At 36.4% G+C, this 144179-nt stretch overlaps 2 protein-coding genes across 7 annotated transcripts; one reads left to right on the top strand and one right to left on the bottom strand.

Annotated features, from left to right (window-relative positions):
• Positions 1 to 41539: 41539 nt before the first annotated feature.
• Positions 41540 to 74401, top strand: LOC122041020 (DNA topoisomerase 2-binding protein 1-like). Of its 6 annotated transcripts, XM_042600544.1 has the most exons (19): positions 41657 to 41797; positions 41879 to 41921; positions 42721 to 42859; positions 46749 to 46870; positions 63372 to 63479; positions 67419 to 67563; positions 67824 to 67915; positions 68134 to 68227; positions 68334 to 68778; positions 68895 to 69037; positions 69197 to 69522; positions 69813 to 69977; positions 71667 to 71957; positions 72044 to 72224; positions 72294 to 72484; positions 72559 to 72603; positions 72674 to 72759; positions 73874 to 73961; positions 74031 to 74401. In XM_042600544.1, coding segments are annotated over exons 1-19 (2808 nt in total). In that variant the 5' UTR covers positions 41657 to 41795; the 3' UTR covers positions 74133 to 74401. The 6 variants fall into 6 exon arrangements, 5 of the variants coding, with proteins under 5 accessions (XP_042456477.1, XP_042456476.1, XP_042456479.1 ...); XM_042600543.1 differs by lacking the exon at positions 42721 to 42859 and having other exon boundaries at positions 41540 to 41797; positions 72044 to 72178; positions 72272 to 72484; XM_042600542.1 differs by lacking the exon at positions 42721 to 42859 and having other exon boundaries at positions 41540 to 41797; positions 72309 to 72484.
• A 794-nt stretch (positions 74402 to 75195) lies between these two features.
• Positions 75196 to 126308, bottom strand: LOC122043631. The gene is made up of 13 exons (XM_042604238.1): positions 125973 to 126308; positions 106002 to 106137; positions 104931 to 105061; positions 104407 to 104608; positions 93766 to 94004; positions 93565 to 93676; positions 92802 to 92946; positions 92549 to 92691; positions 78361 to 78530; positions 77143 to 77445; positions 76999 to 77054; positions 76564 to 76775; positions 75196 to 76382 (listed from the first exon to the last, which is right to left on the bottom strand). Exons 1-13 carry the CDS (start codon positions 126186 to 126188, stop codon positions 75196 to 75198), a joined length of 3252 nt encoding a protein of 1083 aa, XP_042460172.1. The 5' UTR covers positions 126189 to 126308.
• Between the last annotated feature and the right edge of the window lie 17871 nt (positions 126309 to 144179).

Raw genomic sequence — 144179 nt, 5'->3', positions numbered from 1 at the left:
TCGAACTCTATACCTCCAGGCTAAGTAGTAGAGTTTATGAATCCTGGTAACCAAGTGAGATCATCTCACTTGGTTACCAGGATTCATAAACTCTACTACTTAGCCTGGAGGTCTAGAGTTCGAATCCTGGGGAAGACAAAAATTCACTACCAGGGGTGGAAAGTCCTAGTGAGTAACGGCACGGCCAAAGGGTCGTCGGTCGACCAAGAGGCCAAAGGGCGGTCGTTACAATAAAAGGCACCTTTTATTGTAACGACCCTTTGGCCTCTTGGGCGGCCCAATGTCGTCGGCCCGTTTGGCGACCTCTCATATCGTCGACCGTCTTGGCCGCGTCGTTACTCACTAGGACTTTCCACCGCTGGATTTGCCTCCCAGGATTCGAACTCTAAACCTCCAGGCTTAAGTATTAGAGTTTATGAATCCTGGAAGATGATCTCACTTGGTTACCAGGATTCATAAACTCTAATACTTAAGCCTGGAGGTTTAGAGTTCGAATCCTGGGGGAGGCAAAAATCCACTGCCAGGGGTGGAAAGTCCTAGTGAGTAACGACACGGCCAAGGGTCATCGGTCGACGACATGAGAGGTCGCCAAACGGGCCGACGACATAAGGGCCGACGGTCGACGACCCGAGGGTCGCCAAATGGGCCAAGAGGGCCGGGTCGTTACAAATAATATTAAAGAAAAGAAGAAGTTTTAAAAATGCTTTAAAAAGCGGTTAAGTTATTTCAGAGCTAACGAAGCTCTGATACCAATTGATAGATCGGATGCGAGCAATAGAGGGGGGGTGAATATCGCTTCTTTTAAAACTATTCTTTTCTTTTTAAAACACAAAGTTAAGCAGCGGAAATTAGAAAGAAACACGTTTGTTTACTTCGTTCGGAGCCTAGCTCGACTCCTACTCGAAGGTCCGCGGTCCTTGACTGCACCGATGGATAAAGCACTATAACTTTTCTTTCCGAAATCCTTCGAAAAGAAGTAGATTGTATAATAGAGCAAGATAGTAACACCCTACTATCTTGCTTAAATGAAATTACAATGCAAGCTTGATTTAAATTATACCGACAAGTAAATTGCAGATGAGGCTTAGGTCGGCACTTCTGGATAATGTAGCTTCCTGGGCTGATGAAGACGAGTCGTTTGCAGAACAAAATTTTTTATCAGAAAAATTATCTACCGGCTACAGACTTCGAGCTCCATTTTATAAGCCTTGAGCGTTCGATCGACCGATCCCACTGTTCGGTCGATCGAACCCGCTACTTCCTTCCTTCCAGGATGAAGTCTGACGCTGGCTCGATCTCTGACATTAACTGACCTTTAATGGTTCGGTCGACCGATCATGCCTTCCGGTCGACCGAACAAGCTTTTTCCTTGTTCGTTGCAATCTGCCGAGATCTTTATTTTTTGCACTATTAATGTTGATTGGATCGGTCGACCGATCCTCTGGTTCGGTCGACCGATCAGCCTTTTTCCTTTTTCTGATGATCGATGCTGATGATCTGTTCTGTGCTGAGTCACCATGGTTCGGTCGACCGATCAAGCTTTGATCAAGCTCGGACTCTGTTTTGATTCGATCTGAATACTAAACTAAACTTGGCTGGTTCGGTCGACTGATCCTCTGGTTCGGTCAACCGATCGTGCGGTACCTGCAGGATAGTGTTAGGCAAAACATCCTGCAAAACAGAGATTAGCACAGTAACAGTATAATGCAAGAGTAATATTAAAAGACAGTAGAACTGTCTTGATCTCAACTTGAAAACCTTCTTGGTTTCTTCAGTTGGATCAGTGACCTAAGGTTATTCCCTTCGGGAACCCGACCTCACTGTCGCTCCTCCAGTTTGTTTACCTCAACCTACCTGCCAAACTTTGATCCTCCATATCTAGTTTGGACTTTTCACTCAGCCTTGATCGGCTCGCCAGGACTTTTCCCTTGATCTTAGGTCCTCCAGACCTCTTGAGCACACTGCCAAGTGTCTGGTCCCCTTGACCCACTTGGACTTTCACCTGAGTTCCACGATTTGCTAAGATTTCTCCTGCCTAGCCTCCAACTAGGTCTTTCCCAGTTGAGTAAACATCCTGCACACTCAGTCAACTTGTTAGATCACAACAAGACTTAAGTTGAACCTTTGACAACATCAAAACTTAGATTTGATTCTGGTGTAACTTGCACCAACAAGGATGATGGTCATCGGTGATCGAGAGGTGGAGGAACAAAGATTGGTGGCCAGCTGGAGGAAGGGAATCCTCACTCCTCCACCGGCAATGGGGATCCTTGGTGTCAGACGTATAGTGGTGAAGCGAAGAAGAAGGTCTCAATTGGACTGAAGAAGAGGACCCTGCACTATACTTCGTCCATAGTTTTTTTCTCTTTAGCTTGTCAGATCTCATCTGACGGCTGGATATGACTCAAACTTAGAAGAACAAATGAGATCATATCAGGTCGGATGGTCTAGATCAATCAGATTCCCAAGGATGGTCAAGATAGTTGGATCATAATGAGCGGTTCAGATCATCCAAGATCATACTAAATGGATCATATCAACCAAATATGAATGAACGATCAGGATGGATTATATCTGAACTGTTTGATTAAATTGATTCAGATCTTAATAGAGGGCTCAAATGTGTCCAGATTTAGCTCCACCTTTGAGTTCAATCCCTACCAGATAAAAATGTACAATTATAAGTAGAAGTCCATAAAAATAGAAAGAATTATAACAAAACTCATAATATGATTCCAACTCAATAAACATGATAAAAATCAACAATTAATCATATGAGAGGATTAAAATATAAAATTTAAGGGCTAAAATTACATGATAAAATGATAGGTATCAATTCCCAACACTTATTCTTGCACGTCTCAAGTAAGCAAATAAAACTAAAAATAATCAAAACATCTCTCAATTATCCCCTAACAATACTTTAAAAATACTAAGAAAATTACCTAGGACCATCAAAATTATAAGAATCAAAACATTCATGAATCTAAACTTACACTAGTCAACAAGTACGGAGACATCAACTATTTGAATAGACTAAGCATGAAAAGAATCTCACAAGGTAATATCTCATCTCTCGCTCTCAAAAATATATGTGAAAATAGAGTTCCACTCAAAGGCTACTCACGACACTTCACTACCATAAGCTTGCTCATCTTCTAATTCTCCATCACCATAAAAACATAATATGCATGAATATAAAGGATTTATTACGAATTAGAATGGAATTAAAAAGAATCTAAGTGAAGCAAACAAAATGGTAGGAGAAAGGAACTCAATGCAAGAGTGAGAGTGTTGGAAGAATAAACTTGATGAGTTAATCCAAATAAATGTTGGACTTGTTTTACAACCAATGGAGCATGCTCTACTTCTCTTCCTTATTGGTTTACTATCCCATTGGAGATTCTACATCATTCTCTTGAAATTCCATCAAGTTTCCTAATATTTCAGATGTGTAGTGAAGTATCAAATTCAGCTTAGCATTTTCAGAGTGTACCTTCAATTGGAATTATAGAAATCAGATTTAGTCTTGCACAAACAATTTTTTTTCTGTATTGCAACAAAGGGATCAAATATAGCAAGAACTAAAAGAATTGAAGCTACCAAAGAGGGTTTCAAAAGCTCAAAAACATGGTTCAGATTTAAGCTTAAGGTATTTCTATTTTTCAGACATTCAAAACCCAAGTTTTAGAAACAACATGTCGAAGAGATTCAGAAATGAATCTGATAGCTAAATTATGGTTTTCAAACTTCAATTGTTCCTTACTTATGCAATGGTTGTCAAGTTGCTATTTCTTCCAATTTTAGTATTAGAGAATTTGCTCCACTTCATGGTCAGAATTGCAGAAACCAACTGAGTTATTTGGCTAAAATTTTTGAAACTCGAGGTCCTGCCAAGTTCTAAAAGTTACAGAATTCATTGGTTGAATTCTAACATATTATTCAAAAAATCCTCTAAGTTCCTAATATGTATTACAAATGATTCAACATTCAAACTTAAGGGGAAGTAACCTTTCTTATTGTTTCTCAGCAGTAACATAATTCAGATTCCCATATTTAACAATTCTAGAAATCATGTTCAAAGAAAAATTGATGATTTTGCCTTGGCAAAGTCTTGGCATGGAAGGAGTACCACTTGACATTAAGAGAACAAAAATTCCACTTAGACTTTTTTACTTACCAGAAACTTACAATAAAAACTTGGCACACTAGAGAGTTAAGTTGATACATTCATTCACAACTTGATTGGTTTAGTTCTGGACCTTGAGTTTAATTAGTTCTTGTTTCTTTCTCTGCCATAATGTATAGGGTTACTAAAGCTATGTAACTTCTTTAAACCCGATTTCTGAAGCGATAATCATATATTTACTTGCAATTTTTTTATAGTTGTTAACCTGCAGAATCATCTCAGTTGCATACCTACTGAAACAAGAGTTTCAGTATCTTCACATTCTGGATTTTTTTTCCATATAAGTCTAATTAAATTCTCTATAGCTTCAAAGTTCACTATTGTTGAGCTGATTTTACTGAAATTTAAAAGTTAATTGTTGCATATGATTCTGGCACCACAATATTGAGCTCTTTCTGTGTCATTTCTAACCTGTTTTCTTACCAAACATAGAAGCATTGAAGATAGTTTACATTAAAGGAGCCCACAACTTCAGGGTCAAGATTTTTTTCAAATGTTCTCAGTTAAAATAAATACACTCTCATGGGTGCACATGGTAGAAACTCTCGTATTCCAACATTGTATTCAAATTCACACATCAATTTCCCATGCAGCAATCTGGAGTTCTGTACCTATTGCATCTTGATTTTTTTCCTGATCATGTTGGTAAGAATACTCATTATCAAAACATCTCCAATACCACCTTTCTTAACAAGCTACTTTACTGATTCTTGTAAAACTAGGTAGTTTCAGAAATCCAATCCATTGGAGTTGCATACTTTGATCCATGGTAAGCTTGGAAAGCAAGGAACATCAAATGGCAATACAATGATAGCAGGTTTTTACTGATAAAAAATTAGTGCCAAAAGCTTGGCACAACATTGTTGACATTGATCGATTACCCACAATTTTTTGTCATAGTTCTTGGATTTAGAAGCTTGAATTCTGAATTATGAATTTTTTATTTCAGTAGCAGATTTCAGTTTTATTTAGACAGAGTTTTAGAAACCACTTTTAGAAATCTGTGTTGGTGCAGCGGGGTCGGCAAGAGGGGTGAATTGCCTGAAAATATAAAGTATACCCTCTTCAACGATTTCAACTCAAGTAGTGCAATAGTAATAAGATGACAAAACAAAAAAAGACTTAGAAAGAAAAGACCAGGAATTGACTTGGTTACAACCAAGAAAGTTATTAATCCAAGGCCATGAAAAGCGCACTAAGAAAGTCTCTTTCTCTGAAGGCGGAGAAGCATTTTACACACTAACTACTCAGAACTATTGCTAGGAATGAATACAGAGTTGGATGCTTGAATTAATTAATATTTCCTAGCTCCAGGGGCCTTTAAATAGCTCTTGAAAATCCTATCTCGAAGGTCCAAGGCGCCTCCAACAAGGTCCAAGGTGCCTCTAACCAAGTCAAGCGGATAAAACTCTATCCGCGCTCAAATGGTCATCTTTGACTAGTTGGAGGCGCCTCAAACAAGATTGAAGGCGCCTCCAAGGTGGAGGTGCCTCAAATACTGGCTTGAGGTGCCTTAAGCTTCGTTTGAAGCTTGCTTTCTCCTTGCTTTTGACTTCCGAAGCTTCATGAGTTTGGGTGATTCCGGCCAACCAAAATAGGGCTCACCCGAACCCAATTTCTAGCCTTCTCCTCGAGCAGTCTTCCATCCTGGCTTTACATCCCTCGAACGTCGCACACGTTCTTCTCGCCCACCGGTGTACTCTTCCGCAGCTTTCTCATCCTTCGAACGCAACGAGCCTATCGGCTCACTTCCTGTGTCGTCCTTCTCGCTAGCTGCGTCTTCCGCTCGACTTCCTGCGCTCCTAAGCTCCTGCACACTTAGACACATAGATCAAAAACAAACAGGACCTAACTGACTTGGTTGATCATATCAAAATAACCACGGGGTTCAACAATCTCCCCCTTTTTGATGTGCATCAACCCAAGTTTAAGTTAGGGTAAAAACAGACTAGTAGTAATTTTAAAGAAATTACAAAACTAATGTTTAAAGTCTAAATTTACAATTAAACTAAATTGCAACAAGCATAAAATTTAGTTCTGATACTAAGCATAAAAAAAAATTAACCAAAGTTAGTTTTAATTAATTCCCCATAAATTTAACTTGTACCTATTTCTCCCCCTTTGATCACAGCAAAAACGGGGTACAAAATATTTCAAAATAAATTCTAAGTTAATTATGAGGAGATTTGAAAAAGATTTTTTTTTAAAAGTTCTAAGTCTTTTTTAAAAAAATTTAAGTTAAACCAAAAAAAAATTAACTTTAGAAGACTTTTTAACTAGGCAAAAATAGTTCTACAAATTTTTCAAGTAAAAATTCTAAGGAAGAATATTTTCCTAAGTATGGTAAAAAAATTTTTAAAGCATTATCTAATTTAAATTTTAATGCTTTAATAAGAAGTTAATTAAACATTTCCTTTCAATATTTTAGCTTCCAGGTCGTGACGAGGCACTAGGTCTTCTTGGTTATTGGAGCAACAACCACTTTTTTAGACAAACTCTCAAAAGAAATTATTTGTTTAATTTTTTCTTCTGAAAACCTTAATTTAAAAAAGAATTAGTTTAGAACGGATTTTGGAACCCAATAGAGGTTCCTTCCTACAGGGTTATTTAAAAACTTAGGGGGTATATAGTTTCTAGGAATTTTCCTAAGTTGTCCCTGATGTTTTCTAATGTACCAATTTAATTTTTCATAAATCCTTAGTTTCGATTTTGGAAATTTATTTAAGCATGCATTATTTTTCAATTTTTCAATTTCAATTTTTAATTTTTAATTTTCTAAATTTAAATTATCATACATTTCTAGTAAACATGTTTTTGCTAAGTTCAATTTTAATTCAGCATTTTCTTTTTCTAATTTTGTTAGATCTTTCGTAAGCAATTTGATAAATTGAAAGGACTGATTAGGAGTGAGATCACGTACCTTACTTACCTTACTTGGTGATGCTCCCCCTTCGTCGTACATTTCTTCTTCTTCTTAGGTTCCTCCCCCTTCATCTATGCTCATCTCTGAGCTTGAGTCATCTTCGAAGAGATGGTTGGCCATCAGTGCTAATCCTGAGAAGGCTTCGACTTCTGATTTGGAGGATGAAGAATCGTCCCAAGTGGCCTTCAGACTCTTGCGTGTAGAGGACGTCAGTCTTTGAGGCTTCTCCTTGTGTCTTTTCTTCAACTTGGGGTAGTCATCCTTGATGTGCCCTTCTTCGTTGTAGTTGTAGCAACGGACTGTCCTTTTGTTGCGTTGATTCTTCCTCGACTGCGATTTAAATTTATTATTTTTAAGAAATTTATTGAAACGTCTTACCAGTAGCGCCGCTTCGTTTTCGTCGATCGACGCTTCGGAGTCGGGATCGTCCTTTTCGGCTTGTAGGGCAATGTTCAGGTTTGACTTTTCTACTTGTTTAGGCTCTGTAAGTCGAGACTCGTGAAGTTCGAAGGTAGAAAATAAACTTTCTAGACTAATAACCTCAAAGTCCTTTGAGATGTAGTATGCATCTACTAAGGACGTCCATGCTGGAGTTCTAGGGAAGGCATTGAGCGCGTACCGGATCGAGTCCCGGTTTGTCACTTCTTCTCCAAGGTTGCTTAGTTGAGTTATTAGCTCCTTAATCCTTGTTTGGAGTTGCGCTACCTTCTCACCGTTGTTCATCCGAAGGTTCGTTAACTGGGTCCGGAGGATGTCGCGCCTCGCTAGCTTTGCTTCTGAGGTGCCTTCGTGGAGCTCCAGGAATTTGTCCCAGAGTTCTTTGGCGGAGTCGTAGCTTCTGATCCGACTTACCTCCTGGGGTGGCAGCACACTCAGTAGGTGAAATTTCGCCTTTCCGTTGGTCACGAAATCGGCCTGCTCCTTCTTTGTCTAGTTGAATTCTTCTTTGTCTTTTGGCGTTGCATATCCATATTTCATGGTTAAAAGTATATCAAATTCAGTTTTAAAAAATACCTCCATTTTTCGCTTCCAAGTAGCGAAGTCTCCGTCGAACTTCCGGGGATGAATGTTCACGCTGGCCATCATCCTGATCTTTGTGCTTCAGTCGACGGTTAGTCCTTCTAAGGTTGTCGGGCTCTGATACCACTTGTTGGTGCAGCGGGGCCGACAAGAGGGGGGTGAATTGCCTGAAAATATAAAGTATACCCTCCTCAACGATTTCAACTCAAGTAGTGCAATAGTAATAAGATAATAAAACAAAAAAGACTTAGAAAGAAAAGACCAGGAATTGGCTTGGTTACAACCAAGAAGGTTATTAATCCAAGGCCATGAAAAGCGCACTAAGAAAGTCTCCTTCTCTAAAGGCGGAGAAGCCTTTTACACACTAACTGCTCAGAACTATTGCTAGGAATGAATACAGAGTTGGATGCTTGAATTAATTAATATTTCCTAGCTTCAGGGGTCTTTAAATAGCTCCTGGAAATCCTATCTCGAAGGTTCAAGGCGTCTCCAACAATGTCCAAGGCGCCTCTAACCAAGTCAAGAGGATAAAACTCTATCCGTGCTCAAACGGTCATCTTTGACCAGTCGGAGGTGCCTCAAACAAGATTGAAGGCGCCTCCAATGTTTGATTGAGGTGCCTCCAAGGTGGAGGTGCCTCCAATACTGGCTTGAGGCACCTTAAGCTTTATTTCAAACTTGCTTTCTCCTTGCTTTAGACTTCCGAAGCTTCATGAGTTTGGGTGATTCCGACCAACCGAAATAGGGCTCACTCGAACTCAATTTCTGACCTTCTCCTCGAGCAGTCTTCCATCCCGGCTTTACGTCTCTCGAACGTCGTGTATATTCTTCTCGCCCACCAGTGTACTCTTTCAACGCTTTCTCGTCCGTCGGACGCACCGAGCCCGTCGGCTCACTTTCTGTGTCGTCCTTCTCGCTAGCTGCATCTTCCGCTCGACTTCCTACGCTCCTAAGCTCCTACACACTTAGACACAGGGATCAAAAACAAACAGGACCTAACTAACTTGGTTGATCACATCAAAACAACCACGGGGTTCAACAATCTGTAAGTTTTTTTCAAAAGTCACTTTGAGATAAGAGAACATCAAATGATAATTTAAGGGTAAAAACATCTTTTGAAGTTGTTTCCGATTAGAGTCTGCAATTAACTTTGGCACCAAGCAGTTTTAACTTGATACTCTATTGCTGGTTAATGAATTCATTAGAATTAGATTCTATATGAGATAATGGTTGTTGCTTGCACAAAGGAAGTTGCTATAATACCAGTAGATACACAACAATAAGAAAAATCAGAACTGATTCTATTAATATTAGAACAAATCAACCATCTATCAACACTTAAGTCCAGAAATCTAAGGGTTTAAACTCAACTTATTACTTGTTTTCAGCAACCCTCATAAACTTATTGGTTTCTCTAAAACCTGCCCAGAAACAAGATCTTGCAACATTCCATATGCTTTTGACAGAATTTCCAACTCTTGTATAGATTTTTTTTACGAACATCCATCAGAGATGATTACTGAATTCTATATCTCTGAAATAGAATTTCATCACTCTATTTTTTTTCAATTTCTGAAATAAGAATGGTTGTGGACATTTTTTAACAACAACTTATAAGACTAATAGCCACACCGGGACTTTAAAATAATCTCAAATTGTCCTACTAAACTGATGTAGCACTCAACTAACCAACCAAGCTAGATTTCACATCCTCAATCAATCCAAAATAAGAAATATCAATGAAAATTCTGACTTACGAACTGTTCAACATCATTAACCCTTCAACAATACAAACCTTGACTTAATTCCACAATTTCATAATTCCAATCAATTTGTAATAGGGCACCTTTATGTACTCAAAGCATATGAATCTTTCCCCCACACTTAAAATTTTGGACATCCTAACTCATCAAGAATTCATCCAAACTCTCAATGAAAAATGGCAAAGCAAGTATGGCGGAAGATAAATTTGTTGAGTAGTTATTCCACTAGAATTTAAAAAGAAAAGAAATAAAAGAATAGAAAAAAAAATATCCTTCATCATACTCATGCTAACATATGCTATTATGATTTCGAAAAGAAGCAAAGCAAGTTCTAAAGTGTCAATTATCATGAGTGTCATCACACAAAAGAAAAACTCAATGATAGACATGTAGGTGGTCCTCACTATGCAATTTTGTCTATGACACTTAATCAATCAAGATAGAAGCCATTACCACACACATAACCAAATGCAAGTAAGGGGCTCACTCATGCAAAAAAATCCAAAACTTGATGGTCAAATTTAATTAGTTTTTATGATTCTCAAGGCATTATGAAGGAATGCATAGGGAATTATTTCAAAATAAAACCAAACAAAGACCAAAACAAAGTGCATAAATGGAAAACAAAGAAAAGTATAAAAAACAAGGTATGAAAGCAAACAACTACACAAGTATAAAAAAATAAAGAAAACAAGAAAAAGAAAGGAACAAACTCTCCTTTATTCCAGGTGGCTGAAGGAGTTTTAGAAGTAAGATCCATGCTAGTAATAGAATGATCCTTCCTGGTGGTTGGAGTCAGTTGAGGTGTAGAATCCAACCTAGAAGTAGAATATTCTAAGTTGAAGTGAGTATCACTTCCTCTACCATTTTCTCTTTGGTTCTTAGTGGTTGGAGGCGGTTCAATAAAAGTATCCAATTCGGAAGTTTACGGGAACCTACAAGACTATGAAGAGAAAATTCCTCCCGCACGCATGTGAGGTAAGAAAGAAATGAAATACAATCAGTCTCTACACAAGATGCATCAAGAAATGCATCACATCGAATAAAATCAATCGTAGGTACCTCCATGAAATTTTCTAAAAAATGAGGAAAAATTCTGACCTTGTCCTGCTGAAAGGTACCTGGGGATATTAATCTAACATTCTCCTAATCAGGTAAAGGCTCTGGTATTGGTGGTAAATGTAAAACCAAAGAATGTGATTCTTGGGGCTTTGCCTCCTCAGCATAAGTCCCTACACTCTCCTCATCAACAACTACATAGTTAGGCAATGGTGCAACCAAAAGATGTGATTCTTGGGGTATTGCTTCTACTATACAAGTCCCTATACTTTCATCATCAACAAATTCAATTCTTGTAATATCAATAGCGTCAGCCAAAGTTTTGCATCCAAAATTTGCAACAGTATCATCAATATTAGAATTATCTATAACTAAAATATCACACATAAAAAATTAGAGGAATCTTGTAGAGCAATGGAATCAGAGTCAAGCATGCCACAAGCTCTACAATCTATCTTCTCACTGAAGCCTTGTGCTTGTAGCTTGTTGATGGATACTACAATTTAATGCAACTGTATTTGTATTTTTTGATTTGTCTCAATAGCTTCTTGTTCTTCCTGAGCAGCATAAGCTGCTTGTTGCTCAGCTTGTTGCTCAATCATTTGCTACATAAAATCCTTCAAATCTTGTCGATCTAGTTGACTGAGGGTATGAACTTCTTCACTGAACTTTTGAGTTGTTCCCTGGGGAGTTGGATTAATTTGTTGGACTGGATGTGCCCATGTAGGCATAGGATCATCCTGAAATCCTTGTGGTTTCTGATATGCTGGATAGTGTTTAGTGAACTGACTTTGTGCACCCTCATACATAAAATGTGAATTATACATCCAATTAGAATTATAGGTATTTGAAAATGACTTATACCTATTCTACTGCTCCATAGGTGGGTAGTACTGAGGTTTAGGCTGATAATACCAAGTTTGAGGTGGTAGTACTGATGTTTAGGCTGATAGAACTGAGGTATGCAGGCTGGTAACACTGAGGTTGCATGTTTTTTGTGTTGGAATTGATTTGTTGTGTACTGTCTAAGATATGAAGTTATTTCATCCAACTTGCTCATCATTCTATCTTCAAACTACTGAGAATATAGATCTATGATCAAAGAAATTTCTTGTTCTTATACTGAAACACTTAACAAGCGAGATCAAAAGATACAGGAAACATATAAGATCAAATATATGGATATATAAACATGAATGCAATTGACACAATTTTTTTTTCAAATTTTATGTGAAAACGGAAAAAAATAATCATAAAATTATCAAACACCGCTAACATTCTCCGACAACAGTGCTAAAATTGATAACCACCCATATGTCATACTACGGATGATTATAATTCAAATTAATACTGAACCCCCTAACTACACTAACGATGTATAGGGTATGACCCAGGTCGTCTCTCACAAGGAATGTAGGCAATGTACGATAAATCTATGATCAAATGTTATTGCTTGATATTTTGAGATTAAATGGGGGTTTGGATTTTGGGTTCTAAGACTAAGCAATGAAAGAGAATGTAAGTAATGAAATTTAATCCTAATAAATGTAAGACAATGCAAGTAATAAAATCTAATCCCAATCTACCCTAATTACATTCAAAGGAAGGACACAAACATAATTGATTCAACATTAACAAAGTCATGCAAACAACTAAAGGAATTACCAAACTAAAACTAAAGTCTAAGAAACAATCCATCAAACAAGTTGTAGGCATGAATGTATTTGAGCTAGATACATACAATCTGGAATTAACAACTACATTACAACTCAAAACTCAAGCAATTGATCAATGCTCAGAGTAACAACCAAACACAAAGTAACAAACCAACAAGGAGATTTTGTCCAAAATCGCTAGAATAAGGGGAAGATGAAGTGTTGTAGCCGGATCTGATGGAGGAGTCACCGGTGGAGGAAGGTGTTGCTTCATCTCTCAACCGAGAGAGGAAGAAGACAAACTGATGGTGGTCGGAGGATGGAAGAGATGAGGTTGGCGTCGATTGTGCCAGGGTAAGCTTCTCCTCCCCCAATCTAGAGAGGAAGAGATGAGGGCCGACGGTAGGAGGATGGCTTCCGAATTTGGAAGCTTCACTAGGATGATGGCTGCTGGCGATCGAGAGGTGGAGGAATAAAAATCGGTGGTCGGCTGGAGGAAGGGAATCCCCACTCCTCCGCCAGCGATGGGGATCCTTGTGGTGTCGGGCGTACAAGGGTGAAGCTAAGAAGAAGGTCGCGGCCCAATTGAAGAAGAGGACCCCGCACTATGCTTATTTTATTTTCTCTGTATCCGATGGTTGGACATGACTCAAACTTAGATGAACGAATGAGATCAGATCTGGTCAGATGACCTAGATCAATCAGATTCACATGGACGGTCAGGATAGCTGGATCAGAATGAACAACTCGGATCATCCAAGATTGAAATAAATGGATCAGATCAACCAAATATAAATGAATGACCAGGATGGATCAGATTTGAACCCTTTGATTAAATTACTTCAGATCTTAATAGAGGGCTCAGATGTGGCCAGATTTGGCTCCACCTTTGAGTTCAATCCCTATATGATAAAAGTGTATAATTATAAGTAAAAATCTATAAAAATAGGAATAATTATAATAAAACTCATAATATGAATCTAACTCAATAAACATAATAAGAATCAATAATTAACCATATGAAAGGATTAAAATATGAAAATTAAGGGATAAAATTACATGACAAAATGACAATTATCAAGCATCTTCATAAAATTTTCAAATTTCTTGTCGTCCTTTACTTTGGCTAATCTCTGAGGGAAGGGTATGATAACCACCCATATATCATACTACGAATGTCAATTCAAATGAATATCGAACTCCTCTACATTAATGAGTATAGAGCAACTCGGGTCATCTCTCACCGAGAATGTTAATGGAGATGATAAATCCTAGAATTTCATATTATTTTGGAATGGTAAATAATAAATGGAAAGCAATGCAACTCATATGAATGTGACCAAACTAAACTATGATCATAAAGTAATGCATGGAAATATAAAGCAAAGCATTCTAATTTATGTGAATCCTACAATCCAACCAAATCGTTAATAATATTAATAAGGTAACATAAACAGGATGTTATTGGAATTGAACTAACTCGAATGCATGAACTAATGTAACACAAACATAAGGGAAATTGGACCAATCATATTGCAACTGAGAAACCAATTGAAATTTAAATAAGGAAAGTAACAAATCCTACTCAACTAACCCAAATCTGACTACATGCATCATAGAAAACTTATGCAAACAAACAAATAATTCAAATTGAGACATCAAGATCAACTTGTGGATGGAGGAGATAAAATAGATGGTCGAATCTAATGTGCTAATGATGATGATGACCAGATCTATGGTGTGGTCTCCTCAATGAGAAATTGAATCCCCTTTCCTTCTTCAGATGAATAAAGGATGGTCGATTAAAGAAGACAAAGATGGTGATCAAGAAAGCTTCGATGGGGCTATTCTGATTTGGATTCAGGAGAAGTTATCAGTTCAGGATGATGTGCCAATGAAGGAGGTATAGTTGAGGTAGGGAATTCCCTTTCCTCTCTTGTGATGAATGAAGGTGAAGCTCTCCGATGTTGGCACGCGATGTCATGTCCCAAGGGTATACTTGTCCTCCAAAGTGGACGGTACCTTCTAGTGCAATATAAAATCATAATTCATAATAAAAATATGCGTATATGTATACATGCACATGTGAACATATTAAATTAATTAAAAACATAACTAACGACATAACATTCGATACAAAGAGGAAACACAAACTACAAGCAGCAGAAAGTAAAGTAACACTCATGTAGAAATCCAAACTCGAAAATCCGAATTCTAGTGGGACTGGCAGTCGGGACCTCTAAGCGATACACATCCTCCATCTGCTAACTTGGAAGATCAAAGAAGAACAACGGGTAGTGAGTATATAGTAAAAATATACTCGGTGGATAGAAAATATAGAGCATGAATAATTTACTGATAGGAGATCAAAGAATGTAGTCTCAGGTAAAATACTTACTAACCAATGTAGGTGTCCCAACATAACCACCATCTAATCAAAAGTATAACTAACAAATCAGAAGTACATACAATACATCCAAACCTGCATGAACAAATATATATGATCGACATATAGCAAGTATATAATAAACACTGATTGCGGGAAAACATTCTACCACTGATTGTCCCGTGGGCAGTCAGAGTAAATGACTAGTCACTGCCCGCGGGAGAACGCTCTACCATGGATGGTCTCGTGGGCGGACAAGGTAAATAACAAGTCACTGTCTGTGAGAGAACACTCTACCACGGATGGTCCCGTGGGCAAACAAGATATATACTAGTCACTGTTTGCGGGAGAACACTCTACCACGGATGGTCCCGTGGGTAGACAGGGTATATACCAATGATCACTAACGACCCTCTCACCCACGCATGGGAGACATGATATACTAACGATCGTTGACGACTCTCTCAACCACGAATTAGAGATAATGGTCGATAGGATATACCAACGGTTGCTAACGACCCTCTCAACCACGAATGGGAGACAATGGTCAACAAGATATAGCAATCAAGGGGTCTAGTAGGATCCTCATAATCCTACATTATGATATAATTCTACTAACGTATAGGCATGAGCCTATATAACAATAAGGGTCTAGTAGGGTACTCGACACCCCATATTACGATATCATCCCACTAATATATATAGGTAGACAATGGCCAATTAGGTTTCCAAGTTACTAGTCATCTATTACTAATATCTCGACTAATTCCATGGAATCATCGCAGATATAATAAACAATGGGATTAATATCAAGAAATCCTAAGGGATGATTCCAAGGGGAAAGCCTGGTGGAATACACTACCCTTCTGTCAGGGAGTGATTTCCTTCAAGTGTAGGTCAGTATAATCTCACAATCATATATGTCCTCGCACCAGTATACAACTATACTATCTATAATATCAGTGCTCTGCAGACACGAGCCTAACTATATAACCATAGTATAATACAAATTCATGAACATAAGTTATAGACCTAATTAATAATAAGGGTCTATTAGGATACTCAGGTGGCGTTTGGTTCTCTCTTAGAAATCGGAATGAGAATGAGTATCATAGTATAGTGGAATGGGAATGGGTATGAGCTTGGGTATCATTCTTAAAAATAATGTTTGGTTAGTTGAATATTTTCAATCGGAATGAATCTAAATTTCCTTTTTTACCCTTAGAGGAAAATAAGTGAAAAAATTAGATAGAAGAGAAAGTTGAATGTGAGATAAACATATGGTGAGAGAGAAAGAAAGTGTGATGGAAAAAATGAAGAGCGGGAAAGTGTGATGAGATAAAATGAGGAGAGAGAGCGTGATAGGAGAGATTGAGAAGAGAAAAAGTATGATGAGAGAGAAAGTGTGCTGAGAGAGAAAGAGTGATAGGAAAAAATAAAGAGAGAATGTGTGATGAGAGAAAATGAGAGATTGAGGAGAGAAAATATGATGAGAAAATGTGATGAGAGAGAAAGTGTGATGGAAAAAATGAAGAAAGAGAAAATGTGATGAGAGAAAATGAGGAGAGAGAGTGTGATGGAAGAGAATGAAGAGAAAAGTGTAATGAGAGAAAATATGGAGAGAGAGTATGGTAAGAGAAATTGAGGAGAGAGAAAGTGCAATGAGAGAAAAAGTATGATGAAAAAATAAGGAGAGAATGAAGAGAGAGAAAATAATGAGAGAGTGTATGATGAGAGAGAATACAAAGAGAAAATGGTAGAGAATCTGTTATGAGAGAGAATGAGGAGAGAGTGTGTGATGGAAGAGAATGAAGAGAGAGAAAGTATGATGAGAGAAAATATAGAGAGAGTATGGTAAGAGAGATTGAGTAGAGAGAAAGTATGATGAAAAAATAAGGAGAGAATGAAGAGAGAGAAAATAATGAGAGAGTGTGTGTGATGAGAGAGAATATAGAGAGAAAATGGTATAAAATGTGTGATGAGAGAGAATGAGGAGAGAGAAAATGTGATGATAGAATGAGGAGAGAGAAAGTATGATGAGAGAGAACAAGGAAAGAGAGTGAAATGAAAGAAAAATTGAACCCAAGGGAGGGAATGAAATGAAAAGGAATTTTCGTCCAAACTTAATTCTTATTCTCATTCCATCAAAACCCAATAGAAGGGGGTGAGTTTCATCCATATCCAAATTTTTGGGATTCATTCCAAAATCTTGATTCCATTCCAATTAACCAAACACAAGGTTTGGGAATGAATTCATTCCCTCATTCTCAAACCTCTAAACCAAACGCCACCTCAATATCCTACACCTTAGTATGAACAAAACAAACAAAGGTTTAGCAAGATGCTCAACATCCTATGCTACGGTATGATCATCCTAACAAAGTCAAACCATCTACTAAGGGGTCTAGCAGAATATCCAATGTCCTATGCCAGGGTCTGGAAATATCATACATACACATATAAAGATAATCATGAATAATAATCGAGACTACATAGCTATCAATCAAATAGGTCAACATACAAGGACATAAGGACAACGATAAAGTATCAAACTCAGAGGCACTATAGGACGAGTTTTAAGTAGGTGAATAACTGTAATCTCATCAGACATGGCAATAAACAATCATGCAATTATAATCCAAGCTATCAAAAAGATAAGTAAAATCTACCCACCTCTCAACGTAAAATGTTGTTTGATGTCTTCAAATCGAAGAGTATGTCTCTAGCTCGAATCTACACATAAAGGGGCACAAAGAGTATCTACGGATCTCTAACCAATGCATCATTTCTAATAATTAATCAATCTATTATTGGATCTATTAATCAATATAATAATTTAATTAATCTTGATTAATTAATATGTCAATGAATTAATAACCTAATTAATTCATCAACTTATTTAATTCCAATAGGTTCAATTAAACATTGCTGTTGTAATCTAATCACCATTAAACAACAATTAATAAGCTTTAGCTAACAACTTCATAATCTATTTAACACTATCCTTAATAGTTTGATTCACCTTGTTAAACACAACTAACAGGATTTAATCAATAAGATAAAACTTAATTAAATTCGTTACCCTATAATCACCTCAGCTGCTTCCTCTTCTTCTCCGGCAGCAGCGGCAACGACATCGATGGCGGTAGGTCTGACAGTAGGCACTAGCAATTTCTCGTCGGATCAGTGGTAGAAAGAAGGGCTGCCAGCGACTGGGAGCTCGCAGCAAGGAGCAAGGAGAGCCTTTCTCCTGGTTGTCCAGTGCCCTTCATGGCTACTAGAAGGCAGGCAGCTGGGAGGGCGGCCGACGTCTAGGTAGTGTTAAAGAACGCCCAGAATGACCGGTCGTGTGAGACAGCCGAGAGAAAACACGGATGTGGCCCTCGTGCTCAAGGTGGACGGCCGAGGCTTCGCCGTCTCGAAGCGGCTTCGATGTGCCCTCGGCGTTTCAGCTCTGGCATATAAGTAATGCCACCATAGCCGATGATGGAGACCGAGGAGAGGGACATGACGTCGGCTGCTCACGGGCGGAGATGCCAAGGTCTGATGTGAAGAGGCGACACGCGGTCGCAGTCTCGCAGATGTGGTTCGCGAACAGAGGAGGGGAAGTCGTCAAGCGTCGCCATCATCCTCGCGACGGAAACGCTGCGTGCGTGGAGGCCAGATGCGGAGAGGAGAGGGGAGTCGGCTGGCCTTCGGGATGGTTGCAGGTCTCCGAGGTGGCCGGCAGTTGGAAGGCGGCGATGCGTCGCGCAGCTGTGCGGAGGTGGGGGACGAAGCGCCGCGCAGATGAACAGTGGGATAAAGGATTTCTAATAAACTAAGGAGGATGTATTCAATGTGACTTTTAATTATTTTGAATGATTTTGTGGATTTTAAAAGTCTAAGTGTATTCAATCTAAACTTTTATAAATTCTATAGAAATTTAATGGTATTCAAATTGAATTTTTATAGAGTTTTAAAAAGTCATGTGGTATTCAAACTCGACTTTTTAAAACTCTATGAAAATCTTTTGGTATCCAAAATTTTAATAGATTTTTATGAATTCTTTTAGAACTCCTTGGATATAAATTTTAACCAATGAGAGCTCTCCAAAATACTTGGTACAAGTTTAAATATAAAATAAAAAGTCTTCTCCTCACCCTTTAGACTTCTATATACTTCAAATCATTTTAATTTTTTACGAATAAGTCCTTTCTCTTTCCGCTCCTCGATTTTGATTATTTCTTTGAGCCCCATCCAAAGCCTACCAATATAATAGTACACAGTCCAACTTGACGCATATTCAACAAAGAATCTTCACCACCTTGATCACGTTAGCGGTCTACCATAGAGATTACTTTAGGGGTGTGTTATCCTCTATTACAAAACTAACTATACATGTTTTTTTTAATTTTATTATTATTTTTTTTTATTTTATGCTTTTCTCTATTATTTTTGTTTTTAAAGTTTACCGATCAAGATCCTTGCGTACCATTGGTCCTGAATACCCTGATCGGTCGGTGGATCGATCAGGGAATCTCCTGATCGGTCCCTGGATCGATCAGGATCCTCGTTTGGTCTCTTGAATACCCTGATCGGTCGGTGGACCGATCAGGGAAAGATCAGCAAGCAAACAGAGAGTGCTGGATCGGTCGATAGACCAATCCAGCCTCTTCTGATCGGGCTGTAGACCGATCAGTGTCTGACAAATCGAAAATTCAGGAATTTCAGTAATCTGAGATTCGAAGAAGTTTTAGGGTTTCTAAACACTAAAGATTCAGAACTGAAGAAGTTCAGAAACTTCCAAATTCATAACCTAGAACCTGAAGAATCTACAAACATAAATATTCCCGAAAGATGAGCTCTTACGGTCTGAAATTGTTCAGAACCAGAAAGTTACAAACATTAAAAAAAACAGACCAACTCCAAACGCATAGAGTTTAGGGTTCAGACATTTTGAACCTTAAGGTTTCAAAACCAGAGAAACTTCTGAAACTATGATCTATAGTGAACCAGGGTATTAATCAAAAACTCATGCTTTTTATCACCTGGTTCAAAACACATCCTTGCTATGATCAGTTTCAAGTTTGTCAAAATATATCCAAATTGCTATCATTACCTCAATAGCTTGTCTTATTTTCAATCAAAATCATGAAAGGTATCGATTAAAAATATCAATCAACACATTAACCAAAGTTAGATAAATTCTAGGTAAAGGTCCAACCAAGTTTCCTTGGTTGGAATATATGAGTAAGATCTAGGAACCAAATACACATGAATTATGTAATGGTCTTCCCCATACTCAATTTATGTCTCTTCAACCTAATTATTCAAGAGATGCATGATACATTTTGAATAATTTGGCTGATCCTAGCATCTCACCCCATTTCTAGAAAACAAAAATAATTTGTTAAACCTTATAGTTTGTGTGAGATGTCCCCAAGTTGCCCAAATTAATTTTCCAATTTCTCTTGTCGTTTTAATTGTCCTTATTGATCATGATGAAGTCATAATGGCCTATTGAGCCAAACACATTCCTAATTCTCTCCATAAATGACTAAATTCATTTTTCGGAAGGGGTTTGGTGAAAATATCGGCTAGGTTTGATTTTGACTCAACATATGTAAGCGCAATGTCTCCCCTAGCTACGTGATCTCTAATGAAGTGATGACGCACTTCAATGTGTTTGGTCCTTGAATGATGGACTGGATTTTTCGTTAGGTTTATTGTGCTGATGTTGTCACACAACACTTGCACGCCCTTATACAAAAGTCCATAATCTTCTAGGGTGTGGATCATCCACAACAATTGTGATACACTCTCTCCCATGGCAATGTATTCAGCCTCGGTCATGGAGAGGGCAACGCAATGTTGCTTCTGACTTGACCAACTAACCAATGATGAACCTAAAAATTGGCAACCCCCACTAGTGCTTTTCCGATCCAATTTGCACCCAGCATAATCGGAGTCGGTATAACCTATCAAGTCAAAAGACTCCGTACGAGGGTACCATAGACCTACTCTAATTGTGCCCTTAAGGTATCTCAGGATTCTCTTAACTGCAATTAAATGAGATTCCTTGGCACAGACTTGATATCTAGCGCACATGCCCACAGCAAAAAGTATGTTCGGTCGACTAGCTGTGAGATATAGAAGACTACCAATCATGCTTCTATACTGCGTTAGATCAACTGGTTTTCCATTCTCATCATTGTCAAGGCGAGTGTTTGTCGCCCTTGGAGTGGATACTTCCTTAGAGTCACTCATTTTGAATTTTTTGAGCATCTCTTGAGTGTATTTCGTCTGATGGACATAAATGTCATCTCGAGTTTGTTTGATTTCAAGTCCAAGGAAGAATGTCAATTCTCCCACCAGACTCATCTCAAACTCACTTTCCATGTGATTGATAAATTCATTCAAATAGCCCTTGTTATTTGAGCCACAAATTATGTTATCGACATACACCTGGGCTACAAATATGTTTTCACCATCTCTAAGCAGAAATAGTGTTGGATCTATTTGACCTCTTACAAAACTCTTTTCTAGTAAGTAAGTTGACAACCTTTCGTACCAGGCTCGAGGTGCTTGTTTAAGCCCATAAAGAGCTTTCTTGAGCTTGTACACATGGTTTGGAGCCTCGGTATTCACAAACCCCGGTGGTTGTTCAACATAGACCTCTTTGTTAGGACCAAAAGTAGCTAGAGGGGGGAGTTTTCTGCATTCATTGTAAGCTTTGTGCTTGTATTTTGTTTCCCTTTCCTTCTTCTTGTACCGAGAGTCTTGTAGGGCTTCTCCGCCCTCGGTAGTTACCGAAAAGGAGTGTTTCATAGTGGAGGGTGCGTGCGTGGTGTGGATCCTTGGATTAGTCACCTCCTTTGGAGGTGGATACCAAGTAAAATCCTAGTGTTAGCGTGGGTGCATTTGTTTCTGTATTTTCCGCTGCATATTCTTGAAGAAACAAGCAACGCCGAGCAATGCCAAGCACCGAGCGAACGCGACGAGCTATTCACCCCCCCCCCCTCTAGCTACTTTTGGTCCTAACAAGTGGTATCAGAGCGAGGTTGCTCTTCACCGGAATCACCGCCGGAAGGGGCAAACATATCAAGAAAAGCTAGAGGGTGAAGAAGTTGGAGCAAATTCTTCAAGTTCAAGACTTTATCAAGCTCAACTTCAAGATGCAATTCCAAGATGGGCTTGGATTTGACACAAGGGTGGCTCCACCATACACTTCTACGAGTTTCGATTCTTGGAAATCAAGAATCGAAAATTTTCTTATGATGGAGATAGAGCAATGGTTTGCTCTAATGGAAGGCTTCAAGGCTCCAAGAAATTCAAAGGGCAAAGTTCTAAAGAAAAGCAAATGGAGCCCGGAGCAAGTCCAAAGGTGCGAGGCAAATGACAAAGTGACCAAGCTTTTGGTCAATTTATTGTCAAGCATCATTCTTTGCAAAATTGGAGAATTTGAAGATGCAAAGGAACTTTGGAGCAAATTGGCTAAGCTTCATGAAGAAATCCCCTCCACTGTACAAGATCATGAAGAATCCAGAGAGGGTGACTCTTTGGAGCAAGACCAAGAGGAGGACTCCGAGGTTGAGAGATGCTCAACCTCCGAAGAAGAGGAAATCCAAGAAGCTTCATCCTCAAGGGAATGCACCGAAGGGAACAAGAAGGGAGCATACTCCTTGTTTCATGTTCAAGATGATGAAGCCTCCACCTCTAGGATTGAGAGGGAGCAATTCTTGGCGACGCCGGATCAAGAAGAAGGAGAAGCTTCTACATCCGGGTCAAGTGAAGAAGAAGAAGATGGTGCCACCTCCGAAATTCAAGAAATATCAAATGGAGGAGCAAGTGCCATCCCTATACAAGAAGGTATAAATGTTTCAATTAAAAATAAAAATCATATAATATGTTTTGAGTGTAGGGAAAGTGGGCACTACAAGAGCAAATGCCCTAAATTGGCCAAGAAGAAGGGCCAAGTGGCACAAAAGGGCAAGGAGAAGCCCAAGGAGACCATCCCCGGAACAAAGAAGAGCAAGGAGCACATCGTGTGCTTCTCTTGCAATCTAAAGGGGCATTACCGAAGTCAATGCCCTAAGGGGAAGAAGGTGGTCAAGGCTCATGGAGGAAGCTCTAGTCAAGGGGGAGCCTCTAAGGTAAAGAAGAAGGTAACATTTGATGAGCCTACTCCTTTACATTATGGTAAAAAGCATGATAGTTCAAATTTATATCATTTTAATGCTATTTACCATGAAAATAGAAAGCATGATAGCGTTAAAGAAAAACATATAGCTTTTCATGCTAAAACTACTACACCTAAGGCTAGGATTGTAGGTAAAAATCTAGGCGAAAACTCTAAGGATTTTAGATACAAGCCTAGAAACAAAAATGCTCATGGGTCAAATACTAAGGACTTAGTGAGAGAAAATCAAGTCTTGAGGTCAAGACTTGATAAAATGGAAAAGACCCTAAAAAGTATGGAAAATATCCTAAAAGGGCAAAATGAGCATAGCCTAGGTCTGGGAGCACATAGGTCATCTAATGGCCATAGAGGTTTGGGATACAAACCCAAGGCTAAGAAGGATGTGCCCTCTTACCATAGGGTTCCATATAGTTATGGAACAAACCCTAGGTCTCGTGGTCAAGTCAAAAATACTAGAGAAGTCATCCCTAAGAGTATTTTTGCAACAAATGTGACTAAGACTTCTAAGAAGTCAAAGAAGGTCACAAAGAAGGTCACAAGGGAAGAAATCCCTAGAGTTGACCTAGAAAAAGTGACCAAGGCTTCTAAGAAGCAAAACAAGGTCACTAGGAAGGTATCTAGGGAGGTTATCCCTAGTGAATACCTAGAGCATCCAAGGAGCACCAATAGGTTTTGGGTTCCTAGGAGCATCTTCTCTACCCCATAGATGGGTTAGAGAGTGTCAACTCCGATTAGAAGGGTAGTTAACCCAACTTTGAGGAAATTGACACTCAAGGAGCATTTTCAAGGTTGTGTTAACCTTTGAAAATGAAATGGAATTATTATTTACTCCTTGAAAGAGTAAAATGTGCCTAATGGTGGAAGAATTGATTTTAATCTTAAATGGCACATATTGGGAAATTCATAAGAACTATCAAGTTGGGATTTTGGTATGTTCTTAGGCAATTTAAGGCAATCCGGGCCTTAATTTAAAAGTGCTACTCTTGTGGAAAAATGGAATATGCCAACATTTGAGGAATATGCTTAATTTCAATTGGCATAAATTAATCAAGGGAATTAGAAATGCAAACTTAGGCTTTGGCATTTTCTTGAAGCACTTTAGGGCAATCTAGATTTAAGTTGTAAGTTTAGCTAAGGTTTTAAGGATACTTAGATAGTTAATCTAGGTATATTTTATTAATGCTAAATCTTGCTATGATTGTTTGCCCATCATATGCCATGACATCAAGCCTATTTTTGCATTCATGTTTTATTATGAAAAAAAAAAATACAATGTCATGACATTCATACATCATGTAATTATAGGATATTTTCTTTTGAAAAGTATTTCATTTTGATGTATGCCATAACATTATCACGCATTAAGTTTAATTCCTTGTAATTAAGGACAAATGACATTTAACAACACTTATTAACAAGTGACATCCTAGGTGGATGTCTAATATCTCTAAAAATGCCTAGATAGATATGCATGATCCCTAGAATAGGGCAAAACTAAAATCTCACATCTCACAAGGACTATAAGGTGACTTGTATGTGTTTTAGTGCACATTAGATACAAGTGAGATGTTAGAAAGATGAACAAAACTCAAGATGTTGATTTAGTGCATTCTTTTGAGTTTTAGGTTCATCAAAATACATAGTTATGTGTTTTCCCATCATTGGGAAAGCTAATGTACAAGTCATGTGCATTAAGCCCAAGGAATGTGATGGGATATTGGTTTTGAAAATTATTTTAAAAGACTTTTGGAAAACCTTGGTGAAGGCTATCTTTTGATAGTAATCACCATTGAATAGTTAGACACAAACTTGAAGAAAACGCTAAAGTTTTAGCATGTTTTCAAGTTTGTGTCAATATTTGAAAATATGAAGTATTTTCATAGAAAACTATTTTTCCCTGATAAAGTATGCCCTAAATAATGTCTACACGAAATTTCATGATTTGTAGATTTTTGTAGAATTTTCTAGGGGTTTCTGAAGTTGGCTGAATTTGAAATTCAGCAACTATCAGAGCTCCAATCGATCCATGGATCGATTGGAGTGCCTGAATCGATCCGTGGATCGATTCATAAGGCAATTCTCGCGAGCAGAAGCTCGCTGGATCGATCAGCCGATCGATCCACACATCCTGAATCGATCAGTGGATCGATTCAGATAGGTTGAATCGATTGGAACCCAACTCCAATCGATCCAGGATGCTGATTTTGGCTGGGAAGGCCTGATTTCAGCACTCTAAACCTATTTTAGTCTAGGTAACCATTCTAAACTCCTGAAAATACATTTGTATACATACAAAGGGTGTTTTCATGTGAAAAACAAGGATGGATTGGTTAAGGAAGGCTAAGTTGAAGTTTAGGTTGAGGTTTGTTTCAAATTTTGAATATTTGAACCTCAAAACTTCTAAATTTGGGTTTCCTAAAGTTTTGGGGATTCCAAGTCATTGTTGGTGCAATGACAGAAGTTACCACCATGTCTTTAGGGGGAGGGACTCTTTAAAGACATGAAAATCATTTTTCATGAACCTTGGAAGGTGGTCAACCTTCCGTTAAGAACATGCTCAAGGTTGAGCATTTAAACTTGAAATGGGGAGAAATGGGGAGTGGATATCCTCATTATTTCAAGTGGACACTCAAGTGGTTAGATAATGCTCAAGGTTGGGTATTTGTCTACATTGAGGGAGAAGTTAAGGATAAATGAAGGGTATGGGACCTTCATTATCGTGTTGATCACAACGAGTGATGTTGTGAACAACGATGAGCAACTCTTCAGGGGGAGAGTCTTCAACAAATGGATTTGTTGAAGTGTGCCCAGAATTGGAGCATAGGTTGATGTGTGTCCAACGATGGGTTGATGTGTGCCAATAGGGGGAGAATGTATGGTTAAGCTTAGGCCTTCATTACCTATGGGAAGGTCATAGGGGGAGAATGAAAGGACTCATGAAAGGGAGTAAGTTAGGCTTTCATTACCTAGAGGGAGTTTGCCCTCTTAGGGGGAGAATGAAGAGCTTAATTTATGCTTTCATTACCTAGTGGCATGAAGAAGGAGGCTATGGGATTAGCCTAACTTACATATGGGATTGTAAGTGTTATTGTGGTATTGTCAAACATCAAAATGGGGAGATTGTTGGTGCAATATCCCTCAGGTCAAGGTTGACTGGTAACCAAGCTGAGTCTTGGTTTAGGTTTAGATGTTTGACAATAAGATATTGATTGAAGAAGAGTCAAGTAGGTCAAGGTTGACGGGATACTTGATGGGAAGTCCTAACTGGGATGTTGAGAGCAAAGACCACCTAAGTAATATGGCAAGGATATGTTGAGTGATGAAACCAACTGCAGAAGCTGGAGAAGGTCCCTAAAGGGTCCAATCTAGTGAATCCAAGAACAAGTGAAGCGGAAGAAAAGTCTCAGTGGAGGAAACTGACAGGGAAGTCTGGTGAGTGAAGCCAGAAGGAAAACCCTAGTGAGTGAAGCTAGGTGAAAGTCCCAGTGAGTGAAGCGGTGAAAGCCCTAGTGAGTGAAGCTAGGCGGATGGAAAACCTAGTGAGTGAAGCTAGGTGAAAGTCACGTGAGTGAAGCCGGGCAGAGAAAATCCAGATGGATCAAGGATGATTGGACATCCGGTGTTGGGAAGTCAAGTAGGTCAAAGGATTGATGGATACTTGGCATGAAAGAAAAGTCCAAGTAGGTCAAAGGGATTGGCCGGATACTTGACACAGAGAAAAGTCCAAGTGGGTCAAAGGATTGATCGGACACTTGGTAAGGGAGTCCTAGCGGTCAAGGGAGTGACTAGATGCTAGGCATGACATACCAACAGTCAAGGTTGACCGGATGTTGGTTTGGGAGGTTTGGGACTTGGTTTTGGACAAAATCAAGTCTTTGGATCGATCGATGGATCGATCGGACTGTCAGAGACTCGGATCGATCCGTGGATCGATCGGAGGTCCCAATCGATCGATGGATCGATTGGGGTTTCTGCCAGGAGCTGGATCGATCCGTGGATCGATCCGGGCGCTTTCCAGCAGGAGCTCGGATCGATCCGTGGATCGATCCAAAGCCTCCCCGATCGATTGGGAATATTCGAATCGATCGGGATCCGACCGTTGGCGTCGTTTATAGCTGCAGGCGTGTGATGGCTGCGGGATCTCTTCACGGTTTCATCTCAGATCTTCGTCAGCTCCTCCACAGCACTCTCAAAGCTCGTGATCGCCAGTTCTTGAAGGTTCTTGGAAGCTCTCCGAGTCAAGAGGCGGATCAAAGGCAAGAAGAGAAGCTAGGGTTAGGGTTTTCTGCATTCATTGTAAGCTTTGTGCTTGTATTTTGTTTCCCTTTCCTTCTTCTTGTACCGAGAGTCTTGTAGGGCTTCTCCGCCCTCGGTAGTTACCGAAAAGGAGTGTTTCATAGTGGAGGGTGCGTGCGTGGTGTGGATCCTTGGATTAGTCACCTCCTTTGGAGGTGGATACCAAGTAAAATCCTAGTGTTAGCATGGGTGCATTTGTTTCTGTATTTTCCGCTGCATATTCTTGAAGAAACAAGCAACGCCGAGCAACGCCAAGCACCGAGCGAACGCGACGAGCTATTCACCCCCCCTCTAGCTACTTTTGGTCCTAACACTCTTCCTTAATGAAACCGTTTAATAAGGCCGATTTAACGTCCATTTGATGGAGCTTGAAGCCTCTATGTGCAGCAAAAGCTAGCATCAAACGAATGGACTCTAATCGGGCCACGGGAGCATAAGTCTCATCATAATCGAGGCCTTCGACTTGACTATAGCCCTTGGCTACAAGTCTTGCCTTGTTTCTTACGACTTCTCCCTTTTGGTTTAACTTATTTTTGAAGACCCATTTGGTTCCAATAATGGTAGTCTTCTTAGGTCTAGGAACTAAGTCCCACACTTGGCTCCTTTCAAATTGACCTAACTCATCTTGCATAGCTATGACCCAATCAGGATCATGCAATGGCTCATCAACTAATTTTGGTTCGATTTCTGAGATCAAGGTGACCTCATTAGACTCATTTCGAAAGAATGATCTAGTCCTAACCCCTTGTTGGATGTCTCCAACAATCTGGTCTTGGGGATGACTAGAGGCTATCCTGGATTGCCTTGGCGTCAGCGGTGCCTCATGAGTGGTCTCACTAGGCACAGGCAAGGACTCAGTATCAAGCAAAGGATCAGCCTGAGCCCTTTGTTACCTTTGCTCATCGTCATCGGAGTCAACTTCGACTCTTTCTATGTTTTGATCATTCAAACTTAGCCTTCTAAGTTCAAATTGAATTTCTCCTACATCCCTCGATTGATCATTTGATTTAGGGATTTCTTCAAATGCTACATCCGAGGATTCTTCAATCAATTTAGTCCTATTGTTGTAGACTCGATAGGCTTTGCTGATGAGAGAGTACCCGACCAGTATTCCTTCATCAGCCTTAGCTGTGAACTTTCCAAGATGATCCTTGGTGTTCAAGATAAACACCTTACAACCAAACACCCTAAGATGTTTAATTGTAGGGGGTTTTCCAAACCAAAGTTCATGGGGAGTCTTTCCTAAAAACCTATGTATCACGACTCGGTTTTGCACATAGCAAGCTGTATTTACAGCTTCAACCCATAAGTAGCTCGGTAGTGAGTACTCATTGAGCATGCTTCGTGCAGCCTCTTGCAAGGCTCGATTCTTTCTCTCCACAACCCCATTTTGTTGTGGGGTTCTTGGAGTAGAGAACTCATGCCTATATCCTTTTTCTTGACAAAATTCTAAAAATCTATGATTTTGAAATTCACCACCATGATCACTTCTAATTGTTTTAATTGTTGTTGATTTTTCATTTTCAGTTCTTCTACAAAAGGAAACAAAAATATCTATGGTTTGATCCTTATTTTTCAAAAAGAAAGTCCATGTATATCTAGTAAAGTCATCAATGATCACTAAGCAATATCTACTTCCATTCAATGAAATGACATTACTACAGTCAAATAAGTCCATATGCAATAAATCTAAAGCAGTAGAGGTACTTATAGCGCTTTTACCTTTATGAGACGCTTTTGTTTGTTTACCCTTTTGACATACATCACATAATTTTGTCTTTTGGTACTTGATGCTTGGTAGGCCTCGCACTAATCCTTTGTTGGCTAGCTTTCGAATATTCTTCATGTTCACATCGGCCAACCTCCTATGCCAAAGCCATGATTCTTCTTCTTTTGACATGAAGCACTTAGCAGAGGCATTAGTAGCACTTTTAAAAGATACTTGATAAATGTTATCTACCCTTGTGCCTACTAGTACCGTGTCAAGTGTGTCAATGTGTTTGACCAGACATTGACTTGAATGAAACTCAATTGTGTAACCCGTATCACACAATTGGCTGACACTTAGGAGATTAAAGGTCATCCCCTTGACTAGAAGAACATTCTTGATTTGGAGACATTCGGATATATGAATGTCTCCAACTCCTATAACCTTAAGGCTACCATTATTACCAAATGACACATTACCTCTATTTTTATTTTGAAGGGTGGTAAAGAGTGACTTGTCCCCGGTCATGTGCTTGGAGCATCCACTATCAACAAACCAAGTTGATAGATGCTCCCCCTTGACCAATGCTTACAAGACACGAAAAATAGACATTTTAGGTACCCAAATCTTGGGACCTAATGCATCTACAATGAAAGACCTAGGAGCCCATGCCTTGGTCACAACCTTCCTAGTCTCATGAACCCTAGAAGCATGTGATCTATGAAATTGGGTTCTAGACACTAATGAAATGAAACTAGACTCCTTAGGTTGATATCCTAACCCAGCCTTGTTGTAGACTGCCCTTTGGGCATTTAAAATCATATCTAAGGTCTTAGAGCTAGTTGAGAATTTTTCAAGCATTTTCTTGAGTTTCTCAACTTCACCCTTTAAGGCTTTGTTTTCATCCTCAAGGACCTCTAGATGTAGGTCATCAACCTCATCTTCCCTAAGGGCCCTCAAGTGCTCTACTTCATCTTTTAATGATTTAATTTGAGTTTTTGACTTCTTAAGCAAAGTAGATAAATGTGCAATGGTTTTATAACATTTTTCTAAATGAGGAGAGGTTACCTCTTCATCATCCGAAGATGATGAAGCTGCGGTTGAGGTGTCACTTGTGTCACCATCACTCCCGGAATCCGGTTCCTCCCTTGCCATGAACGCTAATTGACGTGTGCTTTTCTCCTTCTTCTCTTCATCCGATGAACTTGAGGAGGATTCATCCCAAGTAGCCTTGAGAGCTTTCTTCTTCTTGGCCCTTTCCTCCTTCTTCTTGAGTTTTGGACACTCGCTCCGATAGTGTCCTTTCTTGCTACACTCATAACAAATAACATTAGTTTTATCAACATTTTGATCAATAGGTTTACCTTTCCCTTTGTATCTCCGGCTTCTTCTCATGATTCTCCTTACAAAGTTGGTCATCTTACTTGATGATGATCCACCTTCGTCATCGGACTCGGAGGAGGATGAGGATGAGGATGAGGGAATCTCTTTTTCCTTCTTCTTTTCTTTCTTCCTTCTGTTGGTTGCTACTCGGAAAACCTAGAGGTTCCACTGTACAAAAATTTTGTACAAAGATCTGAACCTTTTCCTAGCTACCATGTGTTCTTTTAAATTAAATTTTGGATCGCCTGCGGAACTTAACACGTTTGATCCAAAACTTAATCTATTCGTTCTTTTAGGTTTTGACTTGGGTCTCCTGCGGAACTTAACACGTTCGACCCAAATCGCCTTAAGTTATTAATTCCATTAAATATTAATTTCCATAATTAGTTCCCAGTACTGACGTGGCGAGGCACATGACCTTCTTAGATATGGGAGCAACCACCACCGACTAGACAAAACCTTTTATAGAAAGCTAATATTTAATTTCCTAAAATAACTTTAGGTTAACCGAAAAGAACAATCAAATCACAAGGATAAATAAAACACAAGAACACAACATCGAAAAACATATTCGAAATACTAGAACGTAAGCCTCTTGTATTTGGTATTATTTCCATAAATAACTAGTATGATGCGGAAAAGGAAAAACTACTAGTTATACCTTCTAGAAAGACCTCTTGATCTTCTATCGTATTCCTCTTCTAACCTCGGACGTTGTGTGGGCAACGATCTTCCGAGATGAGAAACCACCAACCACCTTCTTCTCCTCCTAGCTAGGTTCGGCCACAAAGAAAAAAGCTTCACCAAGGAAGAAAATCAAAACGCTAACCAAGCTCCAAGAGATGCTAGCTTTCTCTCCTTCTTCTTCTTCTTCTTCTCCAAGTAGTATCCGGCCGCCACAAGAGCTCCAAGCCTTTGAGAATTTCGGCCACCACAAAGAGAGAGAGAGGAAGAGGATGGCCGACCACTCCAAGGAATAAAAGAGGGAGAGAAATAATAGAGGTTGTATCTCATGAAGGCACCCTCACCCCTTCTTTTATATTCCTTGGCCTAGGCAAATTAGGAAATTTAATTACAATAAAATTTCCTTAATTTCCTTGACATGATTTAATTGAGAAAAATAAAATAAAATTTCCCCAATTAAATTCAAGTGGCCGGCCACATCATGAAGAACAAATTGGACAAGTTTCAATCAACAATTAAAACTTCCTAATTTGTTTCCGGAAATTTTAAAATTAAAATTTCTCTTCAAAAATCTCTTCATGGTTGATAAAAAGAAATTTTCATAATTTTAATTTTACAACATGTGAATAATTTTTAAAGAGAAAATAAAATATCTCATCAATCTACAAATAAGGAAAGAGATCTAATCTCTTTCTTTAATCTATTGTAGATCTTTTACAAGAGAGATATTTTAATTTTAATTCTCTTTAATAAATTATATCTTCCACATAATAAAAATTAAAATTAAATTTCTTTTTTAATTTAATTTGGCCGGCCCCCACTAGCTTGGGTTCAAGCTAGGGCCGGCCACCCAATCTTATACCTAGGCCGGCCCTAGCTTGGTTCCCAAGCTAGCTTGGTCGGCCCCCTATTGGTGGGTATAGAAGGTGGGTATAGGTGGGTATAATACTCTATAAATAAGAGGCTACGATAGGGACCGAGAGGAGGAATTGGTTTTGATCTCCCGATAAAATTAAGCATCCCGTGTTCACCCCGAACACACAACTTAATTTTATCAATAATAATTCATTCCACTAGAGAACTATTATTGAACTACCGCACAAATCCCAAATTACATTTTTGGGCTCCTTCTTATTATAAGTGTGTTAGTCTCCCTGTGTTTAAGATATCGAATGTCCACTAATTAAGTGAGTTACTGACAACTCATTTAATTAATATCTTAGTCCAAGAGTAGTACCACTCAACCTTATCGTCATGTCGGACTAAGTCCACCTGCAGGGTTTAACATGACAATCCTTATGAGCTCCTCTTGGGGACATTATCAACCTAGTATCTCTAGGACACAGTTTCCTTCTATAATCAACAACACACACTATAAGTGATATCATTTCCCAACTTATCGGGCTTATTGATTCATCGAACTAAATCTCACCCATTGATAAATTAAAGAAATAAATATCAAATATATGTGCTTGTTATTATATCAGGATTAAGAGCACACATTTCCATAATAACCGAGGTCTTTGTTTCTTTATAAAATCAGTATAAAAGAATCGACCTCAAATGGTCATACTCAATACACTCTAAGTGTACTAGTGTAATTATACAGTCAAGATAAACTGATACCTAATTACACTACGACCTTCTAATGGTTTGTTCCTTTCCATTTTGGTCGTGAGCTACTGTTTATAATTTATAAGGTACTGATAACATCATCTTCTGCATGTGACACCACATACTATGTTATCTACAGTATAAATTAATTGAACAACTACAACTAAATATAGACAATTTGACCAAATGTGATTCTTTATTCATAATGAATGTTTACAAAGCTTAGGCTTTCAGTATACACTCCAACACCTTCTTCCATCTTTGCTCTTTTCTCCTGCAACTAAGGCAATACCTTTCTCTTTTTGACCCTTGTTAGCAAACTCATGGAGTTCCATTTCACAAAAAAATTCATCTACTTTAACAATTGAAAGGTCCTTGGAGACCTTGTAGGCATCTATCATAGATGACCACAGGGCATTCCTTGGAAAGGCTTTGAGAGCATACCTTATGAGATCGCGATTCTCTACGCGTTTATCTACGGAATGAAGACCATTGATAATTTCTTTGAACCTTCCGTGTAGTTCACTTACTGTCTCGTTCTCCTTCATGGTGAGGTTTTGTAGTTGGTTTAAGAATAAATCTCTCTTGGCGATCCGAGAGTCTCTAGTTCCTTCTTGGAGCTCGATGAACTTGTTCCACAAGTCTTTTGCGCTCGTGAATGGACCTACCTTGACGAGTTGATCCTTGGTTATCCCACATTGTAAAGTGACCACTGCCTTGGCATCAGCTTGTCCTTTGCGAGTTTGCTCGGTGGACCACCTTGATGAGTCAAGTTCCTTACCTTCTTCGTCCTTCGGGGGTGTAAACCCTTCCTTGACGGAGAACCACATTGAGATGTCGATCTTGGGATAATATTCCATGCGGCTTTTCCAGTATCAAAAGTCTGCTCCGTCGAAGCAGGGTGGACGATTGGTGTTAAACCCTTCCTTCATGGCCATCTTTTTGCTCTTTAGGGTGTTAATCCGGATGAAGAGCACCTTGCTCTGATACCACTTGTTAAGATCTTCGGATGGCTAGAGAGGGGGGGGTGTGAATAGCCTCCTCTAAAACTTAACTAAATTCTTCAATCAAATCGTTAGCGCAGCGGAAATATGCACATGAAAATCTAATACAAAGAAAAGAAAGACACACACCACTGACACCAATATATATGAGGTTCGGGGATAACTTGCCCCTACTCCTCGGCGTGTCCGTAAGGTGGACGATCCCTTGATCTTTCGGTAGATCACACCCCGAATAGATACCGGCTAAAAATTTCTCCTTCTCGGTAGAGTAACCTCTCCACAAAGTCTCAGAAAAATATGTAAATAAAGCACAAGACTTACAGATCAGTGGCAAAAGAGAATGAAGAAAGACGCTCACAGCCACGCGAAGACAGCAGTTAAACAGAGCACAAGAAGGAAGCACAGCCAAGAACTCAAAGCTCAGCCCCCTTGCTTGATCGACCGAGAGTTCTCTATTCAAACCTCTCTTCATCCTTCTTCTTATGCCTCTGCTTCCACTGCGTTCAGCCTGTCCCGAATTGCTGTCAACCTGCACCGAATCCCTGCTGCAAGCTACAACGTCGCCAATCACTCTTCCTCCTCCTCTGGTTCTCTGAACTCACGCCAATAGAACCCATGGTCTTCACTGGGGTCTCTGAGCTCGAACCAATGAGCAAGAGTCAAGCTGATTCCCAACTGATTGCGGCCAGATCACAGCCTGATCGCAGCCAGTAACCGTTGATGCTCCAATTGCACCATTTGCAGCGAAGCACGGCAGAAAGAACCCTTTGTCTTATTCTTCTGATGGAGCTTAATTTGAATTTGAGCATTGGCATGATACCTGCAATCTGCAACTTAAAAAGCTAACAACAGATGGTTAAATTCAGATGGATCAGAAGTTGCAGAGAAACAGCAGAAACTTCAGACAATTTTGTGGATCGGTCAACAGATCGATCCACACCTTGTTGGACCGATCATGCTATGACCTGATCGGTCCAGGAGAGCTTTGATCGGTCTGTGGACCGATCAGGCTATAGGTGGATCGGTCCACAGACCGATCCCCTATACTCTCTCCCGAACTTCATTGCCTCCAGATCGGTCTCCAGACCGATCAGTAAATCTCACAGAATGTTGCTGATTGGTTACTGATCGGTCTACAGACTGATCAGTAATTCTCCAGTGAGTTACTGATTGGTTACTGATCGGTCTGGTGACCGATCAGATAACCATAGTATCACTGGATCGATCAACAGACCGATCAGATATCCATAGTATCACTGGATCGGTCAACAGACCGATCCAATGCCTATGTAGGTAGGTTTAGAGCTTCCCAGCCCTAAACCCTAAAGCCTTCCTGGTCTAGAGAACGAGCTACCGAGCCCTCTCTGACCTAGTCCGGAGAACGAGCTACCGAGGCCTCTCCGACTTCGTCCGGTCCAGAGAATGAGTTACCGAGCCCTCTCTGACCTAGTCCGGAGAACGAGCTACGGAGCCCTCTCCGACTTTGTCCGGTCCAGAGAACGAGCTACCGAGCCCTCTCTGACCTAGTCCAGAGAACGAGCTACCGAGCCCTCTCCGACTTCGTCCGGTCCAGAGAACGAGTTACCGAGCCCTCTCTGACCTAGTCCGGAGAACGAGCTACCGAGCCCTCTCTGACTTCGCGTGCCAAGTTTCCATACTTGGACTTTTCCCTTCCACCTGAACAACATTGATCAGTAATCAATCTGAGTTTAATTAATATCTGATACAAACTTAAATAAGTGTCAACATCAAAACAACAGCCAGGTCAGACCGTATCAACAGACTCGACTCGATTACAACCCTAAGTTGGGGCTATATTTATGGACTATTGAGTATCTTGTTGTCTCTCCACTAATTATGAATCAATGGAGACCATAACAGTCATCACAAAAAAAATATATTGCAATCATAACAATGACATAGACTAAGGTATATATAGATGATTTATAAATATAGTTTTGATCCTTGTATAAGATATTATGGATCCCCGAATGAATTTTTTAAAAAATATTGTGCCCGACTATAAAGGACTTGAATAAGAGACTTTAGGGCATGGTGAGATTGAGACTGAAGAAGGGTACATGACTTAGAATGGGTCCGATCAGAGATTTCTAGGTCTATCAATGTGTTTTGACCAAAACTCATTTAAGGTATTTAGAATTTTGAAATTTTGTCATTAGATGGAAGAGGTGAGGGTATAAAAAATATGTTTAGTGTGTAATCCTAGTATTGAGACCTGTAAATAAAGTTATGGTTGTGTGTCAACTGACACAAACACTATGATGCTAGTTTCGAAAGATCAACACCACTGTAGTGCTAGTCTTCCGAAACCAACACCACAATATTCTATTCTCCTCACACAAGGTGGTGTTAGTTTTTGAAGATCAACACGACTATGGTGTTATTATTAGAAGAACAGCACCATTGAGTTTTGAAATTTCAAAACCTTTTGACCACTAATATGAATGTGTTAAAATAGTAAAGGAGGATAAATTTGAATACGGTGCATCTAATAAATGTTGGTGCAATTTCCCTAGGTCAAGGTTGACCAAGTTGACTAAGCTTAAATTAACTCAAGCTTGAGTTGTAATGTACGGATTTCGATATTTGACAATATATGAAGATTATTTTGACAATGTATGGAGATTGCAGGAGTAATTGTCTGTTTGGGGAGATTGGTCAAGGTTGACCAGTTTAATGTGAAGAAGAGTTAAGTAGGTCAAGGTTGACCGAATACTTGATTGGGAAGTCTAATGGGAAGGTTGACAGAATATGAAAATCCAAGTGGGTGAATCTAGGGTGACCAGACACCTAGTACTTGGAAGTCCAAGTGGGTCATAGAGGACTGGACATTTGACACGGAAAGAAAAGTCCAAGTGGGTCAAATGATTGACCGAACACTTGGTGACGAAGTCCCATTAGGTTAGGGTTGACCATATGCTAGGCACGGGAAAGTCCTAACAGGTCACGGTTGATCGAATGTTGGGTTTGGGAACCCTATACTTGATTTAGGCAAGTTAGGATTGACCAATTTGATTAGGAGATCAATTGAACCAGAGTATAATCGATCAATTGATCGATTGTGAGAGTATTGCAAAAAAAGGGGCCTAATCGATTGGCCGATCGATTAGGAGACATTCTCGTGAGCATATAGAGGTTCCCAATCAATCAGCCGATCGATTGAGAACCACCAATCGATCAACCGATCGATTGAGAACCGCTAATCGATCAACCGATCGATTGTGGTTGGATATCGATCAGTTGATCAATTGGGGTTGGATTTCTCACGAGGCTGCGAGGAAGCCTGAATCGATCGGTCAATCGATTCCGAGTGTTTCCAGCGAGAGCACAGAGACACTCTAAATCGATCGGTTGATCGATTCAAGCCTCCCCAATCGATTAGTCGATCGATTGGGATATGACCATTGCGTAAGTAGCGAGCTTTGGGCGGTTGGGATTGGGTTGATCCGACGTGGCAATTGATTGGGAGTAGGCCCAATCGATTGAGAGCCCTAGGAGTGCAGAGTATAAAGTTGTTGGCGAGCTTTCTTCGCTGCAGGCTTCTCCTGATATTCTTCATTGAGCTCTCATCTCTTCACGCCAGTTCATGGAAGCTCTTGGGGACAAGTGTTGCTACACTTTCAGGGTTCAAGAGGCAATCTACATCAACAAGATCAAGCAAGAAGAATGTTTTATTTGTATTCTTGTGTATTTACTTCTTGCGTATGTTGTATCTTATTGTGAGAGTCTTGTACGAGATTTCTCCACCTTTGGTTGTATCCGAGAAGGAGTTTCTTTCTTAGTGAAGAGTGCTCGTGTGTGTAGATCCTTGGATTAGTTATCTCTTCTTGAAGTGGATACCAAGTAAATCTACTTGTTAGTATTGGAGAGATTGACTTCGAGTTTATTTCGCTACACATCATCATCTACGAAGCAAGCGAACAAGCGCGATGAGCTATTCACCCCCATCTAGCTCCGAAGTAACCCAACAATAAACCCACAAGAGTTGGAATGAGTCCAATATGAACTAACTAAGTCCATCAATGAGTTTTGACTGAAACCCATTGATAGATCTATAAGACTTAGATTTCTAAAAAGTTAACATGTAATGGAGGAAATAAGTGTGTAAAAGATATTTATGATGTCCATGTCTAATTCTGACATTCTAATTAAAATACATTATGCGTATATGTCAATTTTCTTATAATATAAAATTCAACACTAGAGTGGTGTTGGAATTTATATTCTAGCACCATAGAAGAAAGTTCAACACTATAGTGGTGTTGGAATATAATGTTGAGCACCATACAGCTACTTTACATCTAAGTTGGAGAAATGAACCTTTAAACACACACATATATATATATATATATATATATATATGAGATATTACATGATGAGCAAAATATATATATATATATATATATATATATATATATATATATATATATATATATATATATATATATATTTTGCTCATCATGTAATATCTCATATAAGAAAATTAATAATTTACAATCCGATGATTATATTTATATTGTCAACTGATTTCTAAAAAACCTCAACTACATAGAAATAGGTGAAAAAAAACCCTAAAGCAATCTCTATCTCTTTTATTATAATGAATATCAATAAATAAATAAACGAGAACGATATTATAAGAAAATCGGGAAGAGAATCGATGAGAAAATGACAAATGGGCTATTATGTTGAAATCTTGATCAGTCTTCTTTGGAGAACACCGAGTCTTCAAAATTTATTTTAGCGGTGCCAAAGTTTTAGATTACCTTTTAGGGTTAGTCTTCCCCATTATTTTTTCTCTGATGAAATTCTATCGGATGGAATAGTTTCATATAAAACAAGAATAGCTACGGTAATCACGTGACTAAATGCTATTTCATCCATCCGAATTAAAATATTAAGTTTTTTAGAATTGTGGATCAGATATTTGGAAATGAGACAAGCTATCAATGGAGGGTTAAAATGAAAATAAAAGGTGTCTTTTGAAAATAATAAAACATAGGTGCATCTTTTAAGGATTCAGAAACTTTAAGATGCCCTTTACTAATGTGGTTGTTCATGTCCGAGTGCGAGTAGACGGACACTGGAAAGATGATGTTTATGTTAATTGGATATTGATTGAAGGTGATGCGGACCTCCAACGAGTTAAGCCTGTAACCACAAAGTCGTTAGTGTCGAGCTGAGAAGGGGTTCTCCGGTGAAAACCCTCCGACGCTCAAGTTAGCTATCGACGGCAAGCAAATAAAGTAGAGAAGAAAGGAGTAGCAGCGTGACTGTAGCTACAATGATGAAAAACATATCTTCGATGAAGCTTTGGAGCATTTTATATAGAGCTCCCGGGAGGCGCATACACTCTTCCCGAAGCGTGCACGTTTCCCAAAGTGTGCACGTTTCCCGAAGCGTGTATGCTTCCCAAAGCATATCTGGAAAGACCGTGTCAGAAAAACGTGTCTGACGCCATACCTTAACAACCCGAACATATCCCTGACGTGTCAGTGGAAGCTTCCACCGTACGATCCTCTGTCTGACCACGTCGCCGACCATGTCGCTTGTCGATGACACTGATCCCTAAGAAAATATTGTCAACTACTCTTTTGTCTGTTATTGGGACGAGCGGGAGGGCCGCTTGGCCAGTCTGTCGTCCGGGTGATGCAATACCCGTGCCGAGCGTCCCGAGCGGGAGAGCCGCTCAACCAGTCTGCCGTCCGGGTGATGCAACAGCCAGGGCGAGCGTCCGCTCGACCAATGTCCTATTGGTTGGCTCCCCCCATCGGGCGAGAGAGCCCTGTCTACCAGGTCGAGGCTGCATTTCACTATTTGCCCGAGCGGGATGAACGCTCGACCTTCGTGACGCTCGGCCTTCGTGCCTCCCTGGTTGAGCTTCATGAGCGTCGGGAGCTCGGTGTCTGATCGAGATGTCGAAGTGTCAAATCGTCTACTCTTCCTGTTGACCACGGAGGTAATTCACCTGATCAGACTGTTGGATCGTAGAGTTTCGCTAGGGGGGGGTGAATAACGATTTAGAAATTTTGAAAGAGTATGTAGCGGAAAAAGAATAAATAACACAAGAAAAAAGACACCAAGATTTTTACTTGGTTCGGAGCCTTTGGCGACTCCTACTCCAAGGCCCGCACACAAGGGTGCTTCCGATGGGCAATCACTATCAATTCATAAATGATTACAAAGATGAAGTACAATTAGAAAACAGTAAAGTATACCAATGAAAAGGAAACACAAAACTTTTGAAGCTTTGGTTCGTCGGAGTGACAGAGCGTAGTTGAAGTGTGAGCAGCGTACAAGCGCACCGATTAATCTGTTCAAGTTATGTTTTGAAGCTGCACCTCGAGGCTCCTTTTATAGCCTCTGCAATACTGATCCAGATCCTCGAAGATCGGGATCTGTGTTGACCCGAAGCGGATCGGTCGATCGATCCCCGGTTCGGTTGACCGATCAGATGACTTCCACCTCATCCGATCTGCTCGCTCCGCTTCGATTTGGTCAACTTCTATCCCTGGTTCGGTCGATCGATAACCACGTTCGGTCGACTGATCCGCTCCTCTGACCCAGTCCACCCGGTCTGATCCAGTCGACGCTCATCCTCGGTTCAGTTGACCGATAACCACGTTTGGTCGACCGATCCCCTGGTCGAACCCGGTTCATCCACTGGAGCTCTGCTCTACTGCTGCTTGGGGGTTTGGTCAACCGATCCAAACGTTTGGTCAACCGATCCCAGTCGGTTCTAACCCTGCACAAAAATATTAGTCTCCTGCAAAACAGAATTAGAACAGAATATAATTAAACAGAATATTAATTAGATTCCGTCTCACCGAGACCGGAATCTAGTCAAGATCTCGACTTAGAGTTCCGAAATGGGTCTAAGTCGAGTCGACGCCTAAGTTCCCTTTCCGGGAATGCGTCCTCACAGTCACTCCCCTCTAGTGACTTACCTCCACTTACCTGCCAGACGTCCGGTCAGCCCTTTGACCCGTCTGGACTTTGCGCCAGCTATCCGGTCAGCCCGTGGACCTAGCTGGACTTCGTGCCAAACGTCCGGTCAGGCCGTCGACCTGTTTGGACTTCGTGCCAGCTATCCGGTCGACCCGTGGACCTAGCTGAGCTTCGTGCCAGACATCAGGTCAGCTCGTCGACATGTCTGGACTTCTCCTGCACACTCGGTCAGAGTATTAGATAACAACGAAACTAACTTAACCTATTTTGTCATTCATCAAAACTTGAGTTAGACCGTTAGTGCTAAAGGCACCAACACAGACGTCCGCCTAACGTTGTCCACTTTGACCTTCTGTCACTCGGACCCTACCTTACCACTAGATCAGTGGCAAAGATGATTTATTCACTCTAGCACCTCGACAATCTATCTCTAGATTAATATCGGAAAAATAAATTATGAACATTTACTAATCATTAGTACCATCATCGAACTACGAGGGAAGACACTGCCTTGAAGGATCCTAGGACGGCCTTCACGAAATTACCATAGAAATTTTGTTCCATTAGTGAATAAGAAAATGAGCTGTTAATAGTAAGTGATTTTTTTTTTTTTTTATCACGAGTTTCTCTATCTCATTCATTCTTTCATTTATAAAGAGGCATAAGCAGTTCGAGTTTAACGGGTTAAACCACTGACCCGATTGCCTTCCCGCTCAGGTGCACCTTACTAAAATGAAAAGAGGGCACACTAGAGGTGAGAGGCGGCCGTAGAGATGGCGACGGCGAGGAGAGGGACGACCTTTGCTGGGGCGAACGTCTTCCTTTCTCGAAGCCTCGTCCCCCCGGATGTGTTCGATGCCCTGCACGACGCCCTCAAGCTCAATGGCGCTACCGTCTTCCTCTGCAGCGACCCCTCCCGCACCGCCGCCAACGACTACCACGTCATAGCCTCCTCTAACCATGTCAGTCTTCGCCCCTTCTACCCTTCGTCTTCTGTTTATGCTACTCCCAATGTGTATTAATCCTTTCCCTCTTGATTGCAGGAGAAGTTCGAGAATCTCCGCGCCAAGGGTTGCAATCTGCTCGGTACCTCCCTCTCTAACAATTTTTTTGTTTCAGTTAGTCGTTTTATTTCGTGCCCTGGTTTGTGTTTTTGGATGTTTAATCCCCCTAAGATCGCCAAGAAAGTAAGGAATGCCTCCTCCTGCAATCGGAAAATTCCCCCCTAAAATTGTAGAATTTAACTCATTTGTTTTCCTACCGATAAAGTGCCTTGTTTTGTGAATTGATGGTCAATTACTTTGAATTAGTACTCAGAAATTGTCATATCTTTAATACTGTGTTCACAGAAACAATATGATAAAGAAAGGAGAAGAGGTAAAAGTTGAAAAAGTAATGAGTTTCTCTTATTACGTAGAAGTAAGTAAAGAGGGATAGAAATTTAGTTACATTAGATTTCTTTATTTAAGTGATGCTGTTTCTTTCTTTTTGGATCCGTCCAAGCCAACAAGATGACTAAAATAGAGTGAACGTATGCTAACATAATTCATTTGTTTTTTCCCCTTAAACTATATCCTCTCGGTCTTACTTCCTCCCCTTCAAGTAAACACTGTATATGAAGATTTTACATTAGAGGCATGACTAGAAAACAATGACCGGCAACCTGTTGCATTTTTTTTTTTTGATCAATCCGATTTATCTTGGGTGGACCAAGATTAAACTGAGTGCCTGAAGAAGGTTAAAATGAGCAAGTATAGACGGTTGAATTGTTTTCTCCTTTTTTCTCTTTATGTAGTTGATTAAACTTGCTAGCTAAAGTGTGGTAAGATAATACTGTCATGAATCACATGGTTTATTCTTGTTGTTCTATGATGCTTTTATACAGAATTGGCTGTTGAGTGGCGACATCTTTAGATACAACAGTTATGTTCAAGATCCAGAATGGCTGAAATTTGGGGAACATGTTTCACCTTTTGGTTTCTACATATATAAACTTGTTTCTCAGGCTATTGGGGCTATTCAAAGTAATATACCATGTTGCCTTTAAGTATTAACTAATATTTTTTTAATCTTATTCTTGATTTTCCTTTTGGGCATAGAAAACAATGAAGATTCAGCAGAACATGCAGACTAAAAAAAATTGATTTGTTCTAGTACATTGCTAAAGACAATACCAATTAGTGAATACTTGGCACATGAATATATTTATACTTCTTTTTATATCCAGAAATGTGAAATTCAAACCAAGGATTTGAGAGAACCTATGTAGCATGAATACGGGTACGGGTATCGTATCGGACACGACACGGATACGGTGATACGGAATTTTTTGAAAATTTAAGACACGATACGGCTAGGATACGACGATTATATATATATAAAATAGAAAACCATATTACATTAATCATAATATCCATTACAAACAAAAAGTAAACATAACAAAATATAAAACACCAAATCCATCTTAAACAAGTAAAAAAAATCAAACATTCATATCTGTCTCATCACCAACACCGTCTTCGTCAGTAAATAAGACTGACTCCAACTTAGGTTCATCAAGAAATAAATTGACAATTTCAAGGATAGCAGCACCCTCCATGTCCATGGAATCAAATCCATTTGCTCCAACATCCCACATCTTACTTTCTCCTTCACTATAATGTGAACTCCGCCTAGATAAAAGACGAAGATTATAGTGAACATCTACCAAATCTTTCGTTCTTTGTGGTGTTATCTTGTTCCTCTTCAATGAGTGTATGAAACTGTAGGTGCTCTAATTTCTCTCACAACAAGAAGAAGAAGATGGTTGTCCAAGTAGTTTTAAAGCTAAATTTTGAAGAGTTGGTGCAGAAGCACCATGGATAAACCCACCACTTAGTTGGAGACATCAAACCCTGATCACACATTGCATCATTATCAGAAAAATCATCAATGGCAACTGAAAAAGAGGCAAACTCCTCATTGACACTTCTTCGTTCGGATGAATTGGAGTAATATCTTTCAATGCACTTTTTCCTTTCCCTTGAAACTTCGATGGCCCTATGAGGAGGAAGACTATTGGGAGATTCTTGGAGCCACTCATGGCTATAATACCTATATAAAAAGATTGATAGTTTATTAGTTTAACATCATTCGTAAACTAATATTTCTAATTTGCTAAAACTTAGAAAGTAAAATTTTTTAGAGCTTTACCTTGAATTCAAAGAATGCGCCAAACAATGTAGAGGTGTATTGCTTTTATTCCATCGCTTCACCAGAATATTATGAACAACCTCATAAAACTTTGAATCTTCACTATGAGCCCCCTTTGAGATAGAAACTCTCAATTTATTTATCATTTCATCCCACCACTCATAGACTAAATGAACACAAGGTTGATCAGCGTCTGCTTTCCTTAGCATCTCATAAATTGGACTTGTGAAAGCAAGTATATAATCAATCTTTTCCCAAAATTGATCATCCAATATCTTGTACTTCACTACTCTGGCCTTCACTACATCATCCTCATTGTACACATCCCATCTTTCACTAATCACCATGTTTTCAAGACATTTCTTGATTTGTCTGAACCTTTTAAGCATAATGATCGTGGAAGCAAATCGAGTATCCGCAAGTGATAGCATCTTCAAGTTTGAGTTATCGTTGAACATCGATAATCTCATATTGTGATTCAGGATAAAATTCTTGATCATTGAAGCATCATTTGCTACTTCTGCTATCCACTTGTACTCATCAAAGGCTTTTTTGTTTTGTAGAGAGTCAGTCGGTGCACAAATATTCTTCAAAGCAAGATTCAATGTGTGCACAACACAAGGAGTCCAAAATATGTGTGGATACTTTGCCTCAACGAGTAACCTAGCAACTTTGCAAACAAGAGCATTATCAGTGACCACTTGGACAACATTCTAATGTTCCACTTCATTTATAGCATTAATGAACAACTTAGAGATGAAAATTTTATCCTTGTGCTCGCCTTCACAATTTATCGCCTTCAAAAACATAGGACCACTTTCACACACGACTATGATATTAATTAGCGGTCTTTTTTGCACATTCGACTACCCATCACTACAAATACTAATCCCCTTTTGTTTCCAAGCAGTTTTTTTTTGGCTCCAACAACTTTTCAATATGAGCTTTTTCTTTTTGAAGAAGTGAAGTTCTCAATAAATTGTATCCAGGTGGAAGATAACCTGGAATTGTTCGTTGAGTAGCCAAACTTAAAGCACGAACATAATGAGGATTCCTAGCAATATGGAAAGATAATCCCCCGGTGTAAAAGAGCCTCGCAATTTCAGAGTGGAGCTCATCTCTAGCATTCAAGTTAAAAGCTTTTTAAAGAGGGCCAAGTTGTCTTTTCCTCTTCTTTGTTAGAGTTGGATCATCATTTTGCATAGGACCATTAAATGATGATTTTGAAGCCATGTTTGATGATGCAGATGACGAAGGCAACGAAACTTCTTTCGGTTTAGAATTCTTCTTTCTCAATTCTTCATCATCCATAAGTTGTTGCATACGCTTCATTTGATCCATTGTAACAGCCGCACAACCAGCAATTCTAGCCCCTTTTTGTTTTAACAAGTGTGCTTTCACCCTCGAATATGATCCTTTGTACGCTTTAGTATATATATTGCATGACCAAGTGACATTTCCTCCTCCTGCCTTTTCCACCTTGGTTACAAATTTCCACAAAGGAGAATAATCATCAATATCCTCCTGTCCACTCTCATTTTGAAAACTTTTCATGGCAAATAAGCTGAAAATAATATAAACATATTGATCAATAGACTTTCTAACATTCTACTCACTACTGTACAATATTTTTCTTTTGGTGTAACAAATTAAAAAAGTATTGTTCCATTGACCATTGCACTGTCTGCACACTGCACAGGAAGCCCAAACCAAAATGTGCAGTGTTATAACTGCTATGAGAAAGGTCTTGTGGATGTGCAGTTCTTTTTTTTTCAAAAGAAAGAAAAACAAAAATGCAAAAACCAATTCAGAACAGTGATTTCAGAAGAAAAAACAGAAAGGTAAACTTGCTAGAAACTAGAGGGCGGCGGCGAGTAGTGGTGAGGCGAGCAGAACAGCAAGCAAGTTTACCTTTCTGTTTTTTCTTCTGAAATCACTGTTCTGAATTTGTTTTTGCATTTTCGTTTTTCTTTCTTTTGAAAAAAAAAGAACTACAAAAACAGAAAGGTAAACTCGCCATAAACTAGAGGGCGATGGCGAGTAGTGGTGAGGCGAGCAGAACAGCAGGCGAGGGGAGCAGAGCAGCGGTGAGAGCAGAGTAGTGGCGAGGTTTGCAACAGTGAGCAGTGGCGAGGTTTGCAGTGGCGAGAGCAGGGAGGAAATAATCGGGAGCAACAAAAGACCGAAGACAGGAATTTAGGATTTTGTTATGCCAAATTCATTTTAATTTATTTATTAATCAATCCTTAGAAATTTATTATTTTTCAATTTAAGCCTTGTAACCTTTAATTTTCTACATTTGAGCCCAAACATATCCAGAAATGTGTCCCATTCGTGTCTTAGCCTTATCCTAACCGTATCCGACTGGTCAAACTTTAAAAAAGTCAATGACACGGATTTTGCCGTATCCGACACGTGTATTTGCGTGTCGTGTCTGTGTCGTGTTTGTGTCCGACACTTGGAGAAAAAAAAAACTACAAGTGTCCGTGCTGCACAGGAGAGAACCACTAAGGAAATACCACATGTAAAGGCATAGTTACTCCACAATTTAGACAGAAATGGGGTAATTCCTAACCACTTTTCTTTTCCTTTAAATGTTTAAATAACCATTATTATCCTCGTAAGTCCCAAATAATTTTAGTGGTTAGGAAATTTTTATTCATCTCCATTGAGACTGATAATACAATTCTAACCCTGCTATCATTCTGATGGTTTTGGCAGGACCACAATGCATTCTATCCTGTGCCAAAGAATATAGGAATTTGCCCAAACAAGGTTACACCTGTTGCCTTTCCATGGATGGGGTCAAAATTCTTGCTTCTGGATTTGACAAGGATGAAAAGGTATCTTTGGTTTGCATCTTCCCTTCATACTTTCTTCTCCTTTGTGATTTGGAATATACTAACAACTTGGATGTGGTTTTGAAGGATCTCAGTTTCTTCTAAAACATGTTCTTTTCACATTTCTTTTCCATGATGAATTGATTATTGAGTTACTATTTTAAGTTTGTGTGTGTCCTTATTTTTCTCTCTTGGGATAGATGAGCTAAGTAGGATTTCTTAATTATTATCATGCCTTAAATAATTGATGTTTTTTCCTTCTAAAAACATGAATGAGAAAATTTGTAAATCTGCAATTCTACACATGTAAACGAGAAGACATGATTAATATTGCTTGAAAGGACATTCAACTCAGTGCCACATTCCTGATCTGATATGAGCAGGGGTCCCTCAGTGGCATGTCAATTAACTACATCTTTTACTATGTCAATTCCATGACACTGCAAAAGCACATAAGTTCTCTAAACATTAGATAGAAGCCACAAACTTACAAGCTCAACAAATCAATGTAAAAAGAAGAAATCCATTGGTGTAAATTTCATATGATATCCAAACAACAATAAGAAAACATAAATGATGACTTTTCAGAAAACCATATTCCCATAAATTTCCATGGGAATAGCTTGAGAAATTTGTAAAATCTTCCTCATCATCAGGTCTGGAATGCCTAATTATGAAAATTTTCAAGTGACTAATTTACAAAATTCTGACTGTATAGATGGTGCAAAAATCCAGAAAAAATAACTTCAAATATACAATAAATAAATCCTTTATTATAACAAGAAAATCACCAAAATCCTGGATTAGAATATTAAGTCACACCATGTGTTGAACTGACGAACATTAGAAGAAAATATGTTACAATAATAAACCTCTATGATAAGATATAATGATTTTTGTCTTACACTTTGATGGACCAAACTTTCTAGGCAAAACATTGCTTAATAGGGAAAATAACAATTAATCTAGACATCACCATGATAAAATGAGAAATTTTTATATACAAATTACAAAACCATGATGGAAATGAAATAATAAAATATTACGGGCACTATCTCAAAAAATGTAAATAAATAAAATATGAATTAATTGATTAAGTTTTACTAGTGATACGTTTCAGCTCAATGGAGAGAGAAGATTCCTCTAGCCAATCTTAGATATTTGGGCAAACGTGACTTGAAGACCATGGTGAGGATGACTAACCCATCAAAATTGCATCAGCAAATAAAGAGTGACTCCTATACTCACAGAGATTGTACCAATGTGAGCATTAGGAAGATGTGCTAACGAGGAATTGTGACAATTTGATGAGTAAATATATGCATTATTAGATATGCATCAATATCTACACCTACCACCAAATGTACAACCATATCAACGCAAATACCAACCCATCTACCACTTGAATATGATTACAGTATAATCCACCTCTATTTTATATTTTCCAAGCCACCAATACATTATATAGTACCTAGACAATTGCCTGACGAGTAAACAAAATAACATTCAACAAAGAATAATACTTCCACCATACAATTTATAGAATGCACATTAACCTGAAACTATACTCAACAAACTTTCTAAGTTACAATGATTAAGCCTTCAAATATATACAACTAGGTCCCTAAAGTTTAGAACTAGTTCCCTAAAGTTTAGAACTAGTTCATTTACTAACCCAAATATGCCCTTGGACCTTAGGTAGAACCATGCACCCTTCCATTAAGTCCAAGATTCACAATCAAGTCCTCTATCTGTTTAAATAGTGTAGGATCGAGAAAGCACTAGGGGTGGTGAATACTCCCGTTCTTCAAAAACTCATTTAAAAGATAGCAGCAGAAATAAAGCAAGCACACAAAAATAACTTTGTTTTTACTTGGTTCACAACCGAGTGACTGCCAAGGCCCGTGATCGTTGATCGCTTACGATGAACAATTCACTATTAGTCTCTTTCTCACAACGAGAAAGAGACTCATCTTTACAAAAGCCTTACCGTCCTTACCGTCCCCTTTCAGAATCGAGTTCGAAAGACATAAGTAAAACACAACTTTTACCGACAATTTAAAATCAAAGTAAAGCATTGTTGTTGAGTGGCGTTTCGGCATTGTAACAACGTTTCTGAGTGTGGATCACTTGAAGAATGGGTAGATAATGATGATTCGAAGTTGCTGTTCGGGGTCTTTTATAAGTACTCCAGGCGCTTGGATTTGCTTAGGGTGCCCCAACAAGGCCTATTCGATCAAGCCTTTAGTGACTGCTCATCTCCAGGTGCTTGGATCCCTTCCTAGTGCTAGGATCCCTTCTGGGGGCTTGAACTATTGTTATGGCATAATCTAGACGAAGCTTTATCCGACCTTTTCTGCATCGACATTATCCCTTCTCGGGTGTCTAGATCCCTCCTGGGTGCCTGGAAGTTGGCATGCAACACCCAACTAGGGCGCACCACCTTATCTGGACGTAGGGAGTGCCTGGATCCACCAAGGGCGTCCGGACCTCCGGTTGCATGAATCTCTTCCGGGCGCTTGGAGTCCACTGATTCCATCAACTTTTAAGTTTCAATCCCTGCATCACAATATTAGCACAATAATATGAAAAGTAGTAAGTTTGGACCGTTCCTATTATCCCGATCTTGACTTAGGATTTCCAGTGAAACCCTTTAGTAAGATCGACACCTACTATTCCTTTAACGAGAATGCGTCCTTACCCTCTCCGCTCAGGAGAATTTACTTGACTAGCCAAACATTCGGTCATGTGTTTGGACTTCTTGCTCAGCATCTCATTGACCCATCAACTTACCATTGACCCATCTAGACTTCTTGCTTGGTGTCCTCGATTTGTCAAGTCTTCTACTTAGTATCTGGTCCAGCAGCTGACCTATTAGGGCTTTTCTTTGCCTATTATTCAGTCAACTTGACCTACTAGGTCTTCCTTTGTTGAGCTACTTGCACACTTATTCAAGCTTGTTGGATTGCAACATAGCTTAACATTAAACCTTTGCCAATATCAAAATTAGGTTCAATTATTTGGTGCTCCTTGCACAAACAATCTCCCACTTTTTTATTATGATAATCTTGGTTCAAAGTTAAGTAAACATAACAATTTATGAGATTTTTTTTTAAAATAATCTTTAATTGTGCTACCCTTTAGTCTCTCCCCCTAAAGTTAAGAATTTTTGAAAATTAAGATTTTAAAAAGAACTTCCGGTTTATAAAAACAAGTATAAAAACAAGAGAGAGGTTAAAACAGGGATTTTAATAAAAACAGGGGTTTAACACTTAACTTTTAATCTTCCTATCTTCTTTGCCTTTGACATCTATAAAAAAAAAAAATTTTGAAGAAGAAGAAAAGGTAAAACAAGTTAAAAAGTGTCCTTGAATTTTATTTTTTTAATTTGAAAGACCAAGATTCAAGAAAATTTTTTTTTAAAAACTTAACAAGAATTTTTGAAATTGAAATTTTGTTTTTTTTTTTTAAATTGGAAAATTTCTTTTGAAAAATTTGAGGAAGAATAAAGTTTGGAAAAAAACATGGAGTTTTGAAAACGATTAGACAAAAAGTTTCCAAGAAATTTTAAAAAAACCTCTAAAGAAGGGAAAAAAATTGAAAAAGAAAAGAGGATTTTTTTTTTTTAAAATTTGAGAAAAATAAGTATTGAAAACTAATCCTTTTATTTTAATTTTGACAGGAATTTGAAACTTGAAAAATATTAAATGTTTAGCAAAACAAGCTAATAAATCCTGGAGTCCAAGCATGATTTTTTAAAATATAATAAATCATCTATTAAATTGTTCTTATTAACTAGCCTAACTTGTGTTACTAGTTGTCTATCAGAAGATAGTAGTTTTCACTAAGTTAGTCAAGTGTTAGTTTTTAGCTAATAGTTGACTATGAAGGATCATTTGAATTTGTATTTTTAGTCTAGATTTATGATGGTGTACTATATAAGCATCTGAAACTTAGGCTTGACCCTAAGCATCCCACACCATTCTAAGTGGCTTAGTTCACAAGCAAGGTATCCTAATATGCTTGTGAGATGCTAACTGTCTAAATCTATAAGTTCATGCTTTCTATGGTAAGACTCGGTTAACAAGTTTTGGAAAACACTAATTTTGAAAAACATAAGTTTTGAAAAATAATCTAGATTTGAAAAAATAAAAAAAACATAAATAAGACTAACAATTTATAAAGATCCTATTATATTGAACATATTCCTATGTCTTCTGAGTGTTCTAAACTCAGCTTCAGGTAAGGGTTTAGTGAAGATGTCAATTAGGTTTGAGTTAAACTCAGTATAATTAAGTACAATGTCACCCCTAGCAACATGGTCTCTAACAAAATGGTGTTTTACCCAGCGATTGAAATTTTGTTATGTGCTAGGCGGGATGGATGGTTTTTACCCTTCCGCTTGGGGAGCGAAATCGACATTACAAGCGTGGCAGTTTTGAGCTGTCACGTGTCCTGGAGGCATCTCCGAATGCTTCTACCATCGCCAGACTCTTCTGGCGGCCTTCTGGCGTCGTTGAAGGCGCTAGAAGCGTCCTTTTGGCGCCGTGGGGCGACGCGGGCGACGTGGGCACCCTGAGCGCCACGGGTACGTGTTTGGGGTTCCTGTGCAAAATTAATATTGAGTTTTAAATAATTTAAACAATTCCTAAGTGATAATTTGAAGAAGCTTTCGTAACCCTTAATTTAATTATTACAATAAAATATAAAAATATATTTAAAAATTTTAAAATAATAATAAATTTTATTAATTATATTTTGAAATTGTTTTTATTTTTTAAATTTTATTTAAAAGTTTCAAAAAATTCTATTTATATTTGATATTTTTAAAAATTATTTTGTACTTTTTTGCTATTTTAATGTTTAATTGATATTCTAATATTTTTTTACTATTTTAAATATATATTATTTAAATTAATAATTAATTAAATGAATAAATAGTTAATTTATATAATTATTATATATAAAATAGTATATTTGTCTTAATTTATTTAATTATGATTATTTAATTTAGACGTTAAAGAACTATAGAGTTGACCTAAATAAAATGTTATAAGAACTAATGATTCCATTTTATTCACACCCCTTATTAGGAAGATAATATATTATGATTTATTAATTTTAATTTGAGCTATTGATAAATCATTTTCTTTAAGGAAAATTATATTTAATTTTTTTAATAATATTAAATTGTTCAATAATGGAGAACTTATATAAAATCAATATAAAACTTATTTTTAAATTATACACAATAAATATATTTTTCTAATAATTACTATATATAAATAAAAAAATACTGAAATTGTATCAGCACTGCATCATACGATACTGAAATCATATCGTTCCGGTCTTGGACCGAAACTTTGCCACGGTCGAGATTTTAAACTTTGGTTTTGCCTCTGTATGTTTGGTTATTGAGTGATGTATTGGATTTTTTGTTAAATTAATTGAACTTATATTATCAATTAATACTTAGTGTTTTTTATTCTAATTGTAAATCTGCCTTGTAATGTATTCAAGATTATATTACAGTATTGATTACTTTGTTTGGTACAGTTTTAAAGTTGTAATGTAATGTAATTTGGATTTCAAAAGGTAACAAAGTTTTGTAATTTGGATTACAAGACCAACACCATGTAATCCGATTACATTATGAGGTCACCGTTTAATTAAAATTTAAATGCCAAATATACTCCTAGTCTAATTTTGGTATCTATCGGTCACCAATGTCGCTTCCGCCGTAGGCCACCGCCGGTCGCTGGCTGCCGTCTGCCATCGATTTCGCTGCCGCTAGTGCCGCCACCATCGGCCTTCACCCTCGGCTCTGGCAGAGGTGTAGCAGCAATCGCCATTGGTCGTCGCCTTTGGTCGTCGCCTTTGGCAGAGGTCGCAGGATTTTTTTGTCATTTTATAATAATACGAATTACATTTCTTATAAAAAAATATTAGACACCAAATAATAGAATGTAATCATCCTTGTAATCAAATATTACATACATTACATTACCAAATGTAGTAATGTAATCAAGATTACATTACATTACAAATTCGATTACATTACAAGCTATATTACATTACGCCTAACCAAACGCAGCCTTAGTGTATGCATCATCTACAATAGTTGGGTTACACATTCCCCCATTATTATATTCTTTGCTTTTGATAACGCAACACAATATTATTTTTTACTACACTAGCTGACTAGACTTTGACCAAAAGTTGGCAACTCTTGTACTTTTTCTATCTAGTCTGCAACCCGTATAGTCTGGATCAGAGTATTCTACTATGTCAAAACTAATGGTTCTAAGGTACCAAATTTTTACATTTAATGTGCCTTTAATATATCTAAGTATTTTTTTTACTATAGTTAAGTGTGATTATTTTGCACATGTTTAATACCTAACACACTTACTAACTGTAAATCGAATATTAGGTCAACTTGCAGTTAAGTATAGTTACCTATTGCACTTCTAAAATATTTTAAGTCAACTAATTTTCCTTCTAGATTATTATCAATTTTTACATTTGTTGCCATTGGTGCATTAATTTTTTTAGAATTTTTCATTCTAAATTTTTTAACTAGTTCCTTAGCATATTTATTTTGAAAAACATAGTTGCCATCTTCGGTTTGTTCTATTTGTAAGCCTAAAAGGAAATTTAATTCTCCAACTAGACTCATTTCAAATTCACTTTCAAGTAATGAATTCGTTTAAGAATTTTGAGTTTGTTGAACCAAAGATTATGTCATCTACATAGATTTGGGCGATAAAAATATCTGTTTCTAAGTTTTAACAAATAGAGTTGAGTCAATTTGTCTTTGGTTAAACCCTTTAGATATTAAGTAGGTTGACAATTTTTCATACCAAGCCCTAGGCAAATCAATTTGTCCATATAGGGCCTTTTTCAATCTAAAGACATAGTTTGGGTAGTCTAGATCCTCAAATCTGGATGGCTGACTCACGTATACTTCTTCCCTAATGAATCCATTAAGAAACGTGGATTTTATATTCATTTGATATAATTTAAATCCCTTATGTGTTGCGTAAAGTAGCAACATCCTAATGGATTCAAGTCTAGCTATAGGTGCATAAGTTTCGTCATAGTAAGTCCTTCGACTTGACTAAATTCCTTAGCTACTAATCGAGCTTTATTCACATTTCACCTTTATCATCTAATTTATTCCTAAAACCCATTTGATGCCAATGATTGACTTATCTTTTAGCATAGGAATTAAGTCCCACACATGATTTCTTTCAAATTGGGCAGTTCTTCTTGTATTGCTATAATCCAATTAGGGTCAGGTAAGGCTTCTTCTATGATTTTGGGTTTAATTTTTAATATTAAGGCTATTTGACTTAAGTTTCGATATGAGGATCGAGTTCAAACTCCTAGACTTGGGTTACACAAAATTTGGTCAAGGTGGTTAGTTCTTAATCTAGGTGTTCTTATATTTGGATCAACACATTCGTCTAGATTCATCATCTCCTAGATTGTTAATTTTTTGTGCATTGGTTGAATTAATTTGATTAGATTGAATAGAGTTATTTTCTTCATCAAATATAATGTTGGTTGTTTCTTCAATTTTTAAAGTATTTTTGTTATAAACTCTATATGCTCTACTAGTTGTAGAGTAACCTAGAAATATACCATTTGTTGATTTAGATGTAAATTTTTCTAAGTAATCTTTAGTATTCAGTATACCCCACATAGTGGGAAAAGACTTGGTTGATGTTGTTGTAATCTTTAGTATTCAGTATGTGTACTTTGCATGCAAATACTCTTAGGTGATTTAAGTTGGGTATTTTGTTATAATAGATTTCATAAGGGATTTTATTATAAAGTTTATTAATTAGAACTTATTACTTCAGCCCAAAAATTGATTAGATAGGTTGTATTCATTTAATATGGTTCCCTTAGCTTCTTGTAATGTTTTGTTTTTTTCTTTCTACTATTTCATTTTGCCGAGGAGTTATAGGCATACAAATTCATGGTGGTAATTGTTACTTAGGCAAAATTCTATAAACCTATGATTTTTAAATTCTCCTCCGTGATCACTTCGTATTCTTTTAATTTTTATATCTTTTTCATTTTCTATTAACTTACATAGATTAATAAATTTCCAAATGTTTCATCTTTAGTTCTAAAATTTTTACCCAAATAAATCTTGAATAATCATCAATTATTACTAAGCATTATTAGTTTTCGCTTAATGACTTAGCCCCGTGAAAATCAAATAAATCTATGTATAGGAGTTCAAGTGTTGTGTTGGTTCGGTTTAGGTTAGTTAACTTATGATTTGATTTAGTCTGTTTTCCTTGTTGACAAGCAGATATATTTTTTAAGTTTTTTAATTTTGGTAAAAACTATGCCATTTTGTCTCATTTTTGAAATGAGTCTTAAGTGAGTGTGACCCAGTTTCCCATGCCACAACTTAGTTTCCTCTTGCTCTGTCAGTAGACACTTAAGTAGGGAGCTTGGTAGATTAATTGTGTAGATGTTATTTCTCCTAATTCTCTTAAAATGTTATTTCTGGCTTTTAATATTTTTAATTAGGCATTCAAAATGTGAAAAGGTTACTGAGTAACCAGAGTCACACAATTGACTAATGCTAAGCAAGTTAAACTTAAATTTATCAACTATCATAACTTTACGAATAATGAAATTGGAACTTAATTCAATATTACCTGTTATGCTAAGTTTTCCATTGTTTCTGAATGTTATTGATCTTAGATTTTTGAGTTTCAATTTACTAAATTTTAGTCTGGTCATGTATCTGAAGCACCCAGTATTCAATATCCATTGATCCAAATCTTTGTCCCTACATATAAAATATTTGATTTGGATCCAACTTAGAATTGACATTTTAAAAGAGGGTTATTTTCCATCTTACTCATTCTATATTATCAAACATGTTAATCCTATGAGTTCTTTGTGAGATGATTTTGAATTAATTTGATTTGGATTTAGGTTAATTTTAAGTTTATTAAGTTTGAGTTTAAATTAGTTTTAGATTAATTTTTAGGTTAAATTGATTTCCATATTTAAATAATTAAATTAATTAATTTTAGGTTAATTAAGTTTTAAGTTACTATAATAAATTAAATTTGTTTAATTAAGTATATTGCGAATTTACTTAGTTAGAATTATTAACTTCAATTAGTAAGTCTTAAACTTATTGAATTTTAAATTGATTAAGTTGGAATCAATTAATTCTGATTAATTATTTTTTAATTAAATTAATTTGAATAATAATACCAAGTTGGTTTTAAATTAATTTAGGATTAAACAATTGGATTAAATTGTTTTTTGGCTTAATTAAATGAATTAGATTAATTAAATTAATTTTTAGTTAATTGATTAGATTAATTTAATTAATAAAGTTAATTTCTAATTAAGCCCTAGATTCATCTCACCAATTTCTAGATTTTCAATCAATGTAGTCTTATGGATGTTGTGAGTTGTTTTTCCTTTTATCTTTATTAGTTTAGTTTGAATTTTAAGATTGGTTGATTTTGTGTTAGATTCAAATTTAGCTGTTAGTTAAGTGCACATTTCAAAAATTAGCTTTTGGTGAGACACAAAGATCTTGTTGAGTATTGGAGCAATGACCACTTTCTTAGACAACCTTTTTAAGAAATTATACACTAAACCTACTTCTTGAAAAACTGTGGTTTAACTAGTTTAGGATGTGGCGAGGTAGTTTCAGTTAGTTTCACTTAGCTAAGTAAACCAAATAGGGTATTCCTTATCCCACTTGACTACTTGGACCAAATTTCCCTAACGTATTATCATCTCACCCACTCTAGTACTATGTGGCAAGTGACAAGCAAGCGTAAATCCTTATCTAACCATTCTAAATTAAGCAAGAAATAAATTAGGCATGTAACATTAAAGCAGTAAATCAAACAATCATGCATTAGTAGGAAAAATTATTTTTCTATTAGCTCCCCCCTGAACCACCTTGATATGGTTTATCTAGGTAGTGAATTTGATTCTTGGGGATCCAATATTGATTTGGTCCAGCTTGATTAATCAAGCTTCACTTAGGGACCTTTGGATTTGGTTTCTAGTAGATCAATTCATTAAAAACATGTATGATCTATATTGAGTCTTGGCTTTGAATCCAAGTCCTAACTTGTTGTATATGACTTGTTGAGTTCCAAGCATCATGTCAAGATACTTGGACCTCAATGTGAATTGTTCCAACTAGCCTTTTAGTTCCTTAGCTTGACTTTTTAAGAGAGAATTCTCTTCCTCAAGCTGTTGGACTTGAGTTGAGGTTCTCTTTTGAACATGATCAGTTGAGGAACTTGAGTTAGTTTTCTCCTTAAAGGATTCGACTTCCTTAATGAATGTCCTAACCCAAACATTAGACTTAGCCAGTTTTCTAGTTAAACAGGAAATCATATCATACAACTTATCAATTAACGTAGAACTTATAGTATGGTTTGACCTTTTGAACCAGTTACGAATCCGTGGCTTGACTCTGACTCGACTGCGAATTCGGTCTTGGACTCGGGTCCGGATTCAGTCTAGGCCAGTTGATCTCTTGCTGGTAATGCTAGGAAGCTCGTTTGAATTCGTTCTTCTTCGTTTGTTTCCTCTGAAGATAACTCGCCCCAAGTTGCTTTGAGGACTTTCTTCTTTTGTTGCTTCTTGGTTTCTTTAGTGTTTGGGCATTTGGCCTGGAAGGATTGCACCTGTAGTAGATCACCTCGGACTTGAGTTTTGTGGTTCGGTTGGACTCAGACTTCTTCTCTTTAGTTAGATCACCTTTTTGATTTCCCGATTTGTGAAGCCCTTCTTCTTCTTGAAAAGTTTTTAGACCAAGTTGATTAATTCAGAGGTGGTTTCGTCATCTTCCCAATTCTTCTTTAGATTCTGGTTTGATTCTAGACTTGAGCTTTGACTCCTTGTTCTTGATTTTTCTTGCAAACAAAGCAACTCTTTTCTCGACCGAGCGTGCATTAGTCTGTTCATGAAACTCACAACAACAACAACAACAACCAAGCCTTTTTCCACTAGGTGGGGTCGGCTGTATGAATCCTTTTACGCTATTAAGCTCTATCTCCTATTATATCATCATCTATATTTAAATAAATTTTATCTTGTTTTATTGTTGCTAACTAAGTCTTTTTTGGTCTTCCTCTTCCTTGTTTGATATGCATGTTTATCATAGTTTCACATCGCCTAACTGGAGCATTTATTGGTTCCGTACCATCTTAAACGTGTCTCTCGGAGTTTGTCCTCAATAGATGCAACTCCGACTTTCTCTCTAATGCTCTCATTTCTTATTTTATCTATTTTCGTATGTTCACACATCCACCTTAACATCCTCATCTCTGCAACTCTCATCTTCTGCTCATGTGCTCGAGTCATAGCTCAACATTCAACTCTATATAACATAGCAGGTCTAACTGCGGTTTTATAGAATTTACCTATAAGTTTAAGAGGTACTTTACGGTCACATAAAACACTCGACGCCCCCCTCCATTTCACTCATCCTGCTTGTATTCTATGTAAGACATCTCTCTCAATCCCTCCATCATTTTGTAAAAATGATCCTAAATATTTAAATCTCTCGGTTCCGGGCAACTCGTCCTCTCCTATCTTAACAATTGTTTCATTACTTCTAATATTGCTAAACTTAAATTCCATATATTTTGTCTTTAATCTACTAAGCTTAAAACCTTTCCCCTCTAGTGTTTCCCTCTAAGATTCTAGCTTAGCATTTACTCCTTCACGTGTCTCATCTACCAAAATAATATCATCTGCAAATAACATGCACCACAGTACTGTGTCTTGAATGTGTGCAGTGAGTTCGTCTATAATTAGTGTAAAAAGATAGAGACTTAAGGCTGATCCTTGATGTAACCCTATCTTTATTGGAAATACTTCAGTTACTCCGCCTGAAGTCTTTACTCTGGTCGTTACATCCTCATACATATCCTTAATTAGTTCAATATATGTTACGCTAACACCTCTCTTTTCTAAAATTCTCCATATAAGTTCTCTTGGGACTCTATCATAAGTTTTTTCTAAGTCAATGAATACCATGTGTAGATCTTGTTTTTGCTCCCGATATTTTTCAATTAATTGTCTAAGGAGATGTATAGCTTCTATTGTCGACCTTCCAGGCATGAACCCAAATTGATTTTCTGTCACTGTGGTCTCCTTAATTTTTTTTCTATTACTTTTTCCCAAAGTTTCATAGTATGACTCATTAGTTTAATACCCCTATAGTTTGCACAATTTTGTATGTCTCCCTTGTTCTTATATAAGGGAACTAAAGTACTTATCATATTTTTTTCGTTTTCAATATCATGTTAAATAATTTTATAAGCCATTCAATACCTTGTTTCCCTAAGCACTTCCATACCTCTATTGGAATATTATCTGGTCCAACGGCTTTTCCATTGTGCATCTCATTTAAAGTTTGTTTTACTTCTGAAGTTTGAATTTTACGATAAAAATTAAAATTTCTATGTTCATTTGACCTAATTAAATTACCTAAGTTAAGTTGGTCACCTAAACCTTCATTAAAAAGTTGATGAAAATACCTCTTCTACCGCTCTTTTATTTCTCCATCATTTACTAATACTCTATTACATTCATCTTTAATACATTTTATTTGGCTAAGATCTCTTGTTTTCCTTTCTCTCACTTTAGCTATTCTATAAATATCTCTTTCCCCTTCTTTTGTATCCAATTTTTGATATAACCATTCAAAAGTTTCATTTTTTGCTTCACTCACTACTTTCTTAGCTTCTTTCTTGGCTATTATATATTTTTTTAAGTTTTCCACGTTCTTACAAATATATAATTCCTTGTAAGCTAATTCGTTTTTCCTTCACTTTCTCTTGTACTTTCTCATTCCACCACCAAGATTCTTTACTTAGTGGTGCATGTCCCTTTGACTCACCTAGTACACTCTTAGCTACTATTTTCAACTTTGATACCATCTTATCCCATGTTGTATTAGAGTCATTGTATATTTCACCTAATGCTTGTATTTTACCTTCTCCTTAAATATATTTTGTTTCTCATCCTTTAACTTCCACCACTTAATTCTAGGAATTGTATATATTTTCTTTCTATTGATACTATCTTTGAGGCGTATATCCAACACTACTACCCTATGTTGGGTAGTTAAACTTTCTCCAGGGATGACTTTGCAATCTTTACAAATCTTTCTATCCTTCTTCCTAACAATAAAAAAGTCAATTTGCAATTTATTATTCTCACTTTTGAATGTGACTAAGTGTTCTTCTCTTTTCTTAAAAAATGTATTAGCTAATATAAGATCATATGCTATCGCAAAATCTAATATAGTTTTCCCTTCCTCATTCCTCGTTCCAAACCCATAACTCCCATGTACTCTCTCATATTCCTCATTTTTCACTCCGACATGCCCATTTAGATCACCTCCTATTAAAATCATTTCATTTGGTGGAATATTTTGTAATATTTCATCTAAGTCCTCCCAAAACCTTGATTTGGTAGTTTCATCTAATCCTACTTGTGGTGCATATACGCTAATTATGTTCATAGTTTCTTTCGCCACTATTATTTTAAGAGCTATAATTCTATCCCATTTTCTAACTACTCCTACAACTTCATCCTTTAACAAACTATCTACAATGATACCCACTCCATTTCTTGCTTTACTCTTTCCAGTGTACCATAACTTAAAACCCGAGTTCTCTATCATCTTTGCCTCCTCGCCTGCCCATTTTGTCTCTTGTACACACAAAATACTAATTTTTCTCCTAATCATCATATCTACTACCTCCATTGATTTACCAGTGAGAGTTACTATATTCCATGTTCCAAATCTTAGATTATTAGTTTTCCTATCATATTTGTTCTTATCTAACTTATGGTGTGAGAACTCTTGCCTATTTAACACTACACCCAAGTTCTCATGGAGATGTAGCGGTCCTTGCTGAGACATTACAGTCGGACCCTGTAACGCGAACTCTTGCATATTTATCACTACACCCGAGTTCTGGAGATGTAGTGGTTCTTGCCGAGACGTTACAGTCGGACCTTACAACGCGTTCCTTCCGGGGAACAACCTAGCATTAGCACAATAGTTTAATGGATTCATTCATTGAATATTTGCCATAGTTTGACGCTGGCTGGCAACCTAACGCAACCCTCCTCCTTTATCCGGGCTTGGGACCGGCCATGACCGGTCATCATGGGCGGAGTTCTGTTCATGAAACTCAAATTCAGAAAATAATTTATCTAACCTAATGCTTGAAAGATCATTGGAAACCTTGTAGGCATCTACCACAGATGCCTATAAGGTATTCCGAGGAAAGGTTTTGAGTGCATACCGTATTATGTCGCGGTTCTCCACTTGCTGTTCGATTGCATGAAGTCCATTGAGGAGGTTTTGGGTGCGGGCGTGAAGCTGACTTGTCGACTCACCTTCTTGCATTTTAATGTTGCACAGTGCATTCAAAATTAAATCACGCTTACTTTATGCGTCGGAGATCCCTTTATGTAGCTAACTAGCTTGCCCCAAAGGTCCTTTGCGCTGATGAATGGTTCGACTCGGTTGAGTTCTTCCTTAGTCAAGCTACATTGTAGAGTTTGAGTTGCTTTAGCGTTGGCACGATTTTTTTTATTGGTTGGTCCCATTTGTCGTCGAATTGCGGGACTCCTTTGTCGGTGGGGATAGTAAATTTAGTTTGAATCACTATCCACATCTCCACCTGAGTTTTGAGGTGGTACTCCATTCGACTCTTCTAGTAGCCAAAGTCCTTGTAGGAGAAAAGAGGTAGTCGAGCTGTGTTGTAGCCTTCTTGATGGGCCATCAAAACAGATCTTGCATTCAAAAATAAATGAGGAAAACTATATCAAGATTTGATCTTGAATTAGTAGTGTGGAGGTAAAGAAATAAGAAAAATGAAAAAACAAGAAAAAAATAAATTACTTGAATGGTGGTTGCACCAATTCAGAGTGCCCTTTCGCTAACTCTCGTTCTTCAAAAACTCATTTAAAAGATAGTAGCAGAAATAACTCAAACACATAAAACAACTTTGTTTTTTACCGGGTTCATAGCCCAACGACTGCTAGTCCAAGGCTCGCGATTGTTGATCGCTTACGATGGACAATTCACTATTAGTCTCTCTATCACAACGAGAAAGAGACTCGTCTTTATAAAAGTCAAGGAACGGTAACATGTTTACCGTCCCCTTTCAAAATCAAGTACGAAAGACAATAAGTAAAACACAATTTTTACTGACAATTAAGAATCAAAGGAAAGCGCGGTTATCAAAGCAATGTTTTGGTGAGTGAAGCACTTGGAAGAAGGGGTAGACAATGATGATTTGAGCCTGTTGTTCGAAGGTCTTTTATAAGATACTCCAGGCGCATCTGCTTAGGGTGTCTCAGCCTATCCGATCTGAAGCCTTCGGTGACTTAGTCATCTCTGAGTGCCTGGATCCCTTCCGAGTGCTTGAACGGCTATCGTGGCATTATCTGGATGAAGCTTTGACCAACATTTTCCACATTGACTTTATCCCTTCCCTGGTGCCGAGATCCCTCTCGGGCACCTAGAAGTTTATGTGTGCTACCCAACCAGGGCGTGCCACCTCATCTGGACGTGTGGGTTTCGAATTGTTCGAGGACCTGGATCTACTTGGGGCGCTCGGACCTCCGGTCTCCTAGATCCATTCCGGGCGCCCAGAGTCCATTGATTCTGACAGCTTTTAAGTTTCAATCCTTGCATCGCAATGTTAACACAATAATATGAAAAGTAGTAAATTTGGACAGTTCTTACTATCTCAATCTTGACTTAGGATTTCCCGTGAAATCCTTAGTCCGATTGATGTCTACGTGTTTAGCATCTGATTTTTTGACCCCAGGACTTGATTCAACGTTTGATCGCTGATCTATCGACCAGTCCACTGACTTGTCTAGACTTTCCGCCTGGTGTTCTCAATTTGCCAAGTCTTCCACCTAGTATCCGGTTTAGCTGACCTATTAGGGCTTTTCTTTGCTTAGTATCTAGTCAACTTGATTTATTAGGTCTTCCTTTGTTGAGCTACCTGTACAACTTATTCAAGTTTGTTAGATCACAACATAGCTTAACTTTAAATCTTTGCCAATGTTAAAATTAGATTCAATTATATGGTGTTCCATACATCAATAAATAGTCTCTGACCTCACTGCACATTTGTGCAATGCAATTGATAAATGATATAAAAATAGGAAAATCTTGGATGCAACATTCCATGTATCATGTGGCCCTTGATTGGACTGGTATATATACATTGGATTGTGCTGACCTTGTGTGCTGAACTTCAGAATTTCTCTCACTAAACTATACCAGGTTATAATGCTTACAATCTAGCTGAACGGCATATACTCTCTCTCTCCTTTTCTTTTTAGATTAAATATTACTGTGGATTTGCTATTTATATTCCAAGTTTCTAAGAGTATTTGTTATCCACTATCAAGTTGCATTATATCTTACTATTTGTTTCATCAGATTCAGATTGAGCAGCTAGTTACTGCTATGGGAGGGGTATTGCATACAAAGGCATCTCAGGATGTCAATTTTGTCATAGTAAAGAATGTATTGGCTGCTAAGTACAAAGTATGCTCTAAAATCACATTTACTTCTTTAATAATTTTATTTGATATGTGAAAATAAGTTTTTTTGTTCAGGTTTTGCCACTGCTCTTTTCTTTTCTTTCCCTTTTCTTTATTTTATTCTCATTCGCACTGCCATAAAATTTGTTAGTTGTTTGCATTATGTTATTTAATTGTTTATTCAGTAGCCATTTAATAGTGTTTTTTATGCTGTAATCAATTTTCCAGTGTCATTTTCTCCATGTTGCTCCGCTAGCATGGTTTGGATTATAAGCATGGCCATGTGTATGCTGTGTTCTTCCCTCATAACTGTCTGTTTTTTTTTAAACTTAGAAGGAGAGTCATTTAGTAAAGGAATATTTTGCCACTCCCAGGTTAGTGGGATGAATCAACTATATATTATTCGGTCGCCATGGATCCCCAATTTTTAAGCTGTGAACATGAAGAACTTCAAGTGGTACAATTCCTGTCCCACCTAGATAACTCACACAATGCTTTACTCTATCAGTACATATATATGCCACACTAACATCTTTGTTAAACTTTGGATTGAGTGTTTTGCACTACTATTGCATCCTTATCTATCGTCTACTAGTCTCCATCTGAAGTAGTAGCTCTTGCTGCTACACAAGGTCATGGAGGTGGAGATCATGATGCGGACGTAGTTCATATCCATCTTATGTTCACTATGGTTACCCTGACTAGCATTCAAGATACAATTGGGATAAGTTTGGATGATCAATTATTGCATAGGTTGCTACACAAGTTAACATAATCTTTTGACTCTGTACTAGACATTGTTCGAAAACTACTTCTGTTCATCTTTGTTCATTATAACTACATCCATTTCTACTATTGTTTTTATGATAAAATCTAGTCGTGGCAATTGGGTTGGGTTGCTTGCGACCTGATTTGCCTATGTTGTGTCTGATGTAACTTGATAAGTTTTGTGCCATGTGGGGCTTGGTTGGGGCAGCACGACTCAGTGCTAGGCTGTGTCGAGCCTAGCTTCGAGCTTTGTCTAGCCTAACTCAGATACTAAAAAATAAGAAAAAATTTTGAAAAAAGAAAAAAAAATATCTGAAAAATAAAAAACATGATATATATATTTATTTGATAAAAATATTTCTATGATTTTTTATTTTCTAATTTTTTATTTTAAAATTTTAAATTATTAGTATTATTATTATTGAAAAATAAATAAGGGCCTATGGATCAGGCATCACTCAACTAGGCTAGTGCCTATGATGGGCGGCTGACCCTAAAGTCATGATTCGTGCTTAGCATGACTGTGATAGATTGGGCGTTGCGTGACACACCATAAAAATGGGCCAATTGGGCCTAGGCTGTGCTCGACCTTGTCCGTCCTTATCTTGTCAATGAATGTTTACTAAGGTATTAAAAAACATATGCAAGCCACAAATTACTACACAATGCATATGTAGGGGTATTTGTAGGTGCACATGTTGTGCCTCTTTCTTTTTTGAAAATTATAATAATATTAATGATGTACAATATCTTGTGTGAAAAAATTATATATATCATGTAATTTCTTGAATTAATCAACTAGCAATCAATATTTGACAATATTTGGAAAAGTTATTAGCGTGGTTCCTAAAATAGCCCCCTTTACTTTTATGTATTACTTCATTACCATTTATTTCTACATCCCTAAGCTTGGTATGTTTACATTTAAGTTATATTTATTTGCGAGTAGGTTTATTGCTAAACATTCTCCCTCAAGTTGGTTCAGTGATATTGTAAAACCCAACTTGCTACAAATGTATCAAAGTCTAGGACCTTAAAGCTTTATTAAACAAACTTGCTAATTGCTCCTTGGAACTTATAAATGAGGTGATGTTTTAGTGTTAACGATTCTCTATATGCTTACCAAGACATTGGCTTTAAAGAAATGTGGACAATCATGTAACTAGCTTAATCAACTTTATAGGAACATTTTCTAATTCAATTATTAATTGTTGGAGCCTGATAAACTTAAATGCAGCTAGAGTGATAGCTTGATATTCTTTCTTTCCTCCTGACTTAGTAACAACTATTTCCTGCTTGCTCTTTCAAGGTATCGTTTTGCCTTAAATGAACATAGTAGGTTGATGTAGATAGTTTGGATAGGATATCCATAGGGGCAGACACAAAGGCAGGCGGGGGTTAGCCCTCTCCCTCTCCCTATAAAGCTTTCATTACCAATATGCATTAATTAAAATTTATTATTTTCCTGCTGATAGTATTTGCATCCCTTGATTAATATCATTAAGGATAATTAATTCATTCCTAACTCATAAATGTTGTGTTTGTGGTGAGTGTGCCTAATCTGCATCAATATATCCCGTAATTTGAATAGGACCTTGGTTACTTTTGCTGAGGCAATTTTTATATATCACAGAATCTTTAGAGTTGTGTCTAATGACCCTAACAGGCCTCAAGAAATTGACTGATCACACTTGCAGTAAATAAGATATCAGGTTTCTTGACTATGAGGTAGCAACTTTCCAACTAACCTTTTGTACTTTCCTTGAATAGGTAATAACTCCCTTGTCTTGGTATCAATTTCACATTCTAATCCATGTGAGCGTCAATTGGTTTGCTCTTAGCTTTTCAGCCTCTGGCATATTAATCACATAATTTAGTTGAGATGTATAAAAATCTGATGTGTAATATCAAACTTCACTCAATTTCTTTTTCAATATTAATTCCAAATCTCAAGTGTACTTAATGGAACCCTAACATATTTATTTCACTCTGCAACCTCTTACGAAATCATGATGTTATTGACTCATAGACTTTATTCCCTTGTATCTTCAGTTTAAGGGAGAGTCAAGGAAGAAGATAATATCAAGTCATGAAGATCATGATCAACTTAATCCTTCAAAGATCTCTCCCTTAAAGATTGTTATGAACTGTAAACTCCTTACAGATCAACTTGGGGGCATCTTTAAGCTTCTCCATTTGCATTATGTCTTAATCTTACTTTTTTAGTCTTATTTTTCTTTTTTAAGTTCTTTTTCTAATTTATAGAATAAGTTCGATATGGATAATATCTTTAATCCAACTTGAGATTTAGTGTTAACAGTTATCTATTTTAGTTGAGGTTAGTGCACATTTGGTGTTTAAATTATAGGGTATCATGCTGCTGCCTTGTATAGATTATTTCATGGTTCTCCTTTGTGTAATAACAATTATATAACCGTTTCATCCCTGGCATCTGACTTTATCCAACTAACTCCAGTTCGTCTATCCTTTGCAAGTGTTAAATATATAAAATTGTAGATGTGTGCCCTCCCTAACAAGATTTGCTTTTAGAACAGTGATCAGCCAATCAACTTAACATAGAAAATTTCAACTTTCTTTTCTCTATATGTTCATCCAAAGTGGAAAGTGGAAGAAGCACTTTGCTCCTCTCCATTTTACTGTCCACTAAATAACAAGAAAATAAGCATCTTTGTTTTCTTGTCTTCTGTATCTCCATCCCTTATCTAGTTTTATTTCCCAATTTTCTATCATCCTTACCAAGTAAATAGGGTCCTAGTTTTAGTCCACAGGTTTTTTTTACTCTGAATATTACCTGTGGTAGATATCCACCATAATCTAGACTGGCTGTTAGCAAGAACAAGGGCTCTTCTTGCACATTACATTAGACATAAACTAAGTAAAATTTAAATTGTTTATGATGTTCTAATTATGCAAATACTAAGAAGGTAATGCTGCTAAGTATTGATTTACTCAATTAAAATGTTTGTTCTAATTGATTAGTAAGTTCTCATTTTCCACTTAGCGTTTATAAGATATTAAATTTTACAAGTATATATGTTCCTAGAGTAGCTTTTTCGCCCCACTTCTTATTTTGTTTTTATTGCATACTATTAATATGTACCTGAATTCATTTGATATTTCATACAATGGACTTAATGATTTGAATGTCTTCTAGTGGGCCTTAAACATCCTTAAGAAGCCTATTGTCACAATGAGCTGGTTAAGGCAATGCTGGACTGAGCATCGTGTTGTGCCACAAGAGGCTTATAGGATTCTTCCTTTCAGTGGTTTGACTATCTGCGTAACAAGAATTCCTGCAGGTATGCCTGGAAAAAATCTTATATATTAAGACAATAACCTAGTCTGGTTATAAATTAGGAAAATAAGTAATAATTAATTGTAGTCATGAAGTAATGGTTAATCATGTTTTTCAGAACTATGTCCTATGCCCAGACTTTTGACATAGGAAATCAGTAAGCTTGAGCAATTAGTGTGCCTTCTGGATCCTCTTTTGCAGTAACTTCTAATTATTTCCCTCATAATAATTAGTAATCAAAGTATATAATGTCAAACTTGACAGATGAGAGAAAGGAGATGGAGAAGTTGATTATAGACAATGGTGGCTCTTATTCAGCTGATCTTACCAAAAAGTGCAGTCATTTAATTTCAGACATATCCTCTTTTCGTTTTTTTCTTTCACAAATCCATGTTTTTATACTTCAGTTGACATTTCAGTTGCTGTATATTGATTCTCAGTAGTACAGATAGATAAGTCATGAGGTACCATGTTTGTTAGTCTTTTGCAATATATGAAAAGCCCAGTCATAGTCAATTTTCTCTCTTATATTACTGTTGTTTGTGAGAAACATTAGATCCTTGACAGTATATACGCTCCTCAAGGGGATAAGTACATGGTTGCACGACGGTGGGGTTATATTCATATTGTTACCCGCAGATGGATTGATCAATCTATTGTGAGAAGAGGTATATCTGTGCAGGATTGAAATGTGATTTTCTTGGACACTGTATACCACTATCCTTATTTTAATCTCTGAATGCATGCATTTTACTTTTCTGTATTTTTTTGTAGCTTGTCTAGATGAAGCTTTGTTCCCTGTTCAATTAAATTCTGTTTCTTGCAATGATGTGAAACGTTCTCAAAAGGAACGAAGATGCCAGGAGTTGAGTAATACGAACTCCCAAACTGTTTCACCACTAATGTTTGGGGACGTAGAAGCTACACTGTCACAGAATGTATCTTCTTCATTTTCTGATGCTACTAAGGTGAATAATGAGGGGACTGATTCAGCAGTGATACTGATGAAGGATGAACAGAAGTTGGACACTTGCATCATTGATGACTTAGAGTCAGATGATTATGACCTTTATTTGTCAGATTGCAGAATTTCACTTGTGGGTTTCTCTGAGGCTGAACTAAGCAAACTTCTAAATATGATAATTAACGGTGGGGGCACTCGGCATATGTCACTTAGTGAGAAACTGACTCACATAATCATTGGTGAACCTTCCGATAGGCAAGTTTTTCTGTATCTTGCTCGACAATTAGAAAACTGTCTAATTCCATTTCTCATATTCCAAAAATTCAAAAGTTCCATATTAGTGTTCCTCAAATATGATTGTTTATTTGTAGTGAAAAGAAAGAGGTAAGACACTTAGCTGCTTGTGGTGTCATCAATGTGGTAAAGGCTACTTGGCTTGAGGAGTGTAATAAAACAAAGGAAGCACTCCCTATAAGCACAAGACACCTAGCATCTGAACTAATTTTTTCAAAAGGTTTTAGCTTCACATATATTCTTCTCTGATCTTCTGTGCAATTTCACATGAATGAAGTCTCTCATCTCACCATTCTTGATATAGTTGGGGTCTCTTGAATTGTTTGAAATCACATATTGACCTGAATTTTCTTTTTCTACCTATTACTTTGGATTGCAGATTCCACATGCTATGCCACTGAGTCATCTACTGCCAAGGTGGAAAATTTTGCTGCCATTCCTTCTGTATCAGCTAGTCATCATTCAGATAAATTCAGAGCAGAGTTATTTTTAGAGAAGAGAGCCAAAAATAATGTAAATGGAAGCCTTTCGAAAATAGCGATTAATGCTGAAATATCAAACCCATGTTCTGCTGGAAAAAGTTTGAGTCAGGGAATTCAGAAACATGGCCCCTATTCCAGAAATTTGGGTACTCAAATTAGAGGACCATCAAACACTTTTAAAGGGAAACATTTCTGTTTCTCAAGTTCTTTTCCTCAAGAACGGGTTGGTCAATTTCTTAGCACATAGCTCGACTTGTTCTAAGTACATTCAGCACTTACTGTATAGGACAGCTATTTTTTATTATTGCTTTTAACTGTTATTCCAGTGACACACCTTGCCATAGGTCTTTTGATTTGTCTTCAATTGTATGCTATTTTGCTTGGATGATATATAATTGTTTCATATAATATTGTTTTAATCAACATTAATTTTACTGCAGTTGATGAGGTATCAGATTTGTTTGTAGCATTTTATATTTCTCATCTTTGTGTTTCTTTCCTGTTTTTAACCAGAGGGCTGAGATTATTGAATGGGTCATGGAAGGAGGAGGTACCATGATAAACGATCAATCTAAGATGAATGCAAATTATATGATTGAGTGTCACGGTATCGTGCATGCTCCTGTTGATTGTTCTCAGATTGTGGTTTCAACTCATTGGATACGCTCTTGTTTGGAGGTAGTTATCTTTATCACACTGTATTATGAATGCAAAGTTTAATATTCAATTGCATAATTTATTATTTATGCCATGCTATTGCTTTTCATTGATAACTGCTGTCTAGTAATAGACTACCTATGGCATGTGGTGTTCCTATTACTGCTGTTATTGGTTTGTGCATCTCTACCAGAAATGGTACTTATTATCTAGCTTTTTACTAAAGTAAAGAAGTTAATTTTTCCAGTTCAAAGGTATAACATGGCGTGGCTATAATATTATTTTGATAGTGAATCTTCAATGTTCTTAAACAAGTTGAACTTTAGGAGGTAGAGACACAAGTTATACTATTCCACTTGAAAGTAACAAAAATATTGCCTTGGCTATTGCATGCTTACAATGCAATTTTGTAGAAAATAAAAGGGTGCTCCTAATTATCCATATCGTTAAATGGGCACCTCTCTTTTAAAAAATTATCAAAACAACATCCCACCCATAATTTGATATCCAAAATACCCCTTTATGCCCCACCTTGGAGCAGTTTTGACCAAAGTTGCACTACTTTGGAGAAACTTTGACCAAACGTGCACCACTTTGGAGTAGCTTTGAGCAAACTTGCACCGCCTTGAGCAGTTTTGATCAAAGCTGTACCGCCTTGAGCAGTTTTGATTAAAGCTGCACCACTTTCTAGCAACTTTGACCAAAGCTGTTCCAAGGTGGAGCAACTTTGGCCAAAATTGCACCACTGTAGAGCAGCTTTGACAAAAGTTGCTCCGCCTTGGAGATGCATTATTCCAAGGGCACGAGCAGCGTTGGTCAAAGCATCTCTGAAGTGGAGCATAAAAAGGTATTTCAGGCATCAAATTATAGGTGAAGCAATGTTTTGATAATTTTTGAAAGAAGGGTGCCATATGAATAATTAGGGACCGCCCTTTAGATTCTGTTATGCAGTTTTTGCAAGGGTTTCTTGGTAGGACATGAGAATAGTTATTGCAAAATCTCTGTGATTTGTATTGGGTTTATACTAAAATTTGAATTTTGTTTTTATAAATAATTTGATTTTTTCTAATGTTCTATTCTCTTTTAAATTTATATTGTGGACTTCTAATTTGTTACTCGATAAAAAAAGGATAGCCCGGTGCACAAATCTCTTGCCAATGCAGGGTTCCGGAAAAGGGTTAGATCATATTGGGTCTATTGTATGTAGCCTTACCATGCATTGCACGAGGTTATTTCCGTGACTCGAACTCGTGACCACAAGGTTACACACAATAACTTTACCGTTGCGCCAAGGCTCCCCTTCAATTTACTACTTGATAATTTTTTTTTAATCTCTGTATGTTTATTTTGTTTCGATCAATTCCAAATGTGTTGGTAAGTTATTTTGAAGTATTTTGGATTTCTGTATATTGTTTTTATCTATGCTCATTGCAGTTTGAGTTCCATATTCAGAATTTGCAATTTCTCGTGTGGTACCTAAGTTGACATCCTTCCAAACAAATTTAGTAGTGGGTTGAATGAATTAGAAAGGATAGATGTTTGATTTTTTTTTCTGAGTCATGCGAGCCATAACACTAGCATTTCCAAGAAAGCTAAATTTTTATTTCTTGCGTACCTGATTGATTGTTATCTACTGTTTTTTATATTGTATATTATTTTTCTTAAATGATGCTAAACAAGAGCATGTTTTGTGGAGTGGCATTGTTATAGGATGCACACATCCAAGATGTTGGAAGCCATATTATCTACTCTCCATTGCGGTGTCACATTCCGCTATCTGGATTTGAAAGCCTTCGATTTTGTGTCTCACAGTATGAAGAGAAAGAAAGACTTTTGTTAAGAAACTTGTGCTTTACGCTGGGGGCTAAATTTACTGAGAAATTGACTAAAAAAGTCACACATTTATTGTGTAAGTTTGCCACTGGACCAAAATATGAGGCTGCTTGTAGGTGGGGAATTCAATCCATCACTTTTGATTGGATTAAAGAGTGCATTTTTCAGGTTTAACTCTTTTTGAGTTGTGCATTTCTTCCATGAAGTACAAAACCATACTGTCTTTGAAACTTTTTTTCCAAATCCTTTTGTAGGATATGATTATTAGTCTTGATCCATTTCGGCCTAAACCTGTAAGTGATGAGGATTTGGAAGCAGGTTTATGCACTCTGAGTCAGTACCCTACACAGTCACAGACAGCTCAGATTTCTGGGATTCCATCTCAGCTGGTGAGTGAGTCTTTGGAGTCAAAAAAGAACACAACCAAAAGGGCAGGTGAATCTTATACAGAGTACAACAATTGCCCTTTATTTATTTTTCAGATTAAGAATATGGACATTGCAGGATTCTCATATGAAGGCCTTTGCGAAAAGGATGTTGGAATATGTAGGAAAAGTTTACGATTATCGGAATGTCGTACGAATACTGATGCAGCAAAGAAGAATAGAATACCTGAAAATTCCTTGATTAGTAATGATAAAACAGTTCCTGATTTTGCAGATGCGATTGAATATCTACTGGCTCAGTCACCAAATGTAATTATTTGCATATTTCCTTAAAGAACTGTATACGTTACTAACCAAACTGATCCCTTTTTCCCTCGCTGAAGATCCAGGATATGAAGTCACCTCTGCAATCTGGTTGTGGACAAGGAGTATCCTTTTTATCTGAATCATGGGATTTATCCTTCTCACTTGATTTTATTTTACCTTAACTAGCTGCAGATGTTTTCATCTGACCATTCTATAATTTGCAAAGGTAATGAAAGTTCAAGCTCCACTTTTGGTGTTTCAAAACATTGGATGAACAAGTAAGTTATCAATATTTTTCCTAGGAAGTTCAGAGCTAGGAAAATATTTACATTCAAATGGATATTATTTCTCTGGAACATTGCTCCATGATTTTCCATGCAGTGAAGGCAATAATTGAAGATGATAGAAAATGAGATAATTGTGGATTTAAATGCTAAATGAAATCTTAATGTGTGTCATGGATTTTGGAAGCACTTTCAAATCAGATACCAATTAATTGTCAAACATTTCCTCTTGATCTCAAGACAAGGAGAGGGGATTAATGGTAGAAGTATGTGATTTTATATGAACTTATGTAGATGACATCTGTTCTCAAAATGAAGTTTGCAGGTTAAGAATTGTTTGTTCGTATTGGTGTGGTTTTTTTTCTTTGTCTTTGATCACGAGGTGTCTCTACACCACATTGGATGTAAGAAATTTCTCATTCAAGGCAGGAGTGGCAAGGATAAACCTCTCCCAAAAGTGGCGCTTGGGGTGAGCGAGCCACCTTTATATGAATTCGAACCCTTGACCTTTAGTACCTTTATATGAATTCGAACCCTTGACCTTTAGTGAAAGTTCTTCGGATCTAATTCGCTTACTGCTAGACTAAACAATTGTTTATATATTGATGAGGTCTTTGACTACAATCATTACTCTTGGAGCAGATGCTACACTGGACAAACATGTACCATTTATTTCTTTTGGATAAAAGACAATTCAATTATTAGTTATGGCCCATCTAATGTGCTGTTTTTTCTATAATCAATGGTATCGTCTATAATTTCTTGGTGTCCTGGCAAATCTGCAGGACATTGTTTAACTGCATGTAGCTTTGTTATTCAATCAAATTTCCAGTGATATGCATATACTACAGTTCATCCGTATGTAGTCTCAGGCAGATGAGAATTGAATACTTATTGCTGCATCCGTTTGCAGTTTAACTGCTGAATCTAGTTTGAACTATGGAATTTCTTTTGAAAATATACTTGTAGTTGTCTACTCTTCATGTAAAATCTCATTTACGGTAATTAATATACCTTTTTGTGTAAGGACAATATGATTGTCTTGTCATAATTTGAAAACAGTTTAGTTGGCTTCTCATTTTACCAACTGTTGTTGCCTTTCCATTAGGACTACTGATGTCATGGTTTCTGCTGCTTCGTCTCATGAAAAAGTTAATGGCAATTATGCTTTTAGTGAGACACAAACAGATTCACAGGTGTGTGATTAATCTTTGTTTAATCATCTCAAGACAAGTTTATTTTATAAACCATGTTCTTGTATGTAGGTCGTTGTGTATGAAGATGATCTATCAGGAAGGCAGAAGATAATCGACAGAGTTCGATCACAGAGTATGAATTTGACTCCGGATGGATCAAATCAATTGTAATTTGTGTTTTGGGGATGATTTTAAGTATTCCTTACAATATAAGAAATACTTGAGGGGTCACAGCAGGGTCACATTCTTTTGGGGATGCCAGCATTGGTTCATGATGCATTTTCCAAATTGTATTAGATACTGTCATCAAGATTATGACGCCAAATATGTGCTGCATTTGACAATATCTAGCACCCGTGCTTATGTTTGGATAGTGTTTCATTGTTTAGCTTGATGATGTTGAAGTCCCTGGAAATGTTGTTTGGATCTGTTAGGATCAACCACGATGATGCTACTTTGTTCTTGATTCTGTTAGGATTTCATTGGTTGGACTAGACAATTGAGATAGTAGACCACTTCTTTTCATTTCTTGGAGTCCTTCAGACCTAAAAGCAAAGCACATTTGATTGGTTATTGGAGCTGGATTGGATTAAATTATGTCGGGATGACCGATGAATGTTGGCATAGTGATTCATCTTGGTTTTTGATCGTTGATGATCTTAGTCTTAATTACTATAAAATTATGTTTTAAAACAGAGATTAGTTTATGATATTTTATTTTATTTATTATGTTGACCTAAATGACACTTTGTTTGACACGAATAACAACGAATTGCTACCCTCATGAATGCCCCTTGACAGCATCTCGTGCCAATATGACAAACGTTCTTGCGTCGAGCAGTGGAACTCATTCATCATTCATGTTTCAACAAATACTAATTATTTGCCGTGATTTAAAGCTGAGAATGTAACAGCATTAGAAATTGATAACAGATGCAAGATTAAGTTCCCCTCAGCTCTCCTCGTCAAGTCATCACATATCATCCTGTACATCAAACATACTGACAGTGAAAAGCTGAAGCACAACTACAATCTAGGAATCACCATCGATAAATTAAACTTGCTCAAACATTGTATTTGGTCTACATATATGTTCGTTCCTTGCTACGGCCACCTGTGATTATGTTTAGGATTTTAAATTCCATTAATCCAAAAAAGTCTTCTGCCACTGCAGAGCTCAAAATGAACTTTCGCACCTCATCTTAATATGAATGTTCATACTGAATAATTCTAATCAGTTTGAAGAGAAAATCTTCTCCAAATCCTTATACAGTCCTCTGGACTTCGACTTGGAGTCCCCTTTCTCCTTGTTGTCAGATGACGACGTTACAGATGAGCTCCTGCTTCTCTTACCAGTCCAAAAGCTACTCCTGCGGGGTGCACTGGTTGAAGGGTCACTCGGCGCTCCCCCTCTGTCTTCTCTGCTGAAGCTGCCCTTAGCGAATGCTCTGAGTTGTCGCAACCATGATAGTTCACTTGTACCTGACGTTCTTTGAACTTCACTCGGAGGAGGATGTAAGGTAATTCCGTTCTCTCTGTTTCTGGATGACAACTGCTCAGTAATTTTTGTCGATAGGCACGTTGGCAGTACAATCAGTAACAGACCTCCAAATACACTCTTCAAACCTGAAGAGAACGAGTCCCTAGCCGGGCTCAGTCGAATGACTTGTCGATACAAGGCATACAACTCATTGACCAATTGTGCAGTGAACATGATGACGAACATTGCCAGCATAAAGATCCCCACTCCCTCATCAGCATCAGAGAAATCCTTCTCGAGGAGAGCGAGAAAAGCCCCAAACAAACCCACCTCGCTAGCTACTGAAATGATCTCCACAAGTTGCAGTTTCTTTTTGATGAAGGGCTTTTTCAAGACCATGAAAAAGAGTTGAAATGACGTGATGGACAAAACAATCAGAATAGGAACTCTCGAAGGGCTGCTTGCTGAGTGAGCTCCGGCCAAAATTCCCAGAGAAATGCGTTTAACCGATTCAAGAAGCGTATAGTAGATTCTTAGGATGCCAAATAGCTTCTGGATGAATGGGGCTTCTGCATCTTCATTCTCATCGTCAGAAGCAATGATACGGTCATCCTGCTTTCCTTGATTCCCACCACCGGAAATTTGTGTGAGCATGTACTTTGGTGGCCCTCGAAGGTCCTCAAATAATGGTCCTAGTTTTATTAGATTTAGCGAGTTAGCTTGATCTTTCCATGTCCATTGGCCTCTTTTGCCAGGGCCGAGAGTTATGCGGATGAGCTCGTGGTACCAATGGAACTTCTGCCCTTCCTTGTGCACTTCCTTGTATTGTAGAAGCTTGCCCATGGTGATGCCAAGCGAGAGTAACAGTAGCAAGGATATAAGAAAACATGTGGAGATACTGAGAAGCAAAATTCCAATTATTACACCGGCAGTTGTTTTCCCTTGCGTCCAAAAGAGAAGAAAGCCAATTAGAACAAACAAGTGATTCCATTGACAGAAACAGAAAGATCTTGACTTTTGGAAGAAAATGTTAGCTGTTGAAAGATTATATTTTAACTGGAAACACAATAAAACTAATGGGAAAGTTTGCTAGAAGAATTAAAGCAACTAATGAACAATTACCTTTAATTATCACAACAGACGCCTGACTGATACATGGCAATGCAAGCATTATCAAGAATATTTCAAGCCTTGGGAACACAAGGGCTCCAAACTCTTTTTGATTTTCCAGATTCTTCTTCCATTTCAGAAAGCAAAGAATTGCCATATGGAGCAAGACCAATCCGCCACTAAAGACAGCCAGCCAGAAAATGTTTCGACCAAAATACGTCCATCTGTTGCAGCAAGAATAGCTTGATGTCTCAAGAAGCTAAAATTTGGTGCTTGACATTCAAGAGAAGTATACAAGTGAAGCAATTTAAGATATTTTTCAGTGGTGCAAGGCATCAAGAGTGCCAAGAACTAAGTCTGTTTTCTTTGTTCTTACTAGGAAAGTGTCCTGATTTAAGCAGGAATAAGGATAAACATGCAATTTGCCTTTCCTGAGTTTTGACCTACCTATATGAATTTTGAGGAACATTAATGAATTCAGCTCCAGCTCTCATGTTTTGATTCTGCAAGTATGCATTTTGAAAACTGTTTTAGATTATTAAACAGGAGCTAGTAAAACACTTGAAGCGATTCTGAAAAGATAATTCTGACCTCAAGAAATGACATGTAGTCTTCAGCTGTAAGTGGCTTCCCATTAAAAGAAGGGTCCATTTCCATGATTTGGTTTGGCGGTGTTGGGGGCTCAAATTTTAATTTGGCACTTTCCCATACTTCAGAATATCGTCCAAATCTATCAGACGAATATTCAGCAAGTGGATTGGAGACACTTTCCCAAGGAAGATTGATGTACGGAATACTCCAAGCTATGCTCCTCGAGAAGTCATAGTACTCGATGGGAATGGTAGTTAACAACCACCGGGAGAGCGCAAAGACCTGGATGTGACATACAAATCTCTGCGAACAAAATGTAAGACTGACTATTGGAAATTTTCCCTCATGATAAAGTGAGTTTGATAATAGAAATAAAAGAGAACTACATGATTGCAACCACCATATTGGATTTGATCGTTCATATTTTTTCATAATGGAAAGGAACAAGTCGGCGTTCTTAAGAGATTTACTGGAACAATATATTTTAGTCAGAGATGAAACTAGCAGATTTTCTGTAAACAACCTCTTGCAAAAAGTAGGGTAAGGCTGCATACAATGGATCCTTTCCCGGGACCCGGCATGATGGGAGTTTCGTGCACTAGGCTGCCCTTTTTTATGAAACTAGCAGATTTCCTAGAGGGTGCATCCCATTTTTGGGTATCCAACTCCCTGCCCTCTACTTTTAAAATGCACAAATGTTGCACCTTCTCTCCATATACTTAAAATGTCTGTGACCTCCTCTAATCCAATTATTTTGATGGACCAAACTTCCTAATTTTGGTGAAAAAATTTATACCAGTTCATTCATGAGAGACAGGCTATACCTGAAGTTTTCTTAATTGAGATGGATCAACTATCCATATCATGTCAGTTTGGACAGAAAATTATACCCAAAATTTCTTGAGAATCTCAGGTGGAATGTTACGGTATTTTTGAGTCGAAAAGTATCATCAGAATTTTTGATAAAAAAAAGTTCATTGATATTTTCAACTCAAATTTGACCTCTTTTCAACTTAAAACCAATTGAATACTCCACTTGAGATTGAGAAACCTCTAGAATGATTTTAAAAAACATAAAGACTCTAAATGAGGCTCGCGAGAAATATTAGGTATGATTTTCTAACCAATGCTTCAATGTAAATCGATATGAAACCAAAAGAAACTGTGCAACTTAAATGAAATGTTAGATTCTTGATTCTCATAGCTACTGTACTATACCAAAAGATTCCTTGTTGGTTCAGAAACAAGAGATGATTTAGGTCTAGAAATTGCTCCAGAAGTAAGAAGGCTTGTGGTTGAAACACTAAGAAGCGCTGCAACCACTGATGCCATTGCAAATGCAACAGTAGAAACTCTAGAAATCCATGATGATATTGCTGGTGTGGCATCTGTCACAATTAAAGAGAAGATTTTAATTGAGTCTCTCTTCAAAATAAAAGGAAAATTAACAAAGTAAAATAATTTATTAACTGCTCAATTGACAGTATTCCAGACTTAAATAGACCAGGTTGAAAATAAATTCAAACCAGTGCAGAATCAGAGTACCAAATTGTAAAATATTTCAGAGAGTACCTATTAAAGATGATTAGAATTGAATGCTCAATCACTCAAGCTCACATACCCGGAAATATACAAGTCCAAGAAGATGATAAATATTGTAAAATATGTTACTAGGTGATCATTGGATGGTAAATTTCTTAGTAATCTTTGAAGATAAATTAATTTTAGGATCCCCAAAATATTAAAGAATATCAAACCAGACTACTCAATATTGAATCTAGATACGGACAACAGGTACCTAGAAAAGTTTATGGCATCACTATCATAGAATATCAAACCTTTTACCGATTATTCAAAGAACTTAAAAGTAGCACACACTGCATTCATTTTGATCCTCATCATCACTCATACAAGTCATTAATTAGTATTGTTTTCCTTTTCCAAGTTCTAGGGCCTATTTCCATGTCTGCGGCACCAGCTAACTTTTCAATTAAGGCAAACTTTCTGAACCACACTACTTTATGGAAATACCCAAAGAGTGTTGTTAACATTAAAAGTGTCAAAGAAGACTACTTATCCACATGAAGTGCCCAAAACGCCCCTCATCAAACCAACAAAGTGTTTTCAAAATTCCCAAACCACGCCCAAGACTTATTGCATCCAGAATGATATGATTTCAGTATCATATCGCGTTGATTGTTATGGATCTATTCATTAGATATTTGTCATAGTTTAACACTGACTGACAACCTAACGTAATCTTCCTCCTTTCTCTGGGCTTGGGACCGGCCATGACGAGGTAATTCGTCATGACTGAAGTTTGAGAAAAAACATAATTAAGAAAAAATAATTACATGAAGATATCAATATCGTGCTATCATATACAATCTACAAAATACCAACACTCTGAAAAAGTTGCGTATGCTATGACTTTGCGTTCTTTCACATGCCACATGCCACATGCCACATGGCAGATGGCACATGCCATATGCCACATACATGCATGCAATTTTACACTAGAAAATACTAAAACCAAATTAATATATTGAAATAAAAAAATGCATTCATGTAAACATGCTGTGGTGTTTTGAACGTGGAGTACAATATTCTAAAAAGTGTCCTAGGTGGTGCATAGCTGAAATTGAAAAGGGTCCCCTTTGCCTGGGGATTATATAGTTGGCATTAAATTGGATGAGAAATCGACCAGGAAAAGCTCCAAGTCAGTGTATCACTAGTCGACACTGCGCTAATTGGTCTACTTGCATATCAAACTGTATCACTATTTCGACGAGCTTTCATTTATTTACAAGCTTTGATGTCTTTCACAACACATATAAATCAATAAAACAGAACAAAAGAAAAAGATAAATTCTCCATTGGATAAAACTTTGACCAAATGAAAGCGTGGCTCTTAAGGCTGGGTGGTTAATTGGATTTGATTGTTATAGAGGGTTATTATTGAATTATATTTGAATTTAAATGTTGAATTCAAGTTTTGATATTATCTCGTGAAATGTTTGATGTTTATTGAGTAAAAGTCAACTTAAGATTAGATGAAGTTCATCAAGTAGACATGGCAAGATCAAATAGGTTTAAACTAGATTTAATGGATTTATTTTCACTAGTTTAAAATTTAATCAAATTTATATATACAATAATTTAATTCATAGTGGTATATTTTATAAAGTTAGAAATTATATTATATTATATTAATTTATTTATTTTAACAATATGTTCTCTCCATCTTAAAGAGGTTTATTTTTCTCAATTTGCCTCATGGATAGATGGAGGGGAAAAAAACTATCTTTTAAGAGAAATTTTTATATATCTTGTGGATGGATGAAGGAGTTGAAAATTAACCATGTTAAAGAGGTAAAGAGATTTTTTTTCTTCTCTGTTTATCCTCGTGGACCATTGAAGAAGGGGAAAAAATTAATAATAAAGGAGGAAAAAGAATTAACAAATTAAGGAGTAAAAAAATTAAGAGAGAGAAAAAATTTTGAATTAAATGTCTTAAACATAAAAAATAGAAATGAAAATAAATAAATAAAAAATATTGAGGAAGTTGCGACCTTGTGACGTCCTCCACAACGTCATGAGGTGGCGGCTTCCTCAGCGACTTTGAGGATGCAGCGAGGTAACGACTACCGCCGTAATGTCATTAAGATATGGAGGTAAGTGAATAGAATGGAAAATTATGTCGATGCCAACCGACACAGCATGATATTTTTACCATGGGTGGACCTACAATTCTCAAACATGTAATCTCGCTCTATCTATGTCTTTCTTGAATTTATAGAGTCAATGAATCCTCTTAGTTGACATTTTCCAATGCACATAACTTGTTAAACACTTAACCTATAGTTAGTGCTTAGTGGACCAAAATAACTCAGTTTAGGTTAAAAATAATTTTCAATGTAGATTTTGCTCTCACAAATTATGGTATTTGTCAACCTAGAAAAAACTTATGATAGAGTCATAAGAGAAATTATATAGAGGATTCTAGAAAAGAGAGGGGCTAGCATAGTATATATTGAACTAATTAAGGATATGTATGAGGATGTAATGACAAGAGTGAGTTCAGGTGGATTAACCAAAGTATTTTCCATAAAGATAGGGTTATATCAAGGATCATAACTACTTGAGTCACATTGATTTGTGGACCTAGCAAGTAGCTCATTCAGATTCACGGCTGATCAAGTGTTTACTAGACATACAGGATCTCATTCTTAAGGCTGCTGGGTCACCTGAGACTACTAGACAGAGACTAGTAGAGTGGTTTACACAGGACAATAGAGTCGCTCGGGCTTCTGATTTCTTTAGACATCCTAGTCCTAGGGTGCCATGGGTCTGGACAGTATAGTAGTCTTAAGTTCAATCGAGTCATGTAGTCACTTTCTAGATGCCAGGACAACGGAGGCTCCCCACTAGATGTAAAGACCACGATTTGAATAGGATAATGGAGATCATGGTGTTAGTAGAGATAAGGGTGTTAGTGGAGATAGTGGGGTTGGTGGAGATCAAAACTTCACTCCTATAAATAACCATGGGAAAGTTACGGAAAAACTTGATCGGAAGAGAAGATATATCCTTGATAGAATCATTTTGGCAAGGAAGAAGAAGTGTACTTAAAGAATCTCATCTTTCCACCGCCGTATCAACTTCTAAGGATTTCGATAAGTGGACTTATTACACAAATTATGAGTTCTTAAAGTGATAGCTTCATTTTATGAAAATTATTTTGTTACACTACTATTATTACCAATTACTAGAGATTACTAATTACTGTCATTACTGTATTTTAGAGCACTGAATTAATTATGAATTAAATGGTAGGGATGCATATTCTGAACACTTCTTATTTCTGAACTACTTTCGATTTCTGACCTCTCCTCTAGGAGGGATAACTCTAGAGGGCTGATATTAGCTTAAGCCATGAGAAATATGATTTAATTTCAGTACCTATGTAATATGTATATTTCCGTTTTGAGTTAACTGTTATTTTTTTTACTATTGAAAAGCTACTGCATCTCAAGAACTGTTGTATTTGTATTTTATCCCCCGCTTACAGGGTGACTCCAAGTCACTCACCCCTTACAACTCATTTCAGTTAGAGACGAAATTGGGCTGAGAATGAAATCAAGGATAGGGAGGAAGTCGAGTTCTAGGGATGGCGAATTTGCTTCAATTTTTTACGGGAAGACTAGAATTCCGTTGCAATAGAGGATTTTGAAATTTAAGTGAATGTAATTTAATTAGTTCGAATAGTATAAATAGTTTACAATTTATTTTGGAATGAAAAGACTGGTTTGTTTTGTAATTACTGTGCTATCGAAGCTGGTTATTTTCGAATTTTTCGTTTGAAACATGACATTTTAGTGGTATTAGAGCCAAGTTATATAATAATTATTGAACCAACAGCCAGCTTTGAATGTCGAAGTTGGAATGGAGTGGTGATTGTAATTCCTTGATAAATTAGGAATCACATTATGTAATAATCAGTCGTGGTAATTTTCCTAATAATTATCTCATGTTGATTTGTTTGATAGACCTTGTTAAATGACAATTAACAGGGAATTAATTATTATTATCTCATTCATTATTTTGATTATTTTAAATGATAATTAATAAGTTAACTTTTTCTATAACGGTTTGACAACTTTGAATGTTTCTTTTATTTATTCAGTTATTTATATATATATAAATTTCCAGACATTAGCAATTTATCCTATTTTTATGTTAATTTTATAAAAAGTTATCAATGTATCCTAATTGCACGTGACTTTATGAATTTTCTGATAAAGTTACCATTACCTATGAGTAGGTTGGCGTTATGAAAATTCTTAATAAAATTTCAAGTTTATATATAGATGTATACGATTCATTAATTCGAACCATTGGCCAATCTAGATGGAGACATTACCTTGGATGTTTTGGGGGTAAGACAATGACAAATGTAGCTAATTCGACTAGGCATTTAGAGAGAGAGGTTGAGGGATTGAAAAGTGCCTTAGCATATGAACGACGGGAGAAATCAGTAATCTGGCATTAAGAGACCACCTCCGAGTTGAGGTAACACGATTTGTCTTCTATCACCGTGCCGCATAGAAACAACTCAAAGATGCACTAGAAAACTTGCGAGAGACCTAAGAAATAATTGGAGGACTTACGACTCTCAAAAGTTCGCTATTAGAGAAAAAAAAAACATGCAGCAACAGATGAATCATATCCAGCAGGAGTACGATAATTACTACAATCAAATGGTGAAGTGTTAGAACTTCAAGGCACTATTGAAGCCCTGTACGATCAAAACAAGACCTTAATTGAAGTTATTGAGTAACAGCAAGGAGAAGGTAATAATGATAAAGAGGACCCTATGGATGAAGAAGAGGACCCTATGAAAAAAGAGGACTTGGGAGATGGAGAGATAATCGACTAAGCAATAGGCATTGGAGAATTAGAATAAAGTGCTTCAGATTTTGTTTTTATTTATTTATTTTTTTATCTTTTAGTTATTTAGTTAGTTGTTTATTCTATTTGTTCTATTTTATCCTTACTAAAAAAAATATTTATTTAAATCTACTCTTCCCGAGTATTACATTGTGCATCCCCACAACTATTCTTAGGATATTATAATCTTGTAGGAAATGGCACCACGAGCTAATTGTAACCCACGCTACGCTTACCCAAGGGAAAGTGACAATAAAGCAGGTGGTAGTGAACAACCACCACTAAGAGCACAAGGCCTAAGTCACGAAGACCTAGTGGCTATAACAACAATAGTGGCGACCATACTTCAAGGATTGATAAACCCAACTACTAATCAACCACCACCGCCAATCCCTAAGCCCAATGAGACTAAATACCGTTATGAGTCCCTTTGGAGGGCAAGAGTTCCAAGCTTTGATGGGAACTCGGACCCGGAGGTTGGGCAAAACTGGTTGAAGGAGATAGAGAATCATCTCTTATTGCTAGAAGTTCCCCAAGAAGTTAAACTGGAGGTTGTAACCCCATTCCTAGTAGACAAAGCTGCAAAGTGGTGGGAGAGTGTTGCACCTTCCATGTCTAAAAAGGGGCCAATCACATGGCAAAGGTTTTGAGAAGCCGTTTTGTGGCAATATTTTCCAACTGCCACATGACTTCAAAAGTTGACTGAATTTCAGATATGTCAGTAGTGGAGTATTTGTCCAAGTTCCATGCACTAGGAACCTATTCTCCAGCGATTATGGCAGATGAGACGTTAAAACTCTATCGTTTCAAGAATGGTTTGAATGGTAGAATTCAATGGGCTCTTGCAGTCTTCGAACCAAGGGATTTTGAAGAGTTAATGGGGGCAGCAATTTGAACCGAGACCGATATCAAACAGCGAGAAGAGGAGAACAGATTGAAAAGATCCCACACAAGTCAAGACTCCTTCAGCAATGGACAAATGTTCAAAAGGCAAAATCTATCAAATCCCTAACCTAGAAGACCTACACCTTCTCCAACCAACCATAAGGCCGAGACATGCTCCACTTGCGGAGTTGCACATTCTGGGGAGTGTTGCAAGAAGGCAGGAATGTGATTCTGATGGACAAGTGGGACATCGTATCACTTAATGTCCTTATCTGGAGCGAAAAGGTGGAGGTCGAAGCAATGGTATAGGTGCAAGGGCTCAAGGAGATAACAAGGTAGCCACAAATGCCTGAGTATATGCCATCACCCAGGAATAAGCAAATGCAGCTAATGATGTCATGTTAGGTACCATTCTAATCAACAATTTACGGTTCCAAGCACTCATTTATCTCTAAGAGATTTGCGAAGAAAGTAGGGGCTAAACAAGAAAACCTAGAAGAATCTTATAAGGTAGCAACACTAGCGAATAAGACCTTAGAAACACACACTCTATGTAGGAATTGTAGTGCCCAAATAACAAATCAAGGGTTTAGTGCTGATCTGATCCAACTCAACATGCTAGAATTTGGTGTGATTTTTGGGATGGATTGACTAACTAAAAACCATGCATTGGTGGACTACCATGCGAAGACCGTTCGACTACAAACTCCAGATTAAGAGGAGATTATTTTCCATAGTAAAGCTAAGGAGCGGAAATTTCTTTTATCCGCCACCCAAACTTGGAAAGCCATGAAATGTGGGAAAGAAGTACACCTTGCAATGATAAGTGAGGTCAAGGAAGACTCTGAGTAAAGAGTAGAAGATATACTGATAGTAAGAGAATTCTCAGATGTTTTTTTTGGATGAACTACTAGGGTCATCACCTGATCGAGAAATCAAATTTGAGGTCAATTTAATGTCGAACGCCATGCCAATTTCAAAGGCTTCATACCGAATGGCTCCAATGGAACTCAAGGAACTCAGGGAACAATTCCAAGATCTATTGGATAAGAAGCAAATATGGACAAGCACATCACCACGGGGAGCACTAGTGTTACTCGTAAAGAAAAAGGACGCCAACATGAGATTGTGCATCAATTACAAGGAATTAAATAAGCTTACAATTAAGAACAAATACCCTCTACTAAGAATTGATGACCTATAAAACCAACTCAATGGAGCTAAGGTGTATTCAAAGCTCGACTTAAGTCGGGATACCATCAATTAAAAATCAATGGAGAGGATATTCCGAAAACTGTCTTCCGAACTAGATATGGGCATTACGAATTCATGGTTATGCCATTCGAATTAACAAATGCTCCCGTAGCATTCATGGACCTTATGAATCGCAAATTCAAACCATTCCTCGATAAGTTTGTGGTAGTATTCATCGACGATATCATCGTCTACTCATCAAGTGAAGAAGACCACATAGAACACCTCTGGCTTACACTCGAAACTCTTCGTGAGAAACAATTATAAGCCAAGTTCAAGAAATGTGAATTCTGGCTAAAGAGTGTAATTTTCCTGGGTCATATCATATCGACGGAGGGAGCATCAGTGGACCCAAAGAAGGTGGAGGTGATACTAAAATGGCCACGACCGACAATTGTTATTGAGGTTCAAAGCTTCTTAGAATTAGCTAGCTACTATAAGAAATTTGTTGAAAGATTTTCCTCAATAGCCATACCTTTGACCAAACTCACATAGAAATATTTCAAGTTCAATTGGAATGAGAAATACAAGAGGAGCTTTGAGATCTTAAAAAAGAAACTGACATTGACACCAATATTGGTTTTATCCACTAAAGGCAAAGGTTTTACCATCTATAGTGATGCTTCGAAAGGAGGCCTGGGGTGCGCGCTTATGCAAGATGGTAGAGTGATTGCATATACATCAAGACAATTAAAACCATATGAGAAAAATTACCCTACGCACGACCTCGAGCTGACAACAATAATCTTCGCTTTAAAAATTTAGATACACTACTTATATGGGTCAAATGTGAGATCTTTATAGGAGATAGAGCCTCAAATACTTATTTACTCAAAAAGAATTAAACATGAGATAGAGATGGATTGAGCTTCTCAAGATTACGATCTCACTATTAGTTACCATTCAGGAAAAACTAACAAAGTGGCAGACACTTTGCGCTAAAAAAATTGGGGAAAGATGATTCTTGCCTCAGTGTCAGTTGAACCATGTGTTGGTCCCAGTGTGGCCGGTAAGAGGAGGATGAATTGCCTACAAAAATTAAAGAAGTCTTTTCGCGATCTTTGGATTTGATTAATTATGCATAATTAATTGAACAAAATAAGAATGCATAAAATTAACAACTTCTAAGAGAATAGTTCGAAAGCTAGATTTACTTGGTTACAATGTAGGTGGTTGTTAATCCAAAGCGTTGAATAAACTCCACTAAAAATCTCCTTTGTCGAAGGCGGAGTAGCCTCTTACAGACGTTGACATCTTAGAAAAAGACTAGAAAGTGATTACAGAAGTTGTAGTTAAGTTGTTGTTAATTTCCTAACTCTATGAGTCTTTTTATAGCTCCTGGAAAAATCTATCCGTGGCTCGAAGGCGCCTTCAAGTATGTCCAAGGTACCTTCAAGTAGGTCCAAGGCGCCTTCAATAGATTAAGTGTTATCCGCCAAAGATAAAACTTTATCTTCGGCTAACGGATATTGAAGGTGCCTTCGCATTGTTCATGTGAGGCGCCTTCCATGAAGTAGATTAGCCTCTAAGCTAATTTTGTTCAAGTAGGTGATGCTCCAGTTAACCTGGAGTTGAGCTCACCCGAACCCAACTCTGACCTTCTCCTTGAGCAAACTTTCTCCCGGCTTCTTGTCCCTTGAACGTCGCGCACGTCCTTCTTGTCCACTGATATACTCTTCCGTAGTACCTCATCCCTCAGATGCACAGAGCCCATCGACTCCCTTCCTGTATCATCCTTCTCGTTAGTTGTGTCTTACACTCAACTTCTTGTGTTCCTAAGCTCCTGCATACTTAGATACAAGGATCAATTACAAACAGAACCTAACTTAACTCAGTTAACCACATCAAAACTACCATGGGTACTTACAATCTCTCCCTTTTTGATGTGCATCAACCCGTGTTAAAGTTAGGATCAAAACAAAATGTAATATAATAAGTGAATGAAAATTGCAATGATACTAATTATTTGCAAATAAGTATAAGAATAAAATTTTCAATTATCCCACCTTCCCCTTAACTTATACCTATTTCTTCCCCTTTGACCACATAAAAAATAGGGAAAAATAAAATAAGTAGTTAGAAAAATTTTGAAAAGTTTTTTTTTTTTTTGGGTACAAAACAAGAATTACTAGTAGGCTAATATTTTTTAAAAATAATTTTCAAAAATGTTCTATTTTTATTAATTAATCTTCTTTTTTTATAAAAAATAATTTAAAAGTTACTTCTCGATTTTGAAATTTTTTGTCAAACTTAAATAGAATAAGCTAGATCAGTAGAAAAATTTCTACATAAAGATATTATTTAATCTAACAAAAGAGCAACCTAATTTTCAAAAATAAATTTTTAAAAATATATTTTCAACTTTAAAAATTCTGCTAATTTTCTTGGACATGTAAGACACATTGTTTAATGGCAAAAAAAATAAAGTTTCTAAATTTCTATTTTCTTGAATTTTTATTATTAAAAATCATCTTTTCAAAAAATAATTCATAGAAATTTTATTATTTATTAGAAAATTTGGAAAAAATTTCCCACAGCAGAAACACAACTGTGCTATTAGTCTAGAAATTTTGAACAAAAAATTCAAATAGAAGATAAAACAAATATTTTTCTAAGTCAAAACAATTTCTACCCTAACAATAAAAATTGGTAATTTAATCTAGAAAGAATTTTGGAACCCAATATAGATTCCTACACACTTTGACATAAGGATCAAACACAAACATAACTTAACTTAACTCGGTTGATCATATCAAAACTATCACGGGCACTTAAACCATGCATAGCCAGACCACAACTCTAATTTGATAAAACTCAAAGCTCAAGCTAGAATTTCAAGTAAATGGTAAGGGCATACTTTGGATGAGGGAGCGACTATGTATGCCAATGTTGACAATCTCTGAAAGGAAGTACTGTCCAAGGCACACAAATCCAAATTCTCAATTCACCCCGGAAGTACAAAAATGTATAGAGACTTGAAGAAAAACTTCTGGTGGAGAGGAATGAAGCAAGACGTAGCAAACTTCGTAGCTAGGTGTTTGGTGTGTCAACAAGTGAAGGCTGAACACCAGCGACATGGAGGACTCTTACAACATTAGAAATTGCATAATGGAAATGGGAACATATTTCCATGGATTTTGTGGTAGGGTTGCCGAGATCACATAGTGCGACTGCATGGAGTGCCAGTGAGTATCTTGTCCGACTGAGATCCAAGATTCGTGTCCAGATCTTGGAAAAGTTTTCAATAGGCAATGGGCTCCAAGTTACTCTTAGCACGACTTATCATCCACAAACGAACTGGCAAACAAAAAGAACCATCCAAACGCTCGAAGATATCCTACAAGCATGCGTGCTAGACTTTAGTTCAAATTGGGCTGATCATCTTCCTTTGATCGAGTTTACTTATAATAATGGCTACCATAGCAATTTCGGGATGGCCCCGTATGAGGTATTGTATGGACGAAAATGCCGATCGCCCTTATACTAGGATAAAGTAGGAGAGAAGACCCTTACTGGGCCCGAGCTCATCTAATCCACCATGGGCAAAGTGGCAATTATTCTAGAGCGACAAAAGATGGCCCAAGACCATTAGCAAAGTTGAGATGATACAAAACGAAGGTCCATAGAATTCGATATTAGTGAGAAAATATATAAAGGTTTCACCGATGAAACGTGTGGCGAGATTTGATAAATCTGAAAAGCTAAGTCCTAGATATATAGGACCATTTGAACTCTTAGGAAGGGTCGACACTATGACATATAAACTAGCCTTACCTCCGGTTTTATTGAGGATCCACAATGTCTTCCATGCCTCTCAATTGAGAAGATATACGGCGGACTCGAGTCATATCTTGAGGGCAGAACCATTGGTAACTCAAGGGAACTTAAAGGAAAACTTGAAGTATGAAGAGGTCCCGATTTGAATCGTGGATTCAAAGGACCAAGTGTTGAGACGAAGGATTATTTCGTATGTTAAAGTCTAGTGGTCCAACCATACCAACAGGGAGGCTACTTGGGAACGAGAAGAGGAAATGCGTATACACTGGCCTTGTCATTTCGAGGTCTATGGTGACTCAAGTTTCAAGGATGAAACTTTTCATAAGGAGGGAGGAATGTAAAGACCACCATTCGAATAGGATAGTGGAGATAATGGGATAGTGGAGATCATAGCGTTAGTGGAGATAAGGGTGTTAGTGGAGATAGTGGGGTTAGTGGAGTAGTGGGGTTGGTAGAGATCAAAACTTTACTCCTATAAATAACCATGGCAAAATTACGGAAAGCTTGATCAGAAGCGAAGACATATCCACGACAGAATTGTTTTGGCAAGGAAGGAGAATATACTTCAAGAATCCCACCTTTCCCATTGTCATATCAACTTCCAAGGATTTCAATAAGTGAGCTTATTACGTAAATTATGAGTTCTGAAAGTGATAGTTTCATTTTATGAAAATTATTTTTACACTACTGTTATTACTAATTACTAGAGATTACTGATTACCATGATTACTGTATTTTGGGGCACTGAATTAATTATGAACTAAATGGTAGGGATACGTATTCTGAACACTTCTGATTTCTGAACTACTTTTGATTTCCAACCTCTCCTCTATGAGGGATAACTCTAGAGGGTTGATATCAGCTTAAGCCATGAGGAACATGATTTAATATAGTACCTATGTATATTTTCATTTTGAGTTAACTTTTATTTCTTTTTACTACTGAAAAACTACTGCTTCTTAAGAACTTCTGTATTTGTATTTTATCACCCGCTTACTCCAGACTCCAAGTCATTTACCCCTTATAACTCATTTCAGTTAGAGACGAAATTGGAACTGAGAATGAAATCGAGGATAGGGAGCAAGTCGAGTTATGGGGATAGTGAATCCGCTCCAATTTCTGACGGGAAGACTAGAATTCCGCTGTAATAGGGGGTTTTCAAATTTAAGTGGATGCAATTTAATTAGGTCGAATAGTATGAATAGTTTATAGTTTATTTTGGAATGAAAAGATTGATTTGTTTTGCAATTACTGTACTACCGAGGTTGGTTGTTTTCGATTTTTTCGTTTGAAAGCAACATCGATGTCTGTTGCTGGTCGCGGAGCATGACACTATAGACTGGTAGGAATATGAGGAGGATTGGCAATACACATTTTGCAGATAGGTGTCGATGGCACAATATCATTTGTTCTTCCAGTGCCCTCCTATTACGGACCTATGGCAGAGGATTCGAGGTTGACTTTATATGCGTCCAAAGAGGTCTGCCTATCAGAGGATGATTTGTGTCTTTGGACAACACTACAGCGGGAGCAAAATGGTAACAAAGGCTCGTCATTTAGCTTTGTCATTGCTGATACATTATGTGTAGAGGACCCAAAATCGTAGTTTTTTTAGTGAGGGTCAGTTAGATGTAGAGAGGATATTCAGGAGCATGCAGATACATGTATACAGGTCTTTAGGTATCTATTCAAATCTGACATATATGAATAGACTCTAAAACCTCACTTTTGTACATTTTGGATACATGATATACCACTTTGACCTAACCCAAAAAATAGATAGCATTAAGTCCCTACATCTAAGATATGGTACCGTAATGCATGTTGTTTATAAATGATATTATTTTGGTAGATGAGACACATGAAAGAGTAAATGCTAAACTCGAATCTTTGTGAGAAATGCTAAAAGTGAATGGTTTTAGGCATAGTAGAGTAAAGAAAGAATATATAGAATTTAGTTTAATAATATTAGATGTAATGAAATAATTATTAAGATAAGAGATGACAAGTTGTTAATTGAGAATTTTAAGTATTTAGGATCATTTTTGTAAAAGGATGGAGAGATTAAGAGAAATGTCTTATATAGAATACAAACAGAATGATTGAGATGAAGGAGAGAGTATTAAGGGTTCTTTGAGATCATAAAGTACCTCTAAGACTTAAAGGAAAGTATTACAAAACGGTGGTTAGACTTGCTATGTTATTTGGAGCTAAATATTCGACTTGAGTACATGAGAAGAAAATGAGAGTTGTAGAGATGAAGATGTTAAAGTGGATGTGTGAACCTACAAGGACGGACAGGATAAGAAATAAAAATACTAGAGAGAGTCAAGGTTGCATCTATTGAGAGAAAACTCCGGGAGACAAGTTTAAGATGGTACGGATATGTACCTAGACGACCAATGAATGTTCTAATTAGGTGATATAAAACTATGACAATGCGTAGTAGAGAAAGATTAAAAAAGACTTGATTAGAAATAATAAAATAAGATAAAATGTATTTAAATATAAATGATGATATAGTAGGGGATAGAGTCCAATGGCGTAAAAGGATCCATATAACCCACCCCATTAGATATAGCCGACCCCACCTAGTGGGATAAGGTTTAGTTGTTGTAAAAATACTAGTCTAGAAAAAATTAAGAAAATAAATTAATATTGTAAAACTATGTGTTTTTGAAAAATAAAAACGGAGCAGGTGAGAGAAAGAGTCTTTTATGAATTCAAAAAGTCAGAGTGCAATTTGGGAATACTAAAATATTTTAGAGTTATTGATTTGGTGAGGGAAATTTTTGCCACTTCATGTGGGGAAGCAACGCGTTTTGTACATTTTGAAAATTAACAACGCTCTTTGGGCATCTCTGAAAAATAGCAGAAGGATTTGGGAAATTTGCCTTCTATAACATAGATCTTGGTGCTTATTTAGTTTCACATACCATCAATCTATTGAAGTCAATGCAGCAGATCATCAAATCATTCAATATAAATTGTTATAGTGTTGGAGAGGAAAGCTGTGTAAGAATGAGAAAATAAGACTTACAATGCTTCACTTGTAGAAGGTTTGATGCAAGGTTCTTGTTTCCAGCAATGTCCGTTGTCTTATTTTCAGGAATTTCCACAGTAATGGTACTATCATTGCTTTGTATTTCAGTCAGATATGTGCTCCTCTCCATTTCTTGAAACCTAATCACAAAGCAAAACAGGACTCCATTCGTCAGGCATACTAAACTTTTGAATTAGAGAAACAGGTTGGGTCAGCGAGTACAGGAATTCTTGTACATTGAAAAACATACCTCAGAATATATCCTCCCGAAATAACAATTGCTGAAGCGCTGAAATTGAAAACAGGCTTCATAAACTCTATCAGCACCAGTATTTTGTGATGTCTAGTCCTCGTGCTAGAATTTGTACTCAACCTTACTGAAGGTCTTTGATTATCTATCAGTGACAAAGTACAAATTTAAGGATCTTTGCAAAATCAAACTCTAGTAAATCATAATTAAGTTTATATTTCTAGGTATCAATCTCATCCATGAAAATTACACAATGACCTCAAGTTACTAAAATTGTAGAGCTACATGAAGACATCCATTGTGATAAAGACAACCTATGTTATACATTATCCCAAAATTGGGTTCAGGAACTTGACCAAGCTTGAATACCTAAACCATTCTAATATTGGAGTCTATACAAGGGATTTTCTCTTTTAGTTTTTGTCATCTGGTAAAAGTTTCAGTCAGTAGCCTGGCTTTCACAATTTGAATACACAAATGGAAAAAATATTATTGATGATAGACAACAATTCATCCTCGCTTCATTTTTCTTCCTGTATTTAATTCTGATTATAAGTTTACAGCAAGAAAAGCAAGAACAATAAAAATATGCCATCGGTCCCAGCTATTTGAGATTGATTCTTAGATTATTACTCAGTAGACATACATGCTTCATTTTCTATAACTTTGTCAAAATAGTATCCATTCAACCCAAAACGTCATGACAGATTAATATCTTAAAATTATGGATCACGATTTAATATCCATGTGAGAGTAGAATTACCAAAAAGGAATGTGAATGGGTAAGTTGGAGAAATTGGAGTCCCTTGTCTGCTAATTATATGTACAGCGTCACAACTTACTGTAACAACAGTTGTAGTTGAAATATTACGTACCTGAGCAAATAAATAGTCAAAGGCATTATTTTGGAAAATGTTCATCTGCAACATACTAAAAGAAAAGGAAAATATTCACAGCAATTTACTTGGTAGCCAAAACGGCGATTGTTGAGGTTTCTCCTGTTTGTAGGAACAAGTAAACCATTGCTTGCATGAAGAAGACTAAGAATTTCTTCCGATGAGTTAACAACTGGCACTGAGAATGTCAAATAAATCCTCAAATCCGTAACACTATTAGTTGCTTCTGCTATTCTATTCTGACCATGAAGCTGAAGGAACTTCAATGGGAGGTGACTTGTTATGTTCATGGAGACGCTTCTTCTATCTGATAGTTGCAAATGACATGATCAAAAAGTGAAAAAACATGTACCAAAGAATTTGAAGAAACGAATATTGTATTGCTTTGTGAAATAACCATGAGGTATATACAGGGCTAATGGTACAACCCTCAACCTAAAATATTAATGTGGATTGGACCCATTATACCAATAACTCTATTAATACTAAAACTTCTAATATTGCCACTCAAACTAGACAATAGATATTATTTGTATCCTACTTGTTACATAAACTAGAGAAATTCTTAGGTGGAACATAAACTAGACATGATAATAATGAAATGAAAAATATACTACTTGCATACATGTAAAACACAAACAATGATCCATCTAAATCTCAGATCTTTAAATATTTGCAAATCTGGAGAACCCAAGCAGTGATCCCTTCAACTTCATACCAAACAACAAATGTTATATTATAGAAAATTCCAAGGATCATGTTTGGACATTGTTGCAAAAGTGCAACTTATATACCTCAAACCTTATTTTCTTTCTCCCATGCATGTCATCTTCTCACCCCAACCCTAAATTCTTCTCCACCCATGACGGCCATGACCTCGCTACACTGTCGCTGCCTCACAACATCGTCGTTGCCTTCTCCTAACACTACTGCCTCACGACACTTCTCCACTACCCATGCTATCACCACCATTAGTGATGTCATTGCTGCCGCCTCACACTGACTTGTATCCGAGTTTTGAGCGAGACAGCTTAATTGAGGACTCGTCACCACTATGTTATTGCTCATGCCATGTCGTTGCTCCTCGGCTCCTATTTAACTTCCCTTGCCTCCTTGATTTCCTATTCAAAATCTCTCACTCGAAGGTTAGATTAAGCTTTATGCTTCCTAGCTTAGCCTCTATAAATGCTAGAATTTGGATTATCTTCAATGGTTTTGCGCTTTAAAGAGATAGTGTGGTGGAAAGTCAAAGTCATGTTAGAAGAAACTAAAAATTAAACTATGTTGCCCAGGCTTTTCATAGGACAACTAACATATGCACTTCCATACTAGGTTGCAAGGACAGTGAACATAACACTGAACCCATGATTGATGATGCTTGATCACTGCAATAAGTTGTACAACCATCTATTTGATAATTAAATCCAATAGAAGGAGAGTAGAATTCCCTACGGTGAGCAAATATGATCTGAGTTGTTTTCTTGCTTATTTCGTTGCATTTACTTTGTGTATGATTTAATTTATGAAAGTAGATCTATTTTGAGAAACATGACAAAGTAAATTCCATAATTAATTATGTTAACTAATAAAATAATATATAAATTATACTATAGAGCTTCAGTTCTCCTCTCTGAAAGAGTTGCATAATTTTTTAAACTGAATCAATGGGATAATAAATGCAATGGTTATATGGTAGAGCTTCGGCTTAGCGCTCTGAAATGGGTTGCGCTATTATGGATGTTAAATTAAAGAGATAAAAAATGTAACAACAACATTATAAAATTTCAACTCTGTACTCTAAAGGAGTTGTGAGACTTATTATACTAAAATAAATTACTTATATTGTAGAGCATTGGTTCCACACTTTAAAAGGGTCCTTAGGTCTTTTCACATGTGTGTAGGCATTGACCATTTTATATGAGATGATTTTTCTCATTGGGTGGATTGAGGGTCGTTCACACTTTTCTTTTGTTACTTTTCTTTTGTTAGGTGTACCTTTGGGTGGATTGCAGATTGTTTATCCTATATATATTTATATGATATATTTCACATAGGTGGATTGCGAATTGTTCACTTTATATATTTAGATATGCTTATGATGCACTTCGTATTGCATGAATTGTGGTATGCTCATCCCTATATACAATGCATCTTTTACTAGATAGATTGTGGGTAGTCTGTCATATGTGGATTCATTGATAAATTAAATTAAGAATACTCGTAAGCGAAGGAAGTATGAGAAATGATGAAATCATATAAGAGAAATTTCTGACAAGAGATTAATGATGTTAAGTGCAGAAAATTATAACCTTGACTATTTACTCTTTGGACTGTTATAAGATATTCATTTGACATCATGCACTTCCTTTTTATATTCACTTTGCATTTTCTTGCTCACGTTCTGGAATTTTTTATCTTTTGAATATTGCTGAGATGTAGAAGTATTTTTAAAGAGGCATGCATTTAGTTAGTTTGGTTAATATTTATATATTTTTGCTCTAACATTTTTTGCAGTTCATCGTGGTCAGCGAAACTAGCTTCATGGTAGGCCGAACTCGTGTGAGGCGTGACAACAAATCAATAGGAGGATAACGAAAGGATGAAATTAAGTCAGGAAAAAAGAAAACACTTCAAGATCCTAGAGAGAAATATAAATAGCATAGCTCCACTTAGGGATGGGAATTCGAGTCACGTCATTCTTAACGTGTCTCATTTGTACAATATAAGACTATATAAAATAATAGAATATTTATTTTAATTCTTTAATGATGTCACATTTAACTAATTTTAAAAGAACCTCTTCTATAAATATAAAACTATATTTATTTTAATGGTACCTCTTCTAACATATTTAGGGAGAGCGACTACTGCTTGTCAGTGTTTGGAAGAGGTACAAGATGCTGGACTAACCCAGGGAACCATGCCAGACAATTACAAGGAGGTGCAACAATTAGAAACCGCCTAAATGTTGCAAAACATAGTTTCTACATGCAATGTGCCAAGCTGGGATATTTCAAGCAGGTGGACCGCAATACCTCCTATTTTCATGCACTTGTAAAGAGGAATAATAGGCATAATGAAATCACAGTCGTGGAGAAGAATGATGGCAGTCTTACATAATCTTTTGAGGTATAGGCCTTCACGACTCATTTTCGAAGACAGCTCGGCACATTAGTGGACTAGTCAACTTTCTCCCACTCTTGTTTGCCGTTGGGGCTAGACATCAGGATTGACTAGTAATCCTGTCTGAGAGATGAGGAGATGACGCGCGGGTGACGATGGCTTGATTGTTAACGAAGAGAAGACCTCCTCCGAGAAGGTGATTTCCTTTGGATTCTACGCACACTCAAACGATCCAACAAAGCGTTAGTGACTAAAAACCAAGGAAGGAATCCCTAGCAAGGCCCTCTGATGCTCAAGTTAGTACGATCTCCAGCGAGTGAAAATGAAGAGCAGTAGTGGATACGCGCGAGCATAGGTTTTAGATGCAGATGATGGGTACCTTACTAACGGAGATGATCCCCTTTTACATACCACCTCTCACAACCTCCGTGATCATGAGGTGACATTGTACATCGGAGTTTGTTAAGTGATGGAAAAAGTACAATCTGGATGATATGCAATTCCGAGGAATCTTTTTTCTACCCACAGATATACCTCTTTTGTCGTTTATGGCTTAGACCCTTGATGAAATTGTCGAGGGAGTATTCCGTCATAACTAACCTCTGCAAGAAGTACCCAAGGAATATTCCCCGACAACCCTTACATACTGTTAAAATATTATCTACTACTTGTTTGTTGAGTATATCTCGGCCGGTCCTTAAGCTGGCCTCTTTATTTGGCTGATGTAATCTACGTTGAATATATTTCAGCTGGTCCTTAAGCCGACCTCTTTTATTGAACCATTTAGTTGCATTCTGTATATTCCTTTGCCTTATGTTAGATTAAGCTGCTCAATTACGTCTTGCGCAACATTAATATACTTTCTAGAGAATGGTAGAGTGCACCGGGATCCCAAGAAATCCCTTTGATAAGTGTCGTATGCCCGATCAATCCTTTGCTTGAACGGACGTATGTGCACTTTGGTCGGGCGTACCTAGAAAGTTTTATGAAGCTGAGGGCCTTAAGCTCGGACAGCTGGTCACATATATGGGAATTGATGAGGCTGAGTGCCTTTAACTCGGCCGGTCTTTATCCGACCTGTTACATATGTGGAAACTGATGAGGCTGAGCGCCTTTATCTCGGCCGACCTTTATCCGGCCGGTTACACATATGGGGATTGATGAGGCTGGGTGCCTTTATCCCGGTCGGACTTTATCCGACCGGTTACACATATGGGAATTGATAAGGTTGAGAGCCTTTATCCCGACCAGGCTTTATCTGGTCGGTTACACATATGGGAGCTGATAAGGCTGAGCGCCTTTATCTCGACCGGGCTTTATCTAGCCAGTTACACATATGAGAACTGATGAGGCTAAGCGCCTTTATCCCGACTGGGCTTTATCCTGCTGGTCGCACATATGAGAATTAATGAGGCTAAGGGCCTTTAACCTGGCCAAATATTTGTACGATTAGAGCATACAAGCTCCCCTGACTTTAAGACCGAACGAATACACATGCACACTATTATTTATGATTGATGTGTTGTAGAATAAGTCAGTCATTCTGGCCGCTATGTAAGACCTCCCTAAGATCTGGCCGCCCTTGAGACATTATACTCCCTGGTTCGCTCGGCTTAACAACTGACCATCTTCCCCTAGCCAGATTAAAATCCGGTCTGGTTAACCCAAGGATTTTAACACTGGGGAATTGATGCAGGCAAAACAAGGGGATATTACTCCTTTCGGAGTAAAACTGCCACGTCATCTTGACTTTGATTGCCACGTCACCTTCTGGGTCCATCAGTCATAACCTATATCAACCAACATGATTAGCTTGCCTACCTCCCTCCATTAGATGAGATCAAGGTGGCATTGCTTGATATAAGGGATCATCGAGCACCTAGTTCAGATGGTTATGGGTTGAAATTTTTCAAAGAAGCTTGGGACACAATTGGAAGAGATTTTACTACAAATTTTTTAGTGGTGGTAAATTGCTCTGAAGATGGTATCACACTTTGATATCTCTTGTCTCGATCAATTGTCAGTCACATTGGGTCATATCTTACATCAGTCACATGCAGCATTTGTAAAGGTCACCTCATCACAAATAATATCCACCTGCCAGGAGATTTTCCGAAAATACAATATGACACACCTCACCCAGGAGCATTATGAAGTTTGATCTTCAAAAGGCTTTCGACTCGGTACATTGGGATTTCTTGTATGAGGCACTTATTGGGTTGAACTACTCGGAACAGTTTATTGCATGAATTATAGAGTGTGTGACTACCACCTCATTTTCAGTGGCCGTTATCGGAGGACCTTTTAGACTCTTTAGAGGAGCTAGAGGCTTGAGACAGGGTGACCCATTGGCACCATATTTATTTGACATTTGTATAGAGATTTTTAGGAGGTAGATACAATAGTGCACTGTAGGATTGGGCTTCTGTTTCCACCAGTGTGCTCATCTCAAACCTATGTGAATAATCTCCTTCTATTCATTAGAGGTGATGAAGCTTTAGTTACTGCATTGACTACTTGCTTACAGGAGTTTGGAGAGACAACTTCAGGTTAATGGACTGAAGTCATGTATTTACCTAGCAGAAGTTGATGACACGACTCGCAAGCGGTTGCTTTCCATCACAGGCTTTCAAGAAGGCACTATGCCCTTCAGATATCTTAGGATTCTACTAGCTGTAGAGTGTCTTCGGATTTCATATTACAGCCCACAACTTGATTCTTTAGTCCGATGAATAAATGCTTGGCCGAAGAAGACGCTATCCTATGCAAGCAAGGCACCGTCCTATGGAGTGGAGTTCTTCTGGCTATCTATACTACCACTATCATTGGGCATCAATGATCGTATTTAGAGCATCTGTAGATCATTCATGTGGACATCGAAGTACCCACCAGTGTCATGGGCAGAGATGTGCAAACCCAAAGAGGAAAGTGGCTTGGGATTTCATGATTTACGAGCTTGGAAGTTAGCCCTTTTGGCAAAAGTACGTTGGTGAATACAAGCTAAGGAGGATGTGCTCTAGATAAAGTGGGTGCATCACACTTACCTAAGGTGTGCAAATATATGGACATGGGAGGCAGCCCATTCAGATTCCCTTCTGGTCAAGCCCCTATTGTAGATACAAAATCTTCTATTATTTGTTGCCAGCTTCCAGAGACTGCTGGACAAAGACTAGCAAAGTGGTTTGCTCAAGATGGCAGGGTGACTCAGGCATATGACTTCTTTAGACATCCTAATTCTAAGAAGACATGGACCTGAACAATGGGGAAGACCTACTTATAGACGAGTCATGTAGTCGCACTCTAGATGTTGGCAAAGAGACGTCTTCCCACATGAGACAAACAAGATTACATGGAGGATCGACAGTTGCACATTTTGTAGATAGATATTGGAGTCGCAAGAGTACCTATTCTTCGGGTGCCTTGCTATTATGGAGTTATGGAAGTCGATCCGAGATTGGCTACACATGCAACATAAGATGTCTACCTACCGAAGAACATTGAGAGTCTTCAGGAGATACTATTGTGGGAGTCGAATGTTGACAAAGGCTCGACATCTTGCCTTGTCCTCTTTGGTCCACTATGTGTGGAGAGCAAGAAATAGAAATTTCTTTGATGAGGTGCAGTTAGATTGTGAGAAGATTTTTAGAAGTGTGCAAATTCATGTATTCCGATCCTTCGGAGTGTAATATGATACTTTGCCAATCATGAGCCGCTAGTAAAGTCCACTTATTGTATGCTTTGTCAGTGCTATATATAAAATTTTACTTATCCAAAAAAAGAGAGTAGCAAAAGAAGCCACACTTAACTACTTTAGGTGACAATTTATCTCTATTAAGATATAAGAGATGGATAAAAAAAAGTGCACTCAAATTAAAGACAACAAATAGATCACTTGGAAACATTATAGTAAATGCATCTGACCATGCTAAATAGATGAAGACATATGATTGGTAAGATATCATGTAATAAGAACATCATTCCAAAATCTAAACGGAAACTATATAAATAATATGTACATGCAATCACAACCCAACAACTATAATAATATGGTTGGTAACTAGCTAGAGATATAGGATTCAAAAGAGTGAGAGAAAGATTTCCTATATTGTCACTCCTTTACACCTAATAGATGAACCAAATTGGATTCACCTCAACAAAGAAAGAAAAACAAATAGAGGAGACTATAAAATGATCTTTCATTAAGAAAAATTGAAGTCAATTATTCTTGAGTAGTTGTCAATGAAAGTAACAAATCATTTAAACTAAATTTGAAATAGACTTAACTAGGACCCTAAATATCAAAATGGAGTAAAGAGAATGACGTAGTGTAAGTTTATAGAAATTGTTGGGAAACATAGAACAATATGTTACTAACTTATAGCACTTACACTCGTCTAGGAGTTCCTTGGTAGGTCGTGCAATAGGATCACAAATCAATTAAAATATATTGTTAGTATTCTTATTGCTTCCATTATGAAATATAACATGACCAAATCCACACACAAGCACCTCATGCACTAACAAATGTTTTTGGCCTTACCTGTGTGCAAGAGAGTAAAGTTTTGTATATGCAGGTTTCAAACAATTCACTCTTCTTATAGCTAGAGACCATTGATTTCACGATGATCCTAACACTTGCTATTAGAGTAAGGTTTCTCTTGAAGGACTAATTGCTAACAGAGTAAAATGATTGGAGGACTTTTCACACCACTAAAATTTGAGGGGATCAACATATAGAAAAGAATAATATAGATTTAACTTAAAACTAATTTTGATATATCTCTTGCTATTGAATATGGTTTTGATTCTTTCAAGCATTCAAATGGTGATGCCACTAATAAAATACAATGGACAAAGATTAGGGAGATGAAGATGGCATAACAAATGGGAAGGCTATTGAATGCTCTCCCTGCATAAGAAATTAACAAAGTTGGAAGTTACATAAGCACAAAAGAGTTATAAGAGAAATTGATACATTTACATGAGGGGACCTTCGAAGCCAAGCTTACCAAATGAGATCTTCTATGAACACAAGTAAGCACCTTCAAAATGTAGGATGAAGAAAAGGTGCCTCAAATGCATTTTCTCTACAAGGTGCTAGTTAACGGGCTAATAAACATTGGAGAAACAATGACAAACAAAGATATGCTCAACAACGACAAACAAAGATATACTCCAAAATGCATTGAACGACTTTCCAAAAATGCATTAGTGGGTCTCCTTGGTGGGCACTTTTTATATGTTAAGGAAGTTAGATGTTATTAGTGTAATTGACCAATGATCAAGGTTGACCAGTTTTAGATTATATTTTGATATTCAATCAATGTATTTGATGGTTAAGTGAGATGTCCAGTACGTCAAGCTTGACAAGATACTTAATAATGGAAAAGTCCATGTGGATCATAGTTGGCTGACATTTTCTAGTTGAAGGCCAATCGGTGTCGGCAATGGAAGTCCTAATAGGTCGTGGAAGATTAGATGTTAAGTATACGATGCAAATCCAAACAGGTTAAGGGTGACCGGATATTATACACGTGAGTGAAAGTCCAGATCGTGGAGCACTAAATGTTAGGCATGTGATGGGAAATTCTTATAGGTCATGGAGGACTACATGTCAATAGTAGATGCAAAGTCCAAGTGGGTCAAGGGTGTCTAGATACTTAATAGTGACGGAAGACAAAGTAGGTCATGGAGGACTCTAGATGATTGACAAGAGATAAAATATTGGCACGTCAAGGATGCCAAGATACTAGGCAAGGTTAGAAGTTCTAGGAGAGTAGATTCTAGGCCGTGGAAGTCTTGGGAGGTTAAGGGTGAGATGAGGCTGGGTAAAGGAAGTCTTGGTGAGCTGACGATAGTTGAATACTGGACAATGAGTGAAGTCCTAAAGAAAAGGAGTTTCTAAGCAAGTATAATCCTAGTAGGTTAAGGTTAACTTGATAGTAGGCATGGATAAAGTCCTTATAAGTCTAGATAGACCTGTACTAGGCATAGGAGAAAGTTTGAGAGACATTTGGTTGAAATTAGAGTATCAACCATGTGAACAACATTAGTCAATTGGGGCAGTCCATTGGAATGGTTGCGAGTAGTGTTTTCGGCACAAATTCAATTGTGGGATAACACCATCAGTCGATTGGATGATAGCAAACAATCGTCTCGATGAACAATGTTTTTAGCACAAGTTGAAAAATCAATTAAAACAACTAAATGTTTTTGCAATCGACTAATTCATTAGTAATCGACTAGGGCAGTCGACTCAAGTCAAAATGAAGTCAAACAAAAAGTTTTACAACTGACTTTGAATGTCGACTGGCATAGTTGACTGATGCTAAATCAAAGAGCTATTGAGAAGAACAGAATTCAAATAGAACTTGGACAATGGTCGAATTCTTAGCATCTAGAAAGGAGCACTTGACTGGAAGGGGATTATTAGTTGATTAATGAGCTAGCAATCAATTGGAGTATAGCAAATAGTTGATTGATCAACAGATCTAGGTCATGAATAGAAACTCTATAAAGGAGGTTTCGTGCAAAACTTTTAGAGATTTGTTCAAGGTGGTTCTTAGGCGAGTGTTGCTATATTTCAAGCCCTCCAGAGAGCATCCCAAAGGAAATCAACAACGATCAAGCAACCATGTTCTTCATTTTGTAATTTCTACTTATTGTACTCTCATTATTATTGCTTGTATGTTTGTGTATGTGTATTTGCTGTAAAGACATGACATTGCAAGAGGTTTCTCCACCTAGAGAAGGTGTCTGATAGGGGGAAAAGTAGCAGCGTTATCGGGGTTGACCCATCAACTTAGGTTGTGAAGTAGGAACATGGGATTTCGAACCACATAAAAAGGTTGTGTGCTTGTATTTTGTTGTTGTACTTTGTGTTTTGTTTCGAACCACCGTTGTGTACTAATGATTGTAGACAAGCACAATGACAAGAAAATGAAAAGACGAATGGGCTATTCACCCCCTAGCTGCATAGATAGATCCTATGAGGTATGTACTCTAGAAGAGTTATTTTCGACTATAAAATGCAAAGCTCAACAACAAAGTACAAGAATACAAAACCTTTTTACGTAGAATAACTTGGTCTTGTCCTTTTACTCCTAATCACTTAGGAAAATGACTCCCAAACCTATATAGCTTTTTACATTTCACTCCTCTTCATACCTAAATCTAAAGTCTCAATTTATTTTCATGTTTGCTAAAACGAAAGCTTGGGTGGATTCATCTTAAAATTCTGTAATCCATTACAATGAAGAAACCTTGTGGAAATTGAAAAATATTTGTAATTTTACCACCTTTAAGATATTATAATAAGATTCAATGTTATATTCAAATTGTTGCATTAAACTGCTAATAATTAGCAAGTTGCAAAAGTCTCAACTAGTTTCAAACACATATGATCTAAAGAAATTATTTTCAACCATTTTCCACATGCATCTGAAGTGGAATAGTTCTTTGGCAGAACTTAGAAGTATCGTTTATTTATCTAGAGTGAACCCCAAAAAGGTAAATAAATTAGATAAAGAAACCAGCTAAATAAGAAGCCACAATAAGATAAAAGCAATTAGACAAAGAAATCATACCAAAATGCACTATAAAACTTGAGTTTGATGTTCGTTTAAATATGTTCCCTGCATTGTCCTTGCAGAAGCCCTTATCCATTACTAGTAACAATCGACCAAACTGAACCTCAGCCGATATATCCACCATAATGGAAAATTCTCGATTAGGAAGAAGAACCTTCAGAGTAGATGGCACAATGTGACCAGCTCCATAACTGAGAAGCTAGATAAGGAACAAACATTAAATAATTGTCATTTAATGAAGAAGGAATTATTGAAAGCAAGGGCAAGGAGGTAAACAGATAAATATCTCACGTTGCATTACTCTATGGTAACTAAGTTAAATTTCAAATGGGCAACTCAGACAATGAATAAAAATAAGGTAAATGTAAGGCTAGAAAACAATGATAAGTGTACACAAGAACAAAATGATAGAGTAGAGAAATACTAGATTCTCAATCATGAAATAAACAAATTTACCATTCAGGGAATCAGAAAGCAATAGATGGGCTTAATTACAAATATCAAGTTTTCTGCTGACATACGTTGCAATGACTAGGGGAGCACCCAAATTCACCTCCATTGATGCATGGTTCACTGAAAGAAATATTGACCCATACATTCAAAGAGTTTGTGAAAGAATCTGAGGATATATATGCAGTAGGAGCAATTGTATCTGCAGTAGGAGAAGGGAAATGGTCAGAATCCTTATTTTCATTTATTTGACAAGGTAAATTTTAGACCAAAAATGAACAAATGAAAACATGTTTTTCAATATCTATTTCAAATGTTTATGATTATCAAGTATGCAAAGTGGTACCTCCAAAAGATATGGAAGTTAAAACCAGCACAATTAGGCATGTGGATGTTTTGAAGTGAAATTTCTTTAAATTAAATACTAATCAAACAATAAAGCTAAATGGAAAGCAGAAAGTTTCTGTTATTCTGCTTGTGATGGAAGATGGCTAATTAGTGAAATAGAAAAAAAAAGATCTTGTGATGCATGAGACCAGATTTATAATGTTGATTCTGGTATACATGACTTACAACTATGGTGAAAAGGGGAATAAGAATTCAGTGAAAATAATGAAAACAAAAAATAATTAAACAACACTCTTTTTCCATACCCCTATGCGGAGGTAAACAAGTCTCTTGCATGTTATTATCATAGACCCCTAGGCATATGATAGGTTGGTCAGATAAGCATAATGGTTTCCATTTTTAATGTTGTGAAAACCAATGAACACATCATCCCCATGATCAGCAACACAAGCATGTGGCCTCCCTAGACTTATGACTTCAATAAATACCAGGCTGGGTTTGATAAGCATGTGGAACAAGTTTAAATCCTGAATTAGCTTTGGAGATCTTCAGCAATGCTGACTTAAGGATCCACACCATTTACATATGATAATGCCTTTCACCATTTGCAGATCCAACTAATATTCAAATCCATCAAATCTAGTCATACGCTTAATTCCTATGACAATTAAAGTTTAACTTCATAAAATTAATTCTAGTGCACAAGAAGATAATCAATCATAGAAGAAAGATGGAAAATTCATGTCAACTAGATAATCAAAGAGAATTAACAAAAGTGAGGATAGTTTCTTAACCAACAGTCCAGTTATAGCTAGCACATCGAACTCTTCGGGAACCATTGACGCAGACCTCAAAAATATGATTGCCATCAAGCAGGCCTGAGTATGTAATGTCTTTTGATTCACAAGCAAAGTAACTGTAGTTATCTAACTGCATGATGTGCAAACAGTTATTAGGCACCTGAGCAAATTGTTCAAATAAATAAATTTATGATAGTTTTCATAATGGAGTGATTCTTGAAACAAGTTCATATTTCTAATTGGAAGAAGGTCATGTATTAATGAAAGCAGTGACAAAATGGCCGAATTATGTTGAAAAAAGATCTCATTATGATCTTAAAAATATCACACTGAGTCCCAGCATGCTGTATGATCATTTATTACATCTAGTAAGAATGTAAGATTATTCTTGAGTTTCAAAAATAAATCACAGAAAAACATAGATGGAACAAGCAAATTTGCTGAAGAACACAAGCATTTAATGCACACTTATATACATGTTTCAATTTATGAGTCATCTTCTTCCACTTGCCTAAACATAAGAGACAAGTAAGCGCAAATTTCCAAATAAAACGAATTAGCATTTGACACACTCTTATGTTTCTCCAACATTCAATTAACACAAGGAATTCATTATGTTCTCATATGAAGCTGATGGAATCAAACGTAGTCCAGGAACTAGTTCAACTTTTCTAAGAGCGTAAAGCTATTGGGAACAATGAGTTCTCAAAATTAAGCCAAAGTTGATGGAACAATAGAGAGGTATAAGACTCGACTAGTGGCAAAAGGTTCTATTCAACAAGTGGGTATTGATTATGAAGAAACCTTTTCACTAGTAGTGAGATTCATGCTTTAAAATATCGACCCGTGCCGAGATTTCGGTCCTATACTAGAACGATACGGTTTCGGTATCATATCGTACCGTGCTGATACGATTTCAGTATTTTTTTAATTTATATATAGTAATTGGTACATAAATATGTTTATTGTGTATAATTTAAAAATAAGCTGTATATTGATTTTATATAAATTATTTGAACAACTTAATATGGTTAAAAAAATAATTAAATATAATTTTCTTTAAAGATTATTAATAACTCAAATTAAAATTGATATATTATAATTATATAAATTAATTGTTTATTTATTTAATTAACTATCAGTTTAAATAATATATATTTAAAATAGTGAAAAATATCAAAATATCAATTAAATAGTAAAAAAATATAAAATAATAATAAAAATTTATCAAAATATAAATATGATTTTTTTAAAAAAATTAGAATTTTTTATTTTTTTTAAAATAGAATTTTTAAATAAAATTTAGAATTTTTAAATAAATTTTAAAACTGTAAAAAAATTTATAATATCAATCAATAATTTTTTTAATTTTAAATATATTTTTTATATATTTTATAGGGATAATTTAATTAGGGTTTATGAAAGCTTATTTGAAATATCACACCTTAGTTGGGAGTTAGGAATTGTTTAAATTAATTAAATCTTTTATTTTTCTTTTTCTGTAATAGTGCATCATCATCGCGACGGGCGCAAGGCGCGCGCCAGTCGCTAGAAGCATCGCACGACGCTTTTGACGCAAGTGGAGGCGTCGTGCGATGCTTCCCCCGTGGTTGAGAGGTTGTGCGACGCTTCTGCCGATGGCTGAGAGGTCGTGCGACGCTTCCACTGATGGCGGAGAGGTGGCGCGACGCTTCCGTCAGCGGCAGAGAGGTCGCGCGACTCTTCTACTGGCGGCGGAAGCATCTCGGCGCTGGAAGCGTCGTGGGACGCTTCTAGCGCCGGCGGAAGCGTCTCAAGACGCTTTCGCCAACGCCGGAAGCGTCTTAAGACGCTTTCGCCAACGCCGGAAGCATTGCACAGAGGCGTCCAACGATCGACAGATAGCGCATGCAAAATGTATTCGCGTGCGGTGCTTGTTTCGCTTCTGCACCGGAACGATAAATTTTGACAGTTTCGGAGGACACGACTCGACACTTCAAACATTGGTGAGATTTACTTCTATTTGTTTATTATTGGCTCTAGTAGCTAATTTGGATTTATAATTATATCAATTGGATGTTAAGACTACTTTTCTCAATAGAGAACTTGAAGAAGAAATTTATAAGGTACAACGAGTAAGTTTTGTTATTAAAGGTCAAGAAAATAAAATTAAAGTTTGCAAATTGAATAGATCAATAGATGGTCTTAAGCAGTTTTCTTGGCAATATTCTCATATGACTTTATAATAGATGAAAACCATTGTGTCTATGTAAAAGAATCCAATAAAAAGTTTGTAATTCTATCTCTTTATGTTGATGTCAATGACATACTGTTAGTTGAAATGTCAAGGAGTATATACAAACCAATGAGAAGTGGTTTGAAATGAAGGACATGGATGAAGCAAATTATATTCTGTGTGTTAAATTTATAATGATCATTCTAAGATATTACTTGCACTATCTCAAGAATTATATATTAAAAAAATTTAGAGCAATTTAGAATGTCAAATTGCAAACTCATTAATACTCCTGTGACCAAAGGAGAAAATTTAAGTGTGAAATGTGCCCAAACAATTCTGGAGAAATACGAGAGATATCTGAAGTGTCATATTCTTTTGTTGTTGGGAGTCTGACGTATGCAATGATGTGTACTAACTTGTCTCCCAATATTTATTATGTTGTGGGTCCAATCAATAGGTATCGATCTAATTGAGGAAGACATTGGAGTGCAATTAAAAGGCTTCTTAGATACCTAAAAGGTTTTGTCTGGGTGGTACTTTAGATGAACATAAATCCACCTCTAGCTATACTTTCTTACTAAATAATGGTTGCATCTCTTAAAGAAGAAAGAAACATATTTATGTATCACTATCCATAATGTTCCACAATGGAAGTAGAATTTATGGCATGTGCTTCTGCAGTGCATGGAGGTGTTTGGTTGAAAGGATTCTTATGTCATTTGGGTGCAGTAAATATTCCAGTGGGAACTATAATAATTTATTATGATAATCAATCAGCAATTGGTTATATTAAACATCCTAAACCATTAAGGAACCAAACATATTGATACAAAGTACAACTTCATCAGAGATATTATTACATGCCCATGCATTTGATGGTGTATGATCCTTTTACGAAGCCAATACCTAGAAACATCTTTATAGATCACTTGGATTGCGTAGAATGTGATTGTAATTGAACGCATGGGTATTTAAGATATTGTGTCCATCATTGTAATGAAATTTGATTATAAATTTTATATATACACATTTAGTTTATGATATATTATCTATAAATTAAAAGTATGTTGAAAAATTGAGATTGGCTTTCTCACATAAGCAATCACCTCTAATGTTGTGTATCATGCAAAGATAAGATAGTATTGACTTTATTGTGAACAAATTCATACATATGTTACCTTGGTAATGAACTTTTGAGAAGAGATCACTTCATGAAATATTTATTTTTGTATTCGAAATGAATTTTCCCACATCCATTAAACTTATCTAATATTGACATTAGAGTTTTCTTAAGTTTAATATTATTGAAGAATAAATTGTTGTGACACACTCGATGTGTATTTTTTTCTTAAAGATATACAGTTCTAAGTAGGAAGAAACATATTGTAGCATGCTACATCTTTCATACTACGTCTACTGAAGTGACTATTTGCATAATGAGTAGCTAAGTCCCAATTCATTGAGTGAGACATAGGAGCATCTATTCTTCTAGTACCCTCCTATTGTAGAGCTATGGAAGGGGATTCGAGGTTGGCTCTATATGCGCACGAAGATGTCTTCATATCGCCAAACACTTAGAGTTTTTGGCTAGCATTATCGTGGGAGCAGGACGTTGACAAAGGTCCGTCACTTGGCCTTGTCATCAGTGATACACTATGTACGGGGGATAAGTAACTGTAGTTTTTTTGGTGAGAGATAGTTAGATGTTGAGATGATATACAAGAGTGTAAACTCCATGTATACATGTCTTTATGTGTCTACTCAGATTTGATACTTCATTCATCAGACATGAGTAACCCTTAAAGCCTCATTTTGTACATTTTGATACATGATATATAACTTTTACTTATAAAAAAAAAGGTTATTTTATAATTACGGGTTTCGACTGGGATATAATGTTGCTCGATGATCCTCATTTATTTGATTTTATTGTACCCTTTTATTTTTTTTATTGTATAATTATATTGTATCTTTTATAGAAAAAAGATGAATATATATATCGTTTGTTAGAAAAAATTTCATGCTTATTTAGCAAGCGTGTGTTGGCATGACTCTTGGTTTTCTATTATCATACTATGACCAAGTGGAGTACCTTAAGTGACAATTCAACTAGGCCATAACACACAACAACAACGCAAACAAGTGATTGATTAGGAGTTGGAATTAGATGGTGACGGATCATTCTTAATTAACTTGATCAAGTTTTTTATTTCGCCTCTTACTTTGATGCCTACCTATCATTTTTTTCTTACATTTGCCATACTTTATTTTTTTAATGTTATTTCTTGCAATTTAGGATTGGTGGATAGAAGAGGATAGGAGAGTTTAAAAGGATGAAGAGAAGGAGTTTCCTATCTTTATGTTTATTATTAGAGATATTCATCCTTCTAAGTAAACAAGTGAATGGAAGGTGAATGAATGGTCAGATCCATTCATCATTTGCCCAAGTAAACATATAGAAGGATAAATTAAACGACACATTCCCTATTCATCCATCCATCCACCCATCTTCTCAAGTATTCTTCCACTTTCTAAAAATCTATGCATCTTAATTTCTAACAATTTTGCAGTCTTATGATATGATATGTTTTAACTGAAAACTTATACTCATCATTTTTCATGTAATTATTAAATGAAACCATATTTCATTTAAGGATCTTAGATAAATTACTAACTTTTTTGACGATCTCGATGGTCCGACACCAATCACAAAATGGAAAGGAATTATTTTTCACAATCCAAAATGCTCTAATAATTGTGATATACTTTGCTTATGATTAAATGGGCATCTCATTTCTCTCCTTCCTCTTGCATTACAATAATGATTCTATATATTTCTTTTCTTGTGGAAGTTATGGGAGATATAAATGGTAGAGAAAAATTGATCCCTCCAATAATTCAAAATCCAATATTTGAATTATTTGGGTTGGGCCAACCCTCATGGGCGACCTGCTTGATTTTGCTTTCATCTCCCACCCGCACATGAAGACTAGACCCTTGTCTATTATAATCATAACTATATGCCACCAATTTCATACAATCAATGGATCGAGTGACCAACGAGCATATTAAATAAGAGCTAAGAGTCATACATCAGTTAAGAATATACAACTCAATTCAAAATATGTATAAGGACGATCAAGTTGCTATACCCTAGATTTATTTGATAGCATCAATCAACTTATCTCTTCTCCTAAAATTAAAATAGTTTACTTGATTTCAAACTAGTATATATTTTTGTATTCACAATTATGTTCTAACAACTAAGTTAAACATAAGTAGCTGGCTTGTAAATACAAAATGTGTTAAAATAAATCTTCCTGTCCCACTAGAATTTTTATTTTGGTTGCTTTCCTAGACATGTACCGCATTACCGAATCATCCATAGCTATTGATAGTATGCTAAAGTAGCAATACTAAAACAAAGTTAAAGAAGCAACTAAAAGTCTTAAGAGTATAAAATGAAGTTATATAAACTAGTGCATCTAACACAATGAGTTGAGACTCAACTACTCATTATTCAAACAATTATTTCAACACACATGGTATGAAACAATTGTTACTCATACAGATCTTACTATGTTTCAACACTTAAACTTGAGTTTTGTGCTCGTTTGTCCTCCAATAATATCAATTTCAAGAAAACTCGAATCTACCTATTAGACAAATTTAATGAATTGTGAAAAAAAAATCCATTTTGATTAACAAATAAATATTTCATGAAGAAATTTCATTTCAACAATTTTTACCAAGGCAACATATGTATGAATTTGTTCACAACAAAGTCAATAATATCCCATCTCAGCATCCACATCACTAGGGGCGATTCCTCATGTGAGAGGGCCAATGACATACTTTTAATTCACAAATATACATCATAAACTAAATGTATACATATAAAATGCAAGTCAAATATCATTACAATAACGGGCACGATATCTTAAATACTCATGAACACAATCATATTCTACGCAATCCAAGTGATCTAGCATGATCTAGAAAGATGCCACTAGGTATTTGCTTAGTAAAATGATCATCCACTATCAAGTGCGTAGGCATGTATTCAAAATCACCTCCTTTTCAATAATATCTCCGATAAAGTTGTACTTCGTATCAATATGTTGGTTTTTTCATAGTATTTGGGGTCCTTAGTGTAAGTAATTGCTAATTGTTTATCACAATAAATTATTATAGCTCCCACTAGACTACTTACTACACCCAAATGACATAAGAACTTTTTCAACCAAACACCTACTTGCACTGCAAAAGAACATATCACAAATTCTGCTTCCATTGTAGATAGTGATACACAAGTTTGTTTCTTGCTTCTCTTAAAGATGCAACCACTATTTAACAAAAAAGCATAGTCAGAGTTGAATTTACACTCCTCTAAATCACCACCCCAGTCAACATCTATCTATCTTTTTAATATTAAATCTTTTCCTTGATAAAAAGGAAATAATTTACCATGCCTTTTTAAACTACACTCCAATATCTTCTTTCCTGATTAGATTGATGCCCCACAAAATAACAAATATCAAGATGAGTACACATCATTGCATACATCAAACTCCCAACAACACTAGAATATGATACTTTATACATCTCTTGTATTTCTTTAGAAGTTTTTGGGCACATTTCATGACTTAAATTTTTGCATTTAGTCACATGAGTATCAATGGGTTTGTAATTTAACATTCTAAATTACTTTAAACATTTTTAATATATGATTTTTGAAACAATGCCAATGATCTCGTAGAACAATCCTATTAATTCTAACACGCAGAATGTAATTTGCCTCACTTATGTCCTTTATTTCAAAATTAGAGGACAACCACTACTTCGTAATGGTTGTATATATTCCTTTCCATTTCCGACTAACAATATGTCATCAACATAAAGAGATAGATTTACAAACTTTTTATTGGATATTCTCACATAAACACATATGTCCTTCATCTATCATGATGAAGTTATGAGATTATCACTTTATGAAATCACAAATATTGATTGTCTAGAAGACTGCTTAAGAACATAAATTGATCCATTCAATTTGCAAACTTTATTTTTTTAACCTTTAACAACAAAATGTGTTGGCTATTCCATATAGATTTCTTCTTCAAGTTCTCTATTGAGAAAAGCAATCTTAACATTCATTTGATATAATTCCAAATTTAAATCAGCAACTAGAGTTAATAATAGATGAATAGAAGTAAAGGTTTCTTTATAATCAATACCCTCTTGTTGAATATAACCTTTAGCCACTAGCTGAGCCTTATAACTCTATTGTTCCATCAACCTTTTGCATAATTTTGAGAACTCATTTGTTGCCAATAGCTTTACACCCATATGAAAGTTGAACTAGTTCCCGAACTTGGTTTAATTTCATCAGCTCCATCTCTTCTTCCATTGCTTTCATCCACTTGTCCCTTGAAGAACAAGATAGAGGCTCAGCTATGTTTTTAGGATCTTCTTCATCAATCGGAGATATGATAAAAGCATATCTTTTAATCTCATAATCACATTTTGGGCATATTTTTCTTATTACTCTTTCGAAGTTGGGGTTTAGATAAATCAATATGATCAGAATTGCTCCCAATGGGATTGATATCCCGAGATAGTTATCCCGTCTAGCTTAGCATATCGAACCTACATGCCCTCTCCATGCAAGCACCTATATTTCAAACCTAAAAGTCAACCTCCTGAACCATTTCAAGCTGAATCGGAGCTAAGTCAGAGTTGAGTCACTGTAGGCCGAGTCACCACTTGACTGAGTAACTAGGACATGCCACTATTGGTCGAGTAATCATCAAGTTGAGTTAGTATTTGGACAAGTCACTATTGGCTGAGTCACTAAGCCGAGTCACTATTGTCGAGTAACTAGGATGAGTCATTATAGGCCGAGTCACCACGTGGCGGAGTCACTATTAGCCAAGCCATCAAGCCAAGCCAATCCAAGCAACCGAGTCACCCGAGCTAAGTCATTCCTAGCTATACTTGATATGGTCCCCATGTCATCCTAAGTCGTACTTGAATATGGTCCCCATGTCATCCTAAGTCATCCTTAGCATGGCCCATTGCAGGTATATATCCCACTTGGATATGACTTTCCACCTACTATCATCACCACCCTTACTTGGATATGGTCTCCCACCTACCTACCTATACATATCTAAGCATCGGGTATATCCACCAAAAGAGGATCCTCTTTTCTCCAACTCTCTCACTTTTTGATCCATTTTATATCTTAAGCTCCATTATGAATGATTGACTTGAGCATCAAAAGAGCTTTACTGGATCTCTCTGGCACCCTTTAACGTGTGTTGATCCATGTAGGTCTAACCATATCACGAGGGGAAGCTTCATCAACGATGTCCAGTGAGGTGGCAGATTTTCGCCGCATCAAGGATCAAGTAATAACTCATCCTCTTGAGTTTTTGATGATTCACACAACCATTATTTGCATTAGATAACTACAATAAAGGTTACCTTCCCTTTATTTCACCTCTTTTCGGAAAATTATTCTCATCAATTTTGCATTTTGTAATTCAATCTCAGTAATGCTTCCCTCATCTCATTCACCTATAAACACATAACTCTTAGGCTGCTTGGAGTACTAAATAAAAATGTACTTTTTTTCTTGAGGAACAAACTCTTCATATTGGTAAAATCACAAATATAAGCAGTTAAGCCTCGATGTCTAAGGTTACTTAGGTCCGGTCCAAAGTTCATATGGTGTGGAAGGAACACATTTTGAAGGCACCCTATTCAGGATATAGGTTGTAGTTAATACATCTTCCTAAAAGGAAATAGGTGGATATCATTCTCCCTAAAAAGAAATAGGTGAATGCTATAGCCCAGCCCAAGATTTAAAATCAGATTGGAGTCGAACAAAATCAGACTTGGATTTGATTTGGCAAGTTATGACCAAACCAAATTTAATTGGATTAAACTGGTTCAGTCAATTAAAAAAGAATTAGGGAATTTTTGAGAAACTTAGGCAGTGTTTGGTTTATAAATTTTCTATTTTCATTTTTTGAGAAAATAAAAAAACATTGTTTGGTTGGCAATTTCTACATTTGTTTTCTAGAAAAGGAAATATCATTCTATGGTAAAATAGAGACTGTTACAAAGTCATTTTCTAAGAAAAGGAAAAACGCACGTTTTTCAAAATATGAAAATAGAAACCAAACGCCGCCTTATATTCTCCTTTCTTTTTTTTTAATTCTCTTCCACATATGCGGCCTTGTTTCCACCACCTCATGCACGGCAGCTGATCTTCTCCTTCCTTCTCCTTGTTTTTTTCTTTCCAACCATAGCTTAGTTGTTTTTCTTCTCCTTCTCCAATAGCTCTCATTTCTTCTTCCTCTTCTCAAGAGCAGAATCCTCCCTCTTCTCTTCCTTTCGTTGTTTTCCGACCAACCAACAGCAACCCTAGTCTTCCTTCCTCTTCAAAGAGCAGCTCTTGTTTTTTATCGTCGAAGCTAATCAAGATTGTCGGAAAAGAGGGTAAAACTTTCATTCTCTTTTCCTTTCATCTTTTTATTGAGCATTACAATGTAATGATTTTTTATTTTATATATATATATATATATATATATATATATATATATATATAATATTTTTATAACAATATATAATTTATTACATTAAGTTCAAGCCCACCCAAATACTAATTCCTAGATCCGTCCCTAGTGCTAAAGACATATATAGTTCTCACAATAGTGTTATTATGTGCTACCTTTTAGGCTCAGAGCATTCACGAGCGAAATGACCAAATGCTTGACAATTGCAACACTTTATTTTGCTCTTATCTTTCTTCTTTCCAAACCTTTTATGCTTATTCTTAAGGTTGGGAGTAAAGTTGTTCTTCTTGTATCCTTCTCCAATATTCGTCCTTTACTTATTTTTCTTCTGGTTCTTATTGTCTTTAAGGTCCAAAACTTTTTGGGAATTAGATTCAGCTACAAGTACTTGTTATTGACCTAGCAACACCATGTTGCTCATCTTTAAGTTCAACATTGCGAGAAACGTCAGAGAAAGTTTTAATATTATCATTATGAGCTAGATTGACTTTCAAATGCTCCTACTTGTCATGAAGAGATCAAATTAAAGCTTAAACTTGTTGTTTATTAAAGAGAATACGACTAGCTAACTTCAATTCACAAATCGTGTTTGACATAGTTCTCAAATGTTGTTTGATGTTGTGATCAACTTCTTTCTTATAAGTTTCAAACTTGATAGTTAATTGTCTCAGATGAGTGTGGGTAGTACCTCTATATTTCTCCCTCAAGTACACCCAAATGTCATAGCAGTAGGATGGTGACACTCATGAATGAGGATCAATCACAAAACTAACCGAAATAGCATGAGTAGTGGAATCTTTCTTTTTCCATACCTAGTAAGTATCTTCATCTTTCCTCTATTGAGTTGTCTTACCCACCAAGATCTTGAATGATTTGTTTGATAGCCTATAAGGCATTTTGCTCATCTAGAACGTACCAAATCTTATAGCGCCAAGTATCATAGTTATCACCATTCAGTTTGACACCTTGGCTATGGTCAATAATAAGATATTTGGATGCTATAATATGTATATTTAAGAGTAGATTACACATATTAATGCCATTAAATGTACAAATTTATTTTGTACTTAAAAATAACATCTATGATAATTCAATATAAGGTATAGATTTGAAAGTTCACTTTGTTCCCAATCATCATCATCTATAATTCTAATGTTGCATTATTATAAATTTAATTTCAAATCAACAAAACATCAATTAATTTTAGACGAGAACTACTTAAATTCTTCCAACCTAAAACTCCCATTTAATTTAACATACTATACAATTATAAAAAAAAAATAACTCCAACATTAAAAGTTCATAATGCATGCTTTAATTCAACCATGTATATTAAATAACACAAATAAAATTACATGTCACATAATATGTTCACAAATATCATCGTAATAAAACATATGTATATAACAATTCATCTTCTTAAAGAAAATCTATTTCCTTATTCATACACATGCGGGATATCATTTTGATCATTTCTTCCAAAAGCCTATCTGATGGAGTGGACTTTGAGAGACAGAGACTAGAATTTATCCTTGATCTCTTCATCTCAAGTTTATCCTTGATCTCTTGATCTCAAGTTCAATATCTTTCCTCCATCTTTTAATCAATGGCGACCTCAATTCACTTAGAAATATTGATCCCTCTTGGCTAAGTATTTTATTGACTATGCTCTTCCATCTCCCAGTAGAGAATCTCTTAATAGTTGAATTTCTTTATTATAATCAAGACGAAGACCCATGTATAAAAGCTCCAAACATTCATTTTCTCGAATTCTAAGATGTTGTGGCATGGAGTGCATATCATCCATTTTATAATGCTTAATGATACACAACTTTGCCAAAAGTTCTAGAGTTTTTATCTCTCTAGTTCCTCCTTACAGGATGCTAAAAATGTATCTAATCCAATCCTCGCTATGTCTAAATAATGAGGGCAAATATTATATTAAACACAAAGCCAACATATTTAATATTCAAGATGATTTTTTTTAAGCATTAAATTCAATTATGTTCAATTTTTAATTAACTCAATGAACATAAATTCAAAAAAAAAAATTGTAAATTTCCATCCAAGTAGCAAGAAAAAAACTTTATGATATTTTTGTTCTTTTTGGCGATAAAACACTTAGAATTATTTATTTGGATCTCTTATAGCCATGAACAAAAAAAATGATATCCAAATATGTTATACATTATTTGTTTTTTAAAAAATGATCCATGTACCTTATTTAAATGACTACCGTCCCCTTTTTTTATTTTTATTTTTCTTTTTAAATTCCACTAATATTTTTTTGGCCTTTACATAATACATGGTTTAAAATTTTGTACTGTACCAAGCAAAACGAGTGGAATTTGTTGTTCACCCGCCACTTGGCACCAACACCGCGGACTGCTGCAAGTGGCGGTGATGTCCGCGAGGTTACAGGGCACCATGGTCCCATATTTTTTCTTTTATTTGTTCTATTTTTTATTTTAATTAATATATTTTATACTTAAAAAATATCAAAACCATATTATTCCAATCATATGGTATTGAAACCATATTGTTCCAATCATAAATTAAAACAAAATTTAAATAACATATGTTTGGATTCATATTTCATAAGTGATTTAATCATGTGAGGTTAGAACAAATTTCTTTTATTACTATTAAATATATACAAAAAAAAAATCAACTTTCTCAAAGAAAACTATAGATCTCATCATGTTCAAAATCATGAAACCGATGGATTCTAAACATGCTTCTAAAACATATACATAATCATGCTTTGTTAAAAAACAATATTAAATGAAACACTTATAGATTTACCATTTAAAATCTACTTTGAATCATGAAATAAAAAAAAATTAACCTGACATATCAAACAAATGTACTTAACACACATCAACATCTGATTAGAATATCAACTAACGGTGTTATGATACCAAAGACAAAAAATTAATACGCATTTTTATGTAATTATTAAATGAAAACATACTCATTTAAAGATCTTTACAGTTGAATTAGTAATCCTTTTTGATGATCTCAATGGTGTGATGCCATTGACAAAATGAAAAGGAATCATTGTTTACAATCCAAAATTATCCTACAACAATTGTGATATATTTTGCTTATGATTGGAGCAAAGGGTGATATCGCTTACCCCAACGGTCCAGTATCGCCGTCCTCATGGCAAAATATAGGCAGAGATAAATCATGAGGGGCATTTTCCCTACCATAGTGACCCTTTGCAGGGAGAGGTCTGTTGACGAGTGGCTCATATTTGGATGAAGGGATGTCATGGAAGAAAAATCTGTTAAGATTTTTCGTAATAAAATTCTGTTAAGATTTTATATAACAGAATTTTGTTATGTTTTTCATAACAAATTCTGTTACGTTTTTACCGGGTCTGGGGGTTTAGCAGTATTTATAGGGATCATTGTAAACCCATTGTAGATCAGACAACACAAGAATCATTAGATGTGATTCTCTTGTGTAGAAGAGAATTCTAATAAAGCTTCGGCCGTTTTGTGGAGTAGGCAAGTCGCCGAACCACGGTAACTCTTTTTCTTTCTCTTCTTCTTCTCCTTCCTGGTGTTTGCTCTCTTTTGTGCGTCTTTGTCTTGTTGTTCCGCGCGATCTCTTTTCTCTCTTCCTCTTCTTCCGCGGTTCAGAAAGGTTGAGAGGTATTGCCCTCTCTTTGCACAACAATTGGTATCAGAGCTCCAGGTTTTTGGCAGATTTCTTCAACATGTCGGGGACGACTTCTGCGAAGTTTGATATGGTGAAGTTTGACGGAACCGGAAACTTTGGATTATGGCAGAGAAGGGTCAAGGACTTGTTGGTGCAACAAGGCATGGCGAAGGCGCTAGGAGAAAGAAAACCGGAAAGCATGGAGAAATCAGATTGGGAAGAACTTCAGGCGAAGGCAGTAGCAACAATCAGGCTTTGTCTTACGGATGACGTGATGTACCATGTCATGGACGAGGAGTCACCGGTGACAGTTTGGCAAAAGCTGGAAAGCCGGTACATGTCAAAATCATTGACAAACAAGCTGTATCTCAAGCAGAAATTATTCGGGCTGAAGATGACAGAAGGAACCGATCTGAGCCAGCACATCAACGTATTCAACCAGATTGTAAGTGATCTGAAGCGGATTGATGTGAAGATCGAAGATGAAGACAAGGCACTGATGTTGTTGAATTCTCTACCTTCATCTCCTACGTACGAGAATTTGGTTACTACTTTGATGTGGGGTAAGGAAACTCTCAAATTGGAGGAGATCACAAGTGCGTTGCTAGGTTTTCACCAAAGGAAGAAAACAAGCGATGAAATTTCTCAAGGAGAAGGACTTGTGGTAAATAGCAACCAAGAGCGTGGTAGGAGCAAATCTCGACATGGATATGACAACAACAACAAGACTCGTTCTAAGTCGAGAAGGAAGAAGGTGATCACGTGCTACAAATGTGGAGGCAAAGGTCATATCAAGAGAAATTGTCCAGAGATAAAGAAATATGTTGCAGAGAACAAAAGTAGTTCGGCAAAGTCTGCAAACATAGTTGAAGAAGAAAATTCAGAAAGCGGTGATGGAGATATGCTATCAGTTATGTCAAGTTCGGAGCAGCTGACGGATGCATGGATTTTAGACTCTGCATGTTCATATCACATGACTCCAAACAAGGATTGGTTTGACACCTATAGGGCAGTGGATTTTGGTTCAGTGTTGATGGGAAACGATGCATCATGCAAGGTTATCGGCATAGGGAATGTCAGAATCAAGATGTTTGATGGTGTGATCAGAACTTTATGTGATGTCAGATATATACCAGAGCTAAGGAAGAACTTGATCTCACTAGGCACACTGGATGGTATTGGTTGTAATTACAAATCAGTGAGCGGGGTGATGAAAGTCAGCATGAGAGCTCTGACGGTAATGAAAGGACAAAAGGTAGCAGGAAACATCTACAAGTTGATAGGGACTACAGTTGTAGGTGGAGTCGCCTCGGTGGAGTCTGAATCAGATAGTACTGTCTTGTGGCATATGCGGCTAGGGCATATGGGTGAACGTGGGATGCTAGAACTTCACAAGAGAGATTTGTTGAAGGGTGTCAAAACGTGCAAGCTTGAATTCTGCAAATTCTGTGCTCTTGGGAAACAGAGCAAAGTGCAATTTAAGACGGCAACAAACAAGACGGAGGGGATTCTCGACTACGTACATACGGATCTCTGAGGACCGGCCAGTGTAGCATCACATGGAGGGCACTTGTATTTTGTGAGTTTTACTGATGATTTCTCACGAAAGGTATGGGTATACTTTATGCGTCACAAGTCAGAAACTTTTGCAAAGTTTAAATTGTGGAAAACTGAAGTAGAGAACCAGACCGGAAGGAAGATCAAATGCCTTAGGTCAGATAATGGGACTGAGTACACAGATTCAAAGTTTCAGGAATTCTGTGAGCAGCATGGGATAATGAGGCACTTCTCGGTTCGCAGGACACCTCAGCAGAATGGGGTAGCGGAAAGGTTGAACATGATAATCATTGAGAAGGCAAGATGTCTCAGGCTGAATGTAGGGCTTGCAAAGAATTTCTGGGCGGAAGCAGTTAACATGGCATGTTATCTCATTAATAGATCACCAAGGGCAGCACTAGAAGGCAAAGTATCAGAGGAAGTATGGACAGGGAATCAAGTAGAATACTCTCATCTTCGAGTTTTTGGATGTCCAGCCTATATGCACATATCTAGTGAGGAAAGATCAAAGCTGGATGCAAAGTCAAAGCAATGCATTTTTCTGGGCTATCAGAAAGGAGTTAAAGGCTTCAAGCTTTGGGATCCTAAGGCAAACAAGGTGGTGATCAGCAGAGATGTGGTGTTTGACGAGAAAGCTATGTTACAACGTACTCAGGAAGAAGGAAAGGAAACACCACAAAGCAACAAAGAGAAAGATATTGTGCAGGTGGAGCTAGAGACTCATGACTTCGATGATTCTAGCTTAGAGCACATGGAGCATCGCACTATAGCTAGTGGTAGAACGAGACGAGTCGTAAAACCACCCACTAGATACGGATTCGAAGACTTGGTATCTTATGCACTTACCACTAGTAGCGGAAACCCTACATCTTTTCAGGAGGCAATACATAGCTCTGAGAAGGACAGGTGGACGGGTGCTATGGCAGAGGAGATGGAGTCGTTGCATAAGAACCAAACGTGGGATCTAGTGGAACTTCCTGAAGGAGAGAAAGCTATAGGGTGCAAGTGGATATTCAAGAAGAAAGAAGCAATGTCAGAGGGAGAAGAAGTGAAGTTTAAGGCTCGGTTGGTAGCAAAGGGTATTCACAAAGAAAGGGGATTGACTATGAAGCAATTTTCTCTCTAGTGGTAAGACATACGTCAATTAGAGCGGTATTGGCTTTGGTGGCACATCACAATTTGTATTTGGAGCAAATGGATGTGAAGACGGCATTTCTTCATGGAAATTTGGAGGAGCAGATTTTTATGTCACAACCTGAGGGATTTAGTCAGTCCGGACAAGAGCAGTTGGTTTGTAAGTTGAAGAAATCGCTCTATGGACTGAAACAATCTCCTAGGCAATGGTACAAACGTTTTGATTCATACATGATTCAAAACGGATATAGGAGATGCGAGTATGACTGCTGCATATATGTGAAGGGCCTTGAAGATGAATCACTGATTTTCTTACTACTATACGTAGATGACATGCTCATTGTTGCGAAGAAGATGAGAGAGGTTGACAAATTGAAGAGGCTCTTGAGCAAGGAATTTGACATGAAAGATTTGGGAGAGGCCAAGAAGATTCTTGGGATGGAGATTCACAGAATAGAGTTGCAGGGAGATTATGGTTGTCTCAACGTAGCTATGTGGAGAAGGTGTTGGATAGGTTCAACATGAAGAATGCAAAGTCGGTGAGCACACCCTTGGCGCATCACTTCAAGTTATCCAATACACAGTGTCCAAGACGGATGACGAGATCCAAGAGATGTCAAAGGTTCCTTATGCCAGTGCAGTTGGTTGTCTGATGTATGCCATGATTTGCACGAGACCAGATTTGGCGCAAGCAGTTAGTATGGTAAGCAAGTTTCTCTCAAATCCTGGTCGACCACATTGGGATGCGGTCAAATATAATGGATTTTCATATACTTGAGAAATACAACTAATTATGACATTGTGTTCAGCAGACAATAGGGTGGTCCTTAGTTGTAGGATATGTGGATATAGATTATACAGAGAATTTGGATGATAGAAGGTCTACTATATAGTATGTGTTCATTGTGGCAGAAGGACATATTTGTTGGAAGTCCATGGTATAACCTACTATTGCATTGTCCACTACTGAGTCAGAGTACATACAAAAGCTGAAGCAAAGGAAGCGTTGTGACTTACAGGGTTAGTTAGAGAACTGAGTTTTTAATAGGGTGGAATCAAGTTGTATTCTGATAGTTAGAGTACTATCTATTTGGCGAAGAATCGAGTGTATCATGCAAAGAATCAACACATTGATGTGAGGTTTCACAGATATGCTAACAAAGCCGGTGACCACGGAGAAGTTTAAGCATTGCTTGAACTTGATCCATATCTCTAGATGCTAGAGGAAGGAAGCCCGACCCAGATATCCAGATGGGGTTTTGTCCAGATATTCGTATTCTTCGAAGGGGTGAATATTCGCCAAGGTGGAGATTGTTGACGAGTGGCTCATATTTGGATGAAGGGATGTCATGGAAGAAAAATCTGTTAAGATTTTTCGTAATAAAATTCTGTTAAGATTTTATATAACAGAATTTTGTTATGTTTTTCATAACAAATTCTGTTACGTTTTTACCGGGTCTGGGGGTTTAGCAGTATTTATAGGGATCATTGTAAACCCATTGTAGATCAGACAACACAAGAATCATTAGATGTGATTCTCTTGTGTAGAAGAGAATTCTAATAAAGCTTCGGCCGTTTTGTGGAGTAGGCAAGTCGCCGAACCACGGTAACTCTTTTTCTTTCTCTTCTTCTTCTCCTTCCTGGTGTTTGCTCTCTTTTGTGCGTCTTTGTCTTGTTGTTTCGCGCGATCTCTTTTCTCTCTTCCTCTTCTTCCGCGGTTCAGAAAGGTTGAGAGGTATTGCCCTCTCTTTGCACAACAAGGTCAGATACCCAATGAAACATTTTGTACCCATTGGAAATTGACTCTAAGACCTAATAGAACAAACATCCATGCACGTACCAACTGCGTCAACCTGTGAGGGTTATATTTACTTATGATTGTATGGTCATCTCATATCTCTCTTTCCTATTGCATGACAACAATCAAATATTTAAATTATTTGGGTTGGGTCGCCCTTTATGAGTGACCCCGTATAACTTTTCTTTCATGTTTGATAATAGAGATTTTGAGTTCTTCAATTTCCAAAATCCACAAAGGCACTCTACTATTTGCCTGACTTCTTCCATTTCTGATTGTAGTTTAGCAAGCACTTGATTTGACATCTATTTTGTTAAAAAAACAGCAAGCACTTGATTTACCATTTAAAATCTACTTTGAATCATGAAACAAAAAAAAAATTAACATGACATATCAAACAAATATACTTAACACACATCGACATCTGATTAGAATATCAACAAACGGTGTTATGATACCAATGACGAAAAATTAATACGCATTTTTATATAATTATTAGATGAAAACATATTCATTTAAAGATCTTTATAGTTGAATTAGTAATCCTTTTTGATGATCTCGACGGTGTGATACCATTGACAAAATGAAAAGGAATCATTGTTTACAATCCAAAATTATCCTACAACAATTGTGATATATTTTGTTTATGATTGGAGGGCAAAAGGTGATATCGCTTACCTCAAGCGGTCCAGTATCGCCGGCCCCACGATAAAATATAGGCAGGTAAATCATGAGGGACATTTTCTCTACCATAGCGACCTTTTGCATTGGGGGTTAGACATCTAACGAGATATTTTGTACCTATTGGAAATTGACTCTAAGTCCTAATAGAACAAATCAAGGTTTAAAATTTCGACCCGTGCCGAGGTTTCGGTCCTGGATCGGAATGATACGGTTTTAGTACCGTATCGTACTGTGCCGATATAGTTTCGGTATTTTTTAAATATAAAATATATTAATTAAAAATTAAAATATTTAACATAAATATTTAAAAAATAAACAAGATAAAAAATAAACAAGATAAAAAATAATCTTTTAAAAAAGGAAAAGATATGAAAATAGATAAATAAATAAATAAATTTTATTATAATTTTTAAATTAAAATAAATGAAATATAAAATTAATTAGATAATTTTATTAGGGTTTAATAAAGTCTCTTTAGATTATCTCCACCATAACTAGGAGTTGATTAAAAAAATTAACCTAAGTTTAATTAAAAAAAATCTAAAATCCGACACTACTCACAAGCCCGCACAACTTCGGTGCTGTCGCAAGGTTGTGCGACTAGCCATGGCCGCGGGAATTGCATGACTCCTTCGGCGCGACCACGTTGGTCGTGCGACCCCTCTGCAGTGACCGCAGGGTCGCACGATGCCTCCACGGCGGCAGTAGAAGGATTATGCGACCTCTCCGCTATTGTTGCAGGGTCGAGCGACCCCTCTGCTGTGACCATGGGGTCGCGCAACATGTCACACCTGTCGTGAGTCTGGTGCTAGGATCATACCGGTGCTAATTGCCGAGCGGAACGAGACGTTTCGCCTGTTTCGACCGTTTCGACACGACACTTTAAACCATGGAACAAACATCCATGTAGATACCAATTGCGTCAACCTATGAGGGTTATATTTACTTATGATTGAATGGTCATCTCATGTCTCTCTTTCCTATTGCATGACAATAATCAAATATTTGAATTATTTGGATTGGGCCGCCCTTTATGAGTTGGCCCGTTTAACTTTGCTTTCATGTTTGATAATAGAGATTTTGAGTTTCTTCAATTTCCAAAATCCACAAAATTAAACAGCCGTGCACTCTACTATTTGCCTGACTTCTTCCATTTCCAATTGCAGTTCAGCAAGCACTTGATTTGATGCCTATTTCGCTCAAAAACAAGAAAGAATGAAGAAATAAAGACTGGAAGTTCCATAAAATTAAAAGCGCACTCAATCTTGCGTGAAGTTTTGAGAAGAGAAGAAGAAGAAGAAAGGATTGAACGCACAGACCTTGCAGGTGATACTGCAGCTGCGGCATGAGCTGCCATTTCTACCGTTGATCACCTCAAACTGAAACGTGGCCGAGCTTGACGCCGAGAATGGCGGCGGGGTCTTCAAGAACTCCACCGAAGCATCAGAGCGGCCATCTGCATGGGTCTCTTGAGACGTAACAGCGACGACGACGACAGAGGAGGCGAGAAGGAGGAGCCACAGTGGCCTTTCCATTCCGGCGGTAAATATATTTGGGGCCTGCAGTGTAAGCTGGCAATGTGCGTGCGAGTGTAGAGATTAGAGTGGGTTGGAGCTTCCTTGAACGTGGTGAAGGACGGGACTGGATAGGCCACAGATCAGTCCTACTCCTACTGGATAAATTTTATTTTTTTCTCTGCAAAAGAATATATGGACAGGCTTTACCATATCATCAACCCAAGAAAGCGATTTTTTAAAAATTTAAATAAAAGTATATTTAGTCTGATCGAAATTGTTTTAATAGATAACTAAATCAATTGGAAGAATCTAAAAGTCGATTATTGTAGTTCGGATCAGTCTCAAAAGAAAAAGCATTAGAGCTTTCTATTTAAAGCACAATATTCCAAAGAACAAAAATAAGAGGTTTCAACCCCCAGCTCCAAATCGATTCTTTACTTAGACAGTCATCGCATGCACACTCTGAAAATTCAATAGCAAGGTATTAAAACGAAAGTCATCCTCACATAAAATTATAACGAAAGCTAAAATCTAACGTTGCTTGCTCAAAATATTTATAAAAATGTTTTCGTTCATGGTGTTGTCAATCTTAAAATATAGGATTAAAAAATATATATTTTTTATATAAAAAATAACCAAGGAAATTTACTAATAAATTAAAAAAAAAATACACGTGAAAAAAAATATTAACATAATTTAATTTGAAGCTACACCAAAATTAATTATTAAAGGTTTTAGATTCTTAGAATATTAATGTAATTTAATTTTGGACTTACCAAAATTAATTATTAAAGAATCAAAATTCTAATTAAATAGTAAGATGGTAAGTGTGCATATGGTGAATGCCACAACTATTTTTTTTTAGTTGAATATTCCATAGCAATTTTATTAGAAGAGTTTGGTTTCACATTTTTTTTATATGTCTGGAGCCATAGGGATTTTTTTTAATCCCAAAAAACACCTGGTAAAATTTTTTAATAGTCTAAAAAATAGCAGTTGAAAAATGAGAAAATACATATCCAAAAATACTCTATTCCTTGGAACATCTTGAATTTATTCCATTTATTTTATTATTATTATTATAGTTGGTATCAGTATTTAATTTATGCCAATTAATCTTGAGATGATTTATTTGACCCACGAAAATTTTTTATTAACCAGCAGAGTAAATTGAGAAGTGCTCACGGTGGTATAGCGATAAGGCCCATATAGTCAACCTCACCTAGTGAGATAAGGTTTGTTGTTGTTGTTGTTGCTTGATATTCACCCCCGGGGCAATGATGTAGCAATAGAGTGCCTTTTTTGTTTCCCAGACATTTATGGGTCGAGTATCAACTTTAACTAATAATGAATAAATTTCTCTTAATTAGCGGTTGACTTAAGAACGTTGAGCTAATGTGTTGCCCGCTGCGAGCGCTTTCTAATTTACCCTGATAGTTGGTAGGAAACTTCCATAGGGGCGGGCCATTCACGCCCATGATTAGTCGATGTAAGTTGGATACCTTGTGTCATTGATATCCGCCACTGAGGCTATAGTGTTGCGGTTAGGCCCAGTTAACTCGACATCTAAGCTTCGAATCTCAACTGCGTCACACTTCAGGAATTTCCCTTTAGTGGGACAATAAACCTAAGAAAATTAGCTTCTTGAATGAGTCTCTATGAGTGCTTTCCAATTTATCTTGGTAACTGATGAAAAACTTCTATGGGACTGAGTCGGTCACCTCTAGGATTAATCCTTTTAAAAAGATGAATATCTGGATTCCTAAACATAAGTGCTCAATATCCTTAAAGGCTATAAATGCATGCCAAATTAAGATAGTTGTACTTCTATAGATTCTCTAGATTTATCCATATTTTTTTTTCTTTAGATTTAAAGCTATTTAGGACCATCAAATCTTTGAAATATGTTTGACGATCCTAAAGGTCTTGATTTGTGGCAAATTTGCATCACTGCACTACTACTCTCATAAGTCTATTTTTTTTTTACATTTAGAGTCCTTTGTGTGCCAAACACTTTTAGCAAAAATGCTAATGGTCAGAAAAACCTCCAAATTTGAAAAAAAAAAAAAATGCAACACTTGCCTTGGAGCCTTCTAGATTGCACAAGAAGTATGAACATTCAGAGTACAAAACGTGAGTATATTTTGTCAATTGTTGACATGACACCTATTTGGTCACTTAGAAAACTTTCAGATGTTTGGGCTCTTATTAACTCAACTGTTGGTTGGATCCTCATGAATCTCATATCTTGCTGACTTGGCAACTTTTGGTCACCTAAATCGTCTTTGGGTTGCCCGAACCACTTTCGGCCACCCAGATCTTTGGGCTGACCTAACACTTTTGTTGGCCCTAACTTTGGGTCAACCAAACCACTTTCGATTACTTAGATCCTCTAAGTCCATGTTGTCAACTCTAGTTTCATGTAATACAAGATTAGTCCACAAATAATATACAAAATATGTTATGTCTAATATATGGTCTACCTAACTGGACTTTCTTATTTTCTTTGAATTCACTCTTCTAAGACTTCCCTTTTACTTAAGTTCACTTCTCTAAGACTTCTCACTACCTGTGATTTTTTTCCTTTATCAATCATCTAATAACCTTGATTTGCTTAGACTTTTTCCTTGCCTAGGTCACCTATGACCTGCTAGAATATCTCACTTGATTAGGTCACCCTTAACCTGTCAAAATTTCTACTCAACTTCCCAGGATCAAGTTACTCTTTATCTACTTGGACTTTTACCAACTTACTTTCAAGCATCTGGTCAATCTTGGCCTACTTGGATCAACCCTTGGTTAACTTTGATCAAACTTAGACATATTATCAAACATCAAAACCATGAACGTTGATTGCACCAACACCTTAGTCATGCTAATTTCATTAAGGTCAACACTAGGAATAATCTCTATTGTAACTTTGACTTCACTTTTAGATCTAAGATTAGTTCCAAAGTTATATGAAATTCTATAATATGATGATACACTCTCCTTATCCTTAGACTTGACCCAAACCTTTATCATCCTTAGATTTTTTATGATGTCCTAATCTAGGTTTTGTTGCTTTAACTCACTAACCTCATTTGTCTTTTTTCTTAGGGTCTTCTCTAATTAATTAAGTCTTAACCTCAAAACTTAATTTTTATTCTCTAAGTCTTCAATCCTTGATTTTTCATTTCTAGCTTGATCATTTATCTTTTTTGGCATATGTCTACAACCTTTTTTATCGAACTAATTAAGGATATGCACAAAGATATAACAATCAGAGTAAAGACTTTAGGCAGAGTAACTGAAATATTTTCAATAAAGATAAGGTTACATCAAAAATTAGCTCTAAGTCTCTTTTTTTTTACACTAATTATGGACGAGCTCACTATGCACATTCTGTAGGATTGAGATGTGCTAGAGGGGGGGATGAATAGCGCTCGTGGCTTTTTCATACATTTCGGAAAACAAAGAATAACGCAGTAGAAAGAAAGAAAAGAGAAACAATGCTAACAAGAATAAGTTTTACTTGGTTCAGAGCCTATGTCGACTCCTACTCCAATGTCCACGATCATTAATCATTTTTGTTGGATAATCACTATAATTTTAGAAAATATTTACAAGTAGCAAAATTACAAGTGCAGTAATTTAATTACAATATACCGACAATGACGGTGTTGAAATTACAAGCTTCTGGTTGTTGGCGTATCATTACAGATTCATCATATTGTCTTCGAAGAAGCATGTAAGAGAGTAGTTGTGAATTCAAGTTGTGTCTAGCCCTTTACTTGAACTAACCTTTTATAGGCCGTCGAAGGCACCTTCAACTCCCTTGAACGCGCCTCCAGTTGGGACACTTATACCCTCAGCATCGGAGATAATAACTTATGCTTTCTGCGAAGTTTATCCCTTCGAAGGAACCTTCAATCACATGGAAGGTGTCTTGAACATTGTTCATTAGAGGCACCTTCAGCCACATGGAAGGCGTCTTCTACTATTGTTCATTCAAGACTCTTTTGTGCTTTCCACTTCTTGCAAGGCATATTAGTCCAAATATAAAATATACCCTACAAAATAAAGTTAGCACAATAAAATATGATTAATGAAATATTTGACAGCCTCCAAACTGTCTGGTTCTAACTTTTGGATTTCCTAGAAATCCTAAGTTGAACCGACACCTACTGTTCTCTCAACGAGGAAAGCGTCTTCACCTGCTCCTCTCAGGAGAGTTTACCTTTAGTCAGACTAGTCATCTAGACCATTTGGACTTTTGCCCAGTGTCTGAGACGTCAGGTCTTCATGATGAATGGCTGATCCCTGATTCGTCCAATCTTCCACCCGGTGTCTGCGACTCCCAGAATTTTCACATAGTGTCCTCAACACTAGGATTTCGCCCAACGTCCTCTATCGGCTAAGACTTCGTCCAATCCCCCGGACTAGGACTTAGTTGTCTAATCACGACTAGGACTTTTCATAACCTAGGGTTACCTCCCCCTATGACTTAGGGTTACCTCCCCCTAGGGTTTTCTACCTTCCTAGAATCCACTAGGACTTTTGCCTAAGAATATTTAGGACTTTCCTGCAAGCTCAGTCACACTTGTTAGATAACAAGACATATTAACTTTTGAACCGTTTACCATTATTAAAATTTAGGTTCGATCGTTTGGTGCTCTCTACACTAACAATCTCCCTTTTTTTGATTATGGCAACTTGATTTAAAAGTTAAGTAAAACATATAGCAACATATAACAAAAGTGTACCATATAGCAAAAGTTAAGAGATTCATTCATTTAAAGAAAAGAATTAACTTGTTAGCTCCCCCTTAATCCCTTATCTTTCTCTCTCCCTTAACTTTTGAATATTCTCTCCCCCTTTGACATATATCAAAAATAAATTAGGGAGAAAAAATTTATAAAAAAATACTTAATTTTAAAATAAAATATTTTAGTTTTTCAAACACTTTGAAACAAACTCTGCTTTTGAGATAGTAGAATTTTACTTTTAAAAAACTTTTGACAAAGGAGAGTTAAAACTAATTTTAAACAGACTATGTTTTAAAAGTACTTAGTATTTTTGTAAAAGTCTTGAAGAAGAACTTGACTTTTGAAGGATATCTTTTTAAAGATTTAGTATCTTTGAAAGTATACTTAAAGGCTTTGAAGGAAAAAAAGTTTTTTTCCTTAAAAACTTAGCTAAATTTTTAGATTTGAAAAACACTTTGTTAAGTACTTAACTTTTGAAGAATTTCAAAAAAACTTAGTTAAGTATTTAGTTTTTTGAAAATTTTTAAACAAACTTAGTTAAGTACTCAACTTTTTGAAAAACTTCGTTAAGTAAAAGATTCAAAAAAGAAAAAGCTTATTTAAGCTTTTTGAAAAGACTTCATAAAAACTTAGTTAAAAACCTTTTCAAAAACCTTTTTTTAGAAAAAAACTATTTAAGCTTGCCTTTTCAAATAAAATATTTAAGGTTATTTTTCAAAAATAGTTAAACTTTCAAAAATAGTTAAACCAAAGAAAAACTTAACTTCCTTTTGAAAAATACTTTGACATTTGAAAATAAAAATGTTTAACTTAATTCTCTTTTTCTCCCCCTTGATTAATATCCAAAAAAAATTTAAGTAATTTATTTAAGTTTGAGAATCCTAAAGTACAAATATAAAAAATTAAGAATATATTTAAAATAATCATTTATTTTTCTAATTTTCTATCTCACTCTTTCTAAGTTATCAAACATATTAAGTTTATGAGTTTGTGTAAGATGAAGTTAATATTAATTTTAAGTATCTCTAAATTTTTTTAAATTTTAGAATATTTGAATTTAGATTTTAAAAAATATATAAGTTTGAATTTAAAAATATTGAACTTAGAATTTATTTAAATCTGACTTCATGAAAATAATTAATTATGATTTAAAAATTAATTAACATTTGAAAATAATTAAGATTTCAGAATTTGAAAATTAATTAATATTTGAAAATAATTAAATTTGAAATTAGCAATTGTAGGATCAAGATGCGCTAGATGTGGGGATGAATAGTGCTCGTGACTTTTTCACACTTTTCAGAAAATAGAGAATAACGTAACATAAAAAAAGAAAAGAGAAACAACGCTAACAAGACCAAGTTTTACTTGGTTTGGAGCATATGAAGACTCCTACTCCAAGACCGACAATCGTTGATTGCTTTCGTTGGGCAATCACTATAATTTTAGAAAATCTTTACAAGTAGCAAAATTACAAGTGCAGTAATTTAATTACAATATACCGACAATGACAGTGTTGAAATTGCAAGCTTCTGGTTGTTGGCACAGTGTTACGGATTCGTTAGATCATCTTCGGAGCAGCGCACAAGAGAGTAGTTGTGAATTCAAGTTATGTTCAACCCTTTGCTCGAACTAGCCTTTTATGGGCTGCTGAAGGCGCCTTCAAACCCCTTGAAGGCGCCTCCGGTTGGGACACTTATCCCCTCAGTGTTGGAGATGATAACTTCCGCTTTCTGCGAAGTTTATCCCTTCAAAGGCACATATAACCGTATGGAAGGCGCCTCAAATATTGTTTATTGGAGGCATCTTCAGCCACATGGAAGGTGCCTTCCAACACTGTTCATCTGAGACTCTTTTGTGCTTTCCACTTCCTGCAAGGTATATTAGTCCAAATACAAAATATACCCTATAAAATAAATTTATCACAATAAAATATTATTAATGAAATATTTGATAGTTTTCAGTTTGTCTAGTTCTAACTTTTAGATTTCCTGGAAATCCTAGGTCGAATTGACATCTACTGTTCCCTCAATGGAGAATGCGTCCTCACCTGCTCCTCTCAGGAGAGTTTATCTTTTGCTAGACCGATCCTCTAGACCATCTAGACTTTTGCTCAGCATTCAAGACATCAGGACTTCATACTGAATACTCTATCCCTGATTCATCTAGTCTTCCACCTAGTGTTCGCGACCCTTAGGATTTTCACCTAGTGTCCTCGACATTAGGATTTCGCCCAACATCCTCGACTCACCAAAACTTCACCCAGTCCCCCGGACTAGGACTTCATTGCCTAACCGCAGCTAGGACTTTCCATAACTTAGGATTACCTCCCCTTAGGATTTTTTACCTGCCTAGAATCCATTAGGACTTTTGCTTAAGAATACTTAGGATTTTTCTGCAAGCTCAGTTACACTTGTCAGATAACAAGACATCTTAACTTTTGAACCCTTTACCATTATCAAAACTCAGGTTTGATTGTCTGATACTCCCTGCACCAACACATTCAAGACATAATACCGTAGTGCATGTTATTTGCATATGATATTATTTTGGTAGATGAAACACGTGAAGAAGTAAATATTAAACTATATTTTTGATGGAAAATACTAGAAGGAAAAATTTTTAGGCTTAGTAGATTAAAGATGAAATATATGAAATTTAAGTTTAGTAATATTAGATATAATAAGAAAATTATTAAGATAAGAGATGACGAGTTGTCTAAAATCGAGAGTTTTAAATATTTAGAATCAATTTTCCAAAATGATGGAGGGGTTAAGAGAGATGTCTTACATAGAATACAAGCAGGATGGTTGAAATAGAGGGGAGTATTAAGTATTTTATGTGACCGTAAAGTACCTCTAAAACTTAAAAGAAAGTTCTATAAAATCACAGTTAGACCTAATATATTATATGAAGTTAAATGTTGGGATATAACTCAAGCACATGAGTAAAAGATGAGTTACAGAGATTAGGATGTTAAGATGGATGTGTGGACATACAAGGATGAATAAAATAAGAAATGAGAGCATTAGAGAGAAAGTTAGACTTGCATCTATTGAGGGAAAACTTCGAGAGACATGTGTAAGATGGCACATGCATGCACTTAGATGACTAATAAATACTCTAGTTAGGTGATGTGAAACTATAGCAAATACGCGTATCAAATGAGGATGAGGAAGACCAAAAAAGACTTGGTTAGTAATAATAAAATAAGATAAAATTTATTTAAGTATAGATGATGATATAGTAGGAGATAAAGCTCAATGACGTAAAAAGATTCATATAGCCAACCCCACCTAGTGGGATAAGACTGGGTTGTTGTTGTTGTTGTTGTCTACAACTTTCTTAGCGTTATTACCTAGATCACTCTGTACCTTTCTTTTGCAGCAAAAGGTGACAACCCTCACTTTAGTGGCCCCTTTAAGACGACCCCCACATACTCTGGAAGGGGGTAAATCGCTAGGGGAATTTGCCTAGTGTAGAGACCCTTTGAATGGAGGATGTCGGGCACCCAGTGACAATTTACACTCGTTGGGAATTGATCCCAAGACCTATTGCAACAATACCAATGCAAATATCAACTGCACCAATACGTGGAGCCACTCTTTACCTTTCTATCCTTAGATGAGGCAATTCTAGTATTACATAATCTAAAAATATCCTTAGAATTTTAAATTTCTTATTTTCACGATGATAAACACTGAAAACATAAAATTTAAGTCTAGCATGCTTCTTATCATGATGTAAAGGAACTTTATTCAAAAACAATACCTTCGATTTTTCCTCAAAGCTCCTACTAAACTTGAGCTTCCTCCCTTGTCCTTACTCGGGTTCCTCCCCCTTAGACATTAATTTCGGTAATGTTCTTGTTGTTTGAATGAGAAGATGTGCTCCTTGCCCTTTCATACCAAGGGTTCGAATTCTTTTAGCTTCACTTTAGCCTTAGGTGCCACACGAGTCTTTTATTCATCAATTTTGGATATTTTCTCTTATAGTATCCATTATTCTTACACTTAAAACGTATGATGTGATCTTTATTTTTAATAATTGAAATTATTATACCTTCTAGGATAGTAGGGATGACACTTGCTTCCTCCTCATTGGCTCTAGATATCGAGGGTCTTCTTGCTCTAGTGTCAATGGCCTACATCCCCGACAAACCTTGAGGTGGATTCTTTTTCATATTCCTCGAGTCTCCCTTCTTGGACTCATCCTCATTTTGTGCTTATGTTGGAGGTTCATGGAGCTTGACCAATTTTCTCTATAGGTCACATACATTCTTGTATTTACCTAATTTATAGAAAATCTCATTAGGTAACAAACTAATTTTTTAATTACCTTATCGTTTGCCTCATATTCTTAAATTTACTTCTCAGTTCATTTCTTCTTATCAAGGAGTCTTCCTTTATTATCCTTTGGGACTTCAAATCCCTCCATTAAGATGAATTAATTGTCGATGTCCATTATTAAGAAATTCTCCATCATTAATTTCCAATCTTCAAAATTTTTTATTTCGAATGATGGAGGTACTCGGGTGTTATATCTAAATCCATCTTTGGGATCCATTTTGATACCACTTATTAGGTATCAGAGGGCTCAAACTTATGACACTTTCTTCCTCTTCTAGCTTTATGTTCCTTTAGCTACTAGGTCGATGAAGAGGGAGACTTACTCTAATATCACTTGTTGAATATCAAAGGGGTCAAAATCACCATTCTTCTTCCTCTGATACTCTCAAGGTGATTAGCCCTTCCATAAGAAAATCTTACTTTGATATCGCTTGTTAGAATCGGTGACATCACTAGAGGGGGTGAATAGCAATTTGCTTCATTATTATTCATCAATCATGTGCTCGTCTACAATGTGTTAACATGTAGTAGAAAATAAAATAAACAAAACGTAAAATAGAACATAAGCATAATAAATTGATTTTATGTGGTTCAGAATCTTTGGTTCCTACTCCATGACTTAAAGTTCTAACGATAACACCATTATCTTTCTCATTCTTGGGATACCTTCTAGCAGTGGAGAAACCTCTTACAATCTCTATTCTTTACAAGCAACACAAACAAAACAAAGATACAATAGAATATAAACAATGCAAATGAAATACTTTACAAGAATGATTCTCGCTTTGCTCACTTTGTAGTTGCTTTGAATAACCTCTTGAAGGTTTGGAAATATAGCATCACTCTCCTCCAAAACCCTTAAGAACATATATACAAAATCCTTCATGAAACCCTATTTTATAGGCTTCAAGTCGTGACTACTTTTTGCCTATTAGTCAACTGCACCCATCAATAGATTACTTTCTTTGAATTTGACCATTTCACTTGCAGAACCACTCTTTTCAGCTCAAATTTGGCCACAATAATGGATTGCTCATTGCCTTTAGTTGATAGTTGCTGCATCAATTGAGTGTCGCAATCAAGTTCAAAACATTATGTTCATTACAACAGTGTCATTAGTTAACTGATGATGATTAGTAGAATTTCAGATATTTTGTTCACTATAATAGTGTTATCAATCAATTGTTCATACCAATAGTGGATTGATCTATAACAAATCCCCTTAAACCCCCTCAAATCTCGAACTCAAGATTTAGGAGGTCATCACTTAATTGTTACTTTATAGCAATCGACTAATACCTCTATTTCAACCTAACCAAGACTAAATTTTCACTTTGTCTAATATTCAACTAATCTTAATCTACTAGAACTTCTTTTTCCTAGTAATTAGCTAACTTTGACCTGTCAGGACTTCCTTTGCCTAGCATTTAATCAACCTTGATTTGTTTGGATTTCACCTTTGCATAGTATCCAATCAACTTTGACCTTTCAAGACTTCATTATCACTTAGCATTAGGTCAACTTGGACTTGTTAGGACTTCCCATCTTATGCCTAACATCTGATTAACCTTGATCTATTAGGACTTCTCTATTGCCAAACATCCAGTCCTCCGTGACCTATTTAGACTTCCCTTATTATCAAGTGTTCAATCAACCTTGATCCAATTGGACTTCACATATTATGTCAAGTGTTTAGTCTTCCATAACTCACTTGGACTTTGCCTCTCATGGCAATTTCTTATTAGACTTCTAACCGCCAAGTATCCAGTCAACCATGACACACTTCAACTCCATTCTTGACAACTCCCTTTTAGACTTTCAACTACCAAGTGTTCAGTTAATATGACTCACTTAGATTTCTCTACTATCAAATATTCGATCAACCTTGACCTACTTGATGTGCATAGATTATACTTATATTTCATGAGTATAATCTATGTTTATTATACCATATTTTATTATTATATCTTATTTCTATTTCTTTTATTTAGAGATATACTCTTTGCTTATTTTCATTAACAGGGCATAATTTAGAGTGGAAATGGAGCAAAGATGCACATTGGAGCAACTCTAAAAGAAGACCAACAACCTGGTCATGTCTCGTGGCACGACCGTGCCCCATCACTAGAGAGCAATCATGGGCAGGCCATACTAAAAGGCATGGTTGTGCCTCTCCCTTGTCTATGCCCCCTAAGATCCTGTGGAGCACACAGCCTGGCCGTGCCAAATGGCATGATCGTGCCATTTATCTAGATCCAAAGAAAGGTGTAGCCGTGTGAAATCACATGGTCATGTCCTTTCATTATGTGGTGACACACACCCTAATCGTACCTCCTTGGCACGACCATGTGACGGGGCAGGCGAGGTCATGCTTCTTCTAGAGCTAAACACATAAATTGTCCCCTGACATGCCCGAGTTCCTTAGACCAAATGGGAGTTCAAGTGATGTTGAAATGGAGCCAAATTTCTCCAATATGACCAGGACAAGATAAAGAACATGACCATGCTAATTTCCTAGTTTTTCCAATGTGTAACATGGCATAGACATGCATTTTAGGCACGATCATGTTGAATTCCAGACAACACTATAGAGAAAAAGTAAAGAGGTCATCACTTTGTGCTCGGTGGAAATAACAAGTTGTTTTAGATACCAAAATGTATATAATTTCAAGATCTATAACTTTACTTTAGGGTTAAATAGAGAAAACAACTCGAATCCATGCTAAAAGGCACCACTGCATTAGCTCCTCCACCTAGATTATAGACCAAACTTTAAACTACCATAACTTTTGGCTCAAATGGAGACATAGGTCGATCCAACTATTAGAATGTAGATAATTTCAAAGATGACAACTATAGTTCAGGGTGAAACATGAGAAAATTAGATTTAAGAGGTAAAAAAAATCTATTTTCGTGAAGCCTTATAAACCTAGCAGATTTGGATAGTTTGGAGGTGGTATAAAAGGGTCAAAAAACTTATTCTTTGATTCATCATTGGATTGGGATTTCTTCCCCTTTCCTCAGGGAAGGGTTCTCCCATTGGGGGAATTCTAGGGCTTCCATCTTCATCGATCCACACAATCCATCAACCTCTGGAGCTAGGATTCCATCCAAGAATATCGGTGACACATAAATAAGCATTCCTCTCTTCTCTATCTCATATTTTGGATTGTAGAATGCTTAATTTATTATCTCTTGGTTGTATTCCTATGTAATAGAGTAGATTTCTAGATCTAGAATGTAGGAAGTAGTTATGATGTATTATTGGTGTATGAACTATGTAATTACCTATTTTCTTGTTCAATGATATGTTTATGAACTTGTTCTTATGAGTTATACCTTGTATGTGTTTGACAAAATATGTGTAATATCAATACATTTAGATGTAGAGTTTTGGTCACTATATAGAGATGATGCTTTGAATTGTATGACCAGGAGCCTTGTGACACAGGGTATCCTTACTTTCTATAGTATTTTCTTAAAATAGAAATCAATACTCTAAAAGGAAGCTAATTAGAGTTTAATGGATTTACCCCAAATTAACATTAGGAAGTAACCTGTGTAATTTAGTAATTGTATAACTAGGGTCCTTGTGATAAAGGGTATCCCTTTAACCGTACTTTCTAAGTTACTTTTTCTACTTAATAGAGTTAATTAGTTAGACCAAGTGTTCTCAGGAAAAAATTTAAATATTCAATTTCTTTAAAAGACTTTATCTAAAAGTGGTTACTATTCCAATACCCAAGAAGGTTTGTCTCGTCACAACTTGGAAGTCGATTATTGAAAAGATATTTAACCAACTAACTGTCAAACCTTAGTCTAACTCAAGTATAAATCAATCCTTATATTTAAACTTAAATTTTAAATCAGATAAAACTAATAAAATATCTAACAAACCCCATAAGGGTACCCTGATTGATTGTGTTGAAACACTTAGAATGGGTGAAATAATAAGGACTATTAAATTAAAAATATTTTGAAAAAGTTTTCAAAATTCATAGATAATTTTCTAAAAATTATTTTTAGAATAGTGATTTAACATAATAATGTTTTAATGAATTTCTTGCTTGATTGAGTGTATTTATATATAAATTTTAAAAATATATATATACTTAAAAAATATTGATTGTTGATGAGTACTTAGAAATCTATATCCCAATGTCAACACTAGCCCCTAGATACTTAGGTAAATTTTCTCATATTTAACAAGGATAAACAGGGTGTGTCAGGTTAAGGGGAAGGTGCTTTTAAAAATTTAGGAAAATGCTTTAAAAACATTTGGGGGATTTTTTTTATAAAAAAATTAGAATTCTTTTTAAATCTTTAAAAAATCTAGAAATATTTTCTTAAAAATATTTTTAAAAAATATTTGAAAAATCTTTAAACACATTTGAAAATCTTTTGAAAAGTTATTTTAGAAATTTATGTTTTGAAAATTATATTTTAATTGATCTTTTGATTTACATTAACCCCTAGACATATAGGTAGTTATCCTTGTGGTTAACAAGGTTTTCTAAGGATATGTCTAATTGAGGGGAGTTCTGATGGAAAGATGACATATATACTTTTAAAAATTCTTTAAAAAGTTTAAAATATCTTTTTGAAACTCATACTTCTCAAATATTTTTTTTAAAATGCTTTTAAAAACTTTTGAAAATATTTTCTTAAAATTTTTAGAAAATATTTTGAAAATACTTTTTTTATTCTTTTAATTTGGATCAACCTTTAAACACACATATGATGCATTCCTTGTGGTTAACAAGGTCCTAAGAAAGTGTCAGATTGAGGGGGAGTCATGATTGAAAGATCAAATATAGTTTTCAAAATTTTTTCAAAGTTAATTTTCAAAATTTTTTAAAACCATGTTTGAAAACTTTTTAAAATTTATTATAATTTTTAACTACATTTTCAAAAGTGATATTTTCAAGATAATGTTTGAAAACAAATGCTTTAACAAAGATTTCTCAAGTGTTTTTAAAATTGTTAGTGTAAAATCAAGGGAACTTTAGGTAATCTTTTTTATGTGTGGCAAAGGGGAAAAGTGACCTTAACTTAAAAATATTTTGACTCCTAACTTTGGTATAAAACCTTAAAGACCAAATACCTAACTTACGAAAATTGTCAAACATCAAAAAGGGGGAGATTGTTAGTGCAAGCAACTTTTAGGATTTTGATATTTGACAATGTATCTAAGTCTAGTCAGTTTGACTAAGGGTTGATCCAAATAGGACTTGATGTTTGGAAGACAAAAGTCTAGTCAAAATTAGATGACAAACAAGGAGAAGTCCTAACTTAGTTAAGCAAGGGTAAGTCTTAGTGAGTGAAGTTAGACAATGAAAATCCTAAGGGGAGGTAACCCTAGGTGGTGGAAGTCCTGATGAGTGAAACTAGGTAATGAAAATCCTAGGAGGATGTAACCCTAGGTGGTGGAAGTCTTGGTGAGTGAAAATAGACAGTGGAAATCCTAGGAAGAGGGAACCTTAGGTGGTGGAAGTCTTGGTGAGTGAAGATAGACAGTGGAAATCCTAGGAAGAGGTAACCTTAAGTGGTGGAAGTCTTGGTGAGTGAAGCTAGACAGTAGAAATTATAGGGGGAGATAACCCTAGGTAATGGTAAATTCTTAGATACAGTCGAAGTATGAAGCCTAGTAGGTCGGGTAGACTTACGAGAGTATAATTTAATCCTAAGGGATTGCCCCTTTAGTGATAGACTTAGAGGAGAGATTTCCAAGTAAAAGGTAAGTCTAGTAGGCCAGGTAGACTTATAGGAGTGTGACTTATTTCTAAGGGTGGTAGACTTGGAGGAGGGACCTCCAAGTAAAAAGTAAGTCTATTAGGTTAGGTAGACTTATAGATATAGGCTAGGTTGTTTGTTTATATTTTATATGGTTGTTTTATAGGAACCTAGAGCCAGAAGCAAAACAAAGAGCAGACAAATGCAAATGGGTGAACCAGACTTGACTTGGGTCAAACCGGACCCAAACTGCTGGTTCGGCCCAAACCAATTTAGTAGGCTAAACCAGTGGTTTGGCAGGCCAACTGAGTTCGATCCAGATTGCTGAGTTGTCAGAAATATTAACATGAAAGATGACGTGGCTCATCTTTATGATTTGGAAGAGGATAAGGATAAGCTAGATGATATGAATAGAGATAAAGCTTGAACTAGATATGACTTTATCCAGATAAGATTTGATCTAGATAAGGATCTAATTCAACTCTATAAAAGGAGATGAAGGCTCTATGTTCAAGACATCTATTCTTCGACTACTCATACTCTGTGCGCTCAAAAGGAAAGCTACGACGCGAAACTCTACTACCGGGGAAGCTCTAGGAAGGGTGCGCTGCACTTAGGACTTTCGGATCGGATTAGCAAAGTGTTTGTTTGTATTTTTATTATAAACTATATTTATTTTATTAATTTTTTATACTTGTACTTGATAAATTGTAAGACGAGTTTCTCTGCCTTTAGAAAGCTTTCAGAAAGGAGACGACTAGCGGACTCACGCTTGAGTGCCGATCCTACAAATATATGGCGGAAAGATATAATAGAAACATATGAGACAAAAAATAAATCCACTTGATTTTAGACTTGGTACAACTTAACATCGTCATTCCTTTTGGTTCGAGAAACCAAAAAAGTATTTTGTAAGTTTAATTACAAGAAGATGAAAAAAAAAAAATAAGGAATTGAATTAAGAACTATGTTAAAAAAAAGGGAGAATATCCTCGAGTTTCGAAAGAATGGTATGAAGAGAAGCTTGGGCTGTGGTGCATCTAAACGATGTGGGACTTGAAGGAAGAGTGCTTTAAAGTGAGGTCAAGTTGTAAGGATAAGTTTTTAGTAAGTTGTGAGAGTTGAGTGACTTACATCCATGGGAACAATGGTAGAACTCAATTTAGTTAGACTCAACCTTAGGAGGTCGTAGTCAGGTTTACCAATTTAGTGGTTGAGAAACCTAATACTCTAAGTTGATTTAGGGTTTAAGGTTTTATTAGTAGATTGATATGTGTATTTTAGTTAGTTAGGGTAGTGACTAGGTTCAAGGAACCAATGAATAGAATAGTTTTGTTTATGACGGAGTCGACAGGACAACATGCTGATGTGGAACACATTCATGAGCCCTTGTCTGAGACAAATAGTTGGATTGTGAAGAAGCAATCAACTGATGGGGACATATTAGTTGATTGCATGATAGCCACTTAATATTAAAATATTAAAAGGCTATAGAAGGAGGTATTTATATCAAAAGATTAAAAGGTTATAAAAAGAGGTTCGATTGGAAGTTTGAAGGTTGATGAAATTGTGTAGGTCAAATATCATTAGAAGTGTTGTATTCTCGTGTAGTCTTCCTCTTTGTATTCTTTGTACTTCTCGAGTATTGCAAGAGGATTTTCACCTCCAATAGTTGACCATTTACTGATACTTTTAGGGAGTGTTCTATTGATGAGTCATAGACTTAGGAGTAGGAGCATGAGAGTTGTCGAACTATGTAAAACAAAGGCATTAGTGATTTTACTAAGTGTGAATTCTTTTTCTTTTAATTTTATGTTTGAATTTTTGATTACATTTAACATTATAACCTTGCTACCAAGAGTGAGAGTTCATCGAATCACACTTGCAAGTGTTCAATTGCTATTTACGCCATCTAGTTAGGTCTAGGGGTGTAAATGAGCCAAGCCACTCGTGAGCTATTCGAAGCTCGATTCGATAAAAGCTCGTTTGAGCCCGTTTAATGAGGCTCGTTAAACTAAACAAATCAAGCTCAAGCTTCACAATATTCGGCTCGTTAGCTCGTGAACATGTTCGTTAAGCTCATAAATCAACTTTTAAATAAAAAAATAATAGTTTTGATATTGAATTTATAAATTTTACACTCTACTTATGAAAAACATAGACAAATATATTAATTTATTTATTAGAATAAAATTATAAATTTTAACAAGAATATTATATATTTTTTAAAATATATAATTTAATTTTTAATGAATATTTAAATTTATAATTTATATTCATTAAACTCGTTTAGGCTCGATAAAAGTTCGAATAAGCTCGTGAGCCATGAATATATTCGTTAAATAAAGCTCGAGCTTAGCTCGATTATAAACGAGCGAAACTCAAACATCCAAGAGTTCGGTTTGGCTCGGCTCGATTACACCCCTACTTAGGTCTAAGGTTATCTTTTTTTATATATAAAAATAATAAAAAAAAATAAAACAAAAGGTTGTCCTAGTTATACCTATCTATTTAGGCCTTCCTAATTTAATTATTCTATTTAGGATTATCCTTAATTATATAAATGAAATTAAATTAATGCATGATATCTGTAAATGAACATGATATAATGCCGGTTATCACGGTAAAAATAAAAATCAATATGCAAATCTAATAATTAATATAAAATTATAGTTGTGTGTAGCATGACAAGGTAAGTGCAAAAAGTATACAAGTTATATGTATGACAATTTATCAAGACAAATAAATCATGAGAAATATAATATAATATATATATATAATTTTTCTACACATGCATCATCTAATGTTAAGTTAAATATTAAATAACATATAATGAGTCATATAGTCCATCATCATCTAATTTGATAAAATTTGATTGTTGTTATTGTAATATTAAATTTGACACAATGTAATCAGATTGATGACACTAAACTGATTTGATAAAATTGGATTCATTTACCAATCCCATCAAAGCATTTTTCACCTTTTCATGCTCATCAAACAAGTCCAGTTAATTTTGATGGTGTAGTTGAAGATGTTCCAATGTTTAATAGGAACAAGACTTCATAAATCAAATTCGGCAACTCCTCAGCTAGGGTGTGTGTTTGAAATTCTCTATATCAGAGGGAGAGAGAGATTGACAAATAACAAACACAGATCATATCTTTGCAAAAATGTAA

This window comes from Zingiber officinale, chromosome 2A (genome assembly GCF_018446385.1).
Source record: "Zingiber officinale cultivar Zhangliang chromosome 2A, Zo_v1.1, whole genome shotgun sequence".
NCBI lineage: Eukaryota > Viridiplantae > Streptophyta > Magnoliopsida > Zingiberales > Zingiberaceae > Zingiber > Zingiber officinale.
This window is presented reverse-complemented; position numbering and strand designations above follow the sequence as displayed.

Bases quoted from the DNA above. Each gene is read 5' to 3' on its own strand.
- LOC122041020 (XM_042600541.1), top strand. From the start codon at position 41,609: ATGGCGACGGCGAGGAGAGGGACGACCTTTGCTGGGGCGAACGTCTTC. The intron at 69,038-69,196 runs GTTTTAGCTTCA...TTTGGATTGCAG, and splicing joins TGAACTAATTTTTTCAAAAG to ATTCCACATGCTATGCCACT. The intron at 69,978-71,666 runs GTAGTTATCTTT...GCATTGTTATAG, and splicing joins GGATACGCTCTTGTTTGGAG to GATGCACACATCCAAGATGT.
- LOC122043631 (XM_042604238.1), bottom strand. From the start codon at position 126,188: ATGGAAAGGCCACTGTGGCTCCTCCTTCTCGCCTCCTCTGTCGTCGTC. The intron at 92,947-93,564 runs GTAATTCTACTC...TGTCACTGATAG, and splicing joins CCCATTCACATTCCTTTTTG to ATAATCAAAGACCTTCAGTA. The intron at 92,692-92,801 runs GTATGTTTTTCA...CTTTGTGATTAG, and splicing joins TCGGGAGGATATATTCTGAG to GTTTCAAGAAATGGAGAGGA.